Raw genomic sequence first — 143,719 nt, forward strand, 5'->3', positions numbered from 1 at the left:
TGCTCCTGTTGACAGCTGCTGCCCTGTACTTCCTGGCCAATGGGAACGCTGGAGTCGGCGCTCGGGGCAGGGGCACCAAGCAGAGATTCCTTCCATGGGCCACAGGGCCCTAGTGGCTGCTTCCAGGGGCAGCTGAGAGCAAAGACTGGTCGGAAGCCTGTTGGGGGGGGGCCGCAATTGGTTCCTCTGCCCCTATCTGTGGGGCTGGAGCAGAGGTGGGGCTGGGACTCCTAGGGGCTAACGGGGCGGGGGGGTATCACACTGGGCAGCTGTGCGGGGTGGGGGGCAGTGGCACTGGCTGGCTCAGGCAGTGGAGGTGGGCGCTGTGGCCGGTGCTAGGGAGCCCGGGCGGTACACGTGCCTGTGGGCAGCACCGCCGGCGGGCCCCGGAGGGGGTCTGGGAGCGGCGCTGGGGGGTCTGTGCGGCAGAGTTGCGGGCTGGGGGCGGGGGCGGGGGCGGCGCTGGGGGGACTCGGGCGACGGAGGGAGGTGCTGGGGGTCCTGGCTGCACATGTGGAACTGGCGCTTCAGGTCGGCGTGGGCGGAGCTGGGACGCAGCCGGCCGCCTTGTGCGCTGCTAGGGGCCGCTGCGGGCGAGGCGCGTTCCGTCCTCGCGAGCAAGTCTGTCCCTGCGCGCGCGCCGTAGCCGCTGCGGCGCCGATTGGTGGGGAGGCGAATCGGGTGGGTCCGCTCTCCGCGCTGGACTTCCGGGGTGCGCTGCCGGGGGGTCGGAGGCGGCCGCGGAGATGGCGGAGGCCACGAGACCCCCCCGCAGGGAGCGCCTCAAACCCGGCAGGGGCAAGGCCAAGGTACGGGGGGCGGGGCCGCTCGCCGGGGCGGGGGCGGGGCGCGCGGTGAAAGTGCGGCTGCTCGGGCCCCGGCCGCCTGCCGCGCTGTGGGGCAGGGGCTCCCGGGCAGCTCTGGTGTTTCGCACTGTACCTGCCCCAGCTTGGGAGCAGCTGTTGGCCGTGCTCGCGGGGCGATCGCCGGGGGCCCGTCCCAGTGCCCGCAGCCTGTGGCCCTCCGGGCGGCCAGTGATTGCGGATCACACACGCGCCTGTGGCCTTCGCTCGTCACGGGGCTTTGTTAGGGGATCTTCATAGACTCCGTGACTACGAGAGCCGGGGCGGGGGGGACCTGGCGAGGTCATCAAGCCCAGTCCCCTGCCCTCACGGCAGGACCAGCCCCACGTAGCCCAGTGTTTCCTGACCTTTGTGAGACCAGGGACCACCAAGCGACGAGACAAACAAACCAAACCAAAACCAAAACCAAAACCAAAAACAAAAACAAACAGCAACGTAGGCAGCAAAATCCAAATGAAGAAATTTCATTAGGTAGCCTAGTAATGAAGTAGTAACAGAGTCTGTGTATTCCACAGGACTTCTTATTGTTCTCTGTATATTCCGTTATTAAAACCAGAGACAACCAGTGTATGATATCCGAAAACGTCAGATGCTTCTGGCACGCCTGCAAGATGTTCATGGAACACCCGTGTTCCACAGAATGTAGTTTAAGAAACATGGGTGTAGATCATCCCTGTTAGATATTTAGTTAACCTGTTCTTAAGTGTCTCCCGTGATGGAGGTTCTACAACCATCCTAGGCATCTTGGCTCTCATTCAGAGTTTGGGCCTTTTTCTTCACTGATTTAAACTGTAAGCCTGCTTTAGTCACTGAGAGCACTATCCCATAATTCCTGCTGAAAGTAATTTGAATTGATATTGGATATAATTAAATGTAATTATTTGATTTTTGATGTTTGGATCAAATTATAAGGAGGGTTCGATTAAAAGGTGATTGATATTTTGTTTGTGCTTAGCACTTTTTATTGCGAAGTCTGATACATACCTGAATTACCTGAATCATTTGTGGTGTATTGCAACAATTTAATTGTGTGTGGCAACACATTAAAACAAAATAGGACAAGAATCATAACACAGGTTGAACCTCTCTTGTCTGGCAACATCCATGGTCAGGCACGATTTTAGTTAGCTGGATGACCACGTATCATGGGTGTGGCCTAGTTTCCTCTTGTCCTGTAAAGTTTGTTTATAGCCACCAGTCCTGACTCTGTGTTCTGCGCTGTTATTTAGCTGTAATTTATCTCTATATGTCTTCTAAGGGCCCAGTTATCAGTGGAAGTGTTGGTAATGCTTCCTGCCCACTTGTCTGTCCCTCGCAGGGTTGTGGGGACACTCTGGGCTGCAGCTCCCAGCCCTTTGGCTTGTACTGTGGGGGACTCAGCTGCATGTCCTGGTGGGGAGAGGGAGCTGGGCTGTGGTGCTGAGCCTGAACCTGGGGGGGCTGCCCGGCTATGGCTCCAGCCCCAGCTTTGGAGGTGCTGTGGGGGCTGGTGTTGGACCTGACCCGAGTGGGTCCCTGCAGCTGCAGACCCATCTCTGGGGGTCTGTGTGGGTAGGGCTGGGCCATGGCACTGGGCCCAATTGTGGCCGCAGTCTGAACTCCTGGCAGGGGGCTGGGGAAAGAGCTGTGGCTCTGTCCAGAGCAGTGGGGGATAGGGGCAGGGGCTTGGGATGGTGCTGTTTACCAGGCCTCTGGAGAGCAACAGCGGTGGGGTCAGGGCTATTTTGCCTGCCCCAGCCTTAGCCCCATTATGAGCTTAATAGGTGGAGAGGAAGGGCGGGGTTTCCTGACCACAGCAATTGGGTCAGTGGCATTCAGATTGCAGAGCAGGAAGTCCCCTGGGGGTAGAAGGAGTTTCTGTTGTTCCTGTACAACCAGAAAGTGAACTTGTCTTGGCCCCCAAAGAGTCTGTCACATTGAACTTCCCCTCGCTTCACCACCCAGGCAACGCAACGTATTGTTAGACTCCTCTGCCCTATTCTGCATCCAAGCTCTGGTTCAATTGCATTGCATTTTCCTTTACAGTGTGTAAAACCCATGCTTCACCCCTTGGACACTGAGCTTTTGGACTGTATTTTTGTCATATCCCACTTCAATTACTGCATCCTCTTCAGCATCTCTGCATTTCATTTTGTTCTCAATTTAATGGGGAAGGTGCTCAGATCTGATGATGGTGGGGAGCAATCTAACATGCTAACATATGAGAAGGATAGTTTCACCTGAATGGGAACTTCAAGACAGAGCCTTTGGATTTTAAGCCTCAAGGAGTACAGGGAATGTACTATTTTCCTGTGAAGTCTGGACTAAAGATCCTATAGAAAGAAGTGAACAGGAGCCTGGGAGATGTGGGATCCAAAAGCAAACCAAATATATTACCTTTTTTGTAAAGAAAGCTGCAAGCATATGTTTAGATTAATAGATGTCCAATGGGAGGGTGAAAACAAATATGCCAGCTTTGTTGAGGCCTTGATAGCCATTGTTGTCTGTTAGCTACTTTATAAAGCAGAACTGCACAGTCAGCTGCTCTGTTAGAAATTGCCAATAAGTGTTGAACTTTATTTCTGCTGCGTAACTCAGCATTTTTCCAATGCTGAGCAGGGACTGAGCTCTTCACTGGTTCTTTGGAGGTCTGTTCCGTAATACAGAGACCTTAGAACAGCATGAGTTCACTTTTCTGGTATTTTTTTGATGCTGCTCTCATTTAGTCTTGTGAATTTTAGAACAAAACAAAAAGCAGTCAAGTAGCACTTTAAAGACAAGCAAAATAGTTTATTAGGTGAGCTTTCGTGGGACAGACCCACTTCTTCTTCACTACTGAAGAAGTGGGTCTGTCCCACGGAAGCTCACCTGATAAACTATTTTGCTAGTCTTTAAAGTGCTACTTGACTGCTTTTTGTTTTGATAGTGTATAGATTAGCACGGCTTCCCCTCTGTGTGAATTTTAGCTGCTTGCACAGGATTGCTTATATCATATCCTGTTTATATTGGCATATCATGTGGAGATTCCACATATTTGTGCTTTTGGTGGAAAGCATAAAGATATACTTCAGACCAGGCTAACTCTTTGGATGCTCACAAGCATAATCACCCCTGCTCAGAGATACCTAATGTTAATTAAAAAGGGAATAATTAATTTGAAAGCTACTCCTCATTTTACTGATCTTTTCTGCTTCTCCAACTGCTAATTTCTAGTTTATGGATTACACCACCGGATCAGTCTTGCAAGCAGCATCGGCTGAAAATTTAGGTTCTGTGAAACCTGTAGAATTGAAGACCATTACACGCTACTATTACTTAAAAGTTAAACCCTTGTACTCCAAGTGGAGCATAGATCATCTGCAAGTCTCCTCTACTTCACTCTGTCTTGGGACAAAACTTCTAGCTGACTCCAGAATTATCCCAGTTGTTTTTCAATCTCAGTAGAACCAGTAAACCCTCAAGTTATGTGGGATTGTGTTTCTGCAACCTCCCTGTGGAACTCAATTTTTTGTGCAAGTTGCGGGGGAGTTGGGATCCAGGATGCAGCCTGGTTCCTGTCTCCTCTGGGCTTGCAGGAGCCAGAAAACTGACCAGCTTGGTGGGCCGTTCAGCTTCCTGGCTCCCAGAGTGGCAGGGAGGTGGGAACCAGGGGGCTGCTTGGTTCCCAGCTCCCCCGCCACTTGTGAGGGTGGGGTGGGGACGGACCTGGGAAACTGACTAGCCATGAGTTTGTACCATTCAGACAGTGTCTTGCACATGAGCTGGTCAGTCTCCTGGTCTGGCAAGCAGCCTGCTTCCAACTCCAGCTCCCGCTCCACTCCTTGGTCAGTTTCCTGGCTGCTGCTTGGTTCCCAGGTCCCCTCCAGTTTCAGGACCTGGGAAACCTCAGAATGCTGACAAGTGCTCATAAAGGGTGTCATTCCAGATCATGAAAGTGGGAAAAATGAAATTGACAGGGCACTAGCTGCTATTTTTTGTGCTTAAAAGTTGGGAAAAGGCAGGGAAGCTTGAAGTCAAAGGTTATTTCAAGTATTGTGGAGACTGAAAGCTACAGCGTGCATGGTTTCTGTCATGCTGTGTATTAAATCTCATAGTTGCCCCACAAACAAGATATTGAGTAAGAGGTAGGGAAATTCTGAAAACAGGAAATGAATAGAGGAACCCACTATGCTTAACTGGCGCTTATTTCTCCTGCTGGTACTTGCTGGTACTGAGTACCGGCATCTCAGCAGCCCCAGCCCTGGGATTGGCTGAGTATCAGCATCATTTGTGCTTAACCATGAATCACATACCGTGTTTACTAATCATGTGGACATGCTAAAGGCACCAAACATCTGAAGTATTTGAAACGTGCAGTGTGTTTAGCAGAATCTGTTAGTGTTTATGGATTAAATGAAATGAAGGGCCCGGTGACATTGGTATACTTATTCCAAATCCGAATAAGAGTTACAGTGTGCATTTATTTCCTTCATAATATTGGAAATTAGTCTTATGGTGTAACCTTTAAGTGCATTGCAATGTACGACAAATACTGACTTGCTTTGGTTACTCATTTATTAATGTCAAACTGCTGATGTGCTATCTTTTTTTTTCCCTCCAGGAAAAAAAGAAAAAAGGTAGTGAAGAGCCCCAGAAGCAGGACTTGGATGAGGTCTTCCTCCCCAACAAAGCTCGAGATCAAAAGGTGTATTCTCAAGCTAGTGTAGCACCAGTGGAACATCCTGAAGTGTTTACAGAGATTCAGCTCAGTGACACCGTAGAGGATGGCAAAAACGTGAATGACAACATGTGTGATATCCCCTTGACTTCTTTAACCTTAGCAGATGAAGAATCACGATCAATTACATCAGATCTTCTAACACAAGGAGAACTCAAAGTCAGCCTCTTGCTTGAGAAATGCAGGGGGAGGCCCGAGGAAGCTGGCACAAATAAATCAGACAGACCCCAGAGCCTTACAGAAGCACTTGCTAAGCAATTGCAGAACTCTGGTGTAACAGAAAGTACTTTGAAGTGCAGTGCTGCTTGTACTCAGTCACTAGTGGGAAATGTATGGGACAGAGGATCTGGGAAGGCACAAGAGGCTACAAAGTCTGTTCTTTCTGCAGAGGTACAACCTGTGCCATCACAGGTCTCTAACAAAGCCAAAGAGTGTCCTCAGCACTCTGGTTTGGAAACTTTGTATCCTGATTTATTGGCTGAGTTGTCCCAAGAGAAACTGGCAACAGTCTCAGTAAAACCGCTGTTACAGAATAAGAGGCTGTATCCGGAGATTCTGTCTGAGCCTGAACTCGTGCCATTTACCAAAGAGCAGCTGAAAATCTTTGAGCCGGGTTCGTGGCTGGAGAATGTTGATTCCTATGTGGAGGAGTTTGAGAGCGTTGCTCATCAGGATAGACATGAGTTTCACGAATTGCTCCTGAACTATTGGCGCTGTAGGAAGCAGCTCTTGCTGGCTGAGGCTCAGCTACAGGCCATGATGTCAGATTGCCGAAGTGCCAAGGACAGGTTATGGACTTTTAAGGAGGAACAGCAGACTGTCAAGGTGGTATAACTGAAGTTGGTTTTGACCATCGCTAGGTTATGGTCCCAGTCACGTGCTGTGCTGAATGTGTGTGTGTGCTGTATTTAAGATGGCTTGTTCAGAGAGATTTGTTTGCCTTGGATGATACCTTTTTTCCTGTTCAAAGGAAAATAAACCTGTCACTGCTTAAGTGAAGTCATTACATCAAAATGCTTATTTCAGTGAAGCCTCGATCTAAACTTGTAACTAACGCAGTGGAGTGCAGTCTTCCTTAGAGTGAGCTCTGATATACTGAAATTCCTGTACGTAGTCAATTGGAATGAAAGTGCCAATGCACTGTAATATGAGAGCTGGAATCCAGCTTAGAATGACCTGCTGGTAGTGAGAGGTTTCGTTATGGTGCCAGTCCTTTCCATCCTCCTTCCTGGGTGTGGCTGACCCCATATACGGTAGTTAAAGCCATCCCATCCACAGGATGAAGTTGGGCAGCTGTCCCAGGCCCTGTGCTTTTGGGTGTCCTGCAGCGGATGCTCCAGCCATCGTATGGACAGGAGGAGGGAGGATAACCTGGCACAAGGTGTGGGCAGTGGGGGCAGGTGGCAGCAGGGTGTCCCTTCCACTTGCCCTGCTTCCATACTCCCACCAGACAGGCAGTGCCAGCAGCAGCCTGCTCTGATCTGCTGCAGCCCCCCAGCCTGCTGAGCCTTGTTTTTCCCAGTGGAGTAGAGCAGGATGCTGCTAGTGCCAGATGGTGGGGGTGAGAGGAAGCGACCTGCTGCTGCTGTCTGTTGCCCCTTCTGATCTCACCCTTTCTCAGGTAATTCCCTACCAGACTGGTTGGGGAGAAATTCAGGGAGCAGGGTGAGGGTGGAGTGGGAAAGAAGCGGGACCTGTGCCACAGGGTGGTTCCTCAGCACCCTGAGCCTTGGATGCTGGGGTGGGGTTGTCCTGGGCCCCTCCTTTGCTGCTCCCTCAGGACGGCCCTGACAAAAATCCTGATACATTAGGCCTGGAAGGATTTGTTGGTTATTTGGAGCATGGGAACAGACTGATCAGGTTTCTTGCATTGTTGCTGCTGCATGCATATAGCACAGAGATTCCAGTTATTTTGGCTGCTACTAAAGCCCTAAAAAATTGTTGGGCCTATCTGTGCTGTGTGGCAATGTTAATTATAGGGTTATGAATTGCAGCATGCCCCAAAGTGTTGTGCTCTAATTATCCCATGTGCAAAGAAGTTGTCTACTTTGTATGAATGTAGATGTGTTTGCAAGAGTACTACGTCGCTTCCAGCAACACTTTGGTGCATTCTGCGATTTGCATCCCTGCCGTCTGCACTGCAGGACAGGTTGAACCTCTCTACTCTGGCATTCTCAGGATCTGACTGGTGCCGAACCAGAGAATTTGCAAGACCGGGGAGGTCAAAATAGTCTAGCACATTATCAACATATCCACTGCTCACTGGGCTCTTAGAAGACATTTAAGGGTGAATTAGAGCTAAATAACAGCCCAGAACACTGAGAGCCAGGACTTGGGGCTGTAAACAAACTTTGTGGGACGACAGGAAACTTGGCCACACTCATGTTAAATGATCATTTGTCAAACTAAAATCATGTTGGATCATGGATGGTGCTGGCTGAGAGAGTGACAGACTAGAGAGGTTCAACCTTTACACTGTAGACGTAGTCTTTGTAGCGCTGTAGTTGCCTAGTGGGAAGGGATTTCTTTTGCTCGTGTTTCAAGGAGGACTCCATCACAAAGCTTAATAGTCTAAGTATGTGCTGGTTTGCCAATTTAGTCTTAAAGGGCTCTGTTTTCAACTAGGGAAAATTGGAGCTATTTAGCAGTGATGGTAAGTGTAGTCAGCGTTCATATTCTTACCAGACTGTGGGAAGATCAGACAAAGTTTAGGTAGTAAGAGTGCCAAAGGCTTGTCTATTTAGCAACTTCCACTATTGCTCCCATGAGTTTAGCTGCGTGGCTGGTGAATTCCCCATGCAATTTTTCTTATATCAGCTGAGATTTGAGAGGGCCCCATAATACAGATGTTACTCTTTTAGAGGAGTGTGTTGCAAACAAACATTGTAATATTTAATTATGATTCAAGTTTGTATCCATTTTCTATACAAAATATTGAACCTGCATGGTCATATCCCCACCTCTTTACATTAAAATAAATGTTCTCCTGGTGTGTTGAAGTTTTCAAACCAAACTTTCCACATGTGTGCTTTGAAGCTTTGTTGCACAGCTATATAAAAGTGACAGAATGGGGCAATGGTTACATGGTCTTTAGGAACATCAGGTGGTGAAAGACTCCACTCAATGACTTGATTTGTATTTTGAGGAAAAATCATTTTCTGTCTGGCAAGTCTGGACAGTTTGAAATTATTTTATGTCAAATTGATAGTAAGTGGGCTGGAAATGAGAAAACTCTTCTATTTTCTTGGGTATGTATTGTTTCTTTAAAATAAGGTATCGGGATTTACCTTGAAATTCTTTGTGTGGTATATAAAGACTGGCTGGGACCTAGGCTGTGAGCCAGGCATGTTCCACTTGATTGAATGCCAGGGTGAGAGTCGAGACCTGATTTTTGTTCTTTTGCCGCTGATGAACTGCTTAATCTTGAGCAAATCACTTAATTCCCTTCTTTCAGACTGTTTTCTCAGTTTGAGTATTTGAATAGGGTGACCATCCATCCTGTTTTGACCAGGACAGTCCCTTATTTAAGCTGTCTCACAGGTGTCCTATGTTTTTAAAGAAAATGCACAAACTGTCCTGTATTTTGTGGAGCTCCTATTCCTCACTACTTGGGGTTTCAGGGTAGCTGGCTCCGCTGCCAGGGAGCCTCGCTACAGGGCAGAAGCCCGGTTTCTTGGCTCCCTTTTCCCTGGTGTGCTAGCTCCCACTTCCAGGACTCCTGCCATGAAGCAGCTGCATTCCTATTCCCCCATCCCTCTGCTGGGAGGCTGAAGGGCCCTATCCTCAGCACACACAACTCCCTGCAGGAGGTTGCGGAGCCCCCATTCTCTGCTACCCCTCATTGGGAAGCTGCGGAGCCCCCATCCCTGGTGCCTCAGTTTTCAGCAGCGACCCTCATCACTGAAGAGCCTTAACATGGGACATCAGCTCCGCATTCCTGGAGGCTGGTGTTCCATATTTGCCATAGGGCAATGTGGTCACCCTATACTTGAGGGTTTGGAGGGTCTGATTTTTCACATGTGCTATGCTGAATATTAAGTTAGACACCTAAAATCAGAATCTGCTTTCAAAAACTGTTTTAGCCTCTGGTATCCCCTTCTGTTATCTGTAGAGTCCTGCAAATGTGTGGATATCCTGTGGCTCTTTTTTGCAGATCTGGATACAAATTTTATATCTAGAACCTTGCAAATTTGCAGAGATCCACTTTATACCTGAGAGTATTTGCTATCCACAGATCATTTTTGTAGCTGCAGATGTGGATGCGAATTTCAATTTTGTATCTACACAGGGCTCTTAATCATCAGATCAGAATATTGTTGACCTGTCTTTGTAAAAAGCTTTGCAATCGGTGGCTAAAGATCTCCATGTAAGTGCTGATTTTCTTTTAGGGCTCTTTATAGAGGAAATGTATAAAATAATTGTTGTCTTTGCAGGGTATCTGTGCAGACCAGTGTCAGGTATCTGACCACCATCGCTACCAGACAGTAGAGATGAATCAAAGTGTGCTGGGTGAGCTAAAGAGGTTGTTTGAAGCCAAAGCAGAGCACGTGCATCAGACGTTGGTGCTGCACTCCTACACTTCAGTGTTGTCCCACTTGCAAGTGGAGTCTTATATCTATGGACTGCTCAGTAGCTCATCCCTGCTGAGATCTGTGGCTGTTCAGGAACAAGAGCCAGGTGTGTCCCTCGTCTGATTTTCTCTCCCAGGGGCCCTGAGCATGTGGAGTACTGCATCCGAACTTTCATTCTGGAGTTCTGTGTGTGGATATAAAGGGTAGAGGAGCCCTCTTTCAACACCCAAAAGACGGGGGAGTTGGGTGTGGCCCATGAAAACACCATCCATCCATCGAGAGCACCTGGAATTTCTCACCTCAGATCTATGCCAGAAATCAAGTGCTTAAGCTTGTTCTGGAAGAAGACTGCAGGAGTGTCTCCTGTCTGATCTATGCAGTGCCACAGGCTTTGCCTTTCAACAGAGACTTTTTTATATCAAAGTTGCTATTTAGTGATTACTATAAGATGTTTTAAAAGAGTTACTTAGTATCCTAGTTTTAGGGAGCAGTAGAATACAGGTTGAACCTCTCTCTTCCAGCAACCTTGGGACCTGACTGGTGCTGGACGAGAGAATTTGCCAGATAACGGGAGGCTGATATTTTCTAACACATTACCAACACTTCCACTACTTATTGGGCTCTTAGAAGAAGTTTAGAGGTAAATTACAGCTACATAAGAGCACAGAAAGCAGAGAGCCGGGACTGATGGCTACAAACAAACTTTATGGGACCATGGGAAACTTGGCCACACCCATTATAAATGGTCACCTGTATAACTAAAATCATGCTGGATTATGGAGTTTGCCAGATGACAGAATTCTGGATATGAGAGGTTCAATCTGTATTTTGATTTAATAATATACATTAAAACCTCAGAGTTACGAACACTAGAGTTACAAGCTGACTGGTCAGCCACACACCTCATTAGGAACTGACAAAACTGTGCTGCATAAAAGCAAAATACTGCTTGTAACCATCTTGCTTTAAGAGAAGCACAGTTTCCTCATCTTTTCAAAGTTTTTTAAATATTTCCCTTTTTTATTTGTCTTATTTATTTAGCTTGGCCTCTGCTGCTGTCTGATTGTGTACAAGCAGCATTTTTTTTCTGCATAGTACAATTTCGTAGCTGTATGAAGTCAATGTTCTGTTGAAAACCTTTCAAGGTCAACCATATTGTTTTTTCCAGCATTCTGAACAGCTTCTATTCCCACCGTGTTTGTAACTCTGAGGTTTACCAGTACATGTCAAGGACAGAGGAGACATTTTCTATAGAATCACTATAACTATGAGGGCGTTTGTCAGTGTAACTGGGCTGGAAGAGTCAATGCCAATGGCGCTTTAATCCTGTTTCTGATTGGCAGCTTCGAAGCAGTCAGAAAACCTTTTCTCGGACTTGGGTCACCTGAAAGAATGCATCAGTATTCTCTTTGGTTTCATGCGCAGAGTTATCGAAGATCCTCACTTCCAAAGTGACCTCCTCCTTTGGCTGCAAAGGCTGGTAAGGGAGAAGTATGTGGTGTAACTGCTGTTTATGGTTATTAACTGAATCATTCCCAGTTGCTGTCCCTAAAAATATCACCACTCTTCTTGCTGGTTGGTGTTCTGGGTGTAAAGTACCAGGTAGTTGAATTCCTGTTTTTAACAGGCAGTAGCCACATGACTGGAACTGCTAGTGTATTTGGCTCCCTTGTTGGTAGAATCAGCTGAGAGGCCATGTGTTCAGAGTACTGGAGCCTGTGAACCCAGAGATGCTTGTGTTGGAGTAGGACTAGCCATATTAATAAGGTAGCATGGGGAAGCTCATGGTATTTCAGCTCATGTTGAAGACAGAGGTCTCCATGGTGTCAGTCTGATGATCATTCTTCATCACTCAGTTTTATATGTCAGTCTTTGGAAATAAAATGCTTTGTATTGTAGCTCTTAAGTCAGGGAGCACTGTTGTCCCTTTTGGCCTCTTGGTGATAAAATATTCTCTGTGCAAACTAAATGGGGGTTGGCAAGTGCCAGGAGAAGAACAGAAAAGGCATTTTTCAAAAGTCTACAAAGGAGCCAATCTTGAAATTGTCCTTACAGGATGATCTTTATTGTTTAGGTGTCAGTCTTGCAAAGAGTTGGCTGTCCAGGGGACCAGCTCTTTCTTTTGAACCATATTCTCCGATGCCCAGCAGGTGTCAGCAGATGGGCTGCTCCATTCATTCAGGTTTGAACGGTTAATCGTGTGGTTTGCCTTTTTTTTGGCTTGGATTTTGCTTGGGAGAAAAGAAATGCCTGTCCCTCACTGCTTGTTACCATAGGGCTGTCTCTCTTGACTAACTGGCAGACAAGTACATTTCTAAAGATCTGGACTTTGGAGCTTAGGAAGGAGAGAGAGAGCCAAAGTCCTTCTGTGGGGCTTTGATAAGCTGGACTTTCTCTCTTGAAATTCCTTTCTAAACAGATCCCTCTTTCAGAAACAGCTTTCTCAATCTTGTGCTGTAGTGAAATCGCCAATCAAAATGCTTTTGAAGACCCATTTCTCACTTAGATCAGCTAAGGGCCTTCGCCAAGATGTTCCTTTAATGTTAGAGAGTTAAAGGAAAAAACACATCATGGAAATCTAGAGCTTTTATTTAGAAGCAGAAACTAAGCTAGATGTGGTTTTTGGTTTGCTTAGACTCAAATTTTGGTTTAATTTCAGATCAAAGTCTTGGATAATCCATCAGGAGTCTTTCATTTTATGCAGTCTCTTGCCTTGCTTATGTCTCCTGTCAAGTAAGTGGGAATGAAGAAACTTTGTAAATGTGTTCTGAAGAAACTTATTTGTGAATATTTTAATACATGGTGGCACTAAACATATTTAGATAACGTAGGGGAATTGTCTGAATGGGCAGAAGAAACCAGTAGTTAAGTCTAAAGCTTCCTTGTTATTCACTCACTCCCTACTTGCAGCCTCAGCACTATTCTTACTGTAAAAGTTTTCGGATGCTAAATGTTTAGCATTTTTCCTATCAGTGTTGAAATAAAATTCTGGGCTATTCTTTGCAGGCAAAATTGTCATGGATTAAACTTCTTCTGAAATGCCAGGTGCCTGGTACATTAGGTCTGGCACAGCTGTTGCATGCAAAGATTACGCTGTTTAATTTCCCCCTGCCTATGGTTCTAATGTTACCCTGAATAAAATATTGCAATACTTGATAAAAACAGTGAAGTCGAGGACAAATGATAACAAATGAAACCTAATTCATATAAAATAAATGATCTGATCAAGAGCAATCTCTGTATCCTCATTCACACCGCTCAGTACTCTGCTGTTTTAGCCTAGTAAATGTCAGTGTGACTTTCACGTTTGTGTGTGCTTACAGCATTGTGAAAGGTACAGCCACAGATGTTCTGAGTGTCAAGATTGCAGCTATTAAGTCTAATTGAACTGACACAGTCCTGTAGAAATATTTTAAATGTCCAGGAGAGAATCAGACTGAGTTATATTTAGAGTCAAGACTTGATTGTCTGAGCTTAAGTTAACTGAGACTCCAACAGTCTGTTGGAGGTTTGATTTCAGCGCACAAGGATTTGTACACTAAGCTGAGCTGGTTGAGGAAGTATGGGGAAGCATTTGGCCAACACATTTTGACATCTGCTCAGACTTTGCAAGCAAGGTTGAAAACTCTGGAGCAGATCCTTCAGCTCCTGCAAATCTGTAAAGTTTCGTTCAACTTCCTGAAGCTGTACTGAAGCATATCAGCTGAGGATCTGGCCCCTTCAGAGCAGACTTCAGTCAGTTGCTCCAGGGTTTGGGTGTCTCCTGAAACCTTGCATAGTCTGAGTTGCTCTGTAGCTTTTTAAAGTCAGTAACAGTGAATCTAGTTTCTTAAAATGTTCATGTAGTCATATGGTTAACCAGAAAAAAAAGCAGTCAAATAGCACTTTAAAGACTAACAAAATAATGTATTAGGTGATGAGCTTTTGTGGGACAGACCCACTTCTTCAGATCATAGCCATACCAGAACAGACTCAATATTTAAGGCACAGAGAACCAAAAACAGTAATCAAGGTGGCCAAATCAGAGAAAAAAAAGATCAAGGTGAGCAAATCAGAGGGTAGGGAGGGGAGGTCAAGAGTTGGATTAAGCCAAGTATGCAAGTGAGTCCCTATAGTGACTCAGAAAATTCCTGTCCCGGTTCAAACCATGTATTAATGTGTCGAATTTGAATATAAAAGAGAGTTCGGCAGTCTCTCTTTCAAGAGTGAAGAAAAATTTTCACACCACTGTTGAAAGAGAGATTGCAGAACTCTTATATTTTGCATACTTGGGGCTTGTTTGCATACTTGGCTTAATCCAATTCTTAACCCCCCCCACCTTCTACCCCTCTACTCTCTGATTTGCTCACCTTGATCATTTTTTTTTTTCTGATTTGTCCACCTTGATTACTGTTTTTGGTTCTCTGTGCCTTAAATATTGAGTCTGTTCTGGTCTGGCTATGATCTGAAGAAGTGGGTCTGTCCCACAAAAGCTCACCTAATAAATTATGTTGTTAGTCTTTAAAGTGCTACTTGACTGCTTTTTTGTTTTGATTGTATATAGACTAGCACGGCTCCCTGTCTGTGGTTAACCAGAGTGTGAATTCAAAGTCATTAGCTTTTCTTTTTTTCTGATCACTGGCATTGGAAACTGAGAGAAGGTGTAGTTATCATGTCAGTATTTGGAGCATTTTGCCAGCATGATGTTGCTCCTGACAGGTTGAGAGAAATCAGACCTTATGATCATGTCATTTTGGTTACTGTGTTGCTTTTCCTGTTACATTTTTGATATGGAAGTATCAGCTGACAGTATCTGTATAGTTGAATAATTGTGCACACAATTTGAAAAGCAGGATATTGGATGATCTAATATGTGAGATTTTGTTTCTAAAGACTTTCAGGCTAGCAGCCACTAACAATCTTGAAATGGAAGTGCAGGTTGAACCTCTCTACTCTGGCACTCTCGTTCAGCTACATCCATGATCTGGCCTAATTTAAGTTATCCAGTCCTGGCTCTTGGTAACTCTATGGTGTTATTTAGCTCTAATTTATCCCTAAATATCTTTTAAGAACTCAGTAAGCCGTTTAAGTGTTACTAATGTTCTAGACAATACTGACATCCCGTGGTCTGACAAATTCTCTCATTCGGCACCAGTCAGGTCCTGAAAGTGTCAGACTAGAAAGGCTTAAGCTAGATGAGAAAAGACATGATGATTAGAATGAGCAGTTTAAGGTCTGTTGCATCATGAGCTGTCAAAGTTAGATCTGAGTGCTTCAGACCATGGGAAGCTTCCCAGCTTTCAGCTGGTAAATAAAATTGTTGGTTATAGTCCTTTTGGTTTATGAACTTCTGACTTTTATTCATTTTCAAGCCCTTTCATGGCTTACCATGCTTCAACCCATTTCTCATTCACTAGTAAGATACAGGCTTCCTTTTTCTATCAGCTATGACCAATCTATTTCCGGCACCCATCACCACAACATCCTTGTAAGGTAGGGCAGTGCTGCTGTTCCCATTTTACAGGTGTGGAATTGAGGCAGAGAGGCTAAGTGATATGTCTAAGGTCACGCAGGAAGTCTGATAGGGCAGAGAGTTGACCTAGGTTGGATTAAGGTCCAAGGTTAGTGCCCAGATCCACTGGATGATGCTAACCTTTGTTGCCCATTTGTTACATTTTCAAACTGTGCTCTCTCCCATCCTTCCCCTCACACTTGGGTGGAACTCCTTGTAAACATTCACTGCATCATCCTGCTCCAAATCCCTCCTTAGAACTCTCAGCTGCTGTGAGGCGTAAAGGATTTGACACTGGCTAGGCAGTGGGTTCTGCACTGTTGGCCACCGTGCTCATCAACATTGGCTAATTGTTTGGTCATGCTTCTCCATCTGTCTGTATCCACCTGTTTTCTTGGTTTTAGGACCCTACAAAATTTACAGTCCCTTTTGGTCAATTTCATAAATGTGGGATTTTTAAAATAGTACATTTAATGATTTCAGCTGTTTAAATCTGAGATTTCACAGTGTTGTAATCGTAAGTCTCCTGAATCAAAGCAAATTGTGTGGTTGTTTCAAGGCTAGTGTAGGGGGGTCTGCAGTACTGCTACCCTTTTTTCTGCACTGCTGTGGTTGACAGTGCTGCCCACAGAGAACGGTAACCGGAGAGTAGTGGATGCTGGCCAGAGCCCTGCCGTGAAGCCAGAGCTGTTTCCAGCGGTTGCACAGAAATAAGAATGGCATGGTAGGATCTTGCCACCTGTACTTCTGCACGGCTGCTGGCAGGTTGATGCCTTCAGAACTGGGCACTTGGCCAATGGCCACCTCTCTCTGGCCAGACAGCTCTGAAGGCAGCATACAAGTAACAGTGACAATACTGTGACCTCCCAAAACTAAACTTGCAACCTCCTTCCTTCCCCCTCCTCCACCTCCACAACTCCCTTTTGGGTCAGAAATCTGCACAACGTAGGGTAATAGCACGAAAAAGACCAGATTTCACCGGGGCAGACTAGGGGTCATGGTCCTTGATACATTTTTCATGGCTGTGAATTTGGTAGGATCCTACTTATCTTACACTTGGACTGTAATCTCTTTGGGGCAGGGACCATGTATTTTGTTCTGCACATATATAGTGTCTAGCACAGTGGGGTCGTAGTTCATGAGTGGAGATCTTATGTTCTACTGCAACACGGTTAATAACTAGTGGATGTCAGATCAGTGTAGCTTTTAGTCCCTGGTTCATCTGTTGATGATTGGTAATGGTTGGCATAAACTGCCTTTTTTTTTTAAAGGGAGCGTATTTTAATGTTTGTTAGAGATTCACAAAGGCATACAGCAATGTGCATGTTGTAAATTATAGTAGCATTGTTCATTAGATGACTTAACAGCAGTATCCTACAAAGTAAAGTTGATAGCAATTTATATATTTAGAGTATTGCATTTAAATCAACTTGTTAAATTGGTAATCAACTTGACAGTGGATTTTTATTGTTTGGTAATTTGTCCCAGTCTGGATGTGTTTAGCAGCCTTGTTAGTTTCTTGTTCCTATGTGAGTTTTAAGAGATTTTTTAAAAACAAAATAATTGTTTGGCAAACCTTGAATGCTCCCTTTGCAACTTATGTCTAACTTTAATCAACTTTTATTTTCTAGAAATCGAGCAGATTTTATGTGCCACATGGCACCAAGTGAAAGAAAGTCCTCCTCCTCCTCTGGGAAAGAATCTGGGAACTGGACATTAGTAGATGAGGGAGGAGAAGAGGTACTTTTAAGACTAAACAGCCCTACTTAATGTTTATGCTCAAGCCTGTTGTACAGGTCTTACTGAGGGGTTGGAGGAGGGAAGAACTGAATATTCTCCTATAATGAATTTCCATTTCAAACAGCCAATCTTACGTTGCCTTAATAATACAACAGTGCTACTCAGACTTCAGTAGTTCAGGAGACAAATGAGTGATCAACATTGTAGCTGCTGGAACTGAGGTGCTCCTACACCCTTGGCTTGATGTTTTCCATTATAGGCAGAATTACAGGTTGATTCAGTAGCTCTTGTTCCAATGCCCTCGGCATCATTACTAAAAAGAGCCACAGAAGCGCTCCTCATATTTATGCAGTGTGATGGGAAATATGTTGTTACATAAAATTATCACAGCAAATAAATGAATAGCTTAGTGTAAATAGATCATTTAATTGGTTAATAAGATAGTAAAAGCATCCTGCCTGGTCAATAAATTAAATCACACAGGGCTCATCTGCACTAACCCACTCGTTCAAAGGGGGCATGTAAATGAGCCTGATCAGTGAGTAGCAATGAAGTGATGCACTGCATATACAGCGGCTCATTAGCATAATTCTAGCCGCACAAACTTCAGACTTGCTAACTTGGAAGCGCTGACAGGCAGCGTAGTTGTGGGCACTTCGAAGAACCCACGCAGCTTCCAAGTTCCCTTACACCCAAAACATTTTGGGAGCAACGGAACTTCGAAAAAGTGCCTGCGACTACGCTGCTTGCTGCCGCTTTGAAGTTAGCAACTTGTAAATTCATGCAGTGAGCATTATGCTAAAGAGGTTCTGCATATGCAGTGCAGTACCTCGTTGCTGTTCACCCATCGGGCTCATTTACATGCCACCTTAGAAGGAGGGGGCTAGAGAAGACGAGCCGACAGTGTTTTAATACCACGTGCTGCAAAGAGCTACAGGAGACCCATTGTGGCTCATGAGCTGCAGTTGGAGTATCATTGTTATAAAATGTCCAGTGCTTTAAAGGTGAGACTAAAGTACCTGAGGTATTGTATCCAAAAGGAGGGAAATAGAATAGTCTGCCCTAAAAATAGTGGTATAAAGTTATCCTTGTATTTTGAATAGCGCAGAAGTAGGGGTACCCACTTGAGAACCTTCCTCCTTTCAGTCATCATGCAAATATTGCTCTGCAGGGGAGTGGGGGGTGCGATGGTGCTGGACATACTTGAACTTCTGTGCTCCAGGGGTCCCTGATTTGGAACATCCATGGTACAGACCCTGGCAGGAGGAAGAGGAAGCTGCTCTGTGCTCTGCTGATCCCCTTCCCCCCAGGTGAGAAGATGGTAGTGCAGCAGTGTGCTTCTCCAGTGTTTTTGCCGTGCTGCTTTCATAGTGGTAGAGGGCAGTGCCTGGGAGTGGCAGGTGGTGCAGAGGCAGGTGTGACCCCAGGAGCAGGGTGCCAGGTAAGTGTCCCACCCCTCTCATCCTCACACACTGTTCTACCCTCCATGGTCCAAAAAATTCCTTAATTCGGCAGTCCTGTTCTCCAGGGTTTCTGGATTAAAGAGGTTCAAGTGTAGTACAACAGACAGGTCCATTCGTTGTTTGCTCTCCACCTCACTTGAGGAAGCTAATAAAACCCACTCTGATTTTTTTTTTTTTCCTCCCTCTCCCCCCCCCCCATAGGATGAAGATCCTGAAAGTAGCTGGATTCTCCTGTTGGAAGATGACTTGATTGTCCTCCTATCACAGTTTCCGTTTCATGAGCTGTTTCAGAAGTTTCTTGGGTTTAGTTCTAAAGGTGAATTGGCTCCTAAATTTGTGGGCTTGTAGGGGATAAGAAATGTTTGTTTTAATGTCAAACAAAGTGGGGACTTACATTGTTCCAGTGTATGCTGAAGGATTAGATTTTTATCCATCCTTTCACTCTGAAACCTTTTGGTAACAGGTGGTAGGTCCGCATTTCAGATCCCGTCTCTTTTTCCCTGGCCTGTTAGAAACTGTTCACACCTTGCACTCAACCACTGTTATTTCAAATCATCTCACTCCACCCATGTAAAGAAAGTGCCTGCAAAAGATCTTGTAACTTGCATGAACTATTTGTATTTGCACAATTTGATTTTACTCTGCTGTGAACTTGCCTAGTATCATCATCATCAACAACCACCATGGGCTCAGTGCCCGTTGGTGTCTGATGCTTCCCTCACTATTTCTTTCCATCTTTCCCTGTCCAGTGTGGAGTGGCTTAGTTTCTGTAGACTAGCTCCACACCAATCTACTATATCATCTATCTATTCTCTGTGGGGTTGGCCTCTCCTATTCGAACTGTCTATTATGCCAAATACCAGGGTCTTGATTTTTTCATTTGTTGTTCATTCTGCAGATATGCCTGAATAACTGTAACTTCTGTTGTATAAACATCTGCAGCAGGTTCTCTTTCGACTGTATCTTCCTACATAATTCCTCTTCGGTGACCTTCTGCGTCCATTCTATTCTCAGAATCTTTCTATAACAACTCCTCTCGAATGCCAATATCCTTCTCTTCGAATCTTTCATTACCACCCATGTCTCCCATTGTACAACGTGCTGCTGAATACCATGTTTTGCCTGGTATAAAGAGATATTAATGCTTTTTGAAAAATCATAGAGGTAGCAAGCTAGAAGTGCATTCCTCATTGCTTCTAATGTTTTCTGAGTTATAAATTTCTAGGTAACTTGCTGATTTTTATGAGGCTTATGGTTCAGTGTTTTCATTTTGTAGGTGCTGATTTTCCTGGAAAAACAAGCCCTCAAGAGATGATGAAGATTTTTGCCTTTGCAAATTCCTTAGTGGAGCTTCTAGCTGTGGGACTGGAAACGTTTAACAGAGCACGCTACAGGCAGTTTGTGAAACGAATTGGTCATCTGATCAGGTAAGAGGAGGAACTTTCTCTCCTCTGTCAAGTGAATCTGCACAGACAGATCTTGGCATTTAAGAGAACATATTAAGAGATCAATATATTTAGAAGTGTTAATGGATGTGTGTGTATGAATATGATACTGGAATTCTGTTCGCATTTTTTACTGTGGTTCTCACCTTAGAATCAGTTCAGTGATAGCATTCCCCAACATTTAGGCTAGGGAGCCCTGGGGGCACCAGGCAAGTAGGATGAAGGGTACACAGTGGGACAAAGAAAAGCTGCATGACCGTCAGTTCACACTTTCAGCAGGTAGTTATCTGAAGTATTCCTGCTGTCCCTCCTGAGTCTGGTGGGCTCAGTACTATTACACCTCCACTCAGCAGAGGTCAGTGCACTGCGTGGTGGTGCAGAGGTATTTTTAATAGACAATATACGCATAATATACTGAGCTACCAATGCTCCCTGCTGTACACTGGGCTGCATATGGCAGTCTGACATGGGGACCACCAAGCCAGAGCCAAAAGGTTTAAAAAGCAGAATGTGAAGAAAACTAATATTTTCATTCTCTGAATGGAAGGGTTAACTTCCCTTATAGATTTCCACCACAACTTCAGCCACTATCATCTATCCATTGAACTGTCTTGGGAACACTCCCACACTAGCATTAGCTTCCTGGACATGATTGTCAGCCTCAACAATGGACCCAAGGACAACTATATACAGCAAACCCACAGATCACCACACCTACTGTCATACAAGCAGTAACTACCACATACAAACCAAGCAATTGGTTGTCTACAGCTGCTCAGAAACCACTGAATTTGCTCCTCAGAGAAAGTTCAGGATTATACTTAACACACACACAAGAGCCTTCAACAATCAAGGACTCTCCACCGAAGACTTAGGCGATCACATTACACAGTGGACCACCCGAATACCCTGAGAGAACCTGCTTCAAGATAAAACAATGAGAAGTTCTGTGGCACCTTATAGACTAACAGATGTATTGGAACATAAGCTTTCATGGGCAAGGAGCCGTTTCATCAGATGCTTCAAGACAGAATTAAAACCTCATCCAACTGCAAGCAGTTGTAGCCTATAAGCCTACACTGGAACCAATATGGGGCATCATCATACTACAACAGTCCATAACTGATGTTTCCCAAACTCCCTCTTTTAGCCTTTAGATGTTCCCACAACATTGCTAAGTCCATCACAGGCAAGCTCTGCCCAACCCACCACATACTTTGCTAGAACAACAGCTGCAACCCTGCATATGCATCTCCACATCTTTCAAGATCCATGAATCCTACACATAACCTGTCACAACACATGGTATGTTCTAGGGTCCAGCGTACTGAATGCCCCAGAAAGTTATGTGGGTGAAACCAGACAGTCTCTGTGCTCTCAAATGAACTCACATAGGATAGTTTTGTCTTTTGTCCTTTTCCTATCACCTGTGGGGAAATGCTTTACAGAAAGAGGTCAGAATATGTTCCAGTGAAAGATATTGCCTTTCCTACCTTGTGTGGCATGCAGGGAAGGCGGGGAGAAGAATATGGCTAGAGAAAAGAGTACAGGATGGTAACTGTGCTAGTGCCTGGTGCATGCAGGATTCTAGCTTCCAAATGGTCTTAGTGGTGCACCCAGACAGGCTGGAAATCACAGGTGAAAGGTATTTCGTAAAATGTTAAATCCGTGCTTTCCCTTGTTGGGTTAATGGTACAGTTAGATGTCCTGCATGCATTCTCTGTGGTAATGCAGAAGAACAGCAGGTGATTTAATTCACTTAATTATTTGAAGTTCTTTTTATTTTAGTGAATGAACAGAACAGTCAGAGTGGTGGGTGATCCTGAGGCTGGGAGAGGCAAGCCCTCAGCCTGGTCCCTTCTCCCAGGTGGGAGCTGTGCCCCTCCACTATAGGGGCAGCGCCCATGCCCCCTGAGTGAGCAGCACATGGCCCAGCCTCCCCAGCCCCAGAGCCCAGGGAGGATGGGTGGCCTTGGCCTTGGTACAGCTGAAGCCCTGGCAGTCCCAGGAGACTGGAGGAAGCTCCTCTGAAGTTAGAAGGAGAGGGACTTGGGGTAGAGGATAGGTAGGGCTGCCCCTGGCACTTTGCCTTCCCCGCCTCTGATACCTGCCACCCATGATAACTAAACCAAAGTCCTCTCTACATGGTTCTTTTTACATTTCTGCTGGTTCAGTCCATATGTTTGTAACTATCTTATTTAGCTTGTACACTGTTCAGGACAAAGGTTGTGGCTTCCTTCCTATTGCACAGCACTGCACAATGCTAAGGTACTTCATTATTGATTAGATATGTGAACTTTGTTGTGTGTATTGCCAGTTACTAATGTAGGAATGTATTGTATCTTAACCAGTTTGCTCTCGTAAAATGTCAGCTTATTTGCATGTAAGGCCATGGAAAGGTAACAAAGGAATTACAACTCTGCAGAGTTGTACACAGATGGGAAACTCTGAGGGAATAAGTGCAAGGCCTGCTGAAAGTTGAGGACAGAAGATGGAGTTTTTGGCTCTTGTGATCACAGTTACTGTTTATGGATGCTGATGACTGACTTGGTGGCTTTTCCTTCCTCCTTTCCCTTAACCGCCATTGTACAGGATGACAGTTTGTTGTGTGAGCGACCACTGGGCCCAGTATGTTAGCGGTGATAAAGAATATGGATCCGTAACGCACCCTTATTCTGTGGAGAAACTGCAGGTGGAATTTGATGAACTGTTTCTTCGGTCTGTTCTACATGTGCTGAAGGCAAAAAGGTAGGGAGTCCTGAGAAACATACACCAAAGTGCTCTTAAAAACAAAAGGAGAATGAAGACTGCTTCTGAAGTTAAGACCAAATAGAACTATGATGCAGACTCCGGAGCTGCATGGACAGCTTGGATCTGATTGTGACTTAATATTTTACTAGTGACTTAATATTTTACTAAATATTTTAATATTTTTCTGTTGATTTAACACAATGTGTCCTTTCACACATATGGATGATTCTAGAAAGGGGAGTGGTTAGAACTCAGTTTTCAGGCTCCTTTGAGATATGCAGTGGAGACTTGCCCTGCAAAAAGTGGGATCAAGGTTAAGGGAGCAGAAAGTCCAGTCTTGTACCCTTCTTTCCAAAACGAGAGGTGGGCTCCTCAGTCAGGTCAGAGAGCCTTGACCTGTAAAATTCTTTCCAGGTGCTGAGGCTTATTATTGAGCCACTCATTCCTACTTGGCTTAAAATCCAACAGGTTGGGCGTCTGGCTGTTCATGTCCGAGATGCCTTATGGCACGTTGTCAAGCAGCATGCTTTGGAAGCTCTTCTTCATTATGCATTGTGCAGAAAATGAGCACCTGGAAAATCTCTGCTCCACCCTGCAGCCTGCCGACTGCAAGAACAAATTCCGAGGTAGAATTCCTTGGCTTGCTATGACTTGAGTACTCTACAGGGCGGTGTTTTGGATTCATAGCTAAACACAGGACCTCTTCTGGTGCATAGGCACGGGAATTGTGACAAACAGGGATGTTTCCCTTCTGATTAGTGACTGCAGTTTTACTCAGTTTTGAAGAGGATGACATCCAACTTTGGCCAGATGCCTCCTTGTTGGTTGGGAGTAAGCCTGCTTTTCTTTCAGCTCGTACAATGAGGTATCAGCCTTCTGTGTTACTGCAAAGTTAACTTCATTCACAGTTTTCTAGAAACAAAGTTGAAATCAGCAGTTGGGAGTTTTTGGATCAGCAGGGCCCATCACAGTACCCCCCAGGTCTAGCTGGTTTCTGGGCTCAGTTTTCTGGCCTCAGCCTGCCCCACACTAACCTGTCCGTGGCCCTGCTGCTCTTTTAGCCAGCCAGGGACTTGGTCATCAGCAGCCTTCCACGGGGTCAGTCCTGCCTGGAGTGAGCTGGTGGCGGTTCCGCTGTTCATCCTTGCAACCCAGCATCCACTCTTCAAGCACCAGGCAGGAACTGAGCGCTCTGCACCTGCTGCTTCCTTTTATATGACCCTTCTGGCCCCTGGTTGGCTGTTGTCTAAACCTCTGTGACTGCCTGGAGGATTTCTCTGCTTTTTTTCCTGGGGTGGGGTGAGACAGGGTCAATGGAACTACTTTACCCCGTGACAGGTCTTTTTAGACAATTCGTAGTTTACTTGTGGAAATCATTGCCAGCAGGTATCACCAAAACCAACGGCTTAATACATTAAAAAGCAAACATTTTTAATGGGTAGTGAACATCCATTTTTAGGGACTGGGCACTTTTGGAGGCAGGATACTGCCTTATGTGAACCACTGGGTTCGATACAGCCTGACAATTTGCTATGTCTCTTTCTGTTCCTGATATTATTAGGAAAAGTACGCATTTTGTTACAGGAGACAATTAACCATTTCACCTCCATTGACCTGTGATTCCCTCATATGATTTGCAGACTCAGAACACATTGAAAGCTTTGAGAGGTATCTTACATCCATGAACAGCTCAGAAGAAATTTGTCTGCTCACCACGTTTGCTCAGATGGCTCAAGCCAAGCGGACTGATGTGGATGAAGACTTCATCAGAGTCATTGTACTGGAGATATATGAGGTGGGCAGCAACAGAGGGTCGGTTCAGTGAGGTGCTGACCACTGCTGAGAGGCACTGAGCATTCCTTTGTTAGTTTAAATGGGAAGTTCAAGGCGTTCAGCACCCATTAAGATTGTGGCTTTCGTTTATAACCCTATCAAGCTGTTCTCTTCTGCTGGCTTGGGTTGTTGAATATTCTAGAACTGAAATAAAGTACAGGTAGAACTTTTCTAGTCCGGCACTCTCTCACCTGGAGCATCTATCATCCGGCATGATTTTAGTTATCTGGACATCCACGTATCATGGGTATGGCCAAGTTCCCCGTGGTCCCATAAAGTATGTTTACAGCCACCGATGCTGGCTCTCATAGAGTTGCTCTTATTTAACTGTAATTTCCCCCAATGCCTTCTAAGAGCCCAGTGAGCAGTGGAAGTGTTGGTAATATGCTAGACAATATTGACCTCCTGTGGTTTGGCAAATTCTCTGGTTTGGCACTGGTCATATTTCCAGGGTGCCAGACTAGAGAGATTCAGTCTGTATTCCAAATGGCTTGTTTTGTCATTTCTACATAGACCAGGCTGGCTGGAATGAGCAAAGTGAGGACATGGGAAATCTTTTCATTTCCTTGCCTCATTCCCTTTCTCTGCTGGAGCTGGCCTGCAGTGGGTCAGAAGTGACTGACCTGGAGCACTGATTCCAATTTTATTGCTACCTGTGGGTGCTCCATTTTAACTTTCTGAGTTGATGGAGTCCATGCAGCCCGGCAGTGTGGTCCAGTAACTTTCCATGCTGCATCAGGATATATAATTAAGAATGTGGACTGAAATTTGCAGTTTATAAGCATTCCTGTCCAGGATCACCAGACACCAATACATATAATTGTATTGTATTGTCCACTGCACCGCCAGTGAACCTAATCATAATGTGTGTTTTTTGTCCCTCTCTCCTTTTCTGTTCTCACCTTCTCAGGTATCTTATGTCAGCCTTTCCACAAGAGAGGCATTTTCAAAGGTTGGCAGAGAACTCTTAGGAGCAATCTCAGCTACTCACACAGGGATTATTTCTGTACTTCTGGATCGAGTTAGAGATACCATTGAAAAAGTTGGGATGGTAAGAACCCATCCCCTGTCCTTTGAAACAGCCACGGTGAAGAGCTTAAAGTGGATGTTATGACCTAGTGTTTTAAAAGTGAATACTAAATTTTTTACCACACACGTTTTTACTAGATGGTGTGAATAGATACAAGTAGTGTGGTGACTGAGCACATGTGGTCAGTTGGAAGTAAATCAAATGGGGGATCGAGGGATGCTGGGATCAGTGTTGAGTAATAGTTCTTTTTGGGATTGTTGTTGGTATTGTGTGTTGCATGGTGCTGAGAATATTGTCACTGCTAAATAAATCAATCCCTTTAACCTTTCATATGTAATACATGCATTTTTTCTCCTTCAGGTTTCCTTATACTTGTTCAAAGAGCTGCCATTGTACCTTTGGAAGCCCTCTTCCTTGGAGATAGCACTGATCCGGGACTGGTTATTGAATTACAATCTGAACACAGTGGAGAATAAACTAGCCTGCGTTATCCTGGAAGGGCTAAACTGGGGATTTGGTGAGCATGTATGTATTACAAATTGAAAACCTGACTCTAAGTCAGGCCTGCGAAAAACTGTTGTTCAGCTGTTACTGTAAATAATCATGAATGTTGCAGATCAGTCAATAATACAAAAACATTCTATTGGGATGTGATGGGTAACTTGGTATGCATTTGAAAGTGAGAGAATGCAGGTATCCCAATTTGTTTGGAAGATGCCACTGGACCAATTCTCTTCCCCTGCCAGTGTTAAGTGGTGTTTAGCAGAGGCAGTTGAACCAGAGCGCCTTCATTATAACCAAGAGGAAGCAAGTGGCAGTGTGTTTTTGGGGGTCTGTTGACTCTGGAATGTGCTTCGTACTTGGATCACCAGTACTTAGATTTTCAGGTGCACAGAATAGATCATATTTTTCTTTCCTGCATTTAGGGAGGCTGGTGGATTTATCGGGTTGGGGTGGAGGGGAGTTGGTCTGGAAACTGAGCTAATATAAATGTGGAGTCTTTGTTGTTTTATGATACAGTAGGCTGGAGACTTTTGATGGTTATGGAACAGTCCTTCAACCTGGAAACTAGTGTTTGGAATTGTGGTTTGAAATGGTGTACATAAACATGAGCTTGTGAAGCATTTTTGTGTGTTTTTTTTTTTTTTTTTTTTTTTGTGGCTGGGGCTAGAAAAATCATGTACACATCAATAAACTCTTGAGATGTCTAGGAAGGTCATTCACCATAGAAGTTTCCATAGCTATGGAGCTCTGTATGTCTCAGTTCATGATCTTTTAATGAAGGGTGCAAAACTCCTCTTCCTGACCAAGCATTTTGGATAATCTAATGCACCAGTTTTGTTCTTCCCCTTCTACTCGTGTTGAAATTTGTTCTTTGGTGCTGTAATCAGGAGCCAGGTGAGGGAATAGTATGGAGAAGCTGATGACGCAGTTTTAAAGGTACTCTTTAATAAAGAAAACAAACTTTAACAGGATACTACTCTTCACCTCGATCCAGCTGTCCATGCTGAAGTTGCATTAATGGTCTTAGAAGCATACCAGAAATACCTCCCTCAAAAACCGTATGGCGGGCTGCTTTCTGAAAGTATGAAACAGGTACTTCTCCCCCTCTGCCTTCCTCTTTGAATTTTTAGTGCTGGTGAATGAAAGAAGTTTAGGATGGGGACCCTCAAGCTTGCTTTTAAGAAACCCAAACTTTCATGCCATTGTATGGGGAATTTCATGATTGACAGGATAATTATGATCCTCAGGCTAAGGTGTTTATCTCACAAGCACTGTGTTGAAAGAACATTATGAAGATTGCAATGTCAAGCTCTCAGCCTTAGTTCTGCCATTTCCTAACTTTTATCTGTGCATTTTCATTCATTCCCCTTATGTATGTGCATGACGATATGGCCTTTAGTTATGTAATCTTATGTAATTTGCACAGCACCATTGTCTGGTCAAGGCCATGGTGCTCAATTAATCAGCAAGCCAAGCCAGTCAGTATTTTTTTTCCTCCTGGGTCAGTGGCTGGCCCTGCTGCCTATTCAAATCCTACTTGTTGACACAGTTACTAATTTCCTCATCGGGTTTTCTTTGGTGCTCAAGTCTGTAACATCTGCATACTTTACAAACATTAATTTAATTTTGCAGCGGCCTACTTGGGAGGGTGGCATTATCTGCATTTTACAGAACTGAGGTACAGAGAGATTAAAGTCAAAATTAGCTGTCCCTCCCCAGGTTTTGTACTCTCCCATCTGGCTGTCTCCTTGCTCAGCCTGTCCATCTCCCCACCCTCCTATCTCCTAGTTCTTCTCCTTTCCTGTCTCTCTCGCCCTCCCCTCCAGCCAGCTACCAGCCCCATTCATGTTCACATCCTCCCTGTCCAGGTACCTTGCCCAGTGTGCTTCCTATTCCCAGGTCTGTCTCATTTTTTTTGCATTCAAATCAAGCAGCTTTCCTCTTCCACGCTACCTCGGTCTGGCAGAAAGGGCAAAGAGAGCACAAAAAAAGACAGGCTCTCAAAATTCCAGCGTAGAATCTGGCCTGATTCCCATCAGCCCACAGCTGCAATTGAACAGAAAGTCCTGCTCGGTACTCCATAGCCCTGGTGGGAGTGTTCTCACTGTGGATGGAGTCTTCAGCGTTTTTATCTCCTGTGTTCTAGCTAGACTGTTCTGAGCATGTGCAAAGTGATCCTTTCACCTGAAGGCTTACAGTTTATCCAAAATTGGGTGATCTTTTTTTCCCCCCCTGTGGGGCAGCAAAATGTAAACCTCTGATAAGCCACTACCTCTCTGCCAAATTTCAACCCCCTCCTCTCAAGCACGTGCATGCTGGTGTGTCTTAAAGAGAAATCTGCAAGCTTATTTTTTTGAATAGGCAAAATGGTGTATTTTCCCTTAGCCTTGTTCTTGAGAACACCTCAACTGTTTAGGCCGAAATTTCCTCAAAATATTCAGCCTGAGACAGGCAGCTTTCATTGGAAATTTCAACCCACGGGCTTATAACTTTGCTAAGTTTTAAATAGGTAAAACAGGATTTTTATAATGAATAGTTTGGAGGAAGCTTAGCACTGTTACAGGCCTGGCCTGTACTAAGGCCTCCATTACTATTGTATCTGAATGCTAATGCAATCTTTAATCTGTTTATCCTCTCAACATCTCTGTCAGGCTCTTATCCGCATTTTATGGGGGGCGGGGGGGTGGTACTTAGGCCCAGTTTTGCACAGAGGTCTGTGAGGGAGTGGAGATCTGAACCAGAATCTTGAATCCCACACTGATGCCCTAACTACTGAATCATCCATTCTCTCTTGTCATGTTGCTTCTCTGTTACAGGTTTCCTATTTGGCTAGTGTTGTTCGTTATGGAGAGACACTCGAGACCTCCTTTAATCAGTGGGCGTGGGGCTTGATTTTGAGGTTAAAGCTGCACAGAAATGATCATAGTATGCAGCACAGTGGACCTGCAGTTCCTGCTTTCAGCTCTGTGCTCGACATCACGGAATCCGTCATGCTTCATCCACTACTGAAGGCCGTCAAGTCAAGCATCCCTTTTGGCTGCTACCTTGCATTGGCAATGACTACATTGGGTCATAGGTAAGTGTGTTTGTGGTGAGTGGATAACTCCACTGGAGTTGCCATCCTAAATGGCGATGGACTGGGGCAGAGCGGAACTAATAAATTCAACGTGTTCCTTTTCAAATGGCCTCAGTGCTTTGCTGAGGGGTGTAGCAAACCTCTTCTCTGCCCATCTGGGGAGAATGCCTTTCAGTACTATGCTGAATCATTTATTTCCTCAGTCGTAACCAGTGTTCCCTCGAATTGTTTCCATCTATTGGCAGAATAAATTCTATGTGCACCAAGGCTTGTGGATGTGCACCACCAAGAGAAACACATGCTGTCCAGTGTAGGTGGCTGTGGTCACTCTGCTAATCAGTTAGGTGGCATCTGAATCTCTTCTGGCAGCCACCCAAGCGCTCAGCTTACAGGGAACACTGATCATAACTTAGGCTCTCTTCACATTGTGGTTGAAACAGTGCTAAGTGTTGACAGTTTTGAAACTAATTGCTGGAGTAACATCTGTACCTGGCATAAGGATGCCTTCATAACTCTGCTAATCAAAAAATGCTTTTTATGTTCCCTCCCATAGTAGTCTGCAGCAACAGTTTTAACAGTGTTGCAACAGAATGCACAGAAAATTGGAAAACATCTCTGTGTGTAGCATGCACTAGAAATTGAGACCCTCCTCACGTCAGTGAAATGTTAAAGGGCACCCTGACCTAGCATTAAACATGTTTCAAAACAGCCCTTCTAGCATCATCTCAGCCACTTTATGGTTAAGCTCTTTATGGATTAATCGTTTAATTAATTCAGAAATGTTCAGCAATGCTACTAATGTCCTGTCTCAGTGTTTTCACTCTTCCCCTCCAAAGTTTTAGCTATTTTGCTTTTTCTATATAACGTTGGTTGAATTTGTGTGGCAAAATTACTCTACTGAGCTTCTGAAAATATCAGCTCATTGGGCAACGACAGTTGAACAAAAGCCAACAGAATGTTGGGGACTCATTAGGAAAGGGCTAGATGATAAAACAGAGGCTATAGTATTGCTGCTATATAAATTCATGGTATGCCCATACTTTGAATGCTGCCTGCAGATCTGGTCTCCCATTATGTTGGAAGTGGAAAACGTTCAGAAAAGGGCAACAAAAATGATTAGTTGAGGTGAGATTAATAAGACTGGTACGTTTTAGCTTGGAAAAGAGATGACCAAGAGGGGTCTATAAAATTGTGACTGGTGTGAAGAAAGTAAATTAGGAAGTGTTATTTAATTCTCATAACACTAGAACTAGGGGCCGCCAAATAAAATTTACAGGCAGCAGGTTAAAAACAAAATATGCAAAGTATTTCTTCACATAGTGCACAGTCAGCCTGTGGAACTCCTTGCCAGAGGATGTTGTGAAAGTCAATAGTATAACAGGATTCAGAAAAGAACTAAATGAGTTAAGAGTGCTAGGTCCATCAATGGCTATTAGCTAGGATTGGCTGTGTGGTGTCTGTCCCTTGCCTCTCTTTGCCAGGGAGTGGATTACTTAATAACTTCCTGTTCTGTTCATTCTCCCTGGAGCACCTGGCATTAGCTACTATTGGAACCCAGAATATTGGGCTAAATGGACCTTTGGTCTGATCCAGCATGGCTGCTGTTTAAGTTCTTCCTCCTTTGCATTTGCTTCCCACTAGGGTTAGAGCAGTTTGATTCCATGGTTTTAAACAGGTTCTGGTTTGAGAAGCTGTGTGGTGCGATCTGAGAGTCGGTTGAGATGCAGGGAACTTCAAATCTATGCTATGGTATTGACTTGTTCTGTGACTTTGGGAAAATCTTTTACTTAGCCTCATTCTACAAATGGGGAGCCAATACTGTTCATTTGTTTAGGAAAGTGGAAGGCAGATTAATGTTAAAGCAAACTGAAGAGATAAAGGGCTATGAAAGGGGTGATGTTTAATATTACTATTACATCTTTCTGGCATGGGAGATCTGGGTCTAGCAATGTCATCCTCACTACCTTGGCCATTGCCCCATGGTTCCATGTTTGTACCAGGAACTGCATTAAATGAGGTTCAGACATTTCCTTTTCCCAGACATTCAGATCATTAATCCTACAGGGGCTGAGGTTGCTGCAAGATAAGAGAGCAGGAATCCCATGTAGCTCCTCATCTGGCATCTTCTGTTGTGAAATACATTGCCAGGTATCATATAAGCTCCCCAGTTCCACCTGTGTCAAATACCTACAGAAGTTAGAGGCCTTAACTCTTTAGGGCTGACAAACCATGAAGTTTCATCACCCTTCTATTCTGCCTTCTTTTTTGGGGGAAAGAGAGGGAAAGACTTAGAATCATAGAGCCCTGGAACTGGAAGGGACCTCAAGAGGCCATCGAGTCCAGTCTCCTGCCCTTACAGCAGGACCAACCAGTGTTTCTTAAACTTTATGAGACCACAGAACACCAATAATATTTTTATGCAGAACACCTTTGAAAATTTTCTTTAAAAGAAAAAAAAAGTCAGCCCAAACCCTTCACTCCCCCTCCCTTTCAAGAGCAACTTACACAGCAAAATTAAAATGAAATAATTTAATCAAATATCATAGCAAAGATGAAGTAATACTGCATATATTTTCTGTTATTAAAACCAGATACAATCAGTGTATTTTTACAATTGTCCATGACACACCTGTGAATTGTTCATGGAGCACCACTGTTCTGCAGAACATAACTTAAACACTGGTCTAGACCATTACTGATAGATTTTTGTCAAATCTTCGCTTAAATATTTTCAGTGATTGAGATTCCATAACCTCCGTAGGCAATTTATTCCAGTGCTTAGGCACCCTGACAGGTAGGAAAGTTTTTCCTAACGTCTAATACAAACCTCCCTTGCTGCAGTTTAAGCCCATTGTTTCTTGTCCTATCCTCAGAGACCAAGGAGAACAATTTTTCTCCCTCCTCCTTGCAGCAGACTTGAGTCTGCTTGGATAAATTCACAAAGACTGACACTATTTGCAATTTGCTGGTCACTTACTTTGTTTTTGTTTCTTTCCTTGGCAGCATTGAGAAGTTCTGTGCTGAAGGAATCCCTCTGCTGGGCATACTTGTGCAATCTAAGTATCTGAGAACAGTAGTCCATGTACTGGACAAAGTCCTTCCCTTGTTCTATCCCTACCAGTATTACCTGCTGAAGAATGAACAGTAAGCGTGGTCTTTATTTAACTATAGCACCATGGCAGAGCAGTGTTTGTGTGTGGCAACCTCTGACTGGAAACATAATCAGCATATTTGCCAAATTGTTTTTTAACAGTGATTGTGATTGGTGGCACAACTGTGGTTGAAACACTCACCCCGTGTGCTATTGCCGGATATGCAGGCCTCCTGCTGAGACCTGTGCTGTAGCCTGTAGCACAGCTGTCCGGTCTTTGGATGGTCTGATACGTTCTGTCAGTGGATAGGCTGGGTAGATAAGCAGGCCCCACTGTGGGTGTCAATCCGTTAATGCTGTTTGTGCTAAGCATGATAGAGATCCAGTCAGAATCCCCATTGGACTTGGCCCATAGGCCTATTAACACAACACTTTGTCATGACTTACTGCTATGTTATGAGTAACTGAGATAGCCATGTTAGTCTGTACTCCAACAAAACAAAACAGCAGAGGCCAGGCTGCATAATTTACTATGTGAAATCAGAGAGAGGAAACCGTGTTAGACTGTATTTCACAAAACAAAAAACCAGTCACTTTAAACACGAACAAAATAATTTATTCTTCAGGAGTGAGTCTGTCCCACGAAAGCTCATCACCTAATAAAGTATTTTGTCAGTTTTTAAAGCGGTACGTGACTGTTTTTTGTTATCTGAAATCAGTCTTCTCCCAAGTCCTCATTTCTGTCATGCTGAAATGGGGTCTGTTCTGGGACAGATTTGGTCAGTGCTTGGAGCTCTATGGGGCAGGCCAGGGTAGTTTTGCAGCCTCTTTCAAAACATCAGGTACTTCAGAGAGTGTTTTCCTTTTCAGGGGAAGTTCAGCAAAGAGATCCTGAAATATAACCAGCTCCTTCTGTCAGTGTCCCATGTGCCTTTCAGTTGTTTACTGATCTATATCAGGTCTTCTCAGGCATATCTTCAGATGTTTGTTAACACCTCTGTGCACTAACACCCCCAACCTGCCTGAGGAGCAAGGCTGCACTTTCTTAATGGTCCTTCCTCCTCTGCCTGCCTTTGCTGCTGGTGATGCCATACTGTGCTTTCCTGAGTTGGGCTTTTTTCCTCTTCTCCCCATTCCCTCTTGTCCAAATTTGCAAGTATCAGGTACTCCCTGTGTTTATATAATGTTGCGGAATGTCTTACAAACTGCATATAGAACCTCCTGAGGTAGAAGATTGCAGCTGACTGGCCCACTGTGGAACTCCAGGCAATGGGAATTTTGTCTAACAACAGTGGGGCGAATCTCTCCCTTATGAGGAGTACCATAGTCCAGGTAGAGCAGCTTGGACCTCCTGTTTTTTAAGATCTCGTCTGAGACCTCTGTACACAAACTGATGCCCCTCTCACTCATATATTTCACTTGCTGAGCTTTGTCTCACACATATCTTTGTGCCTCTTCCATGTTGGTTCCTGTTCCTGGAGCTCTTTCCATCTCTTCCCACACCAGTCAACTTCTCTTTCCTAACTCAGGTGTCCCATGAAAAGACAATGTTTTTTCAGTGTTGATCTAGAGTCAGCAATCCAAACATCTTTGTGAAAATTTATGTTGATCTGAGATGATATAATTGGAGGGGAAGTAACATCTGAGCTGCCTGAATTAGATTGACGCAGCTCATGTATGGTCTCTGTGTATTTCTGACATAGTAAGGGTGATAAATTGAAATCTATGCATTTCACAACACATTGGTCTATCAGAGGGGACTAAAAGCCTGCCTCCTATCTGCTCTTTATTGATAGTTATGAAAAGCACATTGAGACCTTTAAAGTAGGAGGTCTTTGGTTAGAATTTTCCTTCTTTACAAGTTCTTTGTGGTGGGTGGTGCCCTTTGTTCCTGGCATTACTGGTTTTCAGCAATGGGGAGTTTGAGACAGATTGAGATGAACATCATGGGTATAAATTTAAGATGATAGTTCAGATGTTGAAATGTTCACATGTTGATATTAAACAATGTACATTTCTTTATAATGGTTTGGATGTAAGTCTAATCGTTGTCACCTTCAGAATTATGACACCTAAATCCCTCGGAACAAATAAGCCCAGCAATGTGTGTATGATGTAGGAGAAATTTTGTCAGTGAATGACATTTGTGATTGTTATGGTGCCTAGGTTTTTATCATATATCCAGCTGTTCCTTCACCTGGACAGTGGAGTTCCACAAGGCATGACTCAGCAGGTTACGCACAAAGTGGCACAGCACCTGACGGGAGCAAGCTATGGAGAAAATGTTAAGCTTCTCAACAGCATGATCCAGGTCAGAAGATGAAATGTGAATGGATTGTACAGCTAATGGCTAAAAAGTGATGGCTGAGGATTTCACTCTGCAGTGTCCTCAGTGCTAAGTGTTTTCTTTCTTTTTTTTAATATAGTGGTGGAGCTCCTGGTTGTTAAAAAGAGAGTGAATGCTTACTAGTGTTGTACAGAATGTAGCATGAAGCATAATTTTCACACTGGTATTAAGGTCAACTACAGCAGGAATTAAGAGGTGCATCTGGCCATTTGCTGGAGTTTGTAACTTATCTGTTCTTAAACTGCTAGTTTGTGATCCTTATTTGGAAAATGTTACTGTTATATACAGAATTGACAATGGTCTTCCAAGTATTTCTAGGCCTATCAGGGCATGAGGCCTAGACCCTGTGAAGTCCAATGGCAAAAATCCCAGGCTTAGGAAAGATAACCTGTTACCCATGCTGCAACTGGGAGCTCTGTCTTGCATGGAAAGCAGAATGAGCACCACGGGGTAGGTCTTGCCAGACTGGGAGCCTACAGGGTTTCAAACATATAGCTTCAGTGGCTGTTTCATCTCCTGCAGTTTTAGAAGCCTTAGAAAGGGTCTCTTCTCCAGCAGCGTTCATAAGCTCCACAGATCCCCTGCTTTAGCATCTCTTTGTGTGGAGACTTTTTGTGATCAGGGATGAAGCAGAAAACAGCACACCCTTTACAGTAATGCCATGTGTGAAAATAGGTATCACTGGAGTCCTTAATGCTGTCACAAACATTAAATAATTGCTCAGTAAAGTTTTATGCTTCAGTAATTCAGGTTGGGAGCTGTTTGTTAATTCTACCCTTTAACTTGGCAGAGCCACGTTTTCACAAACAGCCAGCCAGATGGAGTGGGGCCAGCTGCTGTACTGGAGTTCTGGGGCCAGCTCCTCACTGCTCAACAGCTGTGGCACAGAGACCGAGCAACGCTCTACCTGCTGGATCATTTATGCAAAACAGCTTTTCAATATAATCAAGAGGACTGTGTGCAAAAACTGCTCTACCAACAGCATAAGGTAAAATGGATGTGTTGGTGCAGCCGTTGAAAAGTTTGTAAAGGCCCAGGTCTGGGATTACCAGCTCCAGATAAATCTGTTTTAGATACAATATGAGCCTGTTTATCTGAAAAGTAACAGGGATGTTGGTAAACAATTGAGTAAAATGGAGTTTGACTAATTGGGTGGTACTGAGTGATTTGGGGCTAGAGCATCATTAGACAAACAGGGAATTTTCAAGTTCAGGTTGGGCACACTCTGATCTGGCAACATCTGTGGTCTCTTGTGATTTAAGTTAGCTGGATATGCACTTGTCATGGGTGTGGCCAAGTTTTCTGAGGTCCCATAAAGTCTGTTTCCAGCCCCCAGTCCTGGCTCTGAGTTCTGTGCTGTTGTTTAGCTCTAATGTACCCCGCAGTGTATTCTCAGAGCCCAGTAAACCGTTACAGTGTCAGCAATGCTGCTAGACAATACTGACCTCTCGTGGTTCAGCAAATTCTCTGCTGCAGCTCTGGTCAGATCCAGAAGGTGCTATACAAGAATACAGGAGAGATTCAACCTGTATGAAGACTTGAGTAAAAGGAATATTACTGGATCTTTAAATGATGGTACCTGACTTATTACTATTGTGTTGATAGTGTTCTCAGTGCTTTACCTGGCACAAAAATATACAGTCCCAGATATAAAGGACACAAGACAGAATGCATCATTCATGCTTTTGGATTTCCCAGATGAGGAGGGTTCCGTTATATTAAGTGTTGTTTGGCCCCCAGTGGGCCTCCTGGAAGACCTGTGAGATGTAGCTGGTATTGCAGTGGTGGCTTTGTGAAGCAGGATTGAGAGTTGTTTACACACATGAGCAGGCTGAAGAAAAGCACACAGACAGTTCTGTAGCTATGTAAATCCCCACTCACTCACTCTCATTCGTTCTGTATTTCATGCAAATTTCCCGTGCAGAATGCATTAGGTTATCACTGTGACAAAGGTCTGCTGTCTTCTCTGGTCAGTTGGATTGTGGCAGGAAATGTGACCCCTTCCTTCATCGAGGGCAATGCGAATTCCACGCAGGTAGGCAGCTACATGACTTGAAAGTACTCTGGTTCTTCCATGGAACTTGTTTGAATATTATCTTCTACTCTTGTTCCTTTTCTTATTGCAGAAGGTCTCTTGGAATTAAATAAAATCCTATGCACGCTGCTGGCTTATCATGGTGGAAATGTCACGGGCCTTTTGCACTGGCATTTTTTTGACATGAGGAAGTTGGCAATTTAAGTCCTAAATATGAACCCAGGAACTTATCTGACATGAATGTTAGTTAATGTGTAATGTGGAGCTTGTTGCCTTGTAGGCTTCAGTGTGAGAGACTGGACTGCCTCGTGATAAATGTTCTGAATACTTGTCACTTCCTTCCTGCTTACAACACGTAACAAGCCCCTAAGTTGAGACCTGTTGCATGTGTTGTGCGGAGAGGAGTTCTGTTGTTAAAATATGTGGGTTAGTTATTTTATCCGGCGGTCTCTGAATGGATAATGGTGGTAGCTACCATCTTACTCCTTTGTCCACTGAGGTCCTTCTAGTTATTATAGGTCAGCATTGAAATGGAAGGTTTGATTGCATATCCCTGGGAAATAAGATAGCTATTCATAAAACTTCCTGATTCCACATCATGATGCTTTCAGAACTTTCAAAGTAAGAACCTAGGAAATATATTTAGAAAACAGCAGGATTTCCTCTGCAGTCAAGATTTTCTGTATGCTGTATCTTACAGGTTTGGTTTTCATGGATGGTTCTGAATATGGAGTCCATATTTGAAGAAGATTCCCAACTTCGCAGAGTTGTAGAGAGTGAATTGGTTATCAACGCTTTAACTCCTGATCAAGCTCTGAAGGCAAGAGAATGGTTACCTCTTCATACGTAGAAAACTGAGTCTTCTCTTGAGCCATTCCTGGCAGCGTTGCTTGAACAGACACCAGGAAAAAGAGCTCTAAAGGATATTGCATCCTCTTTTTTTAAGTTTAGCATTTTAAAACCAGCATGCCAAAGACCAGATTTTTAATGCATTATTATTTTTAATGTCTTTTTATGGCAAATTTTCTACCTGTATATAAAATGCATAACATACATACTGTAGCACCTGAGCACCTGTCAATCTTCAGAAAAATGGGGCAGTGCTGTTGTTATCCTTATACTCCTGGGGAAACTGAGGCATAAAGCAACTAAGTGACTTGTCCAAGATCACACAGAGACTCTGGTGAGTCAGGGATTTGAAATCACATCTCTGGAGTGCTAGACTAGTGCCCTAACCATTGCATGATCCTTCCTTTAACTATTGCAATGAACATGTACACAATAATTTGCTTGTGAAATTATGCTTCTAGAGTGAGCTGGAAACTATTCATCATAAATACTGAACTGGCTAATAAAGTAGGTTATTGCTAATAAGATCTTATGTTTGTAGGATTCAGAGTTTGCTGGATGTACCTGTATCATTTGGCTTTGCCTTCATCTCATCTTCTGTTATTGGCAAATAGGATGTAATTTCTTTTTAGTAAAAAAGTTAGCTTTCCATTCTGCACTGCTCCATGGCACTGGTTGTCTTCACAGTTGCAAAACACAATTGAAAGTGCTCATTCACTAGTACCCTATTGGTTCCTTGGGTCTCGGAAAATGTATATTATACTCTGTTGTCTTCGGAGGGTGTCAGTTCTCATACGGAAATATCAGACTTGTCCTGTGGAGAAGGTCAGCTTACAATCTGAATTACATTTTGTGTCTCTTATGCTGCTTTGGTCCACAGCGTTCCTTCCACAGGTGCCAATGGTGCTTTTGGGTGAAGGTCAGAGGCAGAACATGGCCCTCTAATAACAAACCAAGTGGATTGTTGCTATAGCTGAGTTGTGCATCTTGGCACTAACAGTGGCTATGTCTACACCAGCCCCAGAACTTTGAAAGGGGCATGATAATGAACCTAACTGAAAGATGCTAAAAGTGCTTTCAATCACTCGTGGCTTGTCTACATGGGGTCCTTTTCAAAAGGACCCCGCACGCTTCGAAATCCCCTAATTCCTATTTGGCGTATTCATGGCAGTGCCTCATTGGCATCTTTCAGTTAGGTTCATTATCATGCCCCTTTCGAAGTTCTGGGGCTAGTGTAGACATAGCCATTATTGCAGAAATGTGACTGTTTCATGGGTTACTGTTAGTTAATAGCTGTAGCTTATTCAGCATTTCCAAACCACCCTTGCTCTCTTAATCAAAATTAAAGATGTAGGAATATGTTATAATCGAGGAACTACAATGGCAGAGGGCTTTCAAGAACATTTGTGAAAAAGTTTTCAATTCCTTTTGCAGAAAGCCCAGGCCCAGCTGAAGCTGCCTATTGTACCTTCTCTCCAGAGACTCATGATCTACCGTTGGGCTCATCAGGCCCTGGCTACCCCTGCAGATCACCCCCTTTTGCCCCTCATCTGGCAAAAATTTCTCCTTCTTTACCTTCACCGACCAGGGCCACAGTATGGGTGAGTTGGTTATTCATTAAAGGTTCTAATATAATTAGTGGCAGGCATTTGTGTTCATAGTATAAATGAGATTAGTGAGTGCCTTGTTCAGTCCCTTTTTGATAGTGCCAAGAGCTCAGCTAAGTGCAGTATTTAGCGTCTGTAGCTTCTGTGAAGTAAAAACCAGTGTGTCATGCAAATGTGTTGATTTGACATTATCAAGACTTTTCTTTTGAAGGTTACCTGTAGATGGCTGTATTGGAAGAAGATTTTTCCAGAGTCCGGCTCATGTTAGCCTATTAAATGCAATGAAACAGCGCTTGACTGAGGTGGCAGACTTCCACCATGCAGCTAGTAAAGTGCTTAGAGTGGAGAGTGCTGCAGATGGCAGTGAAGGCATGTCAGAAAAGGGGAGCGGCTCACCAGATTACCTGACTTCGCCAGAGTTGCATAAAGAGCTTGTCAGGTAGATCAGACCAGTTCTGTTTCAGTTATGGTTGACACAGCTAATTTCACAATAGCATCCGTTACAGACTGTGTTTGTGTGGACATGGGGCCAAAACCTACAGTTTAATCCAGTCACTTTACTGGGCGCATGCCTGACTGACCAAGTGCCTAATGAAGCTTAAATAGCCTCTCTCAAGTCCTGGGTTTCTTGCTTCTGTGCCAATAGTTTTAATATGGTGGGGTCCATATATCATAGTACCACAGAAGTATATGTTCTTAGTATGAAACGTCCAGAGACAGCAATTGAAATCTCCTTATTTAGCAGATATGTATATTTAGAATCTTTAGAATTTGGAGTTGCAGATGACTCCTCTTTTTGCAGCCCATGTATACTGCATGTGTGCAACCAGCAAAGGAGAGTATATATCTTTCCCAGCCATATTTGAAAAATAGCTGCTGAGTGGACCTGGATTATAACTTGACAAGTACTTTATCTGTTTTTTCATTTCAAAGATCTCCCCCACATCCCTGTTTACAGTTAGACTCTTCTAAAGCTCAGTGGTTTGAGCATTGGCCTTGTAAACCCTGGATTGTGAGTTCAATCCTTGAGGAGGTTGTTTAGGGTCTGGGGTAAATAGATTTAAAGAAAAAAAGTGTCATGGATGGTGCTTGGCCCTGGCAAGAAGGCAGGGAAATAAACTTGATGATCTCTCAAGCTGTCCCTTCCAGTTATATGTGATATGTATATCTCCATGTTTAAAGCCTAGTAAACCTATTGGGAAGCTTTATGGTCTCTATTTTCCCTTTCTGAATTTAATCCAATTAATTTCCCTGCGTGTTACCATTTTAAATAATTACATCATTAGCCTTTGAATTGGCATTAACTATTCTTCATCATGGAGTAGCATAGATCATTTGAAACAAGTAAGTCTTGAATTATGATATCAGAGAAGTAACTGTGTTAGGCTGTAGCTTCGCAAATAACAAGCAGTCCTGTAGCTCCTTAAAGACTAAAAAATTTATTAGGTAAGACCCACTTCCACCAAACCTCATTACCTAATAATCTTATTAGTCTTTAAGGTGCTACAGGACAGCTTTTTTTGTAGGATTATGATGTCTGTGAAAAAGTGCAGCTGCCTAAACTAATTTTTGAAAACTAACTCTCCAAAACTCTTTTTTCTTGCTGTCCCATACTCCAGTCTAGGCTGAGATGCCACATTGCACACTGGAATGTAACAAGGCTAGTGAGTTGGGTTCTGGTGTAACCCAACAGTCAGTGTGTGTAATGTGTGCCCCTTTGTGTTAAATGTGTAAAGGGTATTAGCTGGTTTCATATCCTAATTACTGAGCCTAGTTCTTTAGCTCAAGTTGAAAAGCCTCACTGTTTTTTGCTCCGGAGATTCCCATTTCAGTATGTATTGTTGGTCAGAATAGTGGTCATCACGTGTTGCTGTGTATATGCATTCTGTTCATGTACCATCAAGGGAAAAAACCCACACACTCACAAAAGTCTTCCCTCCTCTCATTTTTTGTTTTTAGGCTTTTTAATGTGTTTATTCTGTGGCTGGAAGAAGAAAGCTTTCAGAAAGGAGATGCCTACATTCCGTCTTTACCGAAGCAATATGATGTGTACAGACTTGCTAAGATCATGCAAAATCAGCAGGTAAAACAGAGACTTCAGCAACACTGGCACAGCAGGACTCGATTGATTTGTGCTCCAAAATGTTAACAGAGATGCTAAGTAACTTTTTAAATTGTGAAAAGTCTTGTACCGTGCTAGTCTGCAGTACTGACCATTCTTCAAGCTGTGGCGGTATAGCACTTAGGGGGCTTTTACCTAGAATCCTGTATGCCTGTGATGGCCAGTCAGGTCTGAACTAGCCACATGATTCTGAAAATGTATATACTGTTCAGACTACCTAACCACACTCAACCAGCCACATGTGGCTAGCATATTGGACACATGGCGCTACGCTGACCCGAAACAGCCTCCTTTTCCTTGTGGACAAGAGCTCATTCCCAGAGTCCTTGCATGCAGCAACAAGAACATAACTCTTATTCTGTACCTATCTGTGCTTTTCCAAATGGCTCTGAGAACAGTGCAGAACAGGATTTTCGACAACAGATAAGATACTTGAGTCTGAAACCTGCTCTCACTGAAATATTATGTATTATTTCCTGAATAAGCAAAAATGAATGAGGCAAGTGTGCATTACTTGGGGCCTATGTGTGTCAGATCTTTCATGTTGTTATTTGTTGATGCCTTTTTCATAAGGCAAACCCTTGAAAGTGTCTTTTACAGACGTTCCTCCTGGAGACTATCCATTAGATACCTTCCATGATGGTCATGAGTGCCTGTCAGTGGCTGTGTCTGAAGATTCCTTTATCCCTCTAACTGCTGTTTTTTTCCAGCTTTTCTTGTTTTTCTGGGAAAGCTTTTCTTTAAAATATTGGGCCTGGCTTCTGGTCAGTTTTTGTACAGTCTTTCTAGTAATGTACGTGAAGATGGGTGCACTGTGTAAAGTACCTTCTCAGCTTTGCAAAGTGCCCTGTAATAATGTATGCCTTCTCTCATGCCCTAGGATTTGTGGATGGAGTACGTCAATATTGAACGCATACAGCATGAATTTCAGGAGGCTCTTAATCTTTGGCTCCAAGTCAAACTTGAATCCCATGCAACGCCTAGTACTCCATCAGTGAAGACAGATCTCACTAACCCTTTGTCAGGTAAGCCACAAACACATCGTCAGTCAAGCTGTCATAGATTCAATAAGAGTACATTTAGGGCTGTTGTGAAAGAAGTTCATTTTACCATTTGGGTGCTTTGGGAATACCCTGGTGTCTGTCATAACAAGTGGATTAATAAAATTTGTACATTCCTTATTGAAGTACTTTGGCTTGCAATGAGACAGTGTTGGGCAACCTGCAGCCCGGGCCACATGCAGCTAATCAAAGTTCTACGTGTGGCCTATGTGACATTTTGGTTACTTTTGCCCCTGCACAGGGTGACCAGATTCTGCTGGTTTCCATCCATGTAGTGTTTTTTCTACCAGTATTACTAATGTGATATGCACGTAAAGCCAGGGCATGTGAAGTGAGGTGTGTGCTGATGGCACACCACACTGACTGTGAAAACCAGGCACACACTCTGGAGCCAAGCAAAGTACTGCTGTAGTTCACTTGGCACACCCTGTAAATTCTGGAAAAACAAGCACAATTAGCAAAATTACCCTATCCTGGGAGACCACCTCACTGTCATTGCATCCCACTGAGATGAAGGTGGGCCACTCGTGTGTCCTGCTTACTAGCCTAGGTTGCCCATTGCTCCAATCGGATGATGTTGTTGTTGTGCAGTTATTGGTGAAGACTTTCAGAAATTAGGTGGCTACTAAATCCTCATCTAGGCCCCCTAAATAAGTAGTTTGATTATTCAGAAGTCTTAAACCAAACAGCAGCTCCCATGTAGTGGAATTTACATACATGGATGTTTTGTCTCTTTATCATTTTCCTTAAGTAGAGGCACCTAAAATATTGTAGGTGAAGATGGTATCCCTGCCAATTATTATGGTTTCCTGATATTTTTCATTGTAGGATTCTGGTTATATGTAACTTTGCCACACTTTAACTATGTGGATTGAAATTTTTTGTGCTGGATGTCTGCCTCTAGGTGAACTGGTTTGGGAAATTGGAAAATTTCTGCCAAAATGTTTTCAGGTATTTCTGAGAATAAGGCTAGTGAAAAATAACTTGCATTGAGCATGTTAAAAAATGTTGGCAATCTTTTCTTAGAGAAGCTGAAATGTCCTTGTGTTTTGCAGCAGGGATTTGAAATTTGGAGGGAGTGGCCTTTGAATGATGGATGTGCCTTTGGCTGTCCCTGTGAAAACCCTCCAAAATTTGGCCACATTATAAACTTAACTCTGAACCACTCTTAACTACTCTCTGGGAATGGTTTTCCAGCCAGTTATGCACCCGCCTTACAGTGGCTCCATCTAGGTTATATTTCCCTAGTTTGTTTGAGAAGATCATGTGAGACAGTATCAGAAGCCTTATTAAAGTCAAGACATACCATATCTACCACTTCCCCCTTATCCACAAAATGCGTTACCCTATCAATAAAAGCTATTGAGTTGACTGGTCTGTAATTCTCAAGTGGTCATTGTAAATCTGTGGTTCTCTCTGCCAGACACCGCAGTATGCTAGTCTTTGAAATGCTCCTGTTCCCCAAGTAGAACTCCTGTCTCTCACAATGGGCTCGTGATAAAGGTGGCTGACAGTTTTGCCCAAAGAATTGTATTCTATCTCTGCTTCTGCCAAGAGCTTGCATACCATGCCAGTCATGTCAATTAAATCAGAGCTGAACCTGAAGTCAAATGTTGTTGTGCCCTGAAAGTGTCCAGTGCTGTATATTGCTAAGTACTCTGAACAATCAGGTCATGGGTATCTTGAATTGGGCACCCTAACTGCTCTACTTCAGATTGCTGTTTTGTAAAATGGAGACAAAATACCCCTCATCTCAGTGTTGTGACAATAAGGACGTTGTTTGTCAAGCACTCCTACACTTTAGTGATGAGCACCGTAGAAAAGCCCTTAAGGAAGCAACTCTGCCTTCAGAGCAGGGCTTGAGTAGTGTGCCGTAACAAAGGACTAAAGCTGTACACTGAACAATGAGGGGGAGAAAAGAATATTTAATAGAGAATCATCCATTTTGTGCAATTTAGTGAGGCAGAGGTCTTGGGGAGAAAATGGCATGGGATCAGATAATTAAAGATTATATTATAATGCATCCAAGAAGGCCGAGTTAAGATTGCACAAGCAACCTCAATTCTGACTTTTGCTAACTCATGAGTACTCAACTGTGTTCAGTTTTCAGTGTTCATTTAATGTATATTCCTTATGTGAAGTAAATTACAATTAGGCATTGCTGGCCACCACCCCGGGCTACGGTTCCGATGATGGTACTGGCCATGGTTAACTCCCCTCCCCCCTGTGCGACCCACCCCCCCCCATGCCCCACAGCAGCAACCCAATCCGCTTTCCCCTCCTGCCCTTGGCCCCAGCATCAGACAACGTGGTGGGAGCCTGGGTGGGTAGCGTAGCCCTCTGCCTTTTCTGCTAGCCCCGAGGAGCAGCTGCCTCCAGCCAGCCAGCATGGCCCCTGCCACCCCAGAGAGCCATCAGCCACCTGGGTAGCACGTCCCCTACCTTCAAGGGCAGTTACGGGGAGCTGCTGCCACCAGAGCATGTGGCCCTTGGAGGCCATCAGTACTGGAGAAGCACTGTCCTCACCATTGTGGGTGTGCCTGGTGAGCTCCTGCAGATCTTTGAGCCCTCCACCCCATGACCTGACTCATGCTCCCCTCACCCCCTGTCCTGAGTTTTTCCAGAACACCAGACTCCCTACCCTGAACTCCCACAAGGACCTGAGCAACACTGGGTAAATCCTCTAGTTAGTCTATAATTTAGATTTCACCAAGCTGGTAACGTGCATCCTGGATTACCCTATTAGTCTTACCTTGGAGTCACAGTTTCCTCTGTATGCATCTTGCCACCCTGACAAACTAAACGTGCTGGGAGGTTATTACAGTGCAACCTCTGAGTTACAAACACCAGAGTTACGAACTGACCTGTCAACCGCACCTCATTCAGAACCAGAAATGTGCAATCAGGAAGCAACAGGCACAAAAACCAAAATATGTATTAAATGTAAATTACTGTAAAAAAGGGAGGGAAGCATATTTTTTCTTTGCATTAACAAAGTTTCAAAGCTGTAACAAGTCAGTGTTCAGTTGTGAACTTTTGAAAGAAGAACCATAACATTTTGTTCAGATTTTATGAACAACTTCCATTCCTAGGGTGTTGGTAGCTTTGAGAGTCTAATTCCAGAGGATTGGTCAGATACTCCAGGTCAGTGGATACTCATGATTTCACACCAGAAACAACACTAGTTTGGTCTACTAAACTAACTAAAGTTTTATTAACTAAGACAAAGTGAGAGCTAGAGAGGTCAAAGCAGTAAAAGCACGTGTCCAAGTTTGTAAGTCCAAAACAATAGGAAGGATTTAGTAATCTTCTAGTTTTCCAAAAGTCTTTTCAAGGTCACCCAGGGTAAACTGGAGGATCTCTGACCACTTGTTCAGTATTCCACCTTGTTAGATCCAGAACAGTTCAGAGATCCAGGATTATTCTCCCAGATCTGTTGTTGTAGCTGGTTTCCCCAGAAAAATATCTGGTCAGTGTCTCCATCCCAGCACTGGCTTTTCCTTTGCTGACAAACTGCACACTGGGTCTGTGGATTTCTCATTGTTGTGTTCAGTGACTCACAGTTTGAAGTTCACAAGATTCTTCATTTATAGTTTCTACTTTCCAATCATGTTTGATGGCAGTCCAGATACAGAGATGTATATGGTACATTTAATTACAGCAGTCTAAGCAATCTTTCGTTAGTTTACATGACATTTACATATCAAATTTTGAGAAAACTTACCATTGGTGTATGTAATGTTCGTACTCTCATGGATCAAGAAGCTGTTGCAAGACCTGAGAGAAGGACAACTCTCAGTGCTCGTGAACTAGCCCTCTATAACATTGATATAGCAGCATTAAGTGAAACAAGACTGGCTGGGGAAGGTTTCTTGAGTGAACCAGGAAGTGGTTATACCTTCTTCTGGAAGGGTAGGACTGAGGCAGAGGATAGAATACATGGAGTCGGTCTGGGAATAAAAACTTCATTAATGCATCAACTCCCAGACCTTCCAGTGGGTATCAGTGAAAGACTGCTGAAACTACGCTTCCCACTAAATACCAAACATCATGCCACCATCATCAGTGCACATACACCCACTCTAACGTGCCCTGACAACTCAAAGGAACAATTCTATGAAGATCTCGACAGACTGATCAAGGCCACGCCTGCAACAGACAAACAACTCCTACTTGGAGAGTTCAGTGCCGGAGTTGGGGCTGACAACGAGAACTGGAAAGGAGTAACCGGGCCACATGGTGTAGGCAAAATGAACAACAATGGACTACTTCTTTTGAGCCTTTGTTCTGAAAATGACCTGATTATTACCAACACTGTGTTCTGACAAGCAGATAAATACAAAACGACGTGGATGCACCCTAGGTCTAAACAGTGGCATCTGATAGATTATGCCATTGTCAGAAGGCGAGACATCCGAGACGTACTGATCACCAGAGTAATGCGAGGCGCAGAGTTCTGGACAGATCGTAGATTAGTCTGGATGTCTCTTCAACTTTACGTTGCTCCCTCTCGGCACAACTGCCTTAAGCATGTGCGACCTGCTTTTAACATAGCCAAACTGAAGGATGCCCAAGGTTTCAACAATTTTCAGAAGAGTCTGTATGACAAATTAACATCCCACGGTCAACTGATCGGTACTGTAACCGAAAAGTGGGATCAGTTCAAGCAGATAGTGACTGACACAGCAATAACATCGCTTGGACCAAAGAAAAGAATACATCAGGATTGCTTCGATGAGAACCAAGAAGAAATATGTTCAGCACTGGAAGTAAAGAGAAAAGCCTTTATTGAATGGCAGAATGACGCCTCCTCAGCCTCCAAATGGGACCATTTCAAGCACCTTCAGAGCAAAACACAGGAAGACCTCCGTCAGATACAAGACAGCTGGTGGGAGAGCAAAGCCAAAGAAATTGAGCACTATGCTGAGACCCACAACTCAAAGATGTTCTTTAGCGCTATTGAGACTGTCTATGGACCTTCTAAACCAAGGACTACCCCATTGCTCTCATCAGACAACACAACGCTGGTCAAAGACAAAGAGGGCATGAACAAAAGATGGCGAGAACACTTTAGCAACCTCCTTAACAGACCATCGACTGTGAATAATAAAGTCCTCAATGAAATTCCACAACAACCCGTCCTGACAGATCTTGACTTTTTGCCCACTATAGATGAGATTAAGAAAGCTGTTAGCCAGATAAGTTCAGGAAAAGCTCCTGGAAAAGATGGGATACCAGCAGAGAGAGATAATGCGGCAAGTCCAGCAGCACTAGCAGTGTTCCATAGCGTGATCATCAGCATCTGGGAGGATGAAAACATACCACAGGACCTCCGCGATGCTATTATTGTCTCCCTTTTCAAGAATAAAGGCAGCAAAGCAGAATGTGGAAACTACAAAGGCATATTCCTCCTCTCCGTTGGAGGGAAGATCATCTCCCGCATCATCTTGAACCACCTAATAACCAGTGTTTCCGAGGCAAATCTACCTGAAAGTCAGTGCAGTTTTCGACCTGGCCAGAGCACAGCCTATCTGGTGTTTGCTGTCAGACAAATACAAGAGAAGTGCATTGAACAGAACATGCACCTGTATGCTGTCTTCATAGATCTGACAAAAGCGTTTGATACCATCACCAGGGAAGCCCTTTGGACCATTCTGATACGACTTGGCTGCCCAAGAAAATTTGTCCAAATTATACACCTTTTCCATGATGACATGACAGAAGTGCTGTCTGATGGAGCCACATCAGCCCCCTTCAACATCACCAACGGCATGAAATGAGGATGTGTTCTCGCTCCTGTTTTATTTAACCTGTTCTTTGCATGCATCCTTAACCATGCAGTGAAAGATCTGGACCGAGGTATATACTTGAAATACTGGCATGATGGTTCACTTTTGACCTCTGTCGCCTGAATGCAAAGATTAAGACAGTGCAAAAACTCCTTTCTGAGGCACTCTTTGCCGACGACTGTGCCTTTATGGCTCACACCAAAAACTATCTTCAGCACATTGTCAACAAGTTTGCTGAGGCCTCGCAACGTTTCGGACTATCAGCCTCGGAAAGACAGAAGTTCTCCATCAACCTGCACCTGGATCAAATGCTCCTGTCCCGACTATCTCCATTGACAGCACTCAGCTTAAAGTAGTGGAGAGCTTTAAATACCTGGTTAGTGTCATATCCAGTGATGGATCAGTGGATAATGAGATCAATGCGCAAATATTCAAAGCGAGCCAGGCACTTGGCTGTCTGCGTGTCAAAGTTCTAAACCATCATAACATCCGGATGCCAACAAAACTGCTTGTGTACAGAGCTGTTGTTCTCTCATCTCTTTTGTACGGGTGCGAAACATGGACACTATATAGGTGTCACATCAAGCAGCTCGAAGCATTCCACATGCGCTGCCTCCATAGCATCATGAAGATCTGCTGGCAAGACAAAGTGCCTAATCTTGAGGTCCTCGAGAGAGCACAGATGACAAGCATCGAAATTATGATTATGAAGTCACAACTACGTTGGACCGGTCACGTCAGCCGCATGGATGCCAACAGAATCCCTCGCCAGCTTCTTTATGGTGAACTCTCCCAGGCATCTGGCGTATATGTCGTCCACAGAAACGGTACAAGGATACCATCAAAGCCAATCTGCAGTACAGCAGTATCAAACCTAGGGACCTTGAGGACGCCGCCAGTGACAGAACACAGTGGCGTGCAACAGTCAGAAATACCTGCATTGCCTTTGAGGAAGACCGCTGCCGGCGTCTACAAGAGGCACGCGAACGACATCACAGAGCATCAGCAATGCACAACCTACAGATTGCAAACTTCCCATGCACCACCTGTGGCAAAATGTGCACCTCTAGAATTGGCTTATACAGTCACCAGAGGGCACAGTATGAGACCAATAACAGATGATCTGCACAGATTTGTCATCATCGGATCGATGGACTACCATTACGTATCAAATATCTCAGCTTGGCACTAAAACATACTTTTGATCTAGGATTAACTAAGTACAGGGATATTCATAATGTAAGGCAGTAGCAACCAAGAGGTAAATGTACCATAAATGTAATTACCAGGGGCAGATGCCATATAAATGAAATGTGACAACACCTCCCTTACTTCAGTTCTAACAAGTGAATTGATCTGTGCTTCCCAGCCCACTTAACATTGCTTTGCTGTTCACACACAAGTGACTTGGCCTACACTTTTGATCTGGGCTGGTCACAACCAGTACTAATATAATTATTTTTATGGTCAGATTGTATACTAAATGTTGTTCTTTGAGTGACAAGAAATGACCCTGCTTTCCTTTCCAGCCAAGGAGAGAATAATGAGTAATTTGAAGAAGTATGATGCACCCAAACCCCCTCTTCCCCTTCAACCATTGAAACCTCCTGTGCCTGTTATTTCCTCTGCCAGTCTAGTAAGTCAGAAAGAAGCAACACAGCTTGTGCGCATGGACCTTAACAACTTACAGCAACATGCCAAGTAAGACATCGCTATGTTTTTTTCCTGCTGTGCTGGTATGTTCTGATGACTTCTGAATCAGCTTTCTTATCTGTATTGTTAGCATGATCAGAAATAACACAACTTGATTCACTTATTACTGACTTAGAGTGTTTTTCTGGTAGAGTGCATGATTATTTAATTGATTATAACTAATTCAGGACAAGAACTAACTAGTAGGAATTCTTCTGTTCCCTGGAACATTCACCTCATTCTAATGAAAATATAAACTATTTCTACTCTAGCTCATTTTAGGTGAGTACTTAATGAACATTTTACACAAGTCTTCCTACTGTGACCATTTCTTGCAATTGAGCCTACCAGAGGAAAATCTGACTTCAAGTGCTGGTTAACTTCAAACAGTGCTTTTCTGCAGACCATGCTGTTCCCATTCTCATAGCAAAGTGTAGTTGAAGAACATAGACTTAAAAAAATGATAAATGAGTAGTTTACAAAATGTTAATTGTTTTAGTCATTCTGAAACAATATTGACTTGATCACATATGTAATGTGTAAGTAGAATAAAGTCCAGGCCATTTATATATACTTATTCGTTTAATAGTGTAAATTTCACAAAGTTGACTAAACTATCGAGCTTAATCAGCTAAGAATAATCAAAAAAATTCTGAACAATAATTGGAAAATCTTGGTTTAGAAGTGAAATGAAGGAAGTAAAAAATAATGAAAAACATAAGAGAATAAATGGGAGGTTGATAGTAATGAATATAAATCAAAAGCTAGTAATTGTAGACAATTGATATGGGAAGCAAAGGACAACTAAGAGAACTCTGTGACAAAGGGACTGCAGAAAGAATGCTGTGGTTAGCAGAGTTAAGTTCAACAGTAAGGAATTTTTTAAAGTTTTATTAGGAACAAAATACCTGACAGTGGTTTTGGTCCATTAACAGATGTATATAGTAGAATTATTGGTAGTAGTGAAGAGAAGGCAGACACATTTAATAAATATTTCTGTTCTGTATTTGGGGGAAAAAACATATGCATTCTGCTCATTTGATGATAATGCTCTCTCATTCCATTAGTTTTCATGGAGACTATTAAACAGAAGCTATTGAAGTTAGACATTTTAAAAACAGCAGGTCCAGATAATTTGCAGAGCTGGCTGGATCATTATGCTGATTTTTCAGTAAGTCTTAGAGCAGCAGGAAGATTCAGAAGAAGGCTGACCTGATCACTGGTAAAAAAGGGTTAACAGGATGGCCGGGGCAATTATAGGCCTGTCAGTCCAGCTTTAGTCCAGGGCATTATTGGAAGCGGGTGATATGGGGCTTGGTTAATCCAGAATGGAATTGCTAATCAACATGGGTTTATGGAAAATAGATCCTGTCAAACTAATTTGATAATATGGATTTTTTTGAGGTGGGGAAATGAGATTACAGTGTCATTGTTTAGAAAAACTGTGCTTAAAGGCATTTGATTAGTACTACACAACATTTTGATTTAGAACAAAAAAACCTAGCGTGATGTAGAATTACAAAGTGCACATTAAATGGCTTAAAAACTGTCTAAGTCTCAAAATAAAATTCTAAATGGGGAATCATCCTCATCAGATACATTTCTGATTCTTGGACCTGTACTGGTTATCATTTTTATCAATGTCCTGGAAGAACATATAAAATAATCACAGATAAATGTTTGCGGAGGACAAAGCAATTGGGATGAGAAGTAAATAATGGAGAAGCCAAGTCACCGATGCAGAGCAATCTGGATCACTTGGTAAAGGGGGCCCCGACAAACAATATGCCTTCTAATATGGTGAGGTGTAAAGGTATAGGTTTTGGAAACAAACAACATGGGTCATACTTGCAGAAAAGCAGTATTCTATCCTGGGAAGCAGTGATTCTGGAAAAGATTTGGGAGTCAATGGGGGATGTAATCACACTGAGAGCTCAATAGAACTAGTGCAGTCCTGAGATGCATAAAGAGGGGAATCTCGGCTAGGAGTAGAGAAGTTACTTTATCTTTTGTTTTTTGGCACTGGTGGCATAACTGCTGGAATACGGTGACTAGTCCTGTCCTTAATTAAAGAAGGATATTGATAAATCAGAGGAGATTCAGAGAAGAGCCGTCTGAAAGATGAAAGGGGTAGAAAACATGTTATAGTGGTAGACTCAAAGAGCATGATCTATTAACAGAGAGAGAAGTAATGGTGAGATGGTTAGCCTGAAAATATCTCCATAGGGAATTAATATTTGATAATGGACTCTTCAGTCTAGTAGGAAAAAAGATAACATTTTTCCGGTGGTTGGAAGTTGTAGCTAGACAAATTCGACTGAAAATCAGATCATTTTTTTAAGTGAAAGTAACAAACCATTGGAACAGTTCACAAAGGCTGTGGGGAATTCCTCCTCACTGACAAATTTTAAATCGAGATTGGATGTTTTTCAAAAAGATCTGCTGTAGGAATTATTTGGGAGAAGTTCCATGGTCTGTATTATACAGGAAATTGGGTTAGAGGATCAAAGTGCTCCCTTCTGTCATTGGACTCTCTAAATCCTTTCAAAGAATTGACATGAACATTGAGAAAAGGTTTGTCAAAATGCTTGTACGGAACAGATCCCCAAATTTTTTTTTTTCAGAAATTTCAGAGGGCTTCCCTGTGTTAAGCAAGCCATCCAGCCTTTGTATTTAAACAGTATTTGTACCTACGTACAGGATGTGGCCTAATTAATGTCCTGTTGGCTTGTCTGAGAATCTTTTTTAGGTGCTATATTGGAATGGCTTGTGAGTCTCCTGATGAAGTTACTGTTCCCGTTGTTATGAATTACTGCTTGGTAAATGTACATCTGTTGTGTTCATTAAGTAAACTTCTGTACTGCCTGAAGTTTGGATTAATTGCTTGCCAGAGCTAGAGTTAGGTACCCTTTTCCTTGTATAACCCATCATCCTGGTGTCATGGTGTCTCTTGCTATTGACGGTTCCAATGTGCAGTTCTGTGCTAAAGGTTTTGCTAATTACTTGTTCATGTTTTGCAGGACTGCGGCTTTCCGGGAGACCCAGCAGGTTGCCCTTGACAGTGAAATGTTGGACACGATGCCCAAACTCTATATCAACAGGGAAGAACAGATTACTCTCGAGCTGAAGTGCCCGGGTACTTCAAATAAGAGCTGTCAGGGTCCTGCTCTTGTGACAGTCCAGGTTAGAGATCCAATTTCTCATCCTCTAGCTCAGCAGTCCCCAGTTTTTTTGAGGATCATTCCTGCCCCAGCCCGTCTGCTCACTCCGGAGCCAGTGGGGCCACAGCTGGATTGGGAGGCTAAAGACACAGCTAGGAGTAAGAGGGCTGAGACACTGGCCTCAACTGGGAATGAATCTAGGACTGGGAACAGGGCCCCGCTGGCAGCGAGGCCTTGGTCAGTGGTCGAGGCTGGGAGCAGAACTGCAGCTCTGCTCTAGTCCTTACCTCCAGCCTCGGCCTTAGGCTGGGGCCTAGCATGAGGCTGTTGGTGAAGCTGGGCTGAGGCCGGGAGCAGGGCTGGGATCTGAGGACGTGGCTGGGTACAGGACTGGAGAAGAGCTGGAGGCGGGAGGGAGAGGGGTCGTGTCATGCCTCTCTGTACATTAAGAGGGCACACCTCACACTCTTGGGACCTCTGCTCTAGTTCCATGCTTTTGGGTCTTTGGCTTTGTATAAAGTGAAGAGTTCTCCCTATGCGGTGTTTGTTTGTGTTTAATGTTGCTCAGTGGTTTTGGCGAGGGACGCTGTGCAGATGTGTGGGTTGATGGGAATAACTGGGTTCCAGTTTCTTTTTACTGTTGTTTTATGATGGAGGGAGATTTTTAGAAAAAAATTGTCTTGTCAACGTTCTTAAATTTTAATTAGTTGGCTCCCTCTTCCATAGTTTGAAGGGAAGCATAAAAATGAAGCAATCAGCCAGCAGCTTCACACTTTGCGTAAAGAAGTAAAACTACTACAAACAGAAGCCACAAAGCCACCTTCTCTGAGCACTGTGGAAGCAGCTGTACATGTGGAGAACTTTATAACGTAAGTAATGCAGTGCCTGCAAAGTGTAGTAGTGTTTTGTAATGAAAATTCGGCTTTCTTTACGGCCAAATGCAAAGACAAAATCTGTTTCTTGCTCTTGTAATACCTACCAGTACAAGTCATGAGAAGGATTTGAACTCCTGGACTTACTGGTTCACAACACAGACCTTTACCACAGTAACTAAAGCCATATTTCTGTCTGTTCACAGCCGTAGTAGTAGTAAGCCTCTTCCACTCCTGCCTCGTGACACATAGGCCATTGACGACTGTTCGTCATCATCCCCGATCCTGGGCAATCACATCCAGTCCTGACCAGATGCATCCCGTCTTTTTAGTGCCTGCCTTCAGGTCTCTACACAAGCTGTTTCTTGGACACCCTCTTTTCCTTTTTCCCTGTGGGTTCCAGCTTGAAGCTTGTCTTGTGATGTTGGTGGTTGGTTTTCTAAGGGTATGTCCAATCCATTGCCATCTTCTCTTCCTGATGTCCTCTTCGGCCGGAAGTGTATGAGTCAGTTGTCACAGGTCTCAGTTGTTGATGGTGTCTTGCCAGTAGATCCAGAGAATTTTATGGAGGCAATTATTGATAAATGTCTGGATTTTTTGGACAGACATCTTTGTTGTTCTCCAAGTTTCTGCTCCATACACTAGGACTGATTTGACATTGGAGTTGAATAACCTGATCTTAGTCTGAGTTCTGATCAGCTTAGAATTCCAGATGTTTTTCATGAGGAGAGTGGCTGTTTTGTTTTCCCAATCCTCTGTCTCACATGAACATCAGTGCCCCCCTCTTCATCGATGCTGCTGCCCAGGTATTGGCAACTTCTTCCAGCTCCCTGCCACCGGGTAGAACTGTCTCCGTGCTACTGATGTTGATTTTCAAGGTCTTAGTTTTTCCCCTGTGGATGTTGAAGCCAACTGTAGCTGAGATGTCAGCAAGGTGTGACGTCTACTCTTGCATCTGTTGGTGGCTGTGGGACAAACATGCCAGATCATTGGCAGAGTCCAAGTTATCCAGCTGGGTCCGCAGTGTCGACTGGATCCCATTACTTTTTCTTGCTGTTGTCATCTATGTTACCCAGTCTATCACCAGGAGAAAGAGAAATGGGTCTTGTTGGACTCCGGTCTTCACTTCATTCACTTGTTGCCGTCAAGTGCGTAGATCTGTGTCTTCATCATACAGATCTTGTAGAACCTGGAACTTGTTGGTCAAGGAAGGTTGATACTGTTCCTGCATCTTTGTATCTTTCAAGAGGCTGATGTTGTATCTCTGTCTTCTGGTTGCTGTTTCTGGCATATTCTTGAGCTTCAGTTTCAGTTTGGAAACCTATAGATGGTGATCTGATGCTACATTGGCTCCTGTCTTCGCTCATACATCATACAATGATCTTCTGAATTTTTTTTGATATACACAGGTGGTCGATCTAGTTTTCTGTAATGTGATCTGGAGAGACCATGTTGCTTTGTGAATTCTTTTGTGAAGGAACACACTGCCTCTGGTGACAAGGTTGTTAATGGCACATATATCTGCAAACCTTATTCCATTTTCATTCATCTCTCCCAGTCCATGAGGGCTCATCACCTCTTCATAGCTGGTGTTGTCTGCTCCAATTTTGACTTTGAAGTCTCCCATCAAAATGTTTATTCTGCACCATGTAGGTTGTCAAGTACATCTTGCAGTCTATCAAAGAAGTTGTCTTTTGTTTCTTCATTGTGATAATTTGGTGGTGCATAGTACTGAATGATGTTCATTTTGATCTTCTTTTTAGTTCTGAGCGAGACTTGGTCCATTCTTGGTCCATGGGCTCCCTAGCCAATCAATGCCTTCTGTGCTTGTTTTGCTAACATAAGTGCAACACCTTCTGTGTGTGGAGCATTGTCATCTCCTTGCCTTGAGTACAGTAGCAGCTCTTCTGTTGGCAGTCTTATTTATCCTGACTGTAGCCATCTGGTCTCACTGAGCCCAAGCACCGCAAGCTTATAGCGTTGCATTTCTGCAGCCATTTGTGTGGTCTTTTCTGTTTTCATGCATAGTTCTGATGTTCCATGTTCCAATGATCACGGTTTTCCTGGTTGATAAAAGGGTGGTGAACATTGTAGTTTCCTTCTGGCTTTCATGATAGCACATCATACTCCCTCGGGATGAGGGTCCTTTTTTTCCCAGGAGTGCAATCTGTTGAGCTGTTGTCAGTGTTTCTGTAGCTGGGACTTTTTTACAGGGTAGGGGTGCTAGTCCTACAGCCAACCCTCCTCCTTTCTCATCCGGGCTTGGGACCAGCCATGGCAGAGTTATAGCAGTAGTAGGATCTTATTATCCAACCCCTACAAGAGGTCCAATAGTATTTTTGCATGTTGCGCTTTCATTTATTATGCTCTGTACCAGTATAACCATTGATTTGTAACTCATTTGAAAGATCAAATGGCAACACTTGATTTGGGCAATGAATGGGAGTACTAAATATCAGGTCACAGCAAAATTTTACAGCATTTAAATCCTCTGTAAAGTTTCTGTCAGAATGTGGTTGCATGTTGATATCTCACTGATTCCATATAAAATATACATATGTGCTTAACACTTTATGGATAAAAAGATGCTTTCCCTAACTTTCAGCCCTGCACACTCACTCTAGTCTCCGTCTTCCAGATTGTCATAGGTAATACATTCTGCAGGCAAAAGAAATCCTTCAGTTTACACTTGTGCAGCACTGTTGTCTTGTCATATTGCTTGCTGTGGTACTTGTGTGGTACCATTAACTTCCAAGTGTTTGCCAAGGCGTAACTGATTGGAACTCAGTAAACAATTCTGTTGAAGAAACACAAGAATAGATTCCAAGGCAAGAAAGGCTCTGTATATTCATCTAGTCTGATTTCCCCTATAACACAGGCCATGGAATTTCCCTAAAATAATTCCTAGGGCAGATCTTCTAGAAAAACGTCCCATCTTGATTTGAAGGTGACCCATGATGGAGATGCCACCATGACCATGGCTAAATTTGTTCCAGTGGTTAATTAGCAATTGACACCTTACATCCAGTCTGAATGTGCATCTGTTGTCTTGCATTTCTTCTTTTCTGTGCTAGATTGAAGAGCCTATTATCAAATGTATTCCCCCTATAAGTATGTGTAGATTGTGGTCAAATCATTCCTTAAACTTCTCTTTGTTAAGGTAAAGAGTTTGAGCACCTCACATTTGTCAGTTTAAGGCAGTAAAATCTTTTGAAAGTAAAGTGACTTTTACTGATCACATAGCAGATCTGTCAAGATCTGGGATTCTACATACCGAAGCCATTTTTTCAAAGCAGAACCACTTGTGAAAAATCCCCCTAAACCAAAAAATCCTCCTTTAATACATACATACCAGCCATAGAAACGTGGTTTTTGTTACATTACCAGCAGTTTTCTTTTCTTTTTTTCTTTCTTTTTTGCAGAGCCTTAATAAATATTTATAAAATGCAGCCTACATCTAGGATTCAGAAAGTTGGAATTAGTTTGTTTTTTGCAGTAATAGATTTTGTCTCTGATGAAACACAGCGCCATCCCCCCACAAGACAATTCTTTACCTCCTGCATCGAGATCCTAGGCCAAGTAAGTCTATGCTCTGTGCACTCTTATACTGCATGCATCACAATTTAATCCCCTTTGCCTTCTGATGTCTGAGGTCTAAAATAAAAGTCTGTGAATTCATAGCTAACTGTGCCACTCATTCTCCAACAACCACATTGCAAAATACCTCAGTAATGTTACATCTAAGTGGCATGATGACTGTTACTCTGAGATGCCCGTTTAGCTGCCTCAGGCTCAACGTGAAAAGAAAATTATGGAGTTAAGTAGTTGAGAAGCCTGGATCTTGAGTTTGTCATTTGAATCCCGGTAACTGCAATGCGTACAAAGTCATTTTGGTTCATTGATTGACTGTTCCTCTCCTGTGCCTTTGTCACCTTCAGATTAAATTGTTGCAATATGCTTTCTGTACAACACTACTCAGAAGGTACTGCTGGCATAAAACAATTCCTACTGCTCAGTAGTGTTAATACGGAGCATGTTATACCCATGCTCCAGAGAACATGTTAGGTGTTTATGCACATCCAGGTGCAAAGCATGGCATGTGTTTGATTTATTAAGCCCCACATAGTTAGGGTTCCCATTCCACTTTCTGTATGTGCCACTGTTGCATTTAAGATTAGCTGAAGAGTGCTTGTTAACTATTCCTGCATTAGGCCCTCTGACAGAAGGGGCAGTTGCATAGGGACCTGGTGTTCCAAAAGGGTCTGGAGCTCCAGCTGCTCCCGCTGCTGCTACTTTGGCAGTAGTGGTGGCTGGAGCTCCAGGACCCTTTGAAGAGCTGGAGCAGTTCAGTCACTCTGCTGCTGTGCATGGTTGTAAGGTGGGGGCCCAGTGATGCAGTCTGGGTGTTGTTAAGGGTTGGCTGGTTGTGGCCCCACCCCTTTTGCTCTTGGCCCTGCCCCTTGTGTGGGCATGGAACCAGGTCCCCTTCCCACCTTGCTCCAGGGCCCATGACAGCTGACAGTCCTGCTGCCTACCTTTAAAATGAGGAAGGGCTCTTGAATCAGGAATTGCTATGCTCCTGTTTTCCCACCTGAGAAAGAATTTTTGACTTGTTGGACCTTGTTGTAAGACTTTTGTGGACACATGGCCTTTTGCGGACACATGGCCTTTTGCTAAAGGCAGCCACGAAACACGGACAGCATTTCTGTAATTTTTGTTTATTTGTGTAACCTGGGAGTCCTGATCATGGTCCAGGATCCTGTTGTCTAGGTCCTGGACAAACAGAACAAATAAGACAGTCCCAGCACCTGTACATTTACAATCTTGGTTCAGTTTGTGTTGCATTTTAAGAATACTTTTTATGTGCACTCAAAGATAGACTTAAAGGGAAGAGTAGCAGAGAGAAAGCCGTGCTAGTCTATATACTATCAAAACAAAAAAGCAGTCAAGTAGCACTTTAAACACTAACAAAATAATTTATTAGGTGAGCTTTTGTGGGACAGACCCACTTCTTCAGACCATAGCCGCACCAGAACATGGCTATGGTCTGAAGAAGTGGGTCTTTCCCACAGAAGCTCACCTAATAAATTATTTTGTTAGTGTTTAAAGTGCTACTTGACTGCTTTTTTTGTTTTGATAGATTCAAAGGGCTGTATTTAAATGGACAGACATTGACTGTATTTTGGGAGAATCCTAATCCAACTGAATTCTCCCTCACAAAAAAGGCCTGTTGTAAAGAATGCAACTACATTCTTCAGGAATTCTTTAATTACACTGTGTCTCTTTTAAGGTGTTTATCAGTGGGACGAAGTCTGAGTGCAAATTAGTCCTCCAAACAATCCTACAGAATCGAAGACTCTGTAATCTGCTCTCTCCCTACTTCACTCCAGTTGCCTCTCCTGATGAATTTGTAGATCTGTATGAAAAAGTTGTGGTCTTTCTGAGTGATGACAACAGTGACGTTGTTTTCACATTGCTGACAAAGGTAATGTGCTCGTGAATGCTCACGAAGTAGTGTTAAATGGGTTGCGTCTCAGGACTTCTCCTGAAGAGTATGAATTCAGACTGACAGAGAAATGAGTACAAATCTGACTTGTTAAAGTAGCGGTGATGAATTACTCGATAGGAGTATATTGGTAGTATAGCACAGCTCTTAATGTGGCTAAATTGAATTGGGGCCTGGAGGTGAAGGCATAAGTGACAAGAAAGATCATCTCTCTCACATCGTGTGCAGCAGTAGTACACGCTTTCCAGTGCTTCCCTTTCAGCATGTCTTACTTCTGAGTTTGGGCTCCGTGGAAGGTTTGGGCTCTTGGGTGTCTCGGAAGGTAGCCAGTCAGTGCCACTGGGACAGCAGTATTGGAGACACAGATACATGTCCTCTGGGAATCTGCTGAATGCCCCTTTGCACTTCATGCAAGCAGCCAAGCAACTGCTGGGTGAAGATTATGTTCAGTCACTACTAGGTTGGACCTGAACAGATAACTTGGAGCTTAGACAGATGCTGTCTCCATTTTCCAATTTATAAACCAGGCAGTCATCCCAGCTTGTCCCCGCTTGTACTTTTAAAAGCCTCAATTTAACAAGGTACCTGATTAACTCTCACCAAGGGATGATGCCTCTTGCAGAATCACAGCCCAAATCAGGACTATTCATTCTCAAGATTGGTAGGGTGACCATATCTCCCTGTCCCAAGTATAGGATAGGGAGATAATGGGGGAAAGGCAGCTCCTCCAAGCCCCAGGGAGCTGGGAAGGAGGTGGCAGCTGCTGGTGCTCCCCAGGAGCCCGGGGAAGCCACAGCCGTTGGCGATCCCCTGGAGCCCTGGGGAAGCTGCAGCTGCCAGCCTTCCTGGGAGCCGTGGGGAAGCAGCAGCTGCCCACACTCAGCCCGCTTCCCCAAGGCTGAGGGGAGGGCAAATACAGGACGAGTCCCTTAAAAAAAAAAAAAAAAAAAGTCAGGACACCTTTTTGGCATCCCAGATACAGGACTGTCCGGCCCAGTATGGGATGTATGATCACCCTAAAGATCAGGCACTGGTGTGTCATGTAGCCTTAGGGAGTTTGTTTTTTGACCACCAGGAACACAGGCCTGGATGAAAAGAGCTTTCCCTGACCTTTCTTGAAACAAAAATATCCTTTTTCTGTCCCAGCAAATCCTTTTTTTTCCCTGAAATTTAACTCTTCAATTAACTGTATTTTTAATTGTGCTTCCTGAAATACTGTCTCTTTTTTCAGTTTGACCTCCTACAATGGCTAAACCTCACTAAGCCTCCTCTAGCTGAACGTACCCGGCTTCTGGAATCCATTCACCTTGCGCTCAGTGCGTGTGGTCTGGAGCCTGAAGAAGACATTTTGATGCCATTTAATATCTTCTGCAAGCACTGGACATATCTCCTCCAGTACCAGTTCCCTGACCATTACAGTGACTTCCTCAGACTGCTCATGCAAAGTGAGTATGCAAGTCTAAGGTAACTGGCACACTGAACTGTACTGGCGGCTTCAGTAGTTACACTGCTCAAATGTGGGCTGGGGTAGGGAGAGGGATTGCAACTAAACTACCACAAATGCAACATGATTTTGATATTTTCCACAGTTTAGTAAATGCCAGTTTGTGTATATATTATTCTGCTCATTGAATTTTAGCTGTACAAAAAGGTTCCATTCTCCTTTGCATGAAGATCCACAGATTTGGGGTGATAGATTCTCAGTCCGTGGTGCTGCAGAGCATTGCTTTCTCTTGCCGGCAAAGCTGAAACGTCTCATAAGACTGAACCAATCTGCCATCAGTTGTGTTGCAGCATGTTTTGAGGCACCTTTGGTGTTGCAGTTAAAACACTGGAATTCTAGAACTCTGGGTTTGAGTCTCACCTCTGCAATATACATCCAGTGTAACTCTGCGAAATTTCTTAATCTTGCTGTTCCTCAGTTCTGCACCTGTACAATGGGTGACAAAGCTGCTTTTCTTTCCCCCATTTTCTTGTTTATTAGATTATAAACTCTTTGAGGCATCATAGGGTGCCCACTGCAGTGGGGTCCTGAACTTAGTTGAGGCCCTGCAAACTGTAATAAACATAATCACTAAATCTGAAAATTAAAACACCCACCCACATATGGGGAATGGCTTTAAAATCCTGCAGTTCAAACAACCATCTCTCACACAGTTTTGTCACTTGCTGTAAGTGTCAGTCTGATAATAGGTAGCTGTGTTAGTCTCTACCTGCAGAAACAATGAGAAGTCACCCTATAGACTAACAGGTTTATTGGAGCATAAGCTTTCATGGGCAGATCCACTTTGTCAGGTGCATGCCATCTAATAATAGGCTCCTCTGGCTAATAGTAGGACAGAGAAAGTGAAGTTACCATTATGATTTTCATGTACCTTTCCTGGATAAAAAACGCAACCCCCTTTCTCCTTGTCCTAAGGTTCTTCAGAGCAGCTGCTTAGCCCTGAGTGCTGGAAGGCATTGCTAAAAATGTTGGGCTGCTGTTCCTCTGAAACTGAACAAAGGGGCAAGGGCGAGTCCACTAAAAGTACCGTACCACAGAGCTCTGCAAAAATCCTTCTGTCTGCAGAACAGGTGGGAAGCTTTCTGGCTGGTCTCTGGCGTTTACTGTAATTTTCAGCTGAAATCAGTGTGCATCACTGAACAGCGGCATAGTGCCGTACCACTTTCTTCCCCTGAATTTATCTCCTCCTTGATTGATTTGAGCTTTCACTTCTCTGCAGGTCACAGAGACAATAGAATGGCTTTCCAAGTCCTTCTGCAAGCTGCGCTTAGCTTCGATGGATTTCAGGAGCTTTGGCCTGTTCTCAAAGTGGAGCCCTTACATGACTGAAGTGAAGACATTGCTGGAGTACCTTGTGAAACGGCTTATTGATTCTGAGGTGGTTGGGTTAGTGCAGGAACCAGCAGGCAGCATCAGGGTTCTAGCAGGTAATGTGCATAAAAGCAAATGATTTAAAGAGAAAACATGGCTTTCTACAATGCAGTGATTTAATATCCTCCACTGCAGACGTTTGCATCTGTAAATATAGTAGAGGCAGAGCCTTGTGAAGATCTTAGCTGTGGCTTATGAAATGTGGAACAATTTAGCTTAGCTCCTGAGGAGTCTAGGAGCACCCCAAAGCCAAGATTCTTTGTGAGAAGCATTATCTGGAGCGACGGTCTGTCTGCCCAGCAAACAAAATCAGTCTGCACTTACCCAGAGCTCAGGAATTCAGGCTGATCTGTATGTGGCACTAAAAAAATAAGGCAAGATAGTGTGGAAACATTTCATCTTCAGTGCTTCATGTTGCAGGGATGCGGTATAACATCTGTACCTTGCTATTAAAGTTGACGGGAAAAATCTAGATCTGCTGTGTGAACTGTGTTCCCAGACCCCGTGTTCTCTTCAGGTGCAGATGTGCTGTTTCCACTGTTTTCAGAGAGAGGCGTGTGCTGTTGGGGTCTGAACACAGGAACCAGACTCCTCAGTTCTGACAGAGCCCCTTTTTGCCTTTAGGCAAGTTTCTTCACTCCTTTTGATTCAGTTTGTCTATAAAAATAGTATTATATTTACCTGGCAGGGGTTGTGAGATCTGATGAGGTAATGTTTATGAAGTCATTGCAAAAGGTAAAGTACTTATTAATTTTTTTCCAGACTTCATTTGCTCATACAAAATGGATTTAGTTTGGTTTGTGGCTTTTTTGGAGGAAGAGGTTAAGTTCTTTTATTCAGGCTTAGCAACTATGTATAATTTGGTTACTATCGTTATATGTGAGTAACAAAGATGTGTTTTTTAGTGGTGCAGTCCTTGCATTCGACCATTGCTGAGCTCTTTAAACCATGGATTCTGGTGTTAAATAGAGATGATACCAGGTAAAGACTAATGCAGTTTTATTTTTCACAATTAAATAACTGTTGCTCTTAAAAGAAGGAGTATTTTTAAAGTGATGGTTTCATTATTATCCTCTGTTTAAGCAGAAAAGCTGATTATAATTTCAAGTCAGGTCACTGAAAAATTGTGGAGCTAATTAGTGAACTCATCAGGACACGGTATTTTAATTTTTTTGTTAGGAGTTGCACTTCACAAAGAAAACTAATTGGTCACAGTCCTCTGACTCATTCCTGTCAGTGTTGTTTGACTTGAGTTTTGAATAAACCATGAAAAAAGATGTCTAGCATAGCTAAAGTATGTTTAAAGAAAAAAAAAATCCCACACTAAATAAATTACCTTAGTCCGCTGTCCTTCATTCAGTCTTGGACCAGTGGAAAGGAGCACTGTCTGGCTGAGGGGCCAGGGCAGTACTAATTGCTAATACCTTGCTACTGTCATGACAAAAAATGTCTTGCCATAACAGGACAATCCTTTCTAGACCTCGTAAACTGGGCCCAACATTGGTGTGGAACCACAGTTAATAAAAAGAAAAACAAGGATGTTGACAACAGTGTTCCCTGTAATTTTTTCCTCCATGGGAAGAATAACTTCCGTTATGTGCACCAAGGCCTGTGTGGAGGTGCAGCACCAGTAGAAACACATACTCCCTCCCTTCTGTGGGCACTGTGGGTGCTCACTAATCAGCTGGGCAGCACTTGAATCTCTCCTGGGCTGCTGCCCAGTTGCTCGGCTTGCATGGAACCTGACTGGCAATTAGTACTGGATACAATTTAAAAACTGGCTTCCAGACTCCTGCCTTCAGCTTCCATAACACTGATGTCTCCCTTGTCACTTTTGTGCAAGCTAGCCTTTCCCCAAACACTAATTATAGTGAAAAGCCATTGGGATGAGTCAATCCTCGCATTGCAGCTGCCGTGAGTTGTGTATGTTTTAAATACATCTCAGAGTTTTCCACTGGGGGGGAAACAACGTCTCGTGTTAACCAACTAGGTGCAGTTTCCTTGTAAACGCCAAATCTTCTTTAGCCATGAATGTATTTCCAACATGTAATTTAAAAGTTGAACATTGCTGGAATACTCTGTAGATTGACACTTGTGAAAGAGATCTGGGAATACTGGCACAAGTAGGTAGATGGTTATATGGTCCCCCAGCGTGGCTTTAGTATAGCCCCCAAATGTGTACCTGTTCCAAGCAAGGAATGGGTGAATGTAAATGGTTGAGACTGAATGAAGGGCCACACACCTTTAATATCCTCATCTTTGTGCCATTAATGTACTAGGTCAGCTTCTGCAGGTATTTCTAAATTAGATAAATGTCTTTTACCTGTGGTGTCCTGGTCAATGCAGTGACAAGATGACTTTGTTTGTGTTTTGGAAGTAAACAGCAGTGCTACCCCTGGTTGGAGAGTGACACTCCTGTAGCCTCCAATATGGTTCAGTTGTTCACAGACTGCATAGAGGTTTTACACCAGAGCTTTAAAGGTAGGTGACATCCAGATTTGTTCAGTCATTTCTGTGTGGTTGTACTTTCTGCTCTAGCAGCTCAAACAGCACTTTGGATGGCTGTGTTTGGTAGGTATTACTTTCTAGCCAAATTTATGTCTCTTTTTTCTGTTATAAGTGCTATCCCCTAACTCAGGGGTCAGCCACCTTTCTTTGGTGGAGTGCAAAAATTTGACCTTTTGACCTTTGCATACAGTCTAAGTGCTGTGATGCTTTTTAAAGTCACTCGTAGTCCTACGTACAACAGCTTCTAAATGTATTAAAGATGCAGAGCTTTACCTTTCAGGTTATGGTTGGTAGCATTAGCTGGTCTTTGGTTAATCCACAGGCTTTGAGCAAGCTCCTGGCTGCATGGGGAAGGAAGGGCAGGGCTGAGCTCCTGCCTCACGTGCTGATGAAAATCAGCTCACGTGCCACTCTTGGCACCTGTGTCAGGGGTTGCTGACCCTTGCCCTAACTTACTCATGAAATGAAAAGGGTGGCATGGACAGAGAAGAAAGGGCAGGTTTTCAGAAAGGTTAGAGAGGGCAAAGCAAAAGTTTTGGCAGAGGCTCTGGATGTGTGATAAGGTGGAGAGTGGGATTTAGAGCCAATCAAAATATTTCTGGTTGCACTGGCAAATGCACTTTGTGAAGCTTTCTGTCTTGCTTGTGAATCATTGACCGATATCAGACAGATGTTTGTGCATTCCGGAATACCCCATTAGAGGGCACAGGGAGTGCTGCTCAGATTGGTTTTCGGAAATGCTGATTACTTAGCTGAGATTTTGGAGGGTTCTGTAGTAGAGTGGTTCATGGACACATGTCATAACGGTGAAGAAACAGTTTATTGGAGTATGTTTAGCTATGAAATTTAAAGTACATTCACAAATCAAGCAGAAGAGGTTGAACACATTAAGTAAGTGACTCTGACACTTTCAGTAGAATTGACATGATGTACTGTACATTTGAGAGTGTTTGTGTGTCTGTCTGTCCGTAGGTCCATTTGTTCAAGAAGTTCTTCTAAATGGTCAGAGCTAAGACCCCCAAATGAGTTATACAGCTTTCTCTTATCATAACTTAAAGCCAGGTCAGGGATTGGTTTAGGGGGAGAGGTAGATATGTTGGAGGGTAGAGAGAATCCAGAGTGACCTGGTTAAATTGGAGGACTGGGCCAAGAGAAATCTGATGTGGTTTGACAAGGAGAAGTGTAGAGGCCTGCACCTGGGGTGGAAGAATCCCAACCATTGTTACAGGCTGGGGACCGACTGGCTCAGCAGCAGTACGACGGAAAGGGACCTAGGGGTTATGGTGGATGAAAGGCTGGATATGAGTAAACAGTGTGCCTTTGTAGCTAAGAAGGCTAACGGTATACTAGGGTTCATTAGGAGGAGCATTTTGAGCGGACCTAGAGAAGTAGTTATTCCCCTCTCTTTGGCACTGATGAGGCCAAACCTGGAATATCGTGTCCAGTTTTGGGCCCCCCTCCCCAGTATAAAAAGGATGTGGACTTGCTGGAGCAGGTTCAGCAGAGGGCAACAAAAATGATTAAGGAGGTGGAGCACAAGACCTATGAGGGTAGGCTGAGGGATTTGGGCTTGTTTAGTTCACAGAAGAGAAGAGCTGGGGTGATTTCATAGCAGCTGTCAACTTACTGAAGGGGAGCTCTAAAGAGGAGGGTGAGAAACTGTTCTCAGTTGTGTCAGATGGTAGAGCAAGGAGTAATGATCTGAAGTTGAAGTGGGAGAGGTGTAGGTTAGATATTAGGAAAAACTACTTCACCAGGAGGGTGGTGAAGCATTGGAATTCATTGCTTAGAGAGGTGGTGGATTCTCTATCCCTCGAGGTTTTTAAGTGACGACTGGACAAGGTCCTAGCTGGGATGACTTAGTGGGGGTTGATCCTGCTTGAAGCAGGAGGCTGGACTAGATGACCTTCTGAGGTCCTTTCCAGCCCTATGATTCTGTGTGATTCTGGGTGTGATTGGTTGTGCCAGGACAATGGGACATGCCTGGAATGCGATCGGAAAGAAAGGGAAGAGATAGGAGGGAAAGTTATACTGACGACTACCTGCAGGGGCACAGTTAGATCCCAGAATGACCATAGGAGGACAGCAAGTGCCCCAGCCCTGGGGAGCAGCCCCTGGCTGGCAGCGTGGCTCCCACCACCTTGGCCTACACCAGAAGCCACTGGCAGATGGCCAGCATGGCTCCAGCCACCGTCTGGGGAGCAGCCAGGAGGCTGCATGGCCCTTGCTGTCCCAGGCTGGCCCCGGTGACCAGCCAGCTACCCCCTAGCCTGAGTTCCCTCAACTCCCAACCCCCTGTTCTGCTTCCACACCCCCAGCCCCTTATCTTGAGCACCCCTCTCCCCATGTCTCCCAGCCCCTTCCCTGACTCCTGCACCCTCCTCACCACCCTCTATCTCCCTGCCCTGAAGGACCCGTGCAACACCAGGTAAGTTGCCTAGCAGTAAATATATTTTTATTTACAAAATGTAAAAACTAAAGGTTCTCTGTAAAAATGCAAATACCAAATTTTTTCATGGCAAACAGATTTCTTGAGTTCCCCATTATAACTCTTGTAGCCCAATTATCTCTTTTCAAAGAAGAATCCACTCGCATTATAGAGTGAAACAAAAAAGGCTTAGAAAATGTACTTTTACTTTGAATGTTATATCTTTGGAAGAACTTGGAGTGAATGTGCGTCCCCTTTTACAGTCAGATTTGTTTGTGTTTGGCTAGGTTTCCCTGAATCTGTGTTTTAAATGAGCCGTTTCCTTTTAATCTAGATAAGTTGTTGCCAGGCCACTGTGGGGCTCTGTGGTTACACCTGATGCATTATTGTGACTCATGCACAGCCCCAAAAATGCCAGAGTTCATTCTCTATACATTGCACACTGAATTCAGGAGACTCCCTTGGAGAGAGATGCACCCAGATCAGATGCTCATGGAAGAGTTCTTTAAAGTAAGCACTTAATGTGTATTGAAGTAAGACTGCTTATACGAGTTAATTTTGTCTTTGAAATTAAATATGTATGTACTGCAGTTTGTTTAGCCAGAGTACATCAGTTAGGTTTATTGTAGAAACAGAGGGTTGCTATTATCATGCTATTGCTATTACCATACCATACCATTATTAATACTATAATAATACATCAGTACAATATTACTACTGTAGGATTCAGTTACAGTTATGTTTCCCTGAGTGGTACTATCAGAGCCCACTATGGCATCTAAGCATCTCACAGCCTTTAAGGTATTTATGCTCAACCTCTTTGGGAGGAAGAGCAGCGCTATTGTCCCCATTTTACAGATGGGGAAATTGTGAAGGGTCGTGACTCGGACAAGGTGACACAGGATGTGTCTGATGAATCAGTGATTGAGTCCAGTTTTCCCCTGTCCCAGGCTAGTGCTGTAACCACTGCATCACTTCCTTTCCACCAGTATTATCTATTTGTGTTGTGGTACTGCCAATAAGTCCCAGCCCTGAACCATGGCCTCATTATTCTAGGCATTGTACGAACACAGGACAAAACTGTGGTCACTGCCGCAAAAAACTTAAACTCTACTATATAAGACATGAGACAGTGGGAGGATACAACAGAAAGGCAGAGCATGGCAAGCAGGGCTACAGCGTACCAGGTGCCTAGCTATCGTCACCAGGCAGTGAGGGGTTAAACTTTCTGAGAAGTGATTGTGTCAGTGTGAGTCTAAGCTCTTGTCTCAAGGACAGCTTATAAAAGAATGTCTAGACAGGCAGTGAGGTTGAGAAAAAATATTAATCCACTTAGCATTCATTTTTATAATATACCAAACATTTACCCCCAAAAAGCTGACTCTTGATCACTTTGCTTTATAATGAATAATTAATGATACTTGGAAAAATAAGTATTAATCTATAGACAATGTGTGAAGTTATTAATCAGTGGATTGTAAGCCAGTTTTATGCTAACTAAAGTAAGAACTATACTTCTTCTTCGAGTGGCCCCGTGGGTGCTCCACAATAGGTGTCGGGCTCGCCCGGTGCCGCAGATCGGAAATCTTCCAGCAGTTTCTCCTGGATCACGCATGCGCCGCCCCCCCGCGCGCCCCCAGCTGTGTGCGCAATCCGGTCCCCGCCAGTTCCTTCTCAACCGCCATCGGCTGCAGACGGAATCCACTCAGGCTAAGGCCAGAGTCAGATTACTTAGTGGTTTTTCCCACGTGTAATTTGTTGTTGCGGCTATTAAACAAAAAAAAAAAAAAAAAAAAGAGAGAGACAGCAAAGACAAAGAATATCAGCAAAAAAAAAAAAGAAAAAAGAGAGGAGCGGAGAAGAGAAGAGCGGACGTGAAGGCCATTTAGGCCTCCCGCTGCCCCGCAGGCCGGTGATCACTATTTGGGGTGGAAAGGCACAAATTAAGTGCTAAGTAGCCTATTAACAATAAAGGACTCACCGCAATGGCCTCTTCAGGTTTTAAAAAGCGGGAGTCATGCCCTGAAGCTATGCCGGCCTCCGTGGGGCATAGCGAAGGCATCCGACACCTGGGGGAATTACAGCTTACCCAGATGCGTTCTCACTGTGCTAAGCTCACAGCCAGGGCCAGGAAGGACAGAGCGATGAGGCGTAAAATGCTCTTGTTGATAAGGCTCTCCAGCCGGACTTGCCGGAGAAGCCTCACCCAGAAGGGCCCTCTGGGTTGCATAAGAGGAGTGCAGTTTTTCTCTCTCACCCCCTCAGCGCAGAAACAAAGGAAACTCTCCCTGGCTTGATCCTTGCCGTGCATTTGCAGCGAGCAGGACGAGCGGAGCACACAGCCACCAGCTGCATACTCAGGCAAGCGGCAGTGCGGCAGCGCACGTGGCAGAGGCTGAGCCTCCGATTATTCAACAGCCAGCACGCGTGGTGCCTAGAGCATGAGCCAGGCAAGCGCTGGAACCGGCAGCACCGCCACAGGCGGCACAGATCCCTGCGGCATCAGCGGTGCAGGGCTGCCAGGCATGGAGCCTGCAGGCACCGGAGGGGGATACCCGCGCGGCACCACAGCTGACGGTGCCGAGCGCGGCGCTGACAGCGGGGCCGAGATCCCCGGCATGGAAGGGGGCAGTGCCGGCCCTGCAGCGGAGGGGCAAGGCAACATCAAAAACCCGGCACCGCAGTCCATCTCTGGACAGGGCTGCGCTGCTGTTAGCACCAACCCCTACCCCTGTGATACACACGCCGCACCGAAGGCCTGTGTCTCCACCGGCCCATCCGGAAAAAAAAAAAACAAAACCTCCTTCTCTGTTTCTCCAACCAATGTCACCATGGCTTGGGCCACCTTCACCATTTCTGGGATTGGATCCCCTGGCGTACTATCACAAGCCAGTTTCACCTCTATCTGTGTCGTCGCGGAGGTCTTGCTCTCCCAGGCATCGGGGGTACACACCCCGCGAGTGGTGTAGGTCTCCATCCCCGGACCCTTGCCCGTGCTGCCATGGTCATCCTTATCAGGCTGGACACAGACAAACCACAGGCCTACACCCAGGGGCAGGTCCCCCCACCGGCCTCTCAGTACCCCCGTGGGCACTCCCGATCGGGGACGGAAACACAGTTGTCTAAAGGGGAGTTAATTTTAGAACCCCGAGACTTTTCTTCACGATCCTCCGGCGAGCAAGTGTATCATCGACCGCAGGAACCCGAGGGTTCGAGGGAGGTTTACCTTAGTGGTTCCTCCTCATCCTCCCCAGATGAGGCCATGGCCCCCGGGGACGTCTCTCCCCCGGATGACTTTAAACAGTTTCAGGAGCTGTTTAGAAGGGTGGCTTTCAAGCAAGACATTCAAACGGCAGAGGTGCTGGAGAAACATCACAAACTCCTGAAAAATTTGAGACCCCCGGCTTCATCCAAAATTGCTATTCCGCTGGACGAAGCGATTCTGGAGTCAGCCACTACTACATGGCAGACTCCGGCCTCTGTTCCGCCTACGAACAAGAGAGCGGATAAGAAATACTTCGTCCCGGCAAAGGGCATGAAGTTCCTCTTCAGTCACCCACAACCAAATTCTTTGGTGGTCGGGTCGTCCCAGCAGAGGTCAAAGGCTTCTCAGTACAAATTGGGGGATCGGACAAAGATGCTAAGAAGCTAGAGCTGTTTGGCAGGAAGGTATATTCCTCTCCTATCCTGCTGTTGAGAATGGCAAATTATGGGCACACCTAGCAAACCATAATTTTGATAATTACTCTGGGCTTACTCCCCTCATGGACTCACTTCCGGAACATAAAAAGCCGGTGTTAAAGGCAATGGTTCAAGAGGGCTACGCAGCATTGCGGACGGCAGTCCAAATCACCCTGGACGTGGCGGACATGGCGGCAAGTTCAACGGCTACAGCAGTGGTCGTGCGTAGAGAATCCTGGCCCCAGACGTCGGGTATCTCAAGGGACCTACAGGTGAAGATAATGGACCTTCCCTTTGATACACAAAAGCTGTTTGCGGACTCAACCGACTCGGTCCCTCACCCCAGTAAGGACTTGAGAGCTACACTTAGAACCTCGGGCATTTATACTCCCCCATACAGGAGGGAAAACTTTTACCCTCAGCAAAGACGCTATGCTTACAACCACAGCGTGCTCAATATCAATGGGGCTACGACCAAGGGCGCTATCAATAGCAGCAACAGTACAGAACTCCTAGGCGACGTTCTTAACAAAGCCGTATGCCCTCGGGTCAGGCCTAAAGGCAACAAGTTTGATGGGTAGCTCGGGGGCTGCACTATCAATATCCTCGCTCAATGTCACTCTCATTTTGTGTTCCATCATCGCCTCAGACCGTTCCACTCCCAATGGCAAAAGATCACCACAGACAAATGGGTGCTGGAGATCATAGCCACGGGTTACGCGATCCCCTCCCAGTCGCTTCCACCGACGAAGCCTCCCACCAGGCCTCACCGCAGGGACGCTGCCAGGAGGCGAGGCTCAAGCAGAAGGTGACTCACCTTATGTTCATAAGGGCGGTGGAAAGAGTGCCGGAATAATTCCAGGGGAAGGTTTTTATTCACACTACTTCCTACCAGAGAACAAAACAGGACACTGGAGGCCATCTTAGATCTTCGGGGCCTCAACAGTTACTTGCATAAGCAACGGTTTCGGATGATCACAGTTGCCGTGATACTCACGGCACTGGACGATGGAGACTGGGTTGCAGCACTCGACTTACGAGATGCTTACTTTCATATAACAATCCACCCGGCACACAGACGCTTCTTCCGCTTCACGGTCGGCCAGGAGCGTTTCCAGCACAGGGTTCTTCCGTTTGGCCTCTCCTCGGCCCCCAGAGTCTTTACCAAAACCCTGGCAGTGGTATCAGCCTACTGCACAGACGGGGTGTTTATATTTCCCATATCTGGGCAGCTGCCTGCTAAAAGGGACCTCGAAGGCAGAGGTCTCATGCATGATATGCGTCACAGCGGATACGTTTCGTCGCTGGGCCGAGTCATCAACCTCGCAAAGTCAAAGTCTGAACCCACACAACATATAGAGTTCATAGGGGCACGCATAAACTCTATCACAGCAAGGGTGTACCTACCCGACGCCCGCTTCCGCGCAATCAGTTCACTGGTGCAAGTCATTACATACAGCCCCACAGTGCCGGTCTTAACGTGCCTACGGCTGCTGGGCCATACGGCGGCAGCGACGTTTTTGGTACAGAATGCCAGGTTGCACATGTCAAGCCTGTAGCATTGGCTGGTGAGCGTTTACAAACCAGCATCCCACCACAGGGTGGTGTCGCCCACAACAGAGGTGTGCATATCCCTGGCGTGGTGGGAAAACCCCGAGAATCTGCTAGTGGGGGTGCCTTTTCACCAACCACAAATTTCTATTTTTTTCTTACTACCGACGCCTCCCACATAGGATGGGGAGCGCACATCGGCGACAAGGTGATGCAAGGGCTATGGTCCCCTGCGGCACAGACACTGCACATAACCATGCCGGAGCTCAGAGCTGTGTTCAACGCCTGCAAACATTTTCCGGATTACCTACATGGCAAAGTAGTTGGGATTCAATACCGACAATACCTCCACTATGTTTTACATCAATCGACAAGGAGGAGCACGATCCCGTGCCCTATGTGTGGAAGCAGTCCAATTGTAGAATTGGTGCATCGCCAACAACATAACGTTGAAAGCCTCGTACTTGCCGGGCGCTCACACCGTGAAAGCAGATCAGCTGAGCAGGCTCCGATCTGCTACGGCGCATTTTTTGTACATGGGGGTTTCCCCAGATCGATCTGTTAGCCACAAGGTCTTGCGCAAAGCCAGAAGGGGGAGAGCTCACATGATACTCATAGTCCCGCTTGGGATCGGCAGCAATGGCTTCCCTTGTTTTTGCGCATGTTGGACTGCCCACCGCTCCCTCTACCGGTGGCACTGGACTTACTCACACAGGCTCAGGGGTCCTTAGTGCACCCGCACCCTCAGGGTCTGCACCTACAAGCATGGCTAATCCATGGCTCAGCTCTTTAAAGAGCACGTGTACGGAGGGAGTACAACAAGTCCTGGAATGTAGCCAAAGGACCTCCACCAGGAGGACTTACAAGCAGAAATGGACTCGATTCACAGCCTGGTGTTCCACCAAGCAGTTAGCTCCCCTTGATGTTCCTATACCTGTAATACTAGAATACTCATTGGACCTCAAGAGAGGCAGGTTTTCTCCATCCTTGCTAAAGGTCCACCTCGCCGCTATATCAGCCTTTCGGCATACAGAGGAAGGGCCCATGGTATTCGCCCATCCTATTGTTACCAGGTTCTAGAAGGGGCTGGTAAACCTGTACCCGCCTCGGAAACCGCTTCCACCATCGTGGAATTTGGACTTGGTGCTCAGCACGCTATCGGGTCCACCTTTTGAACCATTAGCCACAGTTCCCATACATCTCCTTATGATAAAAGAAAAAACCAACCTTCCTCCTTGCTAATACGTCAGCCCGCAGGGTGAGTGAGCTCGCGGCAGTGATGGCAACGCCGCACTGCACAGTATTCTCAAAGGAGGCGGTAACCTTAAGGCTGCACCCAGCCTTTGTTCCAAAAGTCTCTTCGGAGTCCAATCTTAACGAGCCAATAGTTTTACCCTCATTTTACCCGAAGCCTCACAGCTCCGGCACGGAGGCACGCCTGCATCTCCTGGATGTGAGGAGGGCATTGACCTTCTACGTAGACAGAACTAAGTCCTTCCGGAAAACGGACAGGCTCCTAGTCTTTCTCTCTCCCAGGTCAAAAGGAGAAGGTCTCTCTTCACACAGAATCTCTAAGCACATTGTGTCCTGTATAAAAATGTGTTACGAGCTTCAAACTGCTCCTTTGCTGGCCCCGCCCAGGGCTCACTCCACCAGGGCGGTGGCGGTGTCAACAGCCTTCTTCAAGGGCATCGCATTAAAAGACCTCTGTAGAGCGGCAACCTGGTCTTCCTACGACACCTTCGCCGAGCGTTATGCCCTGCCTCGGGTATTCGAAGAGGATACCCGTCTGTTGACAGCAGTCCTCTCGGGGGCAAGCTGCACATCAACCAATTACCCACCTCCTTACTTGGGTTACTGCTGGGTAGTCACCTATTGTGGAGCACCCACGGGGACCACTCAAAGCAGAAAGAGAAGTTACTCACCTGTAGTAACGATGGTTCTTCGAGATGTGTCCCCGTGGGTGCTCCACCACCCGCCCATCCTCCCTGCTTTGGATCTCTGTCTAATGTTTTTCAGGAGCATCTGAGGCGGTTGGTCAAGGAACTGGCGGGGACCGGACTGTGCACACGGCCGGGGGCGCGCGGGGGAGCGGCGCGTGCCGGCGCATGTACGATCCAGGAGAAACTGCTGGAAGATTTCCGATCTGCGGCGCCGGGCGAGCCCGACACCTATTGTGGAGCACCCACGGGGACACATCTTGAAGAATCATCGTTACTACAGGTGAGTAACTTCTCTTTTCGTTTTCTAGTTGACAGCTTCTGATTTGCATTCTACAATTATAGAACAAGTTGAACTTCTCTAAATTGGGACTCTCTGGTCTGGCCAGCCACAGATGTTCCTGGACCAGAGAGATCTGGTGGTATGAGGGCTGATGGCCGAGAGCCCTGCTAGGGCCAGGAGCCCAGCTGGACTGTCAGCAAGGCAGGGCTAGAGATGGAGGCGGTCTGGTGGCCAGGGCTGGCCCAGGAGCTAGGGGCTGGAAGTAGAGCTGGCCTTGTGGGTCTATTGGTGTGGGGGCTGAAATTGGCCTCTCCTGGTTTGGAAACCTCCCTTGTCCTCATGGTGCTGGACCAGAGATGTCCAACCTGCACATTTGGTGGTGGGACATCAGGGTCTTTCCTCCAAGGCCTTTGCTGTCTTCCTGTCAGTGTTGCATTGTCCAGGTACATCTAAGATTGTTACCCAATTTGTTGGTCTTCCCCCAAAGAGAGAATAGTCAGATACAGTTTTGCAACTGAATGTCCACAATAGCTTGAATGTTGCCTGTGCCTTCTGAAATAGTCTGGGTTTGGTGACGTTCTGGACATATTGCAAAGGACATTTCTTTGACTGGGGTTTTGACAGGGCTGAGGGTTATGTTTCCTGGACGATGAAGGGGTAGAAGAGAATTCTTGTAGCTGACTGGCTGACTTGAGGTCCTCTTGAATTGACTATTTAAAGAGGCTAAGATTAAATTGTTTTATTAATTCTGCTCTGGTGTCTAAGCTATGGGCAGTGTCTTTTTAGTTATTTAAATCTAAAAGTTGTTTGTCTGTCTTTTCCTAGGTTGAAAGAGGAAGTCCAAAGAGTTGTTTCATATTCCTGGGTTCTGTCTTATGTGACGTAAACTGGGTCAGCGTCCTGTCTGATGCCTGGAGTCCCCAGCCTCACCCTGAAATGTACAGTATGATTGTCTGCTTGCTGTATATGGTAGTCCTGTTGGCAAAGGAGGAGCAGCTTATAAGCAAAGAGGTAATTTTGGGAAATGCCTTGCCTTTGTCACAAATTTAAACAAAACTTAGAATGCCAAGATTTCTACATGGTACAGGGATCTATGGAGATGACACATGGGGAGATCACATTAAACAACCATGATCCCTCAGCTTTACAATACTATGTTTTGAATCCATTAATCTCTATGTTAATGACAGGCAAGTAAGTGTACTGTATCTAAGCTCTATTTGAGCTGCAGCACACCAGTAAAAAGAAATCCCATAAACTGTGTCCAAAATTGGGTCCACTGGGTCTGTCTTATGTATGTACATCATGCTGTCTGGTGTGTCGCTCAGCTGTAAGTGCCTACCTTGGGGAACACTGTCAAAAAACAGGACTGACAGTCCAAACTAGTGGTGTTTTTTTATTATTAGCTTTCATCAACCCACTGATAATTCCTGGATCCACCATACCAGTCCTACCACCCAGACAAACTGAACTTTGTGATTAAAGGGCACTCAAAACAAAAATCACACCGCATCAGCTTGTTCCCATTGCCAAGGGACCACTCTTACAGCTCAGATCAATTGGTACTCTAGATCTTGCACTAAAGGCAATGTCGGTAATCAATTCTACAATAAACTAGATAAAAGTTTATTATCTAAAAAAGAAAAATGAGAGTTATTGAAAGGTTAAAGCAGGTAGAATATAAATACAATCGAGTCTCAGTTTGTAATTCCAAATGATGGCAGCGATAAAATAAACTGCCTGTTTCTCAAAAGTCTTGTCAAGGTTCTCAGAGGGTCTTGCATCTTCTAAGAATCCAAACAGTCCAGAGATGAAGGATCATTCCTTGAATCCATACTTATAGCTTCTTCTCACAGAATGCAAGCTAACAGCGACACAATCCTTTGATGGCTTTTCCTTTGATGGTGGGCACCAAGGAATGAATCTTGAGTCTACTTGACCTCAGGTCACCATGCATACTGGCCATCTGCTTTGAAATTAGGCTTTTTGCTGACAAAGCTCATCATTCGCATTTCACGTGGTTTTAGTTGAAAGCGTGCATGTTAAGCAATAGTTTGCTGTTACATTATAACAGCACACAGATGACTGAAAACAATACAGATAATGACCCATTCATTTTCATTATGTTTAAACACTAAATACAGTCGTAGAATTTCACAATCATTTTGACCTGTGCTAACATACAAGTGAATTGACAGGAGTCTGACCTCGACTGGCCTTTCAGCATCACAACATACATATAGTTTTCTTTAGCATATGTCTCAGCATCTCATCATTGTATAGTGCTTATTCTATCAACACTCCTGTGAGCAGGGAAGTGCTATTGTCCCCATTTTGCAGATTGGCAAACACAGGAGGTACTGAGTGGAACAGGTACTTGCAGCCAAGCTGTCAAGTCCCAGCCCAGTGCTTCAACCATTGGATCACTTCTCTCTCTCTCAAGGTAGCTTTCAGGGCCCACAGTGAACATGGTCATCTGAGGAGTCTGCTTTACTCTTTTATATTAAACTCTTCAGTCATTACTGCTTCACCTTCCTCCCCATGGCCCCCGTAAATAAGAACATGGCACTGGTTAGGGCCTCTCTCTCCAAATAAGGCCTGAAAAAGCCTTTAGCTGTGTTGTTTCAGTTTAATTCAGACCAGGCTTTATACTGTGTTGCGTGAATGCGGCATGAGGACCTCTCTTGAACTGAATTTTAGAGTTTTTCATGCATATGCATCCAGAGCTGGGGGAGGGGCAGAAACGTTCTGTGAATCCGGATAGAAACATCTAGTTGTCAGTCTTTGTAATGAGGAGTCTGCCCTCTAAAGTAGGTAGGCTGTTGTATTCTCTTACTCAGGGAATGATTAACAGAAGTTTCTGTATAAGAACATCACTCAGGGAGTGCTAAGACCCTGGAAAACCTAATATGAATTGAACCTCTCTAATCTGGAACTCTTGTCCAGCAAACTCCATAATCCAGCATGATTTTAGTTAGCTGGATGGCCACTTGTAATGGTTGCGGTTAAGTTTTCTGTGTTCCCATAAGGTTTGTTTACAGTGACCAGTCCTGGCTCTCTGTGTTCTGTGCTGTTAGTTAGCTATAATTTACCCCTAAATGTCTTCTGAGCCCAGTAAGCAGTGGAAGTGTTGGTAATGTGCTATAAAATATTGACCTCCCATCATTCGTCAAATTCTCTTGTCTGACACTGGTCAGTTGCTGAGGATGGTGGACGAGAGAGGTTCAACCTGTAGTGTTTTGTATATTGCTTAAGTGGAAGTTGCTCTGTGATAGGAAGTGGTTTGGAGAAGTAGTGGTATAGCTGCAGTTGAACCTCCAGTGGTTTTCTAGGAGTTGTAAACAAACAATGCCTGTACCTTCCACTGGGTCTTTGGCTTGCTCTGTACTAGGCAAGTAAGTTGACTGCAGATATGCAATTCTAATTATGGAATTGCATAACTACAATCATCATCAGCTGGCTTACCTGGCCGTCTTAACAGAAGGCGGTCCATGGGACAGTTTCTCCCATCAACTTCACTTACTCCTTGCAATAGTGAGTAGCATGGGGTCAACTATTAACTCCAGATAGCTCTGTTTCACGCATCTCTACCAGAAGTGCAAAATCGAACTCCAGAAGGTTAATCTTCCCCATAGTGTAGACTGGCCCTTTATCTCAGTCTTACAGTTGACTCCCGAGAGCCAGGGAAGGCTGTTTGTGGAGAGGCTACCCTCCTCCCCATCTAAGAATCTCTTGGCACTCTTTTCATTTTCCTGCATGATATTTAAGTACAGTTATCATGAACTACTGCTGGTCCTGATGCTGCCCACACGTGCATCCATCCCAGGCCCACCTCAGGTGTCTTCAAAACTGGAAAGCATTAGTAAGCAAAGACCTAAAACTGTGATGCAGGAGCCCAGACATAATCGCCAAACAGCATAAAACAATCAACCTAGAAGCATCAATCATCCCGTTAGACTTAAATAAAGCAAACTGAGTCAGTGATCAGCATTCTTTATGTTTCCTAGAACATGATTTATAGCCTGAGTTTATATAGCTGCTTCTACAAACATTTATTCTTTTCTCTTCTCTTTTGAACACTCACACACGAAGATCTTATGTAAATATAGCAAAAGGCCAGGGTGATGTTAACACCAGGTTACATCATTCCTAAGGCCTGAGTCATCTGTGCCAGCCTGAAATTGGCCGTGACATCTCATTGGGCAGAGATGGTAGCAGCACCTGAATAGTTTTATAACCAGCTGCCTGTGGCTGAGTTTATTCCACTTTCTTTTCCCCCCTCACTCCCCTGTGGATAGAGATTTCCCAGTTTTCTAACAGCAGCCGAGTCCTACTTTATGGTTATATTTAAATATTTGTTTGACACAGAGAGGAAATGCATTAAACAAAAAGAAAAGCAAGAAGATTCGTTACAAAGGACAAAGGTTTACATAAAATTGGCCGCAGCTGATTTCACAACTCCCAAATTCCACTGGCAGTGTTGTGGCAAGTTTCCCAAAATTTCTTCATTTGTGCAAAGCCTAGCACAAAGCCAGGGCTCCCAGATTATGAACAATAGCCATCATCTTCTGTTTATGTTCCTTTGAGGCATTGTGTTGAAGGAGGTATGATGTAGTTCTGCATTCCAGCCTCTCATCCACAATCACTAGTGTATTTTCCAGCTTATTAAAGTTACGGGGGTTCAGTACGCCAGGTGACAGGTTCCTTTCAATGGCCTTCTGGAGATACTGTCATTTCAAAGATCTTCCTTCAACTTCTAAAGATACACGTGTGAGCTACCCACAAAGAATTCTTGGTGTAAAACATATCAGAGCAAGGTTCATTAGTATCTTAACTATTTTCTCCCCTTAGAATTTTTTGTTGACTTCTTTACCTGATTGACAAGCTCTCATTTGAGTCCTTTGTTTTGGGGAATGTCAAAAAGTGGACCCAACATGGCTGATTTATTATCTCCTTGACAAGAATGTTTGAGTTATAATAACAATAATCTGATTTCATTTGGGTTATTTCTAAGTCGTCAGGGTGCTTGATTATACTTTATTTAATTGAGTTAACTGCTATTGAGAAACTTGGGGATATTCAGTCATTCTGCCTTATAAGTAAATTCACAATGAATTAACTTGGGAAAGTTCCCGTTTATTTGGAGAACTTTTGTGGCTGCAGCTTTCCTGTAATGGCATGTCTTGGAATTGCTTGGAGGGTAAGGCGGGAACAAGATGAGGCAATTAGATACTTAGGTGATTGGAGTGGGGGAGTGGGGGGGAGTGTGCGTGTGTGTGTGAATGTCTTGGAAGTAGCATAGTATAGTGGATAATGCACTCGAGCAGTTGGTGAGAGACCTCGGTCTTGTTCCTGACTCTGCTGCTGACCCATGTCAGCAGGTCACTATGATCTTAAGGAAGTCAGGTCATGTCTCTGCTTCTGTTTGCAATCTTATGCTTTCCTAAGAGTTTAGATTGAAGATATATTCATGGCAAAGTCCATTTTATTGTGCCAACACATTGACCTGATAATCTTGGTTGAGGCTGTCAAGTGCCATTGTAATGCTAGATATGATACATAACAGTGCAGGGAGTATTACTTTACTACAACGAACTATTAAAACCAGACTGACAGCCGTCAGCTATTTGGTGGGTTTTTTGTTATTCTCTGTGCATCTCTAATCTAAGCATTGTAGATGATCTCTCTATTAGATTCCAATATTTAGTATTCTTGAAAACAAGAAGTCCTGTGGCCCCTTATAGACTAATAGATATTTTGGAGCATAAGCTTTTGTGGGCAAAGACCCGCTTCATCCGAGGCACGAGTCACGAAGCAGGTCTTTGCCCATGAAAGCTTATGCTCCAAAATATTTGTTAGTCTATAATGTGCCGGAGGACGACTTCTTATTCTCAAAGATACAGGGTAGCACAGCTACCTCTCTAATATTTAGTGTTGTGACTGTTGATAAAAAGAGCATTTAAAAAGTTTTTTTTGATCTTTAGGAATCACCACTGATTAACCTGCTTGGACAGACGAGCTCTCTTCCTTTGCATCTTGTACGCATTGCATCTTATCAAAGCATCCTCAGCTACTTTAGCACCCACTACCCTCCTTCCATCATCCTGGCCAAGGAACCAGCAGCTGAACTGATAGTGAAACTCTTACAAGTTTCTGCAGGCTTTGGTTCTTCTTCTGATAGTCACGTGCATCCTGTAAGTATGATTGGCTATCCCTCTGGATTGTTTTTGATGATCTTTGAACTGTCTTGTTGACGTTATGGTATGCTGTGTGACCATATGGTCTATGAGAATGGAGCTAGCTAAGCGTGCTAATTTTTTAAAACATTTTGATAGGATGCAACACTGAAATGCCAAGCATACATTCACCAGGTGGTTCAGTTTCTCAGCACCCTGGAACAAAATGGAAAAATAACCCTTTCAGCACTGGAGCAAGAAATGTCAAAACTCTTAGACGATATCATCATCTTTAACCCTCCAGGTAAGTTCTAAGGAAATAGCATGTTGTTTACTGTTGTCAAGACCTATTATCTAGTGCAGTGTTTCTTAAACTATGTTCCACAGAACATTGTTGGTCCACGAATAACTCGTGGATGTACCACGAGTGCCTGCCACTTCTTTGACATCATACATTGATGGTATATATTCTCTGTTATTACAGCCAGAAACAGTGTTACTTCATTGCCCTGATTAAATTAGTCATACCCCGAGAGACGCCTGATCGGGCTACGAGAATTCAGATTTATAAGGAGTTTGATTTAAAACCTCTACTTTGCGCTATGAGGCATTTCCTCGCATTAACAAGTGCCTCAGTGGGACGCGGATGCCCTGTAGTGGGAGAGAGGCTGCAGCTCCAGGCAACAGCTGCCTGCAGCTGCAGCCCGCCTGGCACATCTCTCCACAATGCCTGGTGGTGGTTTCCCTGAGCCCCCAGCCCAGCCTTTACCTGTGGCTGGTCTGGGTCTCCGCCTCAGCGCTGCAGCAGTGGTGTGCCCCGGCCCAGCTGGTGGCTGCTGAGAGTGCAGCCCATCCCAGCCCTTCCCCTGCAGCTCAACCCCAGGTGGCTAGGGGGCCACCGCCTCCTGCCCTGCGCAGTTGTGCCTTGGGCTCCGCTCGCTGCCTGCAGCGTTCCTTCCAATTTAGAGCCTCAGCCACTGCTGGCAGGGCCTTTCTGCCATGCAGCCCCGCACAAGTGAGGCATTGCCCCTCACCATCCAGGGGCCCCCTGTGCCTACCTAGCTCCCTGCGTGGCCAGCCCCTGCTTAACCTAAGCTGAGCTCAGGCCAGGCTGCTTCACCGTGCCCTGCTCTGCCCTGCCTGCCCCCTTGCACCAGCCCCGCTTCTGCAGCTGTGGGCAGCTACCCGGCTTTGCACCACCCTCCCAGGCAGTCTTCGATTTCCATTCCCCTGTCTCTGCACCTGGGACAGCCCCCCGGCCCCAGTCTCTACTACCCAGGCCACACTACCAGGAGGACTTTTCTGAGCTTCACAGTTGTATAGTTGGTGCGTGTTGCGTTGAGTTCTTTTGTCAGAGTACTCGTGGTTTGATAGTTTATAGCAGTGATAATCTCATGCATCATGTCCCCTAAAATGAAGAAAGTGCTAAAAGAAACCAAGTAATGAGCTAGAAAAGCCAAAAAAAAAAAAAAGACAGAAAAGCCATACCTCCAAGTGTAAAATTGGATGTGATACAGTGTATCGATGAAGGACAGCATAACAAAGATATGATGTAGGCACTCCATTTATCTTCATCTACTGTGCGTACTATCTACATGCAAAAGGAAAAAATATTGACAACTACTGAGACTGCTGTTGGTGGTGCAAGTTTAACAACATTGTCTTTGAGTAGGCACCCCGTTATGTAGGAACTTGAGACGATTTTTTTGCAATGGATAGAGAATTCGGTGAAACACCACATGACTCTTAGCTTTCTTCTCATAAGAGAAAAGGCACTATCATTGTTTGAGCAATTGAAGGCACAGGCAATTGAGGAGGGTGATGAGATGGCCAAGGATTTGAACTTTAAAGGCAGTAATGGATGGTTCAACCATTTCAGGAAGAGGGGACTCTTGCGTAGCCTCAAGGTTATGGGTGAGGCAGCATCCACCAATTTTGCAGCAGGCAGTGCTTTTCCTGAAAAGCTGAAGAAAATTATCCAAGAAGGCGGCTACACTAAGAAGCAGATCTTCAATATGGACGAGACTGGCTTGTTTTGGGAGTGAATGATGTCTTGTACCTACATCTCCAAAGATGAAAAGCAAGCAAAAGGACATAAAGCCTCTAAAGACAGGTTAACGTTGTTGCTTGGTGGCAACGCTGAGGGCGATGTAAAGGTCAAACCTTTGCTCATGTCCCATTTGGAAAATCCACGGGCTTTGCAAGGTATCAATAAGATAAGCATTCCAGTGATTTGGCGTTCAAATAGAAGTGCGTGGGTGACCCAACAAGTGTTTCTAGACTATGTGCAGAGTTACTTTTGTCCTTTTGTTGAAAAATATTGCAAAGAAAATAACCTAGACAACATACTTACTTAGACTTAGGTCCGCCTGTGCGTCTGGGCACATTGGGCAACAAGTGCTTTCCAGAGGTTCCGGTCTGATGCCACTGTTTCCACTTCTTCCCACGTTATACCAATGTTTTCAAAATCTTCTTTAACCGTGCTTCGCCACATTTTCAGTGGTCTTCCTCTTTTTCTCTTTCCTTCAGCTGGTGGCCATCGCATTGCTACCTTTGGATGAAGATTATCTGAAAGACGCAAGATGTGTCCAGCAAGAGGCAATCTACACTCTGCCACAACATCCTGCAGTCTCTGCAGACCACACCTTCGTAGAATCTCTTCATTAGTAATGCGATCGATGTAGGTAACACCAAGGATCTTACGCAGACATCGTTAGTGGAACTCATTCAGCTTATATGATATTCTTGCAGTGTTTTTCCATGTTTCACTGGCGTAGATTGCAGTGGACATGACAATAGTGCTGTAGAGTCGAAGCTTTGTAGCAAGGCCAATTGTTGATGCAGACCAAATTGGGCATAGTCTTTGAAACATTGCCGAGGCTTTCCCGGTTCTGCAGGTGACATCTGCCTCGACAACCTAGGCAACAAAGCACTTTTAATTGTCGACAATGCTCCAGGCCATCCAACAACAATTCTTGATTACAGTAGCAATGTTCAGGTTTTATTTTTGCCTCCGAACACAACATCTTTGCTACAGCCAATGGACCAAGGTATCATTGCTACATTTAAGGCTTACTATATGCAGCTTGTGATGAAGTATCTCGTTGACGGTTTGGACAAGAGTGACAAGGTGACAGTCAGGGAATTATGGAAAAATTACAACATAAAAATGACCATTGAAAACATAGCAACTGCTTAGGACAAAGTGACAGCGAACACTATGAATGCAGTTTGGAAAAATCTTCTCCCTGAGGCTATGCATGGCTTTCAAGGTTTTGAATCCGTGAACAAGACGATCTGTGTTGACACTGTACAGCTGGCAGCGAAAACAGGTTTTGTTGAGGTCGACACTGAAGATGTGCAAGAGGAGTTGGAATCTCACTCTGAAGACCTGACGGATGACAAACTAATTTAACAAGAAGAAGAGCATTTGAAGGAGGAGGCTGAACGTTTGAAAGAAGGGAGATTTGACAGAGAGGAAGAACCAGTGAAAGAATTTGGCACGAAACAGTTACACAATGTGTTCTCTATTATCAATAGTGCTTGTGGTTTGTTGGACACAAACGATAGCAATTTTGAAAGAGCTCGGAAAGCGAAAATTCTCACGAGAGAATTGATTGAATGTTACAAACAACTGTATGATAGAAAGGTGCGAGAAGGCAAGCAGACAAGTGTATTATTGTTTTATCTTCCAGCCACCCCTGCTACTGTTGCTGCTGGTACTTCTGCTGTTTCTGAGCCTCAGCCTTCAACCTTTGGCATCTCTCGGCCTCCCATTGCAATGGAAGAGGAAGAAGAAGATGATGATGGCAATCCAGAAATTATGGAGAGTGAAGAACTCAGCCACTCTTCATCCTCCTCACCTTTGCCTGCATTTTCTTCTCCATTCACACCAATGCAGCCATCACCAACCAACGAACAACAGTGACTCTCCTCGCAGTCTCCCTCACCTCATCTTATCACCTTTCCACACGTCAACTTGTTCGCTGAGTGTGATATCATTTGTATTGTTTTCATTGATTTCTTTTGTCTTTACTGTTCTGTTCTTTTTTGCATTAAAGGTTGAATTACATAAACATTGAGTATCATATGTATGTTTTGTTTGTGAGCATATTCTTAAGTGTACCGTGCGTAATAGCTATGAAAGAGCTTAACGAGAGCAGATAAATGCCATATTATAGAGTAATTAACGAAGGGAAAATGTTTTGTTAGGTTGTGTTATGATAACTAATGTTAACTATTGAAGTAATTGCATTCATTTTAATGGGATTTGGTGTTGTTTTAGTGTAAATGGGTGTAAATTTTGGGGCTCAGGAACGCATAACATTTTTTCCCATTGAAATTAATTGTAATTACATTTTTGACTTACAAGAATTCGCCCTAAGAGGAGTTTTTCAGGAACGAATTACCCTCGTAAGGTGGTGGAAGACTGTACTTCATTTTGGTTTTGGCATATATGTTTATAGTTTTTTGTATTTTGGGGTTTGTTTGGGTTTTTTTTCGGTTTGACCACAGTTTTTTTTTTTAAGGAAATGATCATAGGGGTTCTGCATAAAAAATGTTATTGTTTGGTGTTTCATGCTCTCAAAAAGTTTAAGAAACACTGATCTAGAGAGTCAGGGTAGTTACAGATGCAGGTATTGTTTTCAACTATTTCATGCATTTAGAATACATGTGCTATTTCTGAGCTGAGCTTTGGGCTGCAAAAGGTTTATTGGTTACACGATGACTGTCCCTTGGAAGGTGTCTTGGTTTTGAAGAGCCCCCCATGTGCTCTCACACTGCTGAAAAAAAGAGAATTGCCCCTCTTATGCTCCTCAGCCAAGATAGGTTCTTGAGTGTAGGCAATTCGCAGTGGTTGGAGGAAGAGTCCTCCTTTTAGCATCTGGAAAAACATGTTGGCATGCATCATAGTTATGACACTTGCTAGTTAGAAGTTGGTGGGGAAAAAAGCTCAAAGTCCTTAACGCCCTCCATTGATAGTAGATTCCCACTTCATAGCTGGATTTCTCACAAAACCATTGCCCCAGGACCTTGCTTATCTGGAATTCTCTTTTCATGACAGCCTTGGCTCATTAGGTGTCTGGTAAAATTTTTTTACATCCGGATCTAAGTGGCTGAGCCTTGGAGAAATCATTTTACTGCTTAAACTCCGTTCCACCCTTTGAACTATGGTGACAGCAATACTTCCTTGTAGCAAGGCTGTGAGGATTAACGAGTTAGTTTATCGGTTTATAAAAATAGTATGTAAGTACCTGATTTTCTTTTAGTAACATAATTTCTTGAATTAAATTGTGAAAAGTGCTACCTTTAGGTAAGCATTATAAGAACGAAGTATTATAATATATGTTTAAATTGCTTTAAAGAAAACTGATATAGGTGATTGCTATTAAAAGTCCCTATGAAATAGAATAGGTACTATGAAAAGTGATTCAGGGTTTGAGAATGGAGGAAGGGATTCAGATGCTTGGATTGGCAAGATTATGTGGATAATCTAGTATTTTGGGAAGTGTGTTGGGACTGCTAAAATCTCTAGGACTCCACTGGTAATATCTGAAATGGTCATGAAAACTGCTAATGTTTGTTTTAGCTACAGGCTGTTCATTAAATTTATTTTATAACCAAGTTGCGCTGAGTGAGAGCCCATTAAGTGTTTCCCCCACCCCCTTCACTTCAATAACAGTAGTTCCTAAAAGCCCCAGCTGGTATCAGGACTTTGCTTTGTGAGGCTTTATACAAATACATAATTTTTAGTGACTACTCTGAAGGCTACAGTCTAATTTGGCAAGACAAAGTGAATTCTTAGGGAGGATTACGATGACCTTTTGATAGATGTGAAACTGAGAGGTACATTGCAAATAAGTGACTTGTCCGACATCACACAAGACGTCGACTGCAGAGGCAAGAATTGAGCCCACATCGCCTGAGTCCCAGTCCAGTGCTTTAAATACAAGACTCTCCCTCCTCCTTCCTTTCATTTTATTTTTACAGCTGGCTTATTCTTACGGATGGCTGTTCTTGAATTTCAGACTTGGATATGCAAGCTCGTCACATGGCCCTCAGCAGTCTCTTTTCAGAAGCATTGATGATGATGAATAGTGCTAGCATCACAACAGCAGAAGCCCTACGGGGCAGCTTACAAAAGTGGATCAACACCAAAGTACATGGCCAGGTAGTGATGCCCCTTCTAACAGCAGCATGCCAGAGCCTGGCATCAGTCAGACATATGGCAGAGACTACAGAAACTTGCATTACAGCTTACTTTAATGAAGGTAGGCAAGAAGCTCTCATTCTGTCACTTACGCCAGTTCTAAACTAGCATTAACGGTGGTTCTTATAATGACTACTAATTAGTTGCTAGATTGGAGCACCTCAGTGTACTCTATAATAACTTTAATTTGGTTTTACGTCCATAATTAGATCTTCTTCCCTGAAGTACAAAAGCAGTCCAGTAGCACTTTAAAGACTAGCAAAATAATTTATTAGGTGGTGAGCTTTCGTGGGACAGACTCACTCTCTCTGTTACTTTCCTGAAGTAGGTTACTGATGTTCCCTACAGTGGTTTGTGTGTATTGGCCGTGATACACATGCAAAATCCAGCAGGTTCTGTACAGTGTTACTTATTTTTGAATTTGATTGTATGATTTACAGCCTTAATGTGATGATTTCTTAGAATTATTTCCGCCTACACATCACTCTTTGGCCGTGTCTACACTTGCATTCCTCTTTTGAAAGAGGCATGGAAATGAGGGAAATCAAAAATGCAAATGAGGTGCAAATTTACATATCTAACACCTCATTTGCACATTTTCCTTTTGAAAGAAAACAAAGTGTGGACACAGCTCTTTTGAAAGTAAAACCCATCCTCGAAAGAACCCTTCTTCCTGAAACAAAATAGGAAAAAAGGTTCTTTGGAAGGTGGCATTTACTTTCAAAAGAGCCACTTCTGCATTGTTTTTTTCCTTTCGAAAGGAGAACATGCAAATGAGATGTCAGGTAGATAAATCTGTACCTCATTTGTATTTTCAATTTCCCTCATTTCCATGCCTCTTTTGAAAGAGGAATGCAAGTGTAGACACAGCCTCTAAGACTGGCTGTACCTGATGGGTCGTCTCTTTTTACCTGAGAGGGTCTAAATGATTGTTCCTTTGTATTCTAGTTCATCCTTATATGGAAAATTCATATAGCATTTAAGAGAAAAGTATAGTTTTTCCGTAGAACTTTTGAAAAACAGTAGAATTTAATACCAATTTTATGTTTGCTAGAATTCTGAGGGATTGTTCTAAGAAGTCAAATGGAGAGGATCATATTCTCTCTCAAACTGAGTAGGTTTTTGGAACGATTCCTGTGGAACTAGATATCTGTTTCTGTCCCAGTCACTTCTGTAAGATTTTAGCCTGCCCAAGGGAAGTGTTTGAAGTCCCTTCACTGGGACTTATGAAGTAAATACTGTTGTAACACGAGCAAATGTGCTTGGCTGCTTGGAGATGAACACACCAACCTAATGGGTCTTTTCAGTCTCTAACTTCCATGACTCTCTGACAAGCATCCGATTTAGAAAATAGCTGCCAAAGTTTGAATTATTTAAATGAAAGTAAATTAGGTTTGGCACTCTACCCTGTGCTAAAATTGTTTTAACCAACACATCCTATCCTTTGTGCATTCTTTTCTCTCACTTTAAGAATTTCCCCTCAACCAAGATTTAGGCTGGGGTCCTATACTCGCATCTCTTCAAGTTCCTGAACTTACAATGGAAGAATTTCTGACGGAATGTTTATCCTTGGGAAGTTACCTGACCCTCTATGTCTACGTGCTGCAGCGTTTAAACACCGAACAGACTCTGATCAATGAAATGAAAATGCTGCTGACTCTTGGCAAATGGCTAGAGCAAGTGTATCCAAGGTATATAAAGTCTGATTCAGTACAGTTGCTTGATCTGCTGTAAGGCTAGACACCCATCTTTCTAATCCCGGCTCTGTCAGTGTTTCTTGAGCAACTCATCTTGGCCTCTGTATGTGATGTCCTGAGTGTTCAGTTTGAGATGCTCGGGGCTTGATTTTTTTTATAGATGTTGAAATTAAATGGGGTGCTCAACATTTAGGGGAAAAAATCAGGTGTAACTTTTTTCAACTGGGCATCCAATATTGTTGAGCACTTTTTTGAAAATGGAGGCCACTGTGTCCCTGCATCTCTGTAAAATGCAAGTAAACTGAACAGAAGGGAGTATGGTGAGAACTGAGTGTTATTTGTAGAGACCTTGGAAGATGAAAAGTGATTTACAGTATAAATACTAAGTATCTGTAAAATAGTGCTGGTATATAATATACTAGTAAGCATTACAAGCCACTCAGCACTTTCATCCAGAATGTAGCAAATCTATTGCTGGTAACTGTCTCTCCATTTTAATGGCAGTAGGGACAAACTTTCTGTGACTATAAAGTCTTAGTAGGAAGACGCATGCTTTCCTGTTTGCATGTCAGATCTTTTGGCTGTCTGGTGACTGTAGGTTCCCTGCAGCGCCATCCACTTGATCACCAAACTGGGGAAAGAAGGCAGTCAACAAATGGCTGTTATGGTACCTTCTGCAAAGCTGAAAGCCTGCTGTAAGATGGCTGAAGGGTTTTTGGTGGTGGAAGGACTTGGCAGAAGGTTTGGAGCACTGTCTGATGCAACTATCTCGTGCTAATGCTTTCTATGGAATCTCTGAGTTCATTAACCTTGGGTGGGACTTCAAGCTATTTGATTTTAAAACAATGTTTAAAAATACCCACAGAGGAACTTGTGCTGTGTGCCTGCTCAGCAGCAGGAGCCTTTAATATTTCCATTGATATGAAATGAAGTGGAAGGTTTTAATACCAGGGTTAAAATTAAGCTTTCTGTAAACAAAGGCAAGTTCAAAGAACAATGGGCATGACTCACCAGTCTGTCACCCCAGATTTTATCTTTGTGTAATTTCATTTTGATGCTTGCAATATCATTTATTGCAGCATTTAAGGCAGAAGGAATCATTGTGATAGTCTAGTAAATTTTGACCTCCCGCATAATACAGGCTTTTGAACCTCCCCTGTTAATTTTTACATCAAGCCCATAATTTCTGAATTTCACTAGAGTTACTCCAGCATAAAAATTAGTATATCTAAATGTTCTTAACAGACTTGTCAGTTAATTACCTCGCTGGGCCAGTGGGTGCTTGGGAGATGTTGAAAGTGAGGGAAGATCAGGTACTAAACATTGTTCTTTCATCTACCGAAAGCTCAGTGAAGGAAGAGGCAAAACTGTTTCTTTGGTGGCATAAGGCCCTGCAGTTATCCTTAATCCAAATGGAGCAGAATGACACCATCCTAATTGCGTCAGTCATCAGGATATTGCTCTCAATACAGAGCAGGCAGAATCAGCTGGCTGAGGAGAGACTGACATCTGGAATACTGGGTGCTATTGGACTCGGCAAGAAATCTCCTTTGTCACCCAGGTAAGAACTTAGGAAGGAGTGGCCTGACTAAGAACGCATGTATTCTGAAAATACTTGATCAAATCCCATATGCTTTACGAATGGCTGGAACTAAGCTCTGTAGTTGGATTAGGAATCCAAAATTCCTGAAAGTTCAGGGTGTTTTTTGTTTGGTCCATTATACAGAAGCCAAGCAGTTTGGTACTGCATTGAGATCTGAATGTAAGTTGCATTTGTGCTGGGCAGAGAGAAAGGTGAGAGTTCTGGTATGGTGTCATATCTAGCTATGTCCAGAGAGGGATCCATCAAAGAGAATACTTGCCTGGCTTTCTTTGACTTTGTCTCCAGCAGTCAACCGTCTTACATTACTAGTGTGTGCATATTCATGTGCACTCTGCTTTGCCTATATTATCTTGGCTATGCTGGAGAGCAGGAGAATGGTTCAAAGAAACACCAAACTTTGAACTTCCTTCCTGAAGAGATGGCTAGTGAGCTTGGGAATAAGAGAACAGAAAGAAATTCAACTGAAAAATGAAAGTGAAAATGATCCAAACTAGAAGTGTTTGTTCTGCCCTGGTCCAGCAAAGCACTTGAGCAAGATCATAACTTTGCGAATAGTATCAGAGGGGTAGCTGTGTTAGTCTGGATCTGCAAAAGTAACAAGGGGTCCTGTGGCACCTTATAGACTAACAGAAATGTATGAGCATAAGTTTTCGTGGGCAAAGACCCACTTTGTCAGATGCAGGTAGGTCTTATGCTCATACATTTCTGTTAGTCTATAAGGTGCCACACCAAAATGCATGTCTACAGAGCCTGCATCCTCAGCACCCTGCTTTATGGCAGTGAGTCTTAGACCCTGTACTCCCGCCAGGAAAAGAGGCTGAACGTCTTCCACTTGCGCTGCCTCAGGCGCATCCTTGGAATATTGTGGAAGAACAGAGTGTCCAATGCCACTGTCCTTGAGCAAGCTGGAATCCCAACCATGCACACCCTCCTCAGGCAGTGGCGGCTCCGCTGGCTTGGCCACGTCCACAGGATGAATTATGGATGGATCCCAAAAGACATCCTGTATGGTGAGCTAGCCTCTGGCAAAAGACCTCTCGGACGCCCTCAGTTGCGCTACAAAGATGTTTGCAAGAGGGACCTCAGGGAGGTAGACATCAAGCCAGACAGCTGGGAGGAGCTGGCAGACGATCGCAGCAGATGGAGGCAGGAACTACACAAGGGTGAGATGAGGATCAGACAGCTAGCAGAGGAGAAGCAAGCCCACAGAAAGCACAGTAAGGACCTGCCAGACACCCATTACACATGCAACAGCTGTAGCAAGGACTGTCATTTTCGTGTGGGCCTTCAGAGTCACAGTCGACGCTGCAAATGATGATTCTAAATGGAACTATGAAGGGCGCGATCCATAGTCTACGTAGACTGAAGGATGCCTACTACTACTAAGGTGTCACAGGGCCTGTTGTTGACTTTGAGAATGTGCGTGGTTTTTTTTGGGTGAAATACTACGCCCACTGAAACCAGTGGCTAAGGATATGACTCTGTCATTGAGATCATGAGTTATGTTACTTTCTTGGACCTCCAGGACTACATCTGGGGCAGGGCTGGGGCATCTGTCAGCCTGGGGGCCCTGGAACAATGATACCAGGGCTGAAGCAGCGGGTAGGTTGTTCAGCTCCTGGTGAGCCCCAGGGTTGCCTCTTGATAGTTGGAGCAGCAGTGGGGCTGGAGTAGCTGCCAGAGGTCACGCTCAACACTGATGTCTACTAGTTTCTTCCCACATCCAGCATATTTTAGTAAAACGTCAAAGACAGGTGACGGGCTTCCATGGATTTTTGTTTATTGCCCATGACTTATTCTTGACTTTCACTAAAAATTTCCATGAAAGAATCTTAACGTCCCAATGGCAAAGCTCCCATTTAGCTCACTGCGGTCAAGTTTTCTCCTTTGGATTGCAGTGACATGCATTTTGAGGTGCCTGAAGGCTGTAACTGTAAAGAATTGAAAGAAGCATTTTGATGTAATCTGAGGCTATGAGTAGGGCCAATGAGATCTCCAGTTTATTTGTGAGAATGGTATTGTACTGCTAGTGGTGCATGGCATTAAAAAAAAGTAGAAAGATTCCCTTACTTCATTTAGTGCAAGAAATAACCATGTTATATTTTTAGCATGTGTAATCCTAATACTTAAGAATATCTACATTTTACATCAACACCTCTCTTCTTTCTGATGCTTCAGGTTCCGCGTGGTTGCACGCAGTATGTCAGCCTTCCTGTTGGTACAGATTCCTCAGGAGAATCAAATCCGTCTGAAGGCAGGTTCCGAACCACAGCTGTCACAGAAAGCCCAGCAGGTAGTATGTCAGCCGTTGATTTAACTGAGCATCCTCTGTCTCTCTAGTGGCTAATCGAATTGCAGTGAGAGTCTCATAGGAATCTTTACTGCCCTGTTTGATGTAACTTGGCAGGGCTGCTCGTCCACGTTCGAGAGAGCAGGATTGATATACTGGCGGTGGTTTAGGCCCAGGAAGTGAGTTGAACAGGCAAAGCTAGTTGCACAGCAGCCCATGCTGTTTGGCGGGAATATTGTGTCACATTGTAAATCATAAAACACGCAGCTTTCAGTGAAATACCAAGCTCAGTACACTGAGCAAATGAGAACGGAAACTAACAAACGGAAGTGGAAAACATATACTCTGGCAGTGGGGAAATGGAGAGGGTTGAACACTCTTACAACAGAATAACAGGTTTCCAGTAGTTTGTGTGTTTCTTAAACTGTCGATCAAAAACAAACCTTCCCATTAACTTCAGAATACAAAAGGCATCGATAAAAAAATGGACAGGAAAGGGTTAAGATGTTCAGAGGCTTTTTAAATTGACCCAAGCTGCTGCATAGCGCTTTTTGATCTCTCTCTTATTTCTGTTTAAGAGGGGATTGTGTCTGGCTTAGTCTACACTAGGCTGATAAGTTGATTTCAGATACGTAATTCTACTTACAGCAGTTCCATGGCTGGAATCAACATATCTGAAATCGACTTACCTGACTGTCCTCACTGGGGGAGGTTGACTGAAGCATTTCTCCTGTCATGGAGCATTTCTCCTGTCAATCTATCTTACTCCTTGCAGTAGCGAGGAATGCAGGGATCAACTGCTGACCACAGACAGACTGATTTGGCTTGCCTCCACCAGACGTGTGAAGTCAAACTCCGGTCAAGGTTGAACTTCCTGGAAGAGTAGATGTGACCTCGGTTTGACTTAAACTGAGTTATAGTGGACTAAGCTGAGAAGACTGGTTAAGTCCAAATGAGAGTGACTGTGAGGCCTTTTGAATCAATGTAACTTAAGTGGCTTCAAATTGCTCTTTCGGGTGGATCAGTACAACTCTGTCATGTCCATGATACCGGAATTCAGGAATGCTGGAACTCAGCCTTAGCAGGAAGAAGGGATCAAGCGAACCCAGTCTTGACTTTAATATATTTCCTTTAAAGGAGTATGTTCAAGCTATGCTTAGCCTGACATTTAAGTTTTGTCAAAATAAACATTTAAAGGAATTAGACAACAGAAAGGCACACTTCTGCAGAGCGTTTGCACCCTGCACATTGCAGCAAGATGCTAGCTTAGGGGTGAGCAACTTTTTACATCAGGCCCTGCTTTTTGTCCCAGCAATTAGCAGGCCCCTACAACCTGTCGAACGTAATCCAAACTGTTGGAAATTTTCCATAAGTTCGTATGAAATAAAACCCTTTTTGAGCCCGTGTAAGGAAGTAAGTCTGTAGAATGTAAAAATTTCATTGATTGGTATGTAAATGTGACTGCACAGACATAAAAGCAGTAAAAACATTTTAAATGGGATGAATAAGCCTGAGACCCAGCATCTGATCATGCTGCACCCACCCTTATGAAATTACACATCTCCCCAGGGGTCTGCCCCCACCTTTGCACCTTTCCACCTGACAGTGGAATTAACCAGAAATGAAAGCAAAGCTGTTTTCCTGTGAGTGAAAAGTAAATGAGGTTAATGCAGAATTTTTCCAGAAGTAATTAATCTCTGGTATTATTGCTAATTTAGGAAAAGGATTTCTTGTTAACATACATTTTTTAATCTGATAATGGTGGGCACAGATTGTATTCCCCCCCCAAATTTATATAAAAATCATGGGTACTTATAAGAACATTCTGAAGTGCATTGGAGAAGTACTACAAGCTATATTTGATTGTTTCCTGTATGGTTATTTCTCTATGCCTTTTGAAGAACCACAGTAAAACTGAAGATAGTGTATTTGTTCTTATCACCTGTAGAGAGAACAACATTGGCATTTATAGTGTGAATTTAACCTGCTGATATTGTGCTAAAAGTGTTGGATGTTACATTGTCATGGGAGCTTGTTATACAAAATATTCTCTAATAGATGTATGGTGAGAGCCCCTCAACTCATGTAAATCAGCATAGATCCATTGAAATCAGTGGAATCATGTTTGTTTGCACCAGCCAATGATCTGGCCCATTAATTTTAAATGTAGGAAATAGATGCAGAATGTTCTTAGCTAATTGATTTTGTTTTCTATATTTGTAGGCACTGAATGCTCTTGAGTCTATGGCATCAAATAAGCAATATATGGAGTATCAGGAACAGCTCTCCCAAGCATCTCAGTTTATCAGACACCCAGAACATTGTCTTCATGATGGAAATAATCTCTTGGCTCTCCTTGTGAACACTCTGTACCCAGAAGTGCATTACTTGGGTATTATACGATAGCAAGCACCGAGATCATTAAAAATCTTTGTTGTCGAGCATTGGCTTCTCCAGTTTACATTCAGAGTTGTTACTGCACAAGGAATATTCACGTGGAGAGTTTCACTTTCTACCAAAAGAATCAAAGTGGACACAGGTGGAAAACGTACACAAGCATGTTTTCAGCTGTCGTGATTTTTTTGATTTACGTTCTTAACGTAGTGCTTTAAATGGAATCACTCAATTTCTGTCTGGTGAAAACACTTGAATGACTTCCTGTTCATAGTACAAATCTAACAGGGTAATTGAGAATTTGTATGTGAATCCTTTGAGAGAACGTTGCTTGTTTGTGTCTTATAGACAGCATTTGGTTTTTTGCTCTTTGCCTTTTTCTTCTGACACTTCATTGCTTAGAACTACCCAAATGTAAGGACCACTGTTTGACCATTGCACCTCTAATTCTGATCTACCTACCTATTTTGAAACTTGGAAGCTTGTTATATCCATGACTATAGTGTCTCTCTTCTTCTGTGATCCCACAGGCTTCAGCAGTTGAATGTTATCTTTTATCTCTTTCCACTGCTGTAAGTTGACATTTTCACTAAGTAGTTGAGTTCTTTCCCAGCTTCCAGAAGTTACTTAATCCAATCCCAGATGCTTTGCTAGAATGAACCAGTCATGTCCTTGTGGCTTTTATTGTAAAGCCCAATAAAATCAAGAACTGAGTTTCTGGTGGTAGAATGGAAAATAGCCAGTGGTATTCATGTTGGTTCACCAATTCCTCAGTGCTGCTGAAGGAGACTGGTGGTTTAGCGGCTGAACTGCCCATCAGGGAGACAAGCTTTCCTACCTCATTAGCTGAGTGAGAAGAGGACGCTATCCCTGTGTCTACATGAGCCCCTTCCTTTTGGAAGGGGCGTGTTAATGAGCAGGTTTGAAAGATGCTAATGAGGCACTGCCATGAATATGCAGCACCTCATTAGCATAATGGCAGCCACGGCAATTCAAAAGTGTGGCTTTTTGAATCGTGCACCATCTGTGGAGACAGGGACCTTCCAAAAGGACCCCCCCAGTTTTAGAAAGCCCCTTCTTGCTATCTTGTGTTAGGAAGAAGGGGCTTTCCAAACCTGTGGGCTCCTTTTGGAAGGTCCCCATCTCTACAGGTGGCACGCGATTCGAGAGGCCTTACTTTCGAATCGCCACAGCCACCATTATGCTAATGAGGCGCTGCATATTCATGGAAGTGCCTCATGAGCAGCTTTCAAACCCGCTCATTACCATGCCCCTTCCGGAAGGAAGGGGCTCATGTAGACCCAGCCTACGAGAAGTGACCTCCTCTGTGTTTCATTTGGTGATTCTGTCTTAAAATTCTGTTGCCAAGATGTAATTGTGTGAGTTTAATGATCATAGTCTTTGTTGCCTGAAGTTTTCACTAAGCACTTGAGATCTTTTCCAACTTCCAGAAGTTACTAAGTCTAACGTGCATTAATGAAGGAGAATACCCACTAACTAAAGGAAGCAGAGAACAGGTCTTCCCAGCTGTGTTTGTATGGCTCTGCCTAAGTGTGCTATTTCGGGAAGCTGGCAGTGCAGTAGTGGGGGGCACAGCTGTGCATACCAAGACGCTACTTGCTGTTCTCCCTCTTCCCCTCACTACAAGGGAGCGAGAGGAAAGTACCCAGATTGCATCACTTGCTCCCCTGCCCCCTCCATTCTCCAGCTGTCAGTGAGAGGAAAGCACGCAAGCTATGTATGTTCCCCTGGCTGCCTGATCGTGAGGGGAAAGGGAAGACGAGCAAGCAGTGTCCTGGTGCACGTGGCTGAGTCCCTGTCCACCCTCGTACTCTCAAAATGGTGCCATTGGCTCTATGGCCATTTTATTTACCTCTCTAGGATCTGAAGTCTTCTAAAAGTCCTTATGTTCCATAGTCACGGCCTATGAATAGCTCAGGATTTCTGCAGAGGTACCATGATCTCTTTTCCCCATCCATTACTCAGTGCCTTTATGTTCTCATGTTTTAAACACTTAGCTCTGGTCACCACGAAAGGAAAAGTGCTTCCTACAACCTCTTCCATAACTGATCATCAGCACAGTTACCAGTATAACACTGAAATACAGCTTTACTCTTAGAGAACTAACCAGTTAGTGAGCCACTTCCTTGTTTTGTAATTTCCTTTTCTCGCCAAATTATCTAAACTATGTCAGTGGGAATTTTGGACGTTCTCCAGCTGGGCTTGCAGTTTTGTTCTGTGTAGCAGCTCATATTTTCTATGTTTTTCATCTCGTGCATCAACCAACCATCAATACAGCCTGTTTTCAGCAGACCCTTTTGGGAACCTTGCAACTGGAAAATATAAATTCTGCTGCTTTTTTGTTTAGGTTTAGGGCACTGATTTTAGCACTTGTATTAGACTCCATATTATATGTCAATTATGTGAAAATGTGAAAGAACAGGAGTATTTTGTGTATATTTGACATGCAGGTTTAAAACAAAAGCCCTTGTTTCAGTGCTTGAGCTTTTACAGATGGTGAATTTATAAGGTAGGCCTGCAAAGACCATGTGAAATAGAAATGAAAATCAAGTTGCTCCTGGTAAAAGTCCCAATAAGTCCATTGAGACAAAGGAGCTAGCCATGTTATCCCACACTGTGTAGCAGTGTTCTTGGGAAGTGATGGTGTTGTCTGAGTATCTGAAATCTTGGAGTTAGGCTCGTTGTCTTTCACAACTATTCCTTGTGTGCATGTTGCACTTCCATGTTATATGATTGGCAAAGGTCCAAAGAGGGGCCCCGGAGGGAGAGTATCAAGAATGTTGCTTTTTTTTTCATGGTGATATTTATTACAATTCTGTAAATAAAAGCTGTTTAAAGTTCATTCATGCAATTTTGATTCCAGTGTTTGTGGCTTCTGGGAAGCTTGCACTGTAAGATGTCCGTTGCAGTAAAGCGAATGGTCTGCTGGACTGCAGCCTAATTTCTGTTCAGAAAACGTAGGCTGGGAGGAGAAGGTCGAAGAGTCTAAAGCTGGAAGGGGCTATTCTGATCGTCGGGTCTGACTCCAGTAGAACACTGGCTGTAGAACTCCCTCAGATAGTTCCTAGAGCAGATCTTTTAGAATAAAACAAATCCAGTCTTGATTTAAACTTGCCAGGGCTGGTGAATCTGCCATGGTAAATTGTTCCAGTGATTAATTGCTGTCTTTCTCTGAAAAATGCATACCTTATTTCTGGTCTGAATTTGTCTAGCTTCAAATATCAGCCATCAGATTGTGTTATACCTCTGCTAGATTGATGAGCCCATTGTTCAATATTTGTTCCTTGTGTAGATGCCAGTAGATTGTAATCCAAGTCACTCGGAGCCTTATTGTTGAAATAAATAGATTGAGCTCTTTGAGTCTATTACTATAAAACAGATCAGCAACCTTTCTGAGCTGAAGTATGGAAATTTGGCCTTTTGACCTCCATGTATGGTCCAAGTGGCATTGATACTTTTTAAAGTCACTAATAGTCCTACTTATATCTTCATTAATAAATAAATAAAGATGCAGAGCTTTACTGTTTAGGTGGTGGTTGGTAGCATTAGCTGGTCTTTTGGTAATCCACCTGTGGTATGGCTCTGAGCAAGCTCCCAGGTGCATAGGGGAGGAGGGGCAGGGCTGAACTCCTGCCCCACATGTCAATGAAAATCGGCCTACAAACCACTTTTGGCATCTGTGCCGGAGGTTGCTGACCCCTGCTGTAAGACATGATTTCCAGTCATTCTTGTGGCTCTTCTCTAAACCCACTCCAACTTATCAACATCTTTCTAGAACTGTGAGCACCAGAGCTGGACACAGAATTCCCAGAGTGGTCATGCCTGCGCCAAATATAGAGGTAAAATAACCTCTGTGTGTTCATCGAAGGAGCGCATAAGCACCTTTGACCACAGTGTCACACTGGAAGCTTGTGTTCAGCTGATGGACCCTCAAAATCTATACCAGAGTCATTGATTCCTGTGACAAAGTCCCCCATTGTGTAAGTATTGCCGATGTTCTTTGTTTCAGGATACATGCTGCTGCATTTAGCTGTATTAAAACACATTTGCTTCAGATCCATTTACCAAATAATCCAGATGGCTGTAATTCAGCAACCAGTCCTCTTCATCGTTTGTCACTGCCCCAATTCTGGTGTCATATGAAAGTTTACCAGTCCTGATTGTCTTCTTCCAACTCATCGGTAAAAATGTTAAATAGTGTGGGGCCAGGCGCTGATGCTTTTGGGACTCCACTAGAATTAGCTCAATGCTGATTTCACAGTTAAAGTTACATTTTGAGAGCAGTTACATTTTTAATTCATTTCCTGTGCTCTATGGCTTATTAATTTTATAACATTCTAGATTTTTTTAATAAAAATGTCATGTGACAAGTCAAATGCTTTATAGAAATCTAAGTATATTATGTCAAATATCTTATTAACTAAACATGTAATCTCATAAAAATCAGATTAGTTTAATAGGATCTATTTTTCATAAGCTCATGTCAATTTGTATTAATTACATTTCTTTCGTCTAATTCTATTAATAGAATCCCATACTCCATTATCTTGTCCAGGATTGTCGTCTGGCTATCTTTATCCCATTTCCATTAGCCTTCTGCTGGTCTTCTGGCATTTCTGCAGGGCTCCAACACCTTTTGAAAATCAAATACTAACTATCTAGCCAGCTCTTTTACAATTTTTGCATGCAAATTATCTGGACCTGCTGATTTAAAACATATCTATTGCTAGTAACTTCCATTTGACATCTTCCAAAAATATTAGTGGAAAGAAAAGTTATCACCGTGTTCTGAAACTATGTAATCTTTTAGTTCCCTCAAATTCAGACCAGAAAAATATACTGAACGCTTTTTTGTTTTCACTGTTATATACTTCTAGTATTTTCCATGAGTACTGTAGCAATACTTTGTCAGGAGTCTTTTGTTCCTAGTATTTTTTTAATTGTTGTCCTTGATTCTGGAGGCCATAGAGTTCTCCTTGTGCCCCTTTGTTTCCCTTCTTAGGCTATGTCTGCACTAGGCAAAGTAAGTGTATTTTATTTACGTAAATATATTTTATTTAAAATTGCCGCCAGTGGAGCCCTTTCCTTTTGCAGAACAGCTTGAGGGATCAGTGTGTAAGGGAATTAAAGTGATCATAGTGAATAATAATTTTTCAAGATTGTTCCTTAATAGGACAAACATTCCTGTACTGGGATGGGCTAAGCATAATGTAACTCTGGTTGCTGATTTGCATCTCAAATGTCTATGGCACTGTTAATCTAACAGGAACAAAATGCAGCTTGTATTCTAACTAGAGCCTGCCCCTCCCCCAAAAACCCCAACCAAAGCTGAGTGCAATAGCTGCATATTGCTGAGCTACACAGTATTTCCCAACAGTTGTTCATTTTAGCAGTTAAATAACACAGCCCATCTGAAATCAGAAGCCAGGGTAGTCTACTGCTGGGCATGGCAATCTGTGGGTATTAGATGTCATTTAAACTGTGCATCTTTGAAGAGAATTTGGCTCTTATGCTCCAGGAACAGGACTCAAATAGAGTCCTACAAAATGACCTGGGTCAAGGAACTAACTTGCAATGGCATTGTCACTGCATAGTTACATAACTGCATACCTGTGTAGATCAGATGATCTGATTAGAGCAGAGAACTGTATGCTCACTAGCTAGCATATTATGCTGGGAAAACAAATGCATCTGCTGTGCTTTCTGTGAGTCCCGAGAACCTGGGCCTCTGCCCCGGTGGCAAATTCTCCAGTGTCTGAAGAAAAGCCTTTGATTTGCTTCTTTCTGTCCCTTTCCCAAAATGTGTGTGCGCTACTTTCCCACCTGAGGGACAGGCTCCCATTCCTTAGTCTCTCTATGCCCTTATGGAGCTAGGGGGAGGAAGGAAATGAGATCCAGTAGGTATCTTGGGGTTAGCGGTCAGCACTCTCATTTCTGGAGCCTCTTGTTGCATCTTGTGCTGCAGGGCAGGGCTTGGCGTGAAGGCACTGTAGACTGCCTAGAATTTTGTTTGGTGGGCCAGGGTAGAGATGCAGAAGTAAAAGAGATCTGCTCTGCTCTCAGGCATTAGAGTCTAGCAAATGTGGACTGACTTTTATTTAATTAACCCCTTAATGGGGAAACCTGATATGTCAACCCTTCTAGTCACAGCAGTTGCAGACAGTAGGTTATTGCAGTCAAAGGGAAAGCTATGGAGGGTAATTAACAAAGTGGAAGGTGCAGTGTGGAGCTTGGAAGAAGACCCTGTGGGGGATTAGGGTTTTAGCGTTATTGAAAGTAGATCTTATGTATCCCCAAACTGAGTTCCAGCTCTTGTTAAGCACATTAATTAAATCAAAGGTAGCTATGTAATTACTTACATGGCTTTTCTCACCATAGTATCTGACCATCTAACAGTCACTAATGGATTTTCACCTCGGGACAAGGAAGAAGTACCCCATTTTGCTGATGGGGACCTGATGCATAGGCTAGATTGAAGTGACTTGATTTCCTGAGTCCTTACCCGTTTGACTGACCTTGCTGCTGAATCTACAGCAATTCTAGGGCCGCACGGAAAAGTAAATGCCATCAGCTGCAAATGAAGAACTTGCATCAAAACAGCTTGAAAGACCCAAAAAGATTTAAACAAAAAGAAGTAAGAATTTCCCTTGTGGCATCGTTGAAGCAGATTCGTGCTTTCTCCAAAACACCCGTCTGCATCATCGCGTGGGACAACCGCCTCAGCTGGTGAATGGTTAGAGGTGACAGCAGCCACCGCTCACCAAAAGGAGCTTCGCACTCAGAGGCAGGTATTTCTAAACTGTTTTGGTTATTGCTGTACATACACAGTCGTCTTTGGTTGTGTAAGGCCATTTCCATACCAAACTTGTGTTCCATTTAGAAATAGGGAGCTGGTAGGAGGGTCAGAGCTTAACTGCTTGCTGCAATTTTAAGGCCTGTTCCCACTTCCATAGCGGCCTGGGAGATTTTCCCAGTGCCTTGAATGGGTGCAGGATGGAGCCCTAAACTGGAATTCCATTTATCCTGAATGGTGGTCACCATTAAGCTAGAACCTCCCCACAGTTTGCACACTGCAGCCACAGATACTGCGGCTAGTCCTGGCTGTATAGAGTAGGCAATAGCTGCAGGAAATCAGTCCCTGTTTTTCCCTTTTTGGAAGGAAAAAGAGCTTATTTCAACATCCACACCTCTCCAGCCTTTACTCTGCCAACATTCCCAGCCTTTATTCCTCACCTAGCTCCTTCAGACATCTCCCTGCTTCCTTCTGTGACACCCCTTATGCAAGGGGAAAATCCCCCAATTATTATCTATTCAGTCACTACTTCCTCCTCCTCCCTAGTGCACTTTAAAGTGCCAGTTTTCTACCCTGAGACCATCTGTCACCGTTGCTCTTCCCATTCCTGTCTTTTCCAGTTCACTGCCACAGATTTCCTCTGTGCCCTTGGCCATGGCATTTATCCCCTCTATGCTTTTGTTCCTCATCTGACACAGGGAGATTATATCTCTGCCCTACCTCACAGGAGTGTGAGGATAAATGCAGTTTTGGCATAGAGGAGAAGGGCTCCTCAGCTGGGAAGCAAGAATCTTTAGCCGAGTTCTTTGACTATTAACCTGTTTCTGCATAAGGAATAAGCAGGGTGTGATATATAGTAATGGCTCTTTGTAACTTTGCCTTAGAAAAGGATTGAGATGTGCTCATATGCTATAGTGATGTTTGCCATATAATTAGATACAGAGAATCTTGTTGCTACGTCCCATCCACTCTCAATTAAAAGCAGCAAATGCCAGCAACAACCAAACTGCTTGTCGTTGCCATTAGCTTGTATGTTGTTCTCTTTCCTTTCCAGTTTGTGCCTTTAAGTGTCTGTCTACCCTGTAATGCCAGGGTGTGATTACAGCTTGAGCAGATGAACCCAAGAGACCGTTGGCACCACAGCAGTGACTTGGCAGGCTGACTCTGGAAAGTCATCTAACCCCAGGCAATTGCTCATGCAGCTGCCCCAGGGCAAAGCCCAGGCTGCTGAGGTAACTAGATTAAAGATAGATTGGGCGTGTGGATGTGCGCTGAAACAGCACTTCAGGATTGCATTGTAGATGTACCCTTTGACTGTAAGTCATCCATATCAGGGAGACTTGGCTTGTGTGTGTACAGTAGGCAGCATTCAAGGCCTTTACATGCTACCATAATGTCAATATGCAGTACAGGTTGAATCTCTCTAGTCTGGCATCCCCCTGACCAGTGCCAGAGAACAGAATTTGTTGAACCACAGGAATTCAATATTGTCTAGCAGCATTATCAACCCTTCCACTGCTTACTGGGCTCTTAGAAGACATTTGGGGTAATTTACAGCTAAATAACAGCGCAAAACACAGAAAGCCAGGGCTGGTGGCTGGAAACAAACTTTATGGGACCACAGGAAACTTGGCCACGCCCATGATAAGTGGTCGTCCAGCTAACTAAAATCATGCTGGATTATGGATGTTGTCAGATCAGAGAGTTCTGGATTAGAGAGGTTCAGCCTGCAGTTACTAACAGGTGTGTCAGTAATAGTTGTTAGTGAATGATGACACTTTAGGAGTGATCCCCGAAGAGCTTTATATAACGTATGGAGTGAATGTCCTGAAAGAAGCTTTCTTCATAATGCAGATATGTACCAGAGTTGCTTGGGAAATTGTCTTACTTTCTCAGGAAAAAATGGAATATATTTGGGGTTTTTGTAGCAAATTGATTTTTTTAATTAAATTGAGAAATACTGGTGTTTCAGTTGCCGAAAACAATTTTTCTAGGTGATTGGGTTTCCTTCCCAAAAATTGAAATGTTTTTGCAAAAAAAATACAAGATCTGTTTTTTTGGAGAAATTTCAGGTTGGCCATTTTTTGTTGTAAAAACAGTTGGACTGAGAAATGTCAAGCTATCGTCTATCTTATCTGCATTTGTGTGAGAGAGTGTGTGAGAGCGTGAGTATGTGAGACAGAGAAGCTGATAATTTAACTAATACAGGTTGAACTTCTCTAGTTCGGCACCCTTGGGACCTGACTGGTGCCAGTCAAAAGAATTTGCCAGACCACAGGAGGTCAATATTGTCAAGCAGCATTACCAACACTTTCACTGCTAACTGGGCTCTTAGAAGACATTGAGGAGTAGCTTACAGCTGAGTTACAGCACAAAACCTTGAGAACAAGGACTGGTGGCTGTAAACAAACTTTATGGAACCTTGGGAAACTTGGCCACACCCATGGTAAATAGTTGTCCAGTTAATTTAAATCATGCAGGACCATGGACGTTGCTGGATGAAAGAGTGCCAGATTAGAGAGGTTCAAGCTGTACAAGTTTTACTGCAATGTAGCTTGTGAAGCCACGTCTAAAGAAACTTCATATATGTACATGTTTGATTTATATACAATATCCACTAACAGCAACTGGTAGAATTGAGTCTGCCGTAGGGACCTAATCCCAGTTTACTGTTTTCCTCTCCCACAGCTTTCTGAAAATTCCACCCCCCCCGCTTTTGGGCTGACATAGTTAGTCTCTGCTGGAAGGTAAGTATTTGGTAAGGGGGAGAGAGCAAGGGAATATTTTTTAAGGGTGGAATAATTTTTTTCAGAAGTTTTTAAGATAAAAGGATAAATAAAAATAGGAAAAATTATGTGTTTCCCTCAGTTAAAAAAACCCAGCGACTTTTTTCTTCACATCTGAAGAAAGGCTGGAGTTCAAAACTGCAACCTCAGTACATTGATTGTATTTAATAAGCTGCATGTGTTTTGCTAATTTGTAGCAGGGTAAAATAGTTCTATAATATTTTTTGGAAAATGCAGCTGGGAGCCAGCAGCTGACTTTTTACTGTGTCCTAAATTCTGAGTGGTACAGGCTGAAAATATACAGATTGGTTAGAACTAACATCAGAGGAGCTCATCTTCTCCTTGATACTCCTTTCCTCTTTTCACTTCTTTTCACTCTCTTTACCTTCGGCTCCTTCTTCTTTCCTCAGAGCTTACATTTTCTGTGGGTTGCAGGCAGTAGGGGCCGACCTGCTCACATGTGGCCTGTCTGGCACACCATGCATCCGAAAGCAGCAGTAAACCTGCACATTGTGGGAGAAAAGAGACACAAACACAGCCTGGTTGGTTTTGCAAATGATGAAATGTGTAAACGTGAAAAAGATGTGCTCTGGATTCCCAAGGCCTAGTTGCTCTGGGTCATTCCGTTGGCAAAGTCTGACCGCTATGGTTGTTCCTGCGATCAAGATTTTCATACGTGGAATCTTGAGTCGGTTGCCTGCCAACAAAAGAGTTGAGAAAGGTTAAGGCTAATGTTCCCTCTAACGTTTTCCACCCATGTGCAGAATACATTGTTTATGTGCATTGATGCAGGTCTGGATGTGCACCATCAGAAGAAATGAAAAAAACTAGCTGTGGGCTAATCAGCTGTGCAGCATTTGAATCTCTCCTGAACAGCCACATGAGCACACAGCTTATAGGGAACACTGGCTTTCCTAGACGAGGCATCAGAAACAATGCCATCTTTGAGAACTCAGCCGATCTGAGATCGCAGTTAGAGGGCAGCAGAATCAACCTGATACTAACTCTTCTTCTCTGAACCTGGTCCTGCCATCTTTTGTTTTGTTTTGTTTTTTAATTTCATATATTTGTACCCAGTGTTTTTCATCCCATAAGATCCTTAAAGCATTTCAAAATCTGTGTGCATTCAACACTACTGCCAGACAGCTGCTTCTGAGCCCTAGACCACGAGGACAAACCTCTCCTCTCATGAGAGGTGTCCTGGGGGCTGGACTATTCATGCTGAGCATCCAGGAACTTGGCTTTTAAGCTGTCATCCAAAATGACAGGATATTTCTGCTCCACAGAACCTTTTCCAGTACAGGTGTGTTTGCAAAGCTCCTTAGTGGAGATGCAGAGTGTGCTGCGAAATTTGTTCTGCTGGCATAACTACACCATCTTCCTGAACAGCATTAGCAATGTCAGCAAAAGCTCTCTTCCTTTGGCAGTTACATCTATCACAGGGTTTTGTTGGCTTAACAATGTGGGCTGGGGAGTAGGATGGGCCGTGTGATTTCCCCTCCGCCCATACTCCTAGCTAACATAGCTATGACAGCAAAACTTTGTAGTGTAGACTGAGGGTAGGCAAAATACAGCTCATGGGCTGGATCTGGCCTACCATACCACTGGATTTGGCCCACAGCCTAGTGGGAGCCTCAGGCAGGCTCTCTGCCTGCCCCATTTCCTCATGCTGCTCACAGCAGCCCAGCTGCAATGGCTGGAAACTGGCCAGTGGGAGCTGCAAGATTGTGCTGGAGGCGGGGACAGCGTGTGAAGTAATGTAATGTATATAACACATTGATGCAATGTGAATTGGTGACTACAGATACTGATCCCTTCCCTCTCAGGGACGCCTCTTTCTTGAATGTTCACATATGGTAACCGTTGTTCAGAGAAGCACATGACCCCTGCAGCTGGCCACTTGAGCGGCACGTGGGGTTGGGGCAGGCAGGGAGCCTGCCAGAGGGACCTGCTGGCTGGTAGCCTCATGGGTATGCACCTCCCTGCTGGAGATTACCTGTGGCACACGCCTCAGGCCCTCCCAAACTCCCTGCCCTTCCTAGCACACCTGCCCCGTGTAACCAAAATCGCCTGCACCAACATGCCTGCACCCATACACCCTCCTGGACCTTGCACCAACATGCCTGCACCCATACACCCCCCTGCCCCAGGACACAACTCCTCCCTGCCCTTGATCGTAACCCAAACCACTGCACCCTGCTGCCTCAGGCCACAAACTCCTCCAGACCCTCCTACCTCCCTCCTCCAGGTCCTTCTGCACACATACCCACACCCTCTCCCAGGCCCTGCACCCCAATCCCAGGTCACAACTCCCTCCTTCACCCAAACTTCCAGATTCCACACCCCCTCCTACACCCCAATCTCCTGCCCCAAATTCCCTTCTGCACCCAGCCCGCATCCTACATCTCACACTTCCTCTGTTAATATTACAGAGGCTTGTGGCCCTTGACCACTTCCCAAATTCTTGGACTCCCCCCTGCCACCAAAAATTATTGTCCACCCCAGCATAGACCAAACCTATGGGCACAATCAATGTATGGGACCCAGTTCATCAACCTGAACAAGGTCAAAGGTACTGCTGGCAGGGTTGGAACTTAGTGAACCGAAATATTTACCATGTTGTTAGGCTAGATCAATGCTTGAGTTAAGTGGAAGTCAGTGAATACATTTTTAAAGACTGGTTTACTCCCCCAAAGCTTGTTGCAGGCTGCAGGGATTTGTGGTTTACTTTAGAGACTCAACCAGAAGCAAAGATTTTGAGTGTCTAAATTAGCCTTTAAAAATACATTATCAACCTGGAGCCAACTGACAATCAGTAAAGTTAAGATTTTGTCTCTGTTCTTTTTAGTAAAAGTCATAGGCAGGTCACAGGCAATGAACAAAAATGAGTTACTCTAGTGTGGAGACTAGAAAGGTGCTCATATAAATACATCTTGTTTTGATACAGGTTGCAACTCTCTAGTCTGCACTCTCTCGTCCAGCAACATCCATAATCCGACATGATTTTAGGTAGCCAGGTGACCACTTATCTTGGATGTGGCCAAGTTTCACAGGGTCCCATAAAGTTTGTTTACAGCCCCCAGTCCTGGCTCTCAGTGTTGTGTTGTTATTTAGCTCTAATTTACCCCTAAATGTCTTCTAAGAGCCCAGTAAGCAGTGGAAGTGTTGGTAATGTGCTAGACAATATTGACTTTCCATGGTCCATCAAATTCTCTCACCAGACACCAGTCAGGTCCTGAGGGTGCCTGACTAGAAAGGTTCAACCTGTATTAGCTATATTGTCAACCTCTCAGTCTCACTCACTGCCACACGCTCTCTCTCACACACAGGCAGGTAAGATAGATGATAGCTAGTTAACATTTCTCAGTCCAGCTGTTTTTACAACAAATTCTCACACTGGTCAGGTCTGAGGGTGCTGAACTAGAGAGGTTCAATCTGTATATTGATACAAACAGCTTTATACTGGTGTAACTGTCCGCAGTAGAGGGCTGCCTTTTTAATGTCTGTTTCTAAGGCAAATTCGTTTCATTGTAACAGGAACTGTGTATCGACCAGTGCTTAGATTCTACAGTTGTTGCCAAGTCAAGGACATGGTGCATTTCCCTGCTTCTTAGAAAATAAGTCCAAGGTTGTTGACCTGACAGAAGACATAATTATGGGTGGTGGATAAAGATCCAGCTGGGAAAGCAGGTCCCAGTCCCACCCCTTCTGCAACCTCCCCCATGGAGCCAAGCCAAGCTCCCACCTCAGTCTACTGACCATCCCCAGATGGTATCCCCCAGCCCTGTGGGTGGCATAACCCCACCCTTCCTGGCTGACCACAGTGGCTGCCACACCATGGGCCCAGCCCTCCGTAGGCAGCCATGCTACAGTGCCAGCCCCTGCCCAGGTTGGGCAGCCAAGCCCCAGCCCCAGCCCTCTCAGGGTGACTGGAGAAAGTGAGCAGTTTCAGGAAGGCCGTGATTTCCTTTGCCATGTCACTCGCTGCCCATGGACATGATGCTCTTACCTGGAGAGCTGGGATGGGGCTGTTACGTGACCTGGGAGGTGAAAATAATGATCAACATTAGTTTGTTGCCCATTTCAGTTAGGAAGAGCTGAGCACCCAGGAAAGTGTCATTACAGCCCCGACCATGAGCATGATCCATGAATCTACTCTGAGCTCAAACATGGAGCCCTGGACCCCTCAGCTACATGCTGGCTCTGCTGCAGCATAATAAGGATGCAGGGCTGGCCTGGGACCTGACACACTTTCCTGGCACAGCAACAGACTTTGTGAGTGAGCTTGGGAGAGTCACTGACTCTGCCATGTCTCAGTTGAACACCTGTGTAACGGAGCGGGAAGGAGATTGTGAGGTGAAGAGCCAGGGATGATTGACAAGCACTCAGCTGACATGGTCACAGGAGTACCCAGAGAGACAGTGACTCTCCCACTGGTATATTTACGCAGCCTCTGGCAGCAAGTCTCAGCATGGGGTTCAGCCTGCAGGGCTAAAAACAGCCATGTGAACATTGCAGCTTGGGCTGGAGTTCAGGCTCTGAAGTCCATCCCACCCTTCCCAGCTGACCACTGTGGCTGGTGTCTGGAGGGACAGACTGCCCCACCATGGGCCCAGCCTTCCCCGGCAGCCATTCTGCAGCGCCAGCTCCTGCCTGGGTTGGGCAGCCAAGCCCCTGCCCCCTCAGGGCGACTGGAGAAAGTAAGCTGTTTTGGGGAGGCAGAGCCTTCCTTTGCCATGTTACTCCAGAGCCTGGGCTGCAACATCTACATGGCTTGTTTTCCGTGCTGCAGCCTCAGCCCAAGTCTGTTGAGTTGGGCTCTGAAACTCAGTGCTGTGGGCTGTTCAGATGTATTCTATCCCTTAACTTGTCTGCTTCTGCTTTGTGGTGCTGACCATGCTGCGAGGAATTAGCCATTTTGCAACATGTACTGAAGGCAAGTTGTGCTGGTGCTTAGGCGCAAATGTAACCACGGGCAGACTTGAACATGGGACCTCAGGAGCTTAGTGCAGGAGTTGAAATAGTTTGAGCTAAAAGCCAGCTGCCTCTGAACTAAGGCAATAGGGGAGACTCATTCTCTCTGTAAGTGGTCTCGGTGCCATTGTCTGGGGTTGTGAACCGTGCTCAGTAGGTGGGTGGGTTACACAGAACATGAATAATTAGCCTGTTTAAAATGATGCCTCCCAACCACACGTTGCTTCTTGGAGCTGGAATGTTAGACCTGTGGAAACTCCTGTTTACTGTATCTTTTCAAAACACACAAGGGCTCGATGCTGTACCCAGCAACGAGACAGTTTTGCATTTCTCCTTCACTTATGCTACTTTGCTTGGATTGTCAGTTATAAGCCTCCCTGGAGGAGGAGAATCCCAGCCGATTGCATCTTTTTCCTTTGGCTGAGTCATTCCACTAGTCAACTGTCTGAATAACCCACGAGCCTGGTCTTCAAGCAAATAAATAACAGCACCTACCTGCCCGCCAAAAACCAGCAATTCCTAATATCACCAGCAACACCAGCACTTTAATTCCTAGGGCCGCAAACATCAGGTTGGGAATCCAGGAGACGCTTGCTGCTTTGAATTTATAGAAATACACGGCTCCCTCTGCCTTGCCATGGCTGTTCACGGCTGTGCACGTGTATTTTCCGTCGTGAGTCAGGTAGTGCAGCTCCTTGGTTATCAGGTGGTTCAAGCTGGTGACTGAGGTGGCATTGCTGAGGCGAGGACCGGTCCACGTCAGAGAGGGCAGGGGCTCCCCTTCGGCTGTACACTGCGCTTTGAAGGTATGGTCCTGGTTGGAGCCAATGGTGATGTTCACAATCCTGGGAGGAGCTGCACAGGTCACAACAAATGATTGAAAAATAATTAAGATTAAAATCCCCTGCTGGCTTTCGGCTCCAAGCATTTAGTGCCGTTGGTGGCCTGAATGGATTCATAGGCTGCTGTGATTCCATAACCTGTGATCAATTCTTTCATTGCTCCTCCTCCTGCAATATTCAGGCTGGCCTCAGGGCAAGGCGAGAAAGGGGCCCATGCTCCAACTGACTATAGCATCTACTGCCGACCAGCAGGGCCCTGCTCTCAGTGTGCTGCTTTGGGACCTCCCCTTGGGCCCCTGGCTGGGCCCTGCTATCAGCATACTCCCTTAGGACCACCTTCCACCAGCCAGGCCCCACGGTCAGTGTGCTGCTTTGGGCCCTACAAAACTCCTTGGTTGGTCTGCCAATATCTCCTTTCTCTTGATTTCCCCATCACACCAAGCCTCTTAAGAGCAACACAAGCTTATTAGCTAATAAAGTTGTTAGTCTTTAAGGTGCTATAGGACTGCTTGCCCCTGGTTGAGTAGCAGGTAGCATGGAGTGGTCTCTCCAGCTTCCACATCCCTGCAGCTCTCCAGTTGCTGTTGGTCGTTGTTCCCACCATCGGAAAGCTGATGTTCTCTTACCTATCAAATGAAGCTTTATCCCTGTCCTGCTTTCGTACTTGTCGTGAAAATCCCCAGAAAACTCCACCCGGCAGAAGTGTTTGTTGCTGTCACTCCAGGTCAGGTTTTCAACCTTGATGGAGAGATTATTGTGCCGTGGGTTCCCAATCAGTTTGTACTTGTTCTTGTAGCTCGTTGCTGTTTTACAGAGCTCGCTCGAGCTGTGAGTAACGCACTTGAACACCACCATCCCGTTGTAAGGCTCCTTGATCCTCCAGATGGTTGTGAGGGTCCGGTCGTATGTTTTGTGGGGGTGTGTGAAAGTACAGGGCAGGACAACTGCCTTTCCAATTTCACCTGTGGCATCGGATGGAACCTGCATGGACCAGCCATTGGACTGCCAACCTGGAACCAAAGGTACTGGCTTCAGAAACCTGAATAGACCATTAAGGCTGATGTACCACACCTGAAGAATGACTTTTCCCCCTATAAATTGGAAAATCCTCAACTTACCCTGAGTCCTACCTTCTCTATCCTTAGTGAACATATAGCTACCTCATTGGCTCCCTCTGTCCTGTGCTAGGAGCCATCTCACAGATCTGTAGGTTTGGGTTTTTTATAAGCAGAGTCTTCTGAGCAGGCTCAAACCCTATAATGCAGTGAATTCAGCAGCTGTAATAGGAGCATCCAGATTGCTGTGCTGCCTTCTCCGTCACACTCTCAGAATGGCAGCATTCACTGCAGGGAAGCTGGGACTTCTGATATTTCCAGTGGTCAACCTTCTCAACACAGGGGCCTCTTACTTGTGAGCCACCAAGCAGCCATGGGCTGTAAAGGCAGACTTAAGAGAGGCCGGCAATAGTGATCTAACAGCATGGCAAGGCTGGCTTATGCCTGCCAGCTGCAAGTACCTTCTCCCAAGTCTCTTGGGGGTGGAAGAAAGTCCTTGACCGACAGAGGACACTTAGAGGCAGAGTAGTGTCACCACAGCAGTGATTATCTGTTATCTGACCCTACAGCTGTCAGTAACTTTTGTAACCTGCCACCTTTCCCAGAACTACACTGCAAGTTCCGCATACAGAAGTGTTGAAGGATATAAAGATCTCACTCTCTGGACCAAAGTCAGCACTGATAAACATCTAGCTACAGTCACTGGAAGCTGCAGTTCCTTTGTGCCAGAGCCAGAGCTGATATTTGCTGCTTGCTAATCTTTTTTTTTTTTTTAAGAAACCACAAAACCAGCTTTCACCTGAAAGAAGTACACACAAAAGTGTCAGCTGCCAGTCAAGGTAACAATATCAGAGCCTAACGGCTGAGCTGCCACAGAACTCCTGGGAAAGCTGCTCTCTGGTCTGCATTCTGGTGGCAGCAGCAACAGCTGCAGCACCAGATAATGCTTTCAGGAACATGTGGGGTGGCTCAGTATCTTCTAGACCAGGAAGGGCAATAATTTGTTGGGGGTGGGGAGGTACTCCAAGAATTTTGGTGTGTGAGCAAAGGCTACACTTTTCTGTTCTATTAATAGCAGGTGGGGACTAGAAGGGGTTTGGGTGCAGGAACAGGGAGTTCAAGTCTGGGAGAGCATGTGGATGTAGGAGGTCGGGGGGGTCTGACCTGGGGCAGAGCACTGGGGTGTGGAAGGGGGTGCCAGCTGCAGGTTCTGGCCCTGCCTGGGAGGCAGCTGCCATAGGCTGCCTGCATGTCTCAGTGGCCCCATGCCTCTCAAACCTGCTGGCCGCTGCTGGCAAGCACGTCTCTGCGCACCTCCTGAAGGAGGGGGCAGTGGAGCTCCATGTGAAAACGGACCAATGGGAGCTGCAGGGGTGGTGTTTGTGGGCAAGGGCAGCATGCCAGCAGCCTCCCGCAATGATGCGTCTGGGACCAGCATGGCTGGAGCTGCAGCAGGCAGGCAGACTGCCTGAGCACCCTGCCTGGCCATGGGACATTTCCTCTGACCCCATCTTGGAGGGCTGTGGTGGGTCAGATCCTTCCTGCAGGCTGTATTTTGCCCAGCCCTGTTCTAAATTTTCCTTGGTAGCTCCCTGCACAAGTAAATTTTCCCTGAGTGTCAGAGACTGAAGTAGATGGAAAAACTGAGTCAGAAAGGGCAGAGCACTCACAGCTTCACTTGCCTTCCCTGGGGTTTGTGGATTAGTGATCATGGGATAACTGCCTCACGAGGTTAGGAAGAGACAACAGTTTGTTCTCTTGTCCTGCACATGATGTTCCTCCATGAGCACTGGCATATATCCCTGGGAATGAATATACAACTATCATAAGTCAACTGTATGCCTCCTGAAAGTCAAAAGCCAATGTAAGGACAAGTATATGTGCAAATAATTAGGTTGCCCATAGGTTGCCCCTCTCTGGCCCAGAGTGTTTGCTATTTTAGTGGCTGCTGGGTTGTTAGTGGAAAATGTTTTAGATTTTGATCTGTAACCTCAAAATTAGGATGACAAGCTTGGTTAGCATTCATCTTTGCTCCCCAAAAGAAAAGGCAGAAGAGCTTTTCATGCACACTGGTAACAATCTCATAGTCAGGCCTTTATCCAGAAAAAAAGACATTAAAACACATGCTTAACTTCAACATTAGGCACGTGCTAAAGTCCCATTAAAATCATTTGTTTAAGCTTGCACATTAAAACATCGCTGAATCAGAACAATGTCATCCACCTGTAGGAATCCAAAATTTTATGAGCTGATTTATTAATCACAGGGGTAAGCATTTCATTGTAGCTCTGTTGTGTGCATACACACACATTGATGCACATACACACACTAAGCTTAGTCCACTCTAGAGCAAACTATATTTATTCCATAATAGCTACCGGGAACACTACACAATAGTATAGGGAAGAGAGAAAAATGTTGTAACCCACTGAAAATGCCGTGGGGAATTTATGTAAATCGAGATGCCTGAATTGAAATTTGGTTGTGTATTGGGAATTACCTCCCTCCCCATGACATGTTCAGCAGTGTCCTGGGATCTTTCATGGCCACAAAGACTCAGAAGGTTGGTCTTTCCCAAACATTATTCACCCCATTTAGTAATTGCTGCCAAAGCCAGCTGGAATTTCCGGCCACTGAAAATCAGAACTCTGGATCTACAGTTGCTATAGAATGAATTACACGATTGACAGAGAGCAGTGACAGCAGACAGAACTCACCCTTCTTGAAGATGCAAAGTAGGCACGTAAGAAATAAGCCAAGTTCTTTCATGTCTGCTGGTGCTCTTTGCTCCCAGCTGCTTTTGGATCAGCAAGCCAGCATCGTGGTCAGTCGCGTAGTCCCAGACTACTTGGCTGTGGAATGGTGTCTCTCCCCATGGAGGGAATGAGTGTCTTCAGCAAAGCTGGCCATGGGTTTGGTTAAAAATACTTTTGTGGTCAGTCATGTGGAAAACACAAAGCTAGATGAACATTTTGTCATTTTCCACCAGTGGGGGGGGCCAACAAACCCCTGCTGAAAATCTCAATTTATTGTACATGGGTGACAAAGATCCTAAGAGTCTGGCAAACAGGGTCAAGTGACACCTTGGCTCCCCTTGCTTGAAGGAGTTCATCCAACTTCCCTACTTCCTGGCCTGCAAGCTGCTGTGTGCTCCCCCCCAGTGTGTCCAGGTGCAAATCTCTCCATTCCTCTGGAGTCCTCTGGCACAGGCACTCAGCCTTCTCCTGCCAGATCGTGTGTCTTGCCCGCACTTCCTAGAGCTATGGAGCAGTGATGCAGGATGTGCTGAAAGGAGGTACGTAGGGTAGGAGCCAAGCAGAGCTTGTGCGCTCCTGAGCCTTACCACGAAGATATCCGGGAGAAGGGGTGAGGAGGTAAGTGGGACAGAATGGGAGGAGACAGAAGGGGAAGGTGCCCCCACCCCTGGGATTTAAGTCCATGTTTGAATCCTGCATTCCCTGCCCCCAAACCTCAGGCAGCGTCTGAGCCCCAGCCTCCAGAGCCCCCAGTGCCCCAGGCTGAGGCTGGGGGCCCAGCACTGCAGCCTGGCTCTTCCCTCCCAGAGCTGGGGCCAGGAAGGCCCCCTGGAGCTGGGTCCAGTGCTGTGGCCTGGCTCTGGCCTCCCCACCTCCCACAGGAGATGCAGCTGTAGCCTCCATGCCCCCCAACCCCCCAGAAGTGGGGCTGGGGCCAAACTACGTCCGAGTTGCCCCACCACTCCTGCCCCAGTACAGGCCAAGGGCCTGGAAGTCATGGCTCAGACTGTCACACCCCCAAGGGACTGGTGAGGGGGGGGCTGGGGGCCACAGCTGACAGCCACTTCCCCCCGCCCTGGGCACGGGGGGCCAGGCCAAGACCTGTGGTCCAAAACACCCCCCTCCAAGGACTGACAAGGACACCAGAGGCCACACCCTCAGCTGTCCTTCCTGGAGTCAGGCAGAGGGGCTGGGAGCCATGGCCCCACCCTCCCTCTCTGTGACCACTGCTGGAATCCCCAGTAAACCACTCTTACCTCCAGGACCCATGCTCTGACCCCTCTTCCTTGCACCCCCATCCTAAACTACATCCCATACCCAGTCCTGCACGCTCCACCCTTACCATCTGCCCCCACTGCCTGCTCTCCCAGCTTCTGCCGTCACTCCTGCACTGCTAACACCTGGCCACAGCTCCACACAGCCCCACAGCTAACCCGCAGCCCTGAGCCCCCCTTATAACCATCCTCCAGCAACCCTACCTCCTACCCTGACTCCTGCACCCTCCACTCCCTGCTCTGATCCCCACAACCTCCTGCCCTGCCTCCTCCACCCCCAACTCCTTTCCCCGAGCCGTACCACTGAAATAAAGCCCGAGGTCACTATTTAAATAACCCTGTGCATTTTCCTTTTCCTTTTTTAAAAAAATAGCTTCAATTAAGGACAGGAGCAACGCCAGGTACGCTAGTGGCAATGTCAATTTCAGACAGCTCTGACTGAGGAGTTATCCACCAGGAGGCGCTCAGAGGCCATAGCAACAGTTGCTTACTAACTCTTGTGGCCTAGGTAGCCACATTTTCCCTAGGGAAAGACAGGGCCCCCTTGGGCTGGCCTGAGCCCTCCCCAGTGGGGTCAGCCCAAGCCCTCCCTGTAGACGGAGTTGTAAAACCAAAAGAACCTTGTCTCACCCCTTCACAGAAGCCCTGGTCTGTCCCCCCAGCTCTGTTGCGCTCTCTCCTTGATCGCCCTTCCATCAGGCCGGGGCAGGGAGTTCGGGAGCAGGGTCAGGCTCGGGGGGGAGTTTGAGTGTGGGATCCAGGCTGGGATAATGGTTTGGGGTGCAGGAGAGGAGTGAGGGGTAACTCACCCCAGGTGCTGTGGCTCTGAAGGTGCAGCCCTCTGGCAGCAGCTTCTCCTAAGTGGGCAAGGCAGGGGGTCTCCCCATGCCAGTGCCCACAGGGACTGCCCCCCACAGTTCCCATTGGCCACAGTGCCTGGAGCGGTGGAGCTGGCGCTCCCGGTGGAGGCAGCTCCTGGAGACCCCTGCTGTCCCCCAGGAGCCACAGGGATAGTGCTGGCTGCTTCCAGGAATGGTGCAGCGTGGGTTGCGCTCTCCTGCCATGCCAGACCGTTACTGCCTGAAATCTCCTGGTTTGGCTGAGGTATCCTCCAAAGGGACCCAGTGGCTCTGGTCCGTGCTGCTCTCCAGGCTGTTAAAATCTGGTTGGGAATGGTAGGCTCCCTACATAGCTCAATGCAACTCCCCAGAAGCAGCGACATCCCTCATTTCCTAGGTGGAGGTGTGGCCATAGGGACCCCGCAAGCGCCGACTCCACAATTCCCACTGGCAGGAACTGCAGTCAGTAGAAGCTGCAGGAGGTGGCTCCTCCAGGCGGAAGCAGTGTGTTCAGTTGCCTGGCTGCACCTCTGCCTAGGAACTAAGGGACAGGTCACCATTTGTGGGAAGCTCCCCAAGGTAAGCGCCACCAGGACTCTGCACCTCTTAGCTCTCCCACATTCCAACCCCTTGCCCTCAGCCCCTTCTGCACCCAACTCCCTCCTGGAGCCCATACCCCTAACAACCTTCTGAGTTTCCTCCTGCACCCAAACTCCCTTCCTGAGCTCACACCCACTCCTGCATCCGAATTCCCACCCAGAACCTGCATGGTACACCCTCTGCACCTGGAATCCTCTGCCCCAACCTGGAGCCACATCCTGCACCCTGAACCCCACAGTTCTGGCCCCAACCCAGAGACCATGTTGCCTTCCATACCCCAACCCCCTGCCTCAGCCTGGAGCTGACTCCCATATTCAGAACCCCTTTGGCTCCACTTCCCAGCCCAGGGCTCCTCCATACCAAACCCCTCATCCTGTCCCACTCCAGACAAGCAGTCTGCACCCAGCCCAGAGCACCCTCACACCCTGAATCTTTTATTTCTGTCCCTACTCTGGATTCTGCACCCCGCTTCTGGAGCCTTCACCTCCCTCTGACACCCCAGGGCCTTGGCCTAGCCTGGTAAAAATGAGCAAGGGAGCTAAGATGGGGCATTGAGAGTGATGGAATGAGTGGGTCTGGGGCCTTGGAGGAGGGGTGGGGTGGGGTCTAGAGGAAGAAGTGTAGGGTTTGGGGGGCAAATGTACTTAGTTTCATAAGTTTAGAAAGTTGGCAACCCAACTCCGCTGCTGCCTAGGGCTGAGGTCCCCCTTCTTTCTAGAGCTGGTCCCATCCCTCCCTGGCATCCCTATTGGTGCTTGGAACCAGCCCAAGACCCCTCACATGTAATCCCCCTCCTCCTTGTGGCTCCCTAGAGGTGGGCTTGGTCTTCTGAAGCCATCCACCTGTGCAAAGGGCTGGTCTTACCAGCCCCCAACTCCTGCGGCGCAGCTCCACACAGGGCTGCCGAAGGCTCCCAACTCACCCTGTCTGTGGGACCACCTTAGGTTCCCCTTTCCATCCGGCATGCTGGAGGTGCTCTCCCTAGCCCTTCCTCCTGTGCAGGGCTGGCATTGCCATGCTCCTCTGTGCCCTGCTAGGGGTCCCACACAACCTTTTTTTTTTTTGTTTTTTAAAAAAAATTGGTATTTGCCCAGTTTGCTGTTGCCAACTGATGGTCGATCGGCAAGAAAAAATGGGACAAATGCTCAGTGGCATCAAAAAAAAAAAAGCTGGGACGGCTGGCACAGGGCCTAAACAGGGATAGTCCTAGTCAAAACAGGGCGTATGATTACCTATTACTGTTTTACCTCCACAGTATTACGCTTACCACAGCCCAGCTCTTTCTGCATAATGATCTTTTGTTGCTGTTACGCCCCTTTGTTCAATCTTACAAGTGTAAGGAATGTGGCAGAAGGAATGCAGTGCTGCTGAAGGCTGGGAGGAATGTGTCTCCCAGAGGTCATCTGCATGAGAATGCAAAGGGCGGCAGGTGTGATACTGAGGCTGGGAGGAGTGTGTTTCGCAGTGATCATTTGCATGAGAATGCAAAGGTGTGCACGTGTGATACCTTTTCAGACAAAGCCTAATGGGTAGCAAGTGAGCCATGAGATTTGGTCTATTGTAAACATGTAGTTGTAAAAATCACAATTTAAGCTGACACTTAATGTGGGAGTTGTGAGATCTCACCAATGCTCTGGGTTGTTGTGGGGGACAGGGCAGTCGCCTTAGCTGTTAAGACGTTGATTACACAGGGCTCCCTGGTTTAAAGCATTGTGGAATGAAGGGGAGGGGTACTGGTTGAGCCAGCTTGCTCAGTGCCATGGCCCTGTCTATGCCTTGGCCATATAGCTATAAGCCTGGCTTGACTAACCCTCCTCACCTGTTGAAAGATAGAGCTGGATACTAGGGTGTTTGTGAAACCCCCCACTAGAGATACCAAGAGCTGAAATCACAGAGTGGCAGCTGAGGCCACACAGAGCTGAAATCACTGGGTTCTGCCTTAGGGTGGTCCCAAACAGTGGGGTTAGGACCGGTGAATGACAACAAGACTGGCAGGCGGCGGTGGGCGGCCGGTAGGAGCAGCGGCGGCGGGCGGCCAGTAGGAGCAGTGGCAGATGACGGCGACTGGCAGGCGGCCGGTAGGAGCGGCGGCGGATGACGGCGACTGGCAGACGGCTGGTGACCGCCAGGGGAGGCTACAGATAAGTGGACAGCTAGTACTGCCCTGGTGATGTATCTGCGGGCTTTGGGTTTGGGACTGCACCGCAGAAGGTACACACTGAAACTGTGCATGTGTGGAAAAGGGCCAAGAGCCCCAGCAAGAGACTGGGTTCTACTGCATATGGGGATGGTATCTGGGTAAAGGGGGTTTGTCTCTTCTGTGCTGAGATATACTGCATCTGTCTCTGTAACCTTGGGGTAGGTTACGGTCATTAAACAAGCCATTTCTATCTCAGACTCTGTGCTTGCAAGCGGGGGGAGAACCGCCTTACAGGCACCCAGCACGGGGGTGAAATTGTCCCAGGCCACTGGGTGGGGGCTCGAGCCGGTTGGTTGTATCCTTGATAGGAAAACCCCACAAGAGTTGAACCCGGCCCTTCTGGCAGGCATCTGGCGTTAACAGAAGGGTTACACAAGAATAATCATATGGGCTGTGGAGGAGCTATAAATCTCTTTCCAGTCTTCCTCCTTGTAGCTTCTTCCCCTAAGACCCTCCAACCCCTCTTCCTCCCTGTCAAGACTGGAGGAGGGATTTGAAGATGCCTCTGTGTTTAGCCTCTTTCTCTCTCCAATCCCTTCAAAACACCGGACCCACCCTACCTTGATCTTCATGTGCTTGTATTTTAAAAGGTGAAGGTCTCGATTTGTATTGTTATACAAAGCCCTGAGCACTTTGCTAGAGGTTCCGATACCATGAAGATAACATTATTGTGAATGTGTACAGTAGACATCATTAGCTATATAACCAGAGGGCAGTAATATTTCAACAAACGACTATTAGCAGTACAACACAGCATAGTTATTACTGTCACTTTTATTATAATTTATGGGTGTTGTCATAGTACCTATAAGCTCTACCCTTGGGCCAGGACTTCATTGTGCAGGATGCAGTACAGTGTGCCAAGCTCAGACAAGGGTAGAACTGATAAAACAAGACTTCCTTCTTCAGTGATGGCTGCCAGAAGTGAGTCAAGAGTCATAATTTTAAGCACTGAGCCTGTTCTGACTGAGTAATCACATAGTCTGAGTCACAGAGCCAACATGGCCTAGAGGGCTGGACATGGAATGATGAGTTGAGAGACCTGCATTCTGGTCCCAGTTCTGCCAACATTGATTTGGGCAAGTGACTTTAGATAGGACTGTTTGTTTTCCTTCAGGCTCTTTGTTTGATGGACATTTTTCGGACAATGACTCTGTCTTATTAGGTATTGGTACAGTGGGTCTCAGTGGCCAAGACGAGCTGACTGTGTCACCCATATGTAAGGGGAATGTTGGCCCCTTACTAAAACTCAGTGGGGGTTTTGGTTGGCTAGCTCCCCGTACTAAAAGGGGAAGGGTCCATGAGAAACCAGGGCCCTGAGACGGACACCTCCAGGGACAAAGGAAAGAGGCCAACACTCCAGGTCAGCCAGAGCGACAGGCTGGGCAGCCCAACGAGGGAACCAGGAGGCCAGGTCCTGTCCGCTGTGAGAACTGGGTTTTGATAGGGTCTCTCGCAGAAGAGGAGAGAGGGCTAAGAAGAGCAGCAAGGAATGCAGCTGTGCTGGGAGGCAGACCTGCAGTGACAGAGCCAGAGGCCCATGCAGCCTAAAGAGCACCGATCCTGTGCTAAGAAGCAGACCTGCAGAGAGCCAAAGGGGTCAGAAAAGCAATGCAAGGAGCTGGAGGCTGGCAATTCAACATCCTCTGCAGCTGGGTGTGGTGAGCAGATGGGACCAGCAATAGTGTGGAGAGGATCTGGGCAGGGAATCACCACAGCTGGGAGGCCTTGCAGGCCAGATATGGAGAGGGATTGTAATTCCAAAGGGGAAAAAGGGCCCTGTTACTTAGAGCCTGAAGTCCTGTGGTCACTGCCTGAGCAAGGATGTTCAGCCTTCAGCCCCACCCTCGCAGCACAGCCAGGGCCCGAGAGACAGCCCTGGGACTTAAGAGGAACAGACTGTGAACTGTGCTCACACTCAGCAGACTGCTGGTTGTGATGTCCCCGTGCCACAGACCAGGGTTGTGTGTTCTTTTAACCTCTCTCATTTTTCTCATTCTTTTCTTTTTAATCAGTTGCTGTGTAATAAATTGTATTCACTTTGAACTGCTTGAGGTGATCAGTGGCTCAGGAAAGCATCCACTGTGAAGAGAACACCCTGGAGTGGGGACACCCTAGCCCCTGCCCTAAGTGACTACAAGGTTGGGGGTTCAGCCCCAGGAAACGTGGACCCAACCTTGTTGGTATTTCAATGACTCTGCTACTCAGAGGAGTGGAAGGGGAGCCCTCAGGGTCAGGGAGGCCATTGGGTAAAGGAAATGAGAGCGAGGACTCAGATGCTTTCACTGGTCCACATCACTGGAGTAGTATAGAAGCCAGGAAAGTTCCCCACAATAGTGGGACCATTCCCCTGCTTACACATACCTACTTTGGTGCTTGTCGAGAGGTTGGGTTGAGTCTGAGCACATACTGAAGTCATGGCAAAGACTCTCATTGACTTCAAAGAGCTTTGGATTTTGGCCTGTAATAGTTATAAAATGCTTAAACATCCTTGGCTGAAAGGTATTCTAGAAAGGCAAAGTATTACTTACTGTTGTAGTGTGCTGCGGAGCCAGATTCCTGCCAGGTGTAATGCCATTAATTTCAGTACAGTTAACATGGATATGATTTGTCCCAGCTATGTAATATTGATTCTGTAGACTCCCAGATCCTACTGCTGAAAACTGTAACCGTCTACTGGAGCTGGCCAAAAACTAAAAACAAACTTTTGTGGATAGCTTTGAAACATCTGTGGTTTTAACAGACTGATTTTTCTTTCCTCCAAATATCCCAAGGAATTTTTTGTTGAAATTGTTTTCCCTTTTGAAAATGAAACTTTTTTTCAGTTGTGAAATCAAAAACATTTGAGTGCAATTTTTTTTCTCATTTTGAAAAAAATCCTACTGTCACTAAACTGACTTCTATAAATTGTCAGTGCAAAAACAAAACAAAACATACACACACACACACACACACAAGCAAACAAGCAAAACCAAAAAACAAGCAAGGATGCAAGAAACCCTCACCAACAATCAGCAAGCAAGCAAGCAAGCAAGCAAGCAAGCAAGCAAACAGAAAGGAAATTAATTAGAAGAAAAGTCAAGGAAGCCATGTTTAACAATGTTTAACATTGTTGACAATGTTTTTACACTACATTTCAGAAAAGTGAGAAGTTGGGAGGGGAACCCACCCCTTCACATATTAGAAACAAGACCTGTCCTTTTTATTGGCACCAACTTTTTTTGTTAAGAAAATTTTGAAGAGCGCTGCTTAGTCTAAGCTACGCAATATGGTGTCTTTGAAACTGTAGCCTGGAATGTGCTTTGTGGTTATTAAAGGTTAATACTTTGTCAAACAGCTGAAATACTGTAGCTATGGCAGTTCAGTATTGTTTCTTGGGATATAAACAAAGGCCAGCTGTAGGCCAATGTAAGATATTTGGGATGGGTTTTACTAGGCATTTGTCCTCGGCTCTGAAATTGACACATTATTTGTCTTGTAAGCATTCCACAGAGACTCATGGATTTTGCTTAGCAGTTTTGTGCTATCTGTATCAGTGCTCTGCTAAATCTTGGGGGTTTTGACCAAAAATGTAACTAAAAGGAAATGATTATTTTCAACTTGTCTCCTTTCCCACTCCTCTTTTGAATGGACAGGTGCCATTATATCTTTCCCTGATTCTGAATACTAGCCTTGTGCTCTGGTTTATGAAAGATCGTGGCAACACAGCATATCATCTCTAAAATCTAGTCATGCTCTATCATAAAACCATGGGATTTTTGACTTCCTGAAATGATGTGTAGCCTATTAAAAAATACACCTTTTGGCAAATATGCAACCTCTCAAATAATAGTACAAAATAGGGGATCTGCAGAATTAAATCACAGCAAAGAGTTGCATTATTAGTAGAAGCGATAAAATGGTCCACCCATAAAGGCTGTCTAATTTTTATTTCATTTCTCTTTGTCCTTCCTGTCTCAGTATAAGACAAGAGAAAATGGATGGAGATTGACAGACCAAAGGCAACTTAAAGGAAGCAATGTGACAAAGTCCATACAATAGACATTGGTTTCAATTTACCAGCAGTTTAGGCCTTATCAAGGTGGGGCATATGTTAGCTATAGACCTTAAATATAGTGGTGGGGGACGAAACAGATCTTTGTGGAACCCCCAGTTGCCCATCTGGGTCCAGTCTCTGAGGAAAGAGTGGAGGTAGCTACTAGCTCTCTGAAAGAAACCTGCTGCTTTCCATGCTGAATGATGATAGAACCTGCAGAAAGACTCCCAAGTGTATAACACCCCTTCACTTCTTCTCACCAGGAATACCCCTAATCAAACACCTCTTTATTCACTCACTCCTCTGGGTGTTCATGGTAACCCTTTTCACTGCCTATGCCCCTGTGAATGTAGTACAGCAGTCCCAGCAAGAACTGTGCATCTCTTGGCCAGCAGAGGAGAGCTGGGCACACACGTCACAGCACCCCATGACAGAGCAGATTAGGATAAATACATCGTGCTCCCAAATAATAATGCTTCCCCCTGCTAGTGCACACACCTGCAGCTTTGCTGGCAATGCCTCCTGCACAGCACAAAGGTTTCCAAAGTTAGAGTGGAGAGCTGAATGTTGTTTGTTTCCCTTTCCCAGAACCATAATCTTTTCCAGTGTGTTCTATTTTAATTATTGCCAGGGCAGGTAAAGATCCTGCCAGGCCCCCTTTTAATATATCAATGCAGAGGCAAAACCCTTATGTTCTGTTAAATCTGGCCTGTTTCAGCTATTTGTGCAAATAAACAACAATGCTGCTTGTGCTATAGCTATCTAAGGTAGTTTACACCTAGAATTTTGTCTACAGATTCTGCTATACATGGGCAGCATTTTCTACAACACTGAATTACTCTAGCCATACCAGAGAAAGGCATAGAATAAGTAAGGCAGCATCTTGCCAGGTGCTATATTGATGTACAAGGTGAATTTTGCAAGAGAGGAGAAAAAAAGGTATTATTTAGTATGGCATTGGTGAACAGCACATGGTTATAAACTGTAGTTTGAGCTAAAGATTCTCAGTAATTACTTTGAGGGTTGACAGCTTCCTGTCTGCAGATCAGGCCCTGTCAGATTATTATTACAGTTATTCTATGGTTGGGAACCCTGATGTGCACAGGTGCAACGTTCACTCCGTAAGAACTCATTTATATTTACAAATAATTGATTAGATTTTGCAAATTCACACACACTAACTCAGCAAGGCAAAAAGAAATAACCCAGAAAGTGCATCTGAACAACCATATTCACACCATCCCTTGCAGAACAATTTAAAATGTTAGACAGTATTTTCCTCTCCACCATCACCTTCTTCATCTTCACCAGTGGCCATCATTCTGGTCTCTTGCCAAAGGCTACCTCCCTGTCTCTGCCACTTATAATATGTGACACCGACATCAGCAGGCCTGCTGTGTATTCAAGAGGGGTGTTCCCCTCTTCTTTGTGTTCCCCCCTTCCTTCTGCTAAGATACCCCATCTTTATAATTCCACCCCGTTATCATGCATGTCAATTCATTGCCCTGCCACCTTCACGGTTGGCTGTTCTATCTCAAACCTTCCGAGAGTTGATGCTCTGGGTTACGTTTCAGGAGTAAGGGAACCTTGAGGTCGCATGGGTACTTCCAAGTGCCTGTGACGACACTGCTTGCCACCGCTTTGAAGTTAGCGACTTCGAAGTTCATGTGGTGGGAATCGGGGTAAGGAGGTGCTGCATGTGCAGCACAGCACCTTACTGGTATTCTGTGATTGGGCTCATTTATTTGCTCCCTTCGAAGGAGGGGGCTAGTGTAGATGAGTCCTTAAGTCTCTAAAGTTCACCAAGACTCCTACAGGTTTTTAACAGTATTCTTGTTAGACCTGTAGAAATCTAACTATAGTTACCTTCCACTACTGCCCATACAGGAATCATGTTTTGTCTGTGCATTCTGGCTCCTGATAGCTCACTCCCAGGAAGCATTTTGAGACCCACAGCTGGGAGCTGGATGGACTTGCAGTCATCTTTGCTGGGCTAACTAATTTCTACCAGATTGAAAAGTGTTGGAAAGAGGCTCAGAGAACATTCCTGTGTCAGATGAAGAGAATTAATCTGAGCAAGGATGAGCCACTTGTGTTCAGAAATGGCTCCTTCATGAATGCAATAAATGTGCCTGACTGCAAAATAAATTCAGCCCAGCCCAGTAAAAGGAAGATGATAATCAGGCTAAGCCAAATGAATTGCCTACATCTTGTATTATGTATTTTTGAACAATCACAGCAAAGAAAAACTGCCCAGAGCTGCTGCTGCTGCTGCATTTGGGATCAGCCTGCAGGGCTTTGTCTGGTTAAAGTCTCTCTATTGAATGAATGCTACTCATAATTTAGAGAGATTTACACTTTTTCCTCTGTAGATCTCAAAAGATGGGACAACAGATCATTCTTTTACAGATGAGGAAACTAAGGCACAGAGGGAGTAAGTGACTTTACCTATGGTCATGCAGGAGATCAGTGGTAGAGAGCTGAGAATAGGCTCCCAGCTTTCCTCACTTCCAGCCTGGACTCAGGTGCTGGAGTGATGTTTCCCTGTGTTCATTACAGACAAATGGTTAAAACAGGCTCAACTCGATAGTTTTATAAATCCTGCTGTTTTGAGAGGGGACCACCAGCTGTTGCTATTGCGCTCTACATTGATACATGATGCTCTGTGAAGAATCCAACCACCTAAGTCATTTGGACAGTGACGCCAACCGTCCGGTTCACCTTAGGCAGTATACCAATAACTCCTATGAAGTTAATGGGCGTTCCTCCTTTCTGCTCTTAAAAATCTCTCCTTTGCCAGAAAAATTTGACAATGGTTAGGCAGTTGGTGAGTGGTGACTGCTGCCTGTCATACTAGCACAGATTGGATTATTATTTCCCTGTGCTCCCAGGTCTGTTCGAGGCCACTGGTTGTCTCTTGCCTTCCAGTCAGTCGCAATCTCACTGGTGGCAGGGTCTGACTTTGTATTGTGTTTTCACAGCGCCCAGCACAATGGAGTCTTGGTCCATGACTGGGAATTTGAGATGCTGCCATGCTTAAAAATAATAAATATCAGGCCCCATGAATTCTTCTGTTTTCATTGCTTTTCACTGTTTTCTCCGTGGCAGTCCCTGCAAGTGAGCAAAGTTGCCTCCCCAACATGCTGCTTCTTGGCCTAGCTGGGTTAATGCAGATCCTTGTGTCAGTTTCTCCCACCTTTTTTTACGCTGGCCGTAGACACGTTCTCCCCCTCCAGCTACACCACTTCAGAGTCCTGTCCTTTCAGAGGACCCTGAGGTCGTTACCCAGTCTTGTTCAGCTATCAGACTCCTCCTGGCAGATGCACCTCTGCTGCTTGCCTCCTTTCTAACCACAGCCTTCTGTAGTTTGATCAACCTCTCTGCTCAGTATATGGCACACTCCATCTGTCGCTCAGGGAATCAGGCAGGATCTAGGTCAGGGGTTTCAAATTCCCAATCCATAGGTCATCTATGGGCCAAAGCATATTCACTATCTGGCCTGAGAAACCCAACGGCCCAAGTGACATATGTCCGAGCTGTCCCCCAAGCCTCACCCCTTCCTATCACTGCCCTGCCCTCTCCCCCTCATGATATCCTCTCCCCTAAGGGATGTGGCCTCTGGGATGTGGTGTGGGATGGCAACAGCAGTCCAGCCCCTTCTTTCTTTCCACAGTGGTGGGAGCCATGGGAAAACGGAGCATGCTCAGTGGGGCACACTCACTCCACCTCTCTGTGCTCTGAGGTCTCCTCACCTCAAAAAAGATATATTGGCATTAGAAAAGGTTCAGAAAAGGGCAACTCAAGTGATTAAGGGTTTGGAACGGGTCCCATATGAGGAGAGGCTAGAGAGATGGGGACTTTTCAGTCTAGAAAAGAGGAGACTGAGGGGCGATATGATAGAGGTATATAAAATCATGAATGGTGTGGAGAAAGTGAATACAGAAAAGTTATTTACTTGTTCCCATAATATAAGACCTAGGGGACACCAAATGAAATTAATGGGTAGCAGGTTCGAAACTAATAAAAGAAAGTTTTTCTTCACACAGCGCACAGTCAACCTGTGGAACTCCTTACCAGAGGACGCTGTGAAGGCCAGGACTCTAACAGAGTTTAAAAAAGAGCTTGATAAATATTGGAGGTTAGGTCCATAGATGGCTATTAGCAAGGGGTAAAGTATGGTGCCTAGCCTTTTGTCGAAGGCGGGAGATGGATGGCAGGAGACAAATCGCTTGATCATTGTCTTCGGTTCACCTCTTCTGGGGCACCAGGCATTGGCTACTGTCGGCAGATGGGCTAGATGGACCTTTAGTCTGACCCGGTATGGCCGTTCTTATGTTCTTATGTGCTAATGAGGCTGATTCCAACACTTCCCTCTCTGCATGCATGTATAAATCTCTACCAACTGAATCTTTCCCTTAACGCACCTGACCAAGTGGGCCCCAACCCCATGAAAGCTAATAAATTTATTAGTCTTTATGGTGTCACAAGACTCCTTATTGTTTTTGCTGAAACAGCCTAACATGGCTACCTCTATGACATACTGTAAAAGGTTGTTATAAAGAGGAAGATACAGACTAACACAGCTACCTCGCTGATACATTTATATGTTAGTTTAACATAATCCACCCTGTACACGTGCTAAACAGTGGTAAGAACTGAAATGGCCTACACTTTTGACCCGAGTTCTGTTCGCTCATGTTGAGCTATATACCACAATACCCTGCAAGAGTACAACTCAGTGTTTGGCAGACAGAGATAAAAAAACCTGTCTAAATCAAGATATATTTGTTCTATGGCTTAGCAAAACCTGGGGAGGTATCTTCACGGACCAGTACCTTGAATGATAGTATCTAGAACAAAGATTAGGAAGATAAAGGCACAACACAACAAGTTAAGGCATTACTATGAGCCAATGAATTGGATTTTAGCAACACATACAAAGTTAGGTAACTTGTAAAATCATCCAAAAATGCCCTCAGCTGAGGTGTGCAACTTTGAAAGCAGTCCTTTGTCAAGTGAATGTAACAGTGCTGCATAAAGGTCCTGAAAAAAACGATATCATACTGAGCCCCTCTGTTCCACTGTTGACTAGAAGCAATAAAAGCAATTAAATATTTAATTTCTCATTTTTAATTCGTAATGAGCCCAAGTGCAGTCAAGGAATTGAGGATAGTTTGTCAGAAAAGGGGTACAGCAATCTGGTTTAGCTTGTAAGAAGTTTTGCTGACTGGGTACAGACAAATACGGAAGGGATCAGCATTCTTTTAAATCCAAGCAGATACATCCAGAAGACATCACACAATAGCATAGATTTGTAGATCTGTCACACCACCAGGAACCATTAAATTATCAAGTCTGACTTCCTGTATGACAGAGGGCATAGAATTTTACCCAGTTACTCCTCTGAGTCTTATAACTTGTATTTGGCTAAAGCATCAAGTTCTCTGGGTATCAGTGAGTTCTGCTCAGCTAGTGCAGGGTAAGGTAAGAGGAAAGGACTCAGGAGGCAGCTGCGTCCAAGCCATGGAACCTAGGTGGTGACGTAGAGGGCAGCCAAGCCTTGAGCTCCCTCCTGCAGCAGAATAAGCATACCCACCTCTGCTTCCATCCTTCAGCGTCTGCATTAACTTCTCATCAGGCTCACTTTCCTTAAGCATGCCTCTCTTTTGGCCAATTTATTACAGAAATGCCAGACATAGTCCCTTTACCACTCCCAGGCACGTGGGACAGATAATACCTCCCCCTGCATCCCCTGTACTGCACTCTGGTGTCTTTTGCTTCACCTGGGCTCTTCAGTCCTCACTGATCCTTTTGCCCAGATAGCCACTCCAGTCAGGCTGTAACCTCACTCTTCCCAGCTGGGACCCCACCATTTCTCTGCTGGGAAGTCAGATACGGTGAGGGTCTCCTTCATTCCCACAGCCCTCTCTAGCCCTCTGACTCCAGACATGTCAGCAGCCCTCTGCTGTTTGTGTACCTTCAGCCTTCTCGGATTTCAAAGTCAGCGGGCAGCATTTCTCCTGTCTTCAGCCCTCCAGCCCTGGGCCTCAGGCTCGCAGAAACCAGCTGACAAACTCCACTAGGTGCTCTCCTGCCTTCAGCTTCCCCTAGAGACCATCACCTGGTCTCAGGCAGCTCCACTTGCCCTTTTCCTGACTGAATCAGTCTGCTCTGATTTACTGGGTCTCACCCTCATTAAGGTTCTAGGCGCCCTCATCAAATCCCAATAGGATCAGTTGGGTCACAGGTGCTCTAGCCTAATTCCTCTTAAAGAGCCAGTTCCATCCTATGTCAGTGGCCCAGGCAAGGACGGGTGATACAGAGCCCAGGAAACACTTTCCTTAACACACTTGGACTCTTCATCCCAGGATTTGCAATGCTACTGTCAAATCTTCAGTTGGTTTGTGGGGAGAGAGATGACTGATTTTTAAGAAGCCATTTACAGAGACTGCAGCCACTGAGTTTGGCCTTGTCAAATGCCCACAGGCACTGCGTAGGCAGGCAGCCAAAATGGCTTGCTGAAAGGAGAGCAGGGCAGGCGCTGTTGAATGCGAAGGGTGCCCAGTGCAAGCTGGGGTCACAGCCCCTGCTACTTCCCCAAAGGAAGAAAGACCTGGAGACTGTGGTGCAGGAGACCATGGTCCTTAACCTGAATGATGTTTTCAATCAAAAATCTCCATTGGTAAAGAACGCAGATTGGTGACTGATTTGTGTTAGTGTTGCTACATTGTTTCAGTGGCAAGAAAAACAAAACAAAAAGAAGCCCCTGAAAATAAATTCAGGAAAAAAAATCTCCCCATGATGTTCTGACGTTTTTAAATGAAATGTTTTAACTCTTTTGATTCGAAAAAAAAAAATCTTTTTCAAAATGTCCATTAAAGAATTGTCCCTAATGTTTCAAAATGGCTGCCATCTCAGCGAAGCTGTTTGATGTGGCCAAAACAAATGGACTTGCTCAGATTGAAATGACTTCTATTTTTACTATGTGATGTGCTGAAAATCCGTGGAATGCTCATTTTCAGTTCTCCCCACTCCAGTAAGGAAAGGGTTAAACAGCTCCCCTGGGCACAGTCCACCTCAGCCTGAATCACCTGTAAGGTTTTCAAGCGTGGGGCTGGGCAGGCCCTGACAAGGGAGGGATCCCTGCTCAGTGCTGGATGTCTGGGTATCAGAGTATGTCTACACCGCATTGGAAATGGGGCTCTGTGGCGCATGGATTTGTGTGCTTGATGTTCTAAACTGGCGCTTACAGTTGCTGGATCTGGGGCCCAGAGCTGTGCTAACGTGTCCATGCTGAACTGTGCAGGACTTCTTGGTCAGGTTTCTGACTTGAACTGCCTCTAAGCTGCTTGGACCACAGTCAGAGTGGGATGCTGGCTCTGACCCATATCCTCTGACACCAACAGGCCCTGCGCCCACGGTTATTGATGATGATGATGATGATGATGTTGATGTTCTGGGACTCAGATCCTAAGGGCTTGCTGACCTGAGTCAGACGGGTTTGTGGGTAGGCAGAAAGGGAGCATGAGCTCAAACCTGAGCCAGGGCCTGCCTTTGCATACAGTGTAGAGGTATCCTTAGAGGGAGGCAGAGCTTCTTAGCCCCTCTGAGCAGGGGTTACTTACCCATAAAGTTGCTGAAAAGCCTCTGCTGACAAGTCCCTAGGAAAGTTGAGAGACTGTCTTTCCTTTGCTATTCTGGCAGAGCCCAGGGTGCTCTGCCAGGGGCCCTCAGACACTCCAGGGTTAGGAACTCCACTTCCCTTCACCAAGACTATTTACCATTTGCTTTGTGAGACATGCACAAGCCTGTCTTGTGTTGTGGACTGAAGGATTAGTTTGCTTGTTTTTATCTTCTTTTTGGTAGCGGTCATGCCTAGATGGTAGGTGAGGCTTACAGCGAGGAGACAGCGCCCTGCATACCAACTAAGTGAGCCAACTCTGAGGTAAAAACCACTGGGACAGCCACATGCCAGCCCATATAACCCCTGGCTACTGCTTGCCCCCCACCCAGTGGACTATCTCCCATCCCACCTGGGAGGAAGCACCAGTGTTCATGGAGTCTTGCTCTTGGGATGCTCCAGACACCACTCTCACCAAGCAGGATGAGGTGCCAGCTGGATTCACCCCACTCTCATCCAGCAGTGACCTCTGTGCAGGCAGTAGCTATGGAGTAGTGACTGGGCACCTCCAGCCGCCCGCTTCCCTTGTCCTGCCATTGCTGCTGGCCTGCCGCATCCCCCTGGTTCCCAGACACGGTTCTGCTCTTGAGCTATCCCATGGCTCCCACTGCTATGGTCTCTAGTAGCTGGGAGGAACCATCAGGGAGTGACTGTCACAATGTGCTGATGTCCTGGGAAGATGTATGGATTTCTTGGGACAGTTACCTAAATAAAAGGAGAACTTCCTGGGGAAATCAGGACAGGTGGTCACCTTACTCCAGACAAGAGCTACAGCATCACTCACCACTAGAGAAAGACACCTGAGATGAGAGTAACACCCCCTCCTCACCTCAAGGGAAAGCCCTAATGGTACCACTTATGGCAGACCTGAAACTATCTTTTAAAAATTATTTAAAGTTCCCAGCAAACCAAAAAAAAAAAAAATGATGGAGAGGGGACATCTTCTAGTGCCCCGGAGACCTAGAGGGACAAGCTGTTTTTGCTTGCAGAGGAAGGGGGTCTCTAGGAGAGAGTGAGGACTCTTTCTCTTTCCATGTGTTAAACTCACTGTGATGGCTCTGAAAATCTGGGGGCTACATATCCCACCAGCCTCCTTCCCATTGTACATCCCTTTCCTCTTGCATGAGCAAAGGCTGTTACCCTTCAGTAGGGCTGCCGGGTATCTGGTTTTCAGCTGGAAAATCCAGTCAAAAAGGGGACCTAGCAGTGTCCAGTCAGCAGTGCTGGGAGGACACTAGAAGTCTGGTTACTAGAGTAATTGGAATCAGCCCCCTCAATCAGTAAGGGCAGATAGAGAAGCTGATGCTGCCTGGAGAAGCTGCAGCTCAGCTGGGAGAATGAGAACTGACTCCCAAGAACCCGGTTATGGCACAGGGGGTAGGTAGGGTGCTGCTCTGCCCTGGCAGAGGGGAGTCTGTCTATCCTCTCCCCCTAGTTTTGCCACCAGACTCTGTCCCACTTCAGGTACCACCTCCCCACATACTGACATATTGGGTTGCGAACTTTCCAATTTCTGAAAACTGGACGCTACAGAAGTAAGCAGCAGGGGATGGTTCCCTTGGTGATTACCTGCTCCGTTCAGTGCCTACACGGCACCTGGCATTGGCCACTATTGGAAGACGGGAGACTGGGCCAAGTGGTCCTTTCATCTGACCCAGCATGGCCACTTATGAGTTCTGGAACATCTCTCGACGTCTAGGACCCCGCCACCATTGCCCCCAATCGCTTCTCCTCCTTTCTGCTTTGGCAATGTATGATTTGACTTTATGTGTCCATAGACTTCCTTTCTGAGAAACAAGAAAATTCAGGCATGTGGACCACCTATCCGAGAAATGCAGGCATGAACATGCATGAGACTTTTCCCCATATTGAGCCTAGCTGGATCCTTCATGACCCTGTCCAGTTTTGGACCACTTTGTGCGTGGCACTTTCTAAAGCTAAACTTTAATTAAGTTTATTACTGAATAATGTTGTGATCTGATAAATACCCAAGCAGGGATAGAATGAAAATCCTTGAGATTTCAACATTTGTATAGAGGATAAAATGCACAACTTCTAGTTACAACAGAAAAGTCATGGCTTATGCTCCTCTCACTCCACTGAAAAGGGAGGGTTTTTTGGTTTTTATTTTACCTCTCATCTATCACTATTCCTTATTTTCTACTTTGGGATCTGCTGATTCTGAAAATACTGAAATAAGTGAAAATATCTCAACATGGTACCAGGTTGCATATTGTACTAGTTAGCTAATAGGAATCTTTACAATACAAATATAAAATGACTGAGACCAGGAGTTCCTTTATGAATTCACTGGGACAATTTCAATCTTCATTTAAGTAAAATGGTGATGTAGTTCCGCAAGAGGAAATTTACTGTTTAAGAAAGGAAGCAAAGGTTAAAAATGTTCAGCTAAAATTAGCTGAGCCTGCAGCATTCTGAATTTGCAAGGGTTTTTCCTGACATGCGCTTTTAATGGTTTGTATTCATGTTTGCTGCTGCGTGCAATCAGTTACATAAATTGCTGTGCAAGCAGAAAATAATGTTCTTAAATAGATTAATTGGACCATTTATCTATAACGCTAAAATCTGGTGGAAAAGTGGAAAAAAGGGTTTATTAAGCTATGAATGTCAGCTCCCTTGAACGTAAAAGTTGTCATCAACTCAGGGAGGTCAAAAAGAACCTGGCAATGGCTGGCTGGTCAGTACTGCTGTTAAGCCACTAAAAATCCAGTTAGCAGATTAAATGGAGACATAGGTCCCACACCCCTGAATTGAAATAGTTTCTATCATACACAGAGATTAATGGCTTTCAACGCAACCACTAATTTCACCTGACACTATTACTGCTGTAGTGATACAGCATAGGGCAACAATAACTGCTGTGAAAATATTCTAGCCCTTCTATGTTTGTGAACATGATTGGTTTATTACATGGCCTATTTCCTGCCCATTACTGTCATCTTTTCCACAGAAGACATGCAAATTTGGACTATATTGCTCCAGTGATTTTGTTTCCTTCTTATCCCCTTTCAGCAGCTTTAAGAAAATGAATGTGGCCAAGTATAGATGTTTGTATGAGTCAGCAAAACTAGTACTAAGTTGATGACACCTTTTACACCCCTAGGAGCTGACATTCACTGATTAATGCACTTGTTTTTCTTCTTGATCTTCCACCATATTATAGTATTATAGATAAATGGGCCAATTAGTCTATCTGAGAACATTATTTTCTGCTTGCGTAGCAATTTATGCCCTTCACATTGCAGGAAATAGAAAACAGGAACTCAACCCAGTAAAAGCATGTATCAGGAAAAATACGAGTAAATTCAGGATGCTGCAGTTTCAGTATTAGCTGAACTTTTTTTAACCTTTGCCAGCTTTCTTATACAGCAAATTTCTTTTGCTGAACAGGGTTGCCATTTGATTCAAATGAAGATTGAAATTCTCCTAGCGAACTCATAAAGGAACTCTGTTTCACTCATTCTGTGTTAGTCTTATAAAGACTCCGACTATATAGCTAGCACAATGTGCAACCTGGCACAGTGCTGGGATACTTTCACCTGTGTCAATATTGTCAGAATCAGTGGGTCCAAAAAGTGTAAAATTAGGAATAGTGATAGATAAGGGGAGAAACAAACATGCCCCAAATGACCCACCCCATATCTCCTACCCTTTTCAGCAGAGAGAAAAGACCATTCGATACAACTTTTCTATTGTTGTTAGTGAAAGTTGTGCATTTTATCCTCTGTACAAGTATTGAAATCTCAAGGGTTTTAATTCTAATCTTGCCTGGCTATCTCCACAATATATTGCTTTGTTTTATAATTTCATTGTTATGTCAAGTCAGTTACCATGTCCAAAAGTCTTTTTGTTTTGGATGCCAAAGAAATTAAGCATTTTCAATTTAAACCTCTGTCATCTGGCACCCTCAACAGTTGAACAGCACTGAACAAGAGAATTTGCTAGACCATGCTAGGTGAATATTGTCTAGCACATTCCCACAATTCCACTGCTTACTGGGCTCTTAGAAAACATGTAGGGGTAACATACAGCTAAATAACAGCGGAGAACACTGAGAGCCAGGACTGGTGGCAGGAAACAAACTTTATGGGATTACCCAAAACTTGGCCACACCCATGATAAGTGGTTGTCTGATTAACTAAAATCAGGTTGGATTATGGATGTTGCCGGATGAGAGAGTTGCAGATTAGAGAGGTTCAACCTGTATTTATTAAGTTAAGATATGATTTAGTAATAAATGTACTTAAGGTCTGGCTTTAGAAAGGGCCATGCACTGACTGGTCAAAAGTTGTATGTGAGTGATGAAGCACCAAACTAGGCTCATTTAGGGGAAAAGTTTCCGGCATGTTCACGCATTTCTTGGAAGTGGATAACTGGTCCACATGAATGTTTTCTTCTTTGTCAGAAAGAAACTATAAATAAAGTCAAAGTCAAAGCACACAATGCCACTTTGCTTGAACTCCTATGAGAGGTGGAGGTCTCTTCTGCAGACTAAATAAGTCCAGTTCCCTCAGCTTCTCCTCATACATTATGTGCCCCAGCCCCTTAATCATTTTCATTGCCCTCTACTGGATTCTCTCCAATTTGTCCACATCCTTTCTTTAGTGGGGACCCCAAACTGGGCGCAATACTCCAGATGTGGCTGCATCACCGATACTTAATAGAGAGGCATAATTACTTCCCTCCTTATGCTGGCAGTGCTTCTCCTAATGCACCCCAATATATGATTAGCCTTCTTGGCTACAAGGGCACACTCTTGACTCATATCCAGATTCTCATCCACTGTAATCCCCAGGTCATTTTCTGTAGAATTGGTGCTTAGTCAGTTGGTCCCCAGCCTGTTGCAGTGCATAGTATTCTTCTGTCCTAAGTGCAGGACTCTACACTTGTCCTTGTTGGACCTCATCAGATTTATTTTGGCCCAATCCTTCAATTTGTCTACATTACTCCGGAGCTTATCCCTACCTCCAGCATATCTATTTCTCCACCCAGCTCGGTATCATCTACAAGCTTGCTGAGGATGCTATCTTATTCATCATCCAGATTTTTAATGAAGACATTGAACAAACAGTGTCACAGCTAAGTACAAGACCAAACAAATTGCTTAGCATAAGTAGTTAGCAATTATTCTAAGAGACCATTCAAGATACGAAGCCTGTAAACACTGCAGCAGTCATAAGACAAAAAGAATGGTCAGTGGATTATAGATTTTGTAATCGTTATGCTTATGCTAAGAGGAAGTTGTATACAGAATGTTGTGGTCTTAGCTCTTACCATTTAGGAAGACTACTTGATTAAATGGACAAAGCAAGCAAAAGACAAACTCTCTAACATACAAAGTAGATAACCTTTCATGGTATTTGAGATATAAAATAAAATACAGTCCCAGTCCAGAAGAGCTCAGAGTCTAATTTATCCAGATAACATGGTGAGTTATGACTGATTCCTAGGGAGCAGGATTAGTGGCCGATAAGACAAAGGAGAGAAATTTTTGAAGGATTTTTTTTTTAATGCTCTTAGCACATGATGGATTCCTTTGCATGTGCATAGCACCTTCACTTCTTGGGGGTTTAATTTGATTTGTCCTGACCATGATCAGCCCCAGAAGAGAGGCAACTGGGATAGATGGACCTTGAGTCTGACCTTGTATGGTCATTCTTATTTTGACAAATAGTTTTTTGTTGAAAAAAGCTCATTTCTTAAACTGTTGGCAAAACAGAATTGGCTTCCCTGACTCTCCTGACTTAAAAAAAAATTTGGAAATTAAATGGTGATTGCTTAGTTTTGACATTTTCTATGTGGAAAACAATCAACTTTTCTGGGTTCTGGATGACTTTTACCTTCAAAATTTAAGTTCAGTGAGGCTGACTTTTTTTTAAAAGGGAGACCAAATTTAAATAAACATTTTGGCTATGTCTACACTAGCCCCAAACTTCAAAATGGCCATGTAAATGGCCATTTCGAAGTTTCCTAATGAAGCGCTGAAATACATATTCAGCGCCTCATTAGCATGCGGGAGGCCGCGGCACTTTGAAATTGACGTGCCCCGCCGCCGCACGGCTCGTCCCAACGGGGCTCCTTTTCAAAAGGACCCCATCTACTTCGAAGTCCCCTTATTCCTGTGAGCAGATGGGAGTAAGGGGACTTCGAAGTAGGCTGGGTCCTTTCGAAAAGGAGCCCCATCGGGACGAGCTGCGCGGCGGTGAGTTGCATCAATTTCGAAGTGTCGCGGCTGCCCGCATGCTAATGAGGCGCTGAATATGCATTTCAGTGCTTCATTAGTAAACTTTGAAATGGCCATTTGCATGGCCATTTCGAAGTTTGGGGCTAGTGTAGACATGGCCTTTGAAATGATTGAAATTAAATACTTTGACATATTCAATATTTTTTCCCCCTCCGGTAAATATTTCAACTTCTGGCCTAATTTGGGATGGTAAAAAATGTTGAACTCTCAAAATTTTCTTGGGACAGGAAAAGCTTTTCTTGCCTAGCTTAGCCGAACAGTTCCTCGGCCACTGCACCAATGGAACTGTAAGGTATAGCCTTAAATATGTCAGTCTATGAACAGTAACAAGCCCATCCCCAAACTTTATCATTTATGCTACAAAATGATGGATGAACACAATGTATTTTCATTGTATTGTCTAAAGTGTGGTTGAACTTCGCTGAGGCACTAGCAATACAGTAGCATATGACCTCTCTTTGCCCAGAATCTGTTTTCTGTGGTGCAGTGTGATAAATGGCTGATCACAATTTGCAGCACCATGCTTCAGTCAAGGGCTGTACTGGGGCATTTACTGTCATATTTGGGAAACAGAGCACCCAAGGGGAAGTAAGTCTCTTATGTTTACACTTAAAACACTACAGCTGTGACTGTAGCTCTTCTAGGGAGACACTCATTACAGCTGTGGACAAGGTTCTACTGTCGTTGAACTTAATCCACCTCCCTGAGAGGTGGTAGTTTGGTCAGTCGAGGAATTCTTCTCTTATTCTACTGCTGTTTGCAAGGCGATCTCTCAGGAACGTGGATTTGTCACATCACAGGGAGAGAGAGCTATGCTAGTGTTATTTTTGGATGTAGAGCAGCCCTTAGGGGTTTTACACATACCCCATAAGCATAGCCTACAACCCGCAGTGGCAGTCAGAAGGTTTTCTGTGGCTATAGGGGTACTACCTCTCCATGCTGTGGTAGTTATCTCCATGGATGCATTATCCTCTTAATGTACAGCTACGCCCACACAACAGCCCTATTTTGAAATAAGGTATTTTGAAATGAATATTTTGAAATAACACAACTGCATGCAAAATGCATTTCAGAATAGCATTTCCAGGTCCATAGTGCTATTTTGAAATAGTGCGACTGGAGCCCATTATCGTCTATTTCGAAATAGGCGTTATTCCTCAGGAAATAAGGTTTACTAGAATTGAAATAATGCACCTGTTATTTCAAAATAGCATGTTTGTCATTTCCAACACAACTGCTGTTCTTTTGAGGTAACTTGGCTGTGTGGACATAGCCTGGGTGCATCTATAATGAGGCTTAGGTGAGCACAACTGTGGCTCTTAGAAATGTAGTTTTTTCACAGCCCTGACTGGCATCTATATTAACTGACATGTTAAGTGTAGGCCAGACCAAAGGCTAAGCCATCCTAGTTTATACTGCTTTTGGTAAGTTCAAGTATAAGTGTTCTGTCACACTAAGTCTGTGTGAAAAACAAAGGTGGACAATGATTTCTAGAGGGGTATCATCTTCCAATTCCAGAAGTAGTGTGGTGCCTCCTTGGGATGAGGTGGTTTGATATTCATCGTTGAGGACTGACTTTAGTGGGCCAGGAGGGCAGGGGGAAGCTAGCTCTGGGCCCCTGGAAAGGACATGGCCTTGGGGGAAAGATGTGGGGCTGAAGCTAGCCTCCCTCCTAGACCAGCAGTGTAGCCAGAGGAGCCCACTTTGGGTGGGCTCTGACTTATGGCGGGCAATAAGCAGGGAGTGGAGTTTAAGTCCTGGCACCGCAGCCTTGCTCTTGGGGTTCAGTGCCAGGTGAAATGTGCCCCAGCCCTGCTCCCAGGCTGCCAGAGGGCCTGGATGAAAAGTGTGGCCCACCTGTGGCTACACTACTGCTCCAGACAGCCCTTCAGTGCCACTAAGTGCATATCGGCCCAGGGCTCTGCTGGTGATGTAAAGGACCTTTTTCTCTGGCTGCTGCTGCTGAGAGCTCCAGGCCCATTTAAATTGCCCTGGCTGTCACCTTCTCTCCCTGCTTCCCATGGGTGCCCTTGTTTATATCTTTCTATCTTACTAAGGAAATGCATGGACCTCCAGCTCTCATGCTTGGAAGCAGAACAGATCTGGCATTTGAGGCAAGGTGGAGAAAGCCAGAATTGCTGGGAGACACTGTGGTTTCCTTTGTTTTTTATGTGGGTGGAGGAGAATTTGATTGTACAAACTTATTCGTTGGTGAAGGGGGTGTGTCCGTGGAAGTCATGCAGACAGCTAGATTAGGTTGATTCTACTGTACTGTGAAGAGATAACATCTAAAAGTTGAATGGCAATGAAAAAAAACCTAAAAAGTTGTGTGCTCCATACTGCTGCTCTTTTACCTTCCATTTGCGTGTGGCTATTTCAAAAGCATTCCAGGAAAGGGCACAGTTAATTGCTGTAATAAACATTGCAAAGAAAACAACCAAACTCCAAGCTCCCACCTAGGATCCAACATCTGTCCTGCATTAATTCTCCATTCACCTTTTAGATGTTATCTCTTCACGGTATAGTAAAATCAACCTAATCTAGCTGTCTGCATGACTTCCACGGACATGCCCCCTTCATCTAACAATAAGTTTGTACAATCAAATTCTCCTCCACCCACATAAAAAACAAAGGAAACCACAGTGCTCATACAGGTTGAACCTCCGTAATCTGGAACTCTCTCATCGAGCAACATCCATAATCTGGCAAGATTTTAGTTAGTTGGACAACCACTTATCATGGGTGTGGCCAAGTTTCCCATGGTCCCATAAAGTTTGTTTACAGCCCCCAGTCCTGGTTCAACCTGTATGAGCAGCTAAGCTTAGAAGGCAAGAGAGCTTGTAGTAACAGGAACAAATAAGGAGAAAGAGTGGATGAGGACCATGAAAGATGACTTGTCTGGGACAAAATATAGTTGCCCAAATGGTTTTCCCCCCCATTTCCATTGCGGCACTATTGTACTGTGTACTTAATAATTCTATCCAAAGCTGTGTACTATGGTCTGAATTTTGTCCAGAGGTACCTCCCATGCAAATGCAGGGAAATCATCCAAGATATGTGATTTGGAAGACTTTCTTTATTGCCCTGTTCTTTCCTGGCAAGAGTGATAGAAGTTTAAGCATGTTGTGGAGAAACACGTGAGACAAGCTATTTCATGCCCTTCCTGACAGTAATGAAATGGGTGAGGAAAGGATGCATGAAGGTTGAGGTGGGTGTAAGATTTCATGTTTCTATGTGCAAACTTGTAAGGTGATAGGTGTTCAGAAAGTCTGCAGAAGCGGCATGCTTGGTGTCTGCTGTCTTGGCCAAGACTGGGGGTGGAGCCAAAGATGTACAGAGGTAAAAGAATAACCTGCTACAGCTCAAACACAAAGTAAAGCTTCAGACTGTAATGATGCCAGTTCTTCTGCAGATCAAGCACAGGCTATGGTTACCCTAGCAAGTTTTGCTGACAAAACCCCATCCACATACCAAATGCATTTGGTTGACAGTTTGTTGACAAAACTCAGCACTTTTGCTGGTAAAGTTCTGCCTCAAAGCCATGAGGCATAACGCTGCTCTTGACAGATTCTGTTGGCAAAGATGCGTTGATGCTCTGAGAGACCTACTCTCGACAGACAGGGCACCCACAACAATGGGCACCCTGTCTGCTGTGCTTCTGGGTGCCTGTTTTGTTGAGAGAGCAGCCGAGCAGTCTGCCCTCTGTCAAGAGAGAGGAGTGCTCTTCTGATTGGCTCTCATGTGTGTCTGCACCGTCAACAGAAGTTTTGTCAGCAAATTTCTTCCAACAGTGATTTCTATTGACAGAGCACTGTCGTGTAACTGTAGCCACAGTGTGGAACACAAAACAGTTTCTCACCAGAGAGCTACCAGAATGTTAAGGGCAGGTTTTTCAAATAGGCTCAGCACTGGCTATTTCTTTGCTTCAGTGAAGTCAATGGGAATTTTACCAGTAGCTTTCAATGGGACCTGAGTTAGGCCAACACTGAGTGCTTTCAGAAATCCCATCTGGAAACTGCTGCCGAAAAGGGAAACTGCAGTTCAAGGACATTTCAAGGTTGGACATGAGTGATAGGAGAGGGACCACTTTGGTGATTACCTGTTCTATTCACTCTCTCTGGGGCATCTGACACTGGTCACTGTTGGAAGACAGGTTACTGGGCTAGGTAGACCTTTGGTCTGACCACTGTGACCATTCCTATGTTCTTATGACAGCATGTGTACAACTGTGATGGCTAAATTGTGCCTCACACACACCTGAAGCTCCCTCATGGAATGCTTGGGCTGCTTTGCCTTGATAAAGAACCAGTACAATAAAACACACACAATAACACTTGGTGCAATATAAAATATAACACTCTAGTAAGAAGCACCCACTGAAACCAGTGCCCAAAACAAATACAGTGGTGACCACACCTCACGGTCTTTGCCAGGAAGAAGGAAAGGCAGCTTCAGCCAGCGTGCTCCAGAAGAGGCAAGACAATGGGATGCTGCTTTCCCATAATACCCTATGCACCGACAATTGGATGACTAAAGTTAATAGTTGAAGGTTGTCCTTCAAAAGGAATGATTCATGTACTGTGTGCTGGGTAATAACGTGGCTCTTTATAAAGCAACTATTTCCAGGGCTATTGTAACTGAAGTACAGTGTTCTTGTCCTGTGTACACGGATTAACTTCCAGGTGCCTTCCCCAAGCCATTCTGTCCTGCTAGATGTGCTACTGCATTCCAAATGCCTGTCATTTTCCCAAAAGTTTGCTGACTGAGCTCACTATGGGGCATGGGGGCTTATTCTTTACTGACATCCCATTACAGCCTCTGAGGACTCAGATTCCTTCAAATGAGCTGGTCTGCCAAAAAGTCTCCCATTCCTCATTTCTGTTAACAGTGTTGGTGCAGGAATTGCTGTCAGCCTGTGGCTGCCTTCTTACAATTGGGTGGTTTCCTGTGCTCTTAAGCATTATTGCTTCTGCCTCTGATGACTGAGGCTCATTTTGAGTCATCCTGGTCCTGGCCTAGGTCATAGGTATAAGATGCCTGCAGTTGTCATTGTTTTTCCTCCCCTGATGTTCTCGGGCTGCAGCTACGTTGTAGGCTGCAGCTTGGACTGCTGCCTGTTGACATTTTTGTGTAGGCCTAGTTGATGTATGAATCAAGACTGCTCCCCTTATGTAGTGGCCTAAGGTCCCTCCTACTTTGGTTGCCTAACTTGGTGTTCTCACCAGTGCTTCTGTGTATTTTTCCTTGCTCTTTCATTTGGTTGTAGCACACAACCCTTCTTGGTAAGTGCTATGTTGGTTCTCAGGCTGATCAGACCCTGTACTGGGCTATTGTTTAGTTCTCCAGAGGCTATAGTGAATGTTTTACAGCAAGCTGTTAATTGCCTTTGGTTCAGAGGAACTGAAGCTATGTGCAAAGAAGGTTGGAAAATTCCACTGGTAAACTTTGCCTTTAATCTCCAGAAAAAGCTGCCAAGAATACCTCTTTCCAGCATAATTTTTTTCAACTATGTTAATTAACAAATCTGACCTGAACCTTGCTGTTCTCATACTTATTTGATTAAATTGATCTCTGATCCAACATTAATCTAAACCTAGGAGCTGTTTAGTGCCATAAGGTATGTTCTGCATTTCTTTGGGCTCCCATTAATTTCCCAAGGTTTATATTTTTATTTGGTGCAGAAGGGAGGAAAATTATTTTTTCTGCTGAACCTGTTTGGGTTTTAGTCCTGAATCATGCAGACACGTGTATATGCTTTTCTTTACTCACATGAGTAATGTCAAATTTGCAGGAGCCAGGTCCACAAGTGCAAATAATTGCTCTGATGCTAAAATTGCTATGCTGTTTTATTGTGTTTTGGTTCTTCTACCACAATCATCATGTAAGAGCACCTTCCAATGGCGCATGAAGCCACATGACTGACACCTTTCACAGTCTGTGGTTCTCTTATCCTTTAGCCAGAGTTTGGAATTCATTTGGAGTGGAAAATGATGAGTTTTGTAATGATCCTCAGGAAAGCTCTAGCTTGTGCACAGAAGAGTTTTGCCATTATGGTAGGAAGTTCCATTGTGGTGCGAAGGGGAGTTGTTGAGCACAGTATTTATTCCAGAGCCTTAGGTGATCTTTTGGCCACAGGCAATTAAGTGCCTTGCATAAAAGGCCCTAGCCTATCTTGGAACCTCATGTTTGTACTTGTTTTGCCACAGAGGTCTTTCAGGTATCCAGGTACCATTGATGGACTCAAACGAAACCTGAAATTAGGCTCTTTTCACAGTATTTCAATTCCTGGCTGTTGCAAATATGGTGAGAAGACCATATGGACTTCCACTGGTTCACAATTTTCGCTTCACTGGTGGTTATTAAAA

General features: G+C 44.7%; 2 protein-coding genes across 12 annotated transcripts; one reads left to right on the plus strand and one right to left on the minus strand.

The window, feature by feature from the left end:
* Positions 1–700: 700 nt before the first annotated feature.
* Positions 701–99,075, plus strand: EPG5 (ectopic P-granules 5 autophagy tethering factor). Of its 11 annotated transcripts, XR_012645813.1 has the most exons (46): positions 701–809; positions 5,443–6,384; positions 9,993–10,236; positions 11,474–11,610; positions 12,205–12,312; positions 12,790–12,863; positions 17,253–17,361; positions 19,026–19,140; positions 20,101–20,251; positions 22,862–23,017; positions 23,489–23,646; positions 24,661–24,815; positions 25,764–25,904; positions 26,244–26,408; positions 27,357–27,479; positions 29,204–29,463; positions 32,467–32,607; positions 34,721–34,865; positions 35,692–35,889; positions 36,826–36,936; positions 37,637–37,756; positions 39,220–39,386; positions 39,604–39,831; positions 41,352–41,475; positions 42,395–42,539; positions 49,894–50,065; positions 53,077–53,239; positions 53,944–54,086; positions 57,512–57,668; positions 59,380–59,574; positions 60,827–61,040; positions 62,015–62,169; positions 62,319–62,526; positions 63,376–63,451; positions 64,848–64,951; positions 67,741–67,916; positions 74,658–74,861; positions 75,687–75,872; positions 80,846–81,055; positions 81,197–81,341; positions 87,067–87,309; positions 88,720–88,939; positions 90,291–90,506; positions 92,727–92,841; positions 95,062–95,521; positions 99,029–99,075. XR_012645813.1 is itself a non-coding variant. In XM_074995828.1 (45 exons), the coding sequence occupies exons 1-45, from the start codon at positions 747–749 to the stop codon at positions 95,242–95,244; spliced, it is 7,965 nt and encodes a 2,654-aa protein (XP_074851929.1). In that variant the 5' UTR covers positions 701–746; the 3' UTR covers positions 95,245–96,151. The 11 variants fall into 11 exon arrangements, 7 of the variants coding, with proteins under 7 accessions (XP_074851929.1, XP_074851930.1, XP_074851934.1 ...); XM_074995828.1 differs by lacking the exon at positions 99,029–99,075 and having other exon boundaries at positions 95,062–96,151; XM_074995829.1 differs by lacking the exon at positions 99,029–99,075 and having other exon boundaries at positions 26,244–26,400; positions 27,382–27,479; positions 95,062–96,151.
* A 6,343-nt stretch (positions 99,076–105,418) lies between these two features.
* SIGLEC15 (sialic acid binding Ig like lectin 15) lies at positions 105,419–114,551 on the minus strand. Its single transcript, XM_074994361.1, has 5 exons — positions 114,421–114,551; positions 111,275–111,658; positions 110,302–110,661; positions 108,842–108,872; positions 105,419–105,529 (listed from the first exon to the last, which is right to left on the minus strand). Exons 1-5 carry the CDS (start codon positions 114,470–114,472, stop codon positions 105,451–105,453), a joined length of 906 nt encoding a protein of 301 aa, XP_074850462.1. The 5' UTR covers positions 114,473–114,551; the 3' UTR covers positions 105,419–105,450.
* Positions 114,552–143,719: the final 29,168 nt, after the last annotated feature.

Source organism: Carettochelys insculpta, chromosome 5, assembly GCF_033958435.1.
Source record: "Carettochelys insculpta isolate YL-2023 chromosome 5, ASM3395843v1, whole genome shotgun sequence".
Lineage (NCBI taxonomy): Eukaryota > Metazoa > Chordata > Testudines > Carettochelyidae > Carettochelys > Carettochelys insculpta.

What these genes read in the sequence shown, in the direction of transcription:
- EPG5 (XM_074995828.1), top strand. Translation starts at nt 747, where the DNA reads ATGGCGGAGGCCACGAGACCCCCCCGCAGGGAGCGCCTCAAACCCGGC. An exon ending in TTTACACCAGAGCTTTAAAG is followed by an intron (nt 64,952 to 67,740) that starts GTAGGTGACATC and finishes CTTTTAATCTAG; the next exon opens with ATAAGTTGTTGCCAGGCCAC. An exon ending in TCATGGAAGAGTTCTTTAAA is followed by an intron (nt 67,917 to 74,657) that starts GTAAGCACTTAA and finishes AATGTTTTTCAG; the next exon opens with GAGCATCTGAGGCGGTTGGT.
- SIGLEC15 (XM_074994361.1), bottom strand. Translation starts at nt 114,472, where the DNA reads ATGAAAGAACTTGGCTTATTTCTTACGTGCCTACTTTGCATCTTCAAG. An exon ending in GATAAAGCTTCATTTGATAG is followed by an intron (nt 110,662 to 111,274) that starts GTAAGAGAACAT and finishes TGACCTGTGCAG; the next exon opens with CTCCTCCCAGGATTGTGAAC. An exon ending in TGCTGGTTTTTGGCGGGCAG is followed by an intron (nt 108,873 to 110,301) that starts GTAGGTGCTGTT and finishes TTCACCTCCCAG; the next exon opens with GTCACGTAACAGCCCCATCC.